Source organism: Pteronotus mesoamericanus, unplaced genomic scaffold (genome assembly GCF_021234165.1).
Source record: "Pteronotus mesoamericanus isolate MK-2021 breed Mesoamerican mustached bat unplaced genomic scaffold, CSHL_Meso_final contig_74, whole genome shotgun sequence".
Lineage (NCBI taxonomy): Eukaryota > Metazoa > Chordata > Mammalia > Chiroptera > Mormoopidae > Pteronotus > Pteronotus mesoamericanus.
In genome coordinates, this window is record NW_026555247.1 from 13811635 (window position 1) to 13922009 (window position 110375).

At 37.7% G+C, this 110375-nt stretch overlaps 2 protein-coding genes and 1 non-coding gene across 4 annotated transcripts; 2 read left to right on the plus strand and 1 right to left on the minus strand.

Moving 5' to 3' along the window:
* The first annotated feature begins 6331 nt into the window (after positions 1 to 6331).
* Positions 6332 to 34015, plus strand: RNF125 (ring finger protein 125). Of its 2 annotated transcripts, XM_054583504.1 has the most exons (6): positions 6332 to 6585; positions 17813 to 17966; positions 21101 to 21195; positions 23569 to 23659; positions 28946 to 29053; positions 31763 to 34015. In XM_054583504.1, the coding sequence occupies exons 1-6, from the start codon at positions 6422 to 6424 to the stop codon at positions 31847 to 31849; spliced, it is 699 nt and encodes a 232-aa protein (XP_054439479.1). In that variant the 5' UTR covers positions 6332 to 6421; the 3' UTR covers positions 31850 to 34015. The 2 variants fall into 2 exon arrangements, with proteins under 2 accessions (XP_054439479.1, XP_054439480.1); XM_054583505.1 differs by lacking the exons at positions 28946 to 29053; positions 31763 to 34015 and adding an exon at positions 27494 to 27744.
* A 5364-nt stretch (positions 34016 to 39379) lies between these two features.
* On the minus strand, positions 39380 to 39483 carry LOC129078948 (U6 spliceosomal RNA). The gene has a single exon (XR_008530019.1). It is a non-coding gene; the product is annotated as a U6 spliceosomal RNA (small nuclear RNA).
* Positions 39484 to 47879: 8396 nt separating this feature from the next.
* On the plus strand, positions 47880 to 79230 carry RNF138 (ring finger protein 138). The gene is made up of 7 exons (XM_054583506.1): positions 47880 to 48067; positions 61672 to 61837; positions 63515 to 63630; positions 74062 to 74118; positions 74960 to 75071; positions 76591 to 76698; positions 78554 to 79230. The coding sequence occupies exons 1-7, from the start codon at positions 47958 to 47960 to the stop codon at positions 78620 to 78622; spliced, it is 738 nt and encodes a 245-aa protein (XP_054439481.1). The 5' UTR covers positions 47880 to 47957; the 3' UTR covers positions 78623 to 79230.
* Positions 79231 to 110375: the final 31145 nt, after the last annotated feature.

The window sequence follows — 110375 nt, forward strand, 5'->3', positions numbered from 1 at the left end:
CCATATACTAGTTGTTGACACTCCAGATTATGGGAATTTAACCTCTACCATAATTTCTTGTGTCTATTTTTCAATTAAACTACATTTCAAATTGTGGGGGAGGGCATAGGGTAGAAATTAATGGTGTGTTAGGCCTAATTACATGCTTGAGTTTTCCATTTGTAAAATGGGAATAATAAAGTATACACATACTTTTGTCTATTTTAAATAAATGAAGTTTATTTATTATATAAGATTATAATAAATAATCTTATTATTTATAAGATTATATTAAATGTTTATTATAAATAATAAGATGTCTGCTTTAGAGGGACCTCTTATTATTTGTAATATTATCCATATTATTTGCTTATAAAGGTAGCAGAGAAAGCAATTACATTTTTGTAATTAAAGCCTAAAGCACTAACATTCTTCTGTAATAAAAGAGAGCCAGTTGTGTAGGTCAAAAAATAATGTCCAATGGCAAACTTTATAGTTGTGCAAAATCACAAAAAGATCTTGTATTTGTATGCAATTAAACTTGGACAACTTTGTTATATTGCTTCTAATTTTGTTTTAAACTACTATATAAATCATTTATTGTTTCTTATCATTTCATCATTTATATCTTACCTCCTCAAATAAATATCTCTTATAAATAGGCCAGTGGTTTCCAAGTACTTAATGACTTAATTTTTCTTTCAAGTGTGTCCATATGAAATTGTTGAGGGAGGCAATGCGAATGCTCTCTACTCATTGGGAAGCAGTTTATTTGTCTGAAAAATGAGAGGACTGGGTCAGATGCTTCTGTGATCCTTTCCCATTCTAGGCATGCCATGGCTTCATGTGCATTGAAATAGAACATCTCAAATGTGGGTTTGGTTCAAACATTACTCAGCCGTGCTACCCACTGAGTTATCCTGGAGTGAGACAGCATGCTTTGAGGACATGTTGTAAGGTGACTGTCCACAGTTGCAAACTGCAATGATCACATTGGCATGGGGATAGCTGCCCCTGACATGCTGTCTGGAAAACCTAGCAACAAATAGCAGTGAGACTAGCTAGCAGGAAAACTGAGGACATTACTCAAGTTTGAAAGCCCAATTATGCTGAAAACCAGGGGAGAAGATCTAGGCCCTTGACTGGCTTGCCCAGACGAATTCACTCCTAAGTTTTGCTTTCAGCAGAACGATGATGAAATCCTTCATTTGTGATGGCGTCCTACTCCCTTTAAGAAGAGTATAGTGCCTCATTTTATCATCAAATAACAGTTGAGATTGTGGGAGTGTGCTAAACACTATTCAAGATCATACCTGAGATGTTTGTGTTTCTGTAGAATACTATGAATGTTACTCTCAAGAGGTTTATAGACAGGTATTTTTATAATTGTCTTTGTAAATTCAGAAATATTTACGTTTCGGTACTAGGGCCTTCACCAGTGTAGCATCATACAGTATTAAGAAAACATAGCCCTGACCAGTATGGTCCTGTTGTTTGGGTGTCATCCCACAAAGTGAAAAGTTGCTGGTTTGATTTCTGGTCAGGGCACATGCCTGGGTTGTAGGGTCTGTCCTGGTTGTGTATGAGAGGCAACAGATTTATGTTTCTGTCTCATATTGATGTTTCTCTCCCTCTCTCCCTTGCTTCCCTTCTCTCTAAAAAAATATAATAATAATAAAATAAATAAATAAAAATTTTTTTTTAAAGAGAAGGCATGGTTAAGGTTGAGGACAGATTGAAGTAGGAATGGATGTAAATTACTCTCCTGGCACCTGATGTCTCCGCAAGTCTTCCAAGTTACCTGGAGGATCTGCTGTTTGCCTACCATGGGGAACTGTATTTCTCAGAGAATGGTCCATTGACCCCTGCATCAGAACCAGGTAGGGGACTGTTAAAAATGCAGCTTCCATAGCTTATTTCTGGCTCACTTAACTGAAATGCCTTGAAATTAGGTCACTCCAATGCAACCCAGGCATGTAACCTGACCGGCAATTGAACCAGTGACCTTTCTCTTTGCAGGATGATGCCCAACCCACTAAGCCTCGCTGGTCAGGGCCAATGTTTACTTCTGATGCCCTTCAGGGCCCACAGTCTGGATTGTAAATTCATTCTCTGGCTGACACCACAATCATCATCTTCATCATTATTGCCACCTTTATAAGTTTATAAATAATATCGGATGCTTAATTTTTATCTATCCCCCCAGCTGCATTTTCCTGCACTATTTAATTTAATTTTGTCTTATTTTTACTAAGATTCTTAGTACTTCTCGTCTCTTTATAAGTGCCTTAGTGAAAAGCACATGGATATTAAAATAAAAGATTTAGAATTAAAACATAATTTTCCCACTTACTGACTATGTGACCTTTTCCTAAGTTAAATTTTCTGAAACTATAAAATGGGATCAATATCTACCTTATGAGATTAGTATTGAGTTTCATAGATAAATATATGTATCACTTCCTACATGCCAGGTACTTTAATTACATTATCTCTAACTTTTGCAGTATCTACAAGCAGGATTAATTGGAAGGCAAATAGAACAGGCTATGAAAGAATCAAAGAGATGGTATGAGAAAATGTGGAGTAAAAGTCACCAACTAAGATCTGAAGGAGGTTGAAAGTGGTGGATGTTGATAGAAGTGTTCAGGAAAAGCAAAAAAAAAAAAAAAAAAAAAAAAAAAAAGCAGGTATAAAGGACCTGAAAATGGAAAGAACTCACTACACTCAAAGAACTGAAAGTAGTAGAGAAATTTAGAAGCATGCAGCGTAAGGGGGGAGAGTGATAGCAGAAGGAGCCAGAAATGGTTATTTTGGAGATCCTGCTGTAGGCCTATCCAATTGTCTTATCCTCTTCTTTCTTGGTAAAAGAACTGCAAATTATATTGTTCAGATAACTGAAAGATCAAGACCTATGGGATAAATTTTGAGCTTAAGCCAACCAGAGTACCCTCTCTGTCTTTTGCTAGTGACTGTTTAAGAATGGTCATGGAGCCCAATCTGGACTAATGAGATGGAAAGGAAAGTTGACAGAAGGAGGCCTCTAGGAAACATTTTCATTTTACTTAAAAGGAAAGAGAGCTAGCAATAGGAAACCTTATCTTTCCTTTCTGTTTTTGGTTATTTTTGTGTGTAGATGTTTTTATCGGAGTGGTTCCTGCCATCTTTCTGCCATGAGGAAGACACCACTGATACATTGGGGGTGGCAAGGGGCTGAGGCCTTGGGGACATCATGAACTGCTGAGCTAACTCTGGAACTGCTTACCTCTAGATTAACTCACTATATTTGATAATAAATATTCTTATCAACAAAGGCACCTCAAGTCGAATTTTTATTCCTTGGTGTCAAAGTTGTCCTAACTGATTATAGCTATTAAAAGAGTAGAACCTGTAGGGCTTTGTAAATCATATTAAGGATTTGGAATTTAATCCTAAGGATTATGGAGAACAGTTAACGGGTTTTGAGGATGGTGTGACATAAGGTATGTGCTTTTCAAAAGGTCACTTTAGTTGCAATGTGGCTAATAGCTTGGACAGTGGCAACAGTGGATATAGGTGGAATGAATAGGACATATTTCAGCAGGTCACGAAAGAATGGAATGACTTAAATTAAGTGCTAACTGGCCATGGGAATAGAGAAAAATGAAAGAATTCAAGAACTACTGAGAGATATATTGGAGGCAGAATTCTGACTGTGATTGTGGTTGATTCAATGTGAATGGGAAAGATGAAGAAATCAAGGAGAGCTCCTATGTGTCTGTGCTTAGCTACCAGAAAGACTGTAGTGCCATTTAGTAAGAGAGAGAGAAACAACTGGAAGGGGGAGGTTACTGTAATGAGTTTATCATTAGACATGTTGAGCTGAAGGTGCCTAAAGCAGTAACTAGGTGGTTATGTCAAGTAAGCAGTTGGGCTTTTGAGTGGCCTAGAGTAAAGCTTAAAGGTCTTTGGAATAGAGATTAACAAAATCTATGTGGTTTTTAAGATTCTTAGGAAAGGAATGAGATGGAAAAAGATCTTAGGACAGAGTCTTTAGATCTCCAACACTTAGTTTCTCCATGAAGAAGGGGTGATTAGTAAAGGAGACTGAGAAACAACAGCCAAAGAAACAAAAAAGGAAAGCCATAGAGTGTTTCTACAAGAAGGGAATGGTCAACATTGATAAATATAATTGGCAGGTCAAGCAAGAAAAGAACTAAAAAGAGTCTATTGGATTTAGCCACATCAAGGTCACCTACCAGTGACGTTGGTGATGAAGCAATTTATAGACAGATGAAGGTAGAGCGGTTGGTTCAGAACCCAGGTTGGACCAATAAAGAGGGAATAATTAAGAAATGAAGCCCTGGCTGGTGTGGGTCAGCGGACTGAGTGCTGGCCTGTGAATCAAAGGGTCGCTGGTCCGATTCCCACTCAGGATGCATGACTGGGTTGTAGGCCGGGTTCCAGGTTAGGGGTTGTGAGAGGCAACCACACATTGGTGTTTCTCTCCCTCTCTTTCTCCTTCCCTTTCCCTCTCTCAAATAAATAAATAAATCTTTTAAATATACCTAAAAAAATGAAGACATAAAAGGCAGAGAATCAGGTCAAGAAATTTGACCGTAAAGAGGACATAAGGTGAGAGCAGAGGGATATGTGGCGTCAAGGCACAGTTTTTGTTTTAAAGATATTCAATTTATTAGCAAGCACCGTAGGCCTTTTCCCTAAATAAATCTCAAACCGGTCCATTTCTCACCTTCTACCCAGTTAACTCCCTAGTTCAGGCCTTTATCATTCTCAGTGGGACTAATTCAGTGGCCTGTTAACTCGCTTCTCGGCTTTTGTAGTTTGTTCCTTTCTTTTTGAAACCACACAGCTGTCAGACTAAATCAAATCATGACACCTGGAATAAAATCCAAACTCTTGGTCCAGGCCTTAAGATTGGATATGATCAGGCTTGTCGTCTCCTACGTCATTTCATCCCATCTACACCCCTGGTCCTGTGTGTCCCAGCCCCATTCTGCTTCTTTCTGTTTTATATTCTTGCCTCACTCACTGTACCCAGTGCTTAGCAAGCTTCTTTTCCTAAATCTTTGAATGGCTGACTCCCTTTCATTATTCATGACTCTGCTCAAATGTCACTTCATCCAAAAAGTCTTCTCTGACCTTCTTATCTATTCCCTCCATTCTCTGTTTTATCTTATTCATGGCTCTTATTATCTGAAATAATTTTTATTCATTTATTTGTTGATTACTTATATCTTGTCATTAAAATTCAAGTCTGTGGAAAGTGGGTGAAGTTTATGAGATTATGTATTATATGTATCATTATATTCTGTAGTATTTTATGTATTATGCATTACTATGTATTATTTCTTAGTAAGCATGTTCAGCTCTAAATAAATTTTTTTTACCTTTTATTGATTTTTTTTTCAGAGAGAGAAACATCGATTTGTTGTTCTACTTATCTATGCATTAATTGGTTGATTCCTTCATGTGCCCTAACTAGGCACCTAACACAACCTTGAAGAATTGGGAGGAAATTCCAACGGAGCTACCCCACCAGGGTTGTTTTTTGGTTTTTTTGTTTGTTTGTTTTAAGTTCTGTAGGGAGCTAGGTTTCGTTTGTTGGGAAGTGGGTCCCATCACCAAAACGAAGTCTGACATGCAGTGGGCACTAAAATAAGTCTTATTAAATGCGTGAATTAATAAATGATATATTTGGCTATGTTTAAAAGAGGACGGGGCAGAGAATACAAGTAACAGCAATAGATTCTGAGCCGAACAAAGGAGGACAGGAGAATTTAGCACTAGAATTCCTGTCTTACTGTTGGCATTCGAATGGGATCTTCAGAACTCGTTCCACTACTCCATGCTACCGCTCCATTAGTGGAGTATTGATTAGATGACTGAACTAGTGATTAGCCCTGCCTTAGGAGATGTTCAGTCATCGATCATCTTTGTAGCCTATTATGATTACAACAGTACAGGATTAATGGGACCACCACCTTACAAGTGGGTGTTCTCCGATTCCTATAAAGCATGACCAGGCCTCCTTTTTCCTTAACTTGCGACCCTGGGGAAGGTGGATGTGCATAACTGCCTGGAAGGTTCACTGCTGAACCAGGTCCTCAGCTCTGCAGTTACGGTTTCAGGTTTCAATCCTCTCAGGACCACGAGAAGTTGCAGCCCGCACCGCGCGGCTGCGGTCTCCGCCTCCGCCTCCGCGCCTCAACCTAGCAAGGCAGCGCTCAAAGGCGATTTCAGACTCTGGCCGCGCACTTCGGCGGCCCTAGACCGGGGTTGGGCGCTGCGACGGAGACTGCTTCTAGGCTGCGTTTGCTGGACGCGCTGGGAGGCGGCGATCGCAGCTGGGCCGGGACTTCCTTCCTCCACCGCAGGACAACAAAACAACCCGGCAGCAGGCACTGAGCTCTTGGCAGCTGCCCGGGTGAGACGCGCAGCGATGGGCTCCGTGCTGAGCAGCGATAGCGGCAAATCGCCGCCCGCCTCGGCCACCCCGCGGGCCCTGGAGCGTAGAGGGGCCCCAGAGCTGCCCGTCACGTCCTTCGACTGCTCCGTGTGCCTCGAGGTGTTGCACCAGCCTGTCCGGACCCGCTGTGGCCACGTGTAAGTGCCAGGGGAGTGCGGTCTGCTCGCCCACCCCCAGGGGCGGACGAGGTTGAGGGAGCCGAGGAAATGGGGAGGGGATATTAAGAAGCCTTCAGGGAGAAACCTGGACCCGTCGAGTTCGGGCCACAGGAAAAAATGCCCAGTCTGAAGGTGACACAGGATTTCAGGAGGCAAAAACGGCCAAAACGGCCAAAAAGGGGGGGGGGGGGCGGTGCATGCAGTCTTCCTAGAACTGCTTCCTCCCGAAGCCCAGGTGCGGAGCCCCAATGATGGGGATCCCGGGCGGCGCGGAACCCGCCAAGAGCCAGGATTCGCTAGCTGGCTGGAGAGGATGGTCTTGGCAGGAGAACCAGCACCTGCCTTGGCACGAGGCAGTAGGCTCCCGTAGAGCAGTTATCCCGCTCAACTCCGTTAATCCGGCTGTGCCCCCCCCCCCCCCCCCCCCCCACCCCCGGGCCGGTTTTGTTTTTCTGGCTGTGCGCACGTGTCCCAGAACGTCCGCTGAGGCTTGACTCTTGAGCAAACAAGGACCTATGCAAACTGTCCTTTCACCCCAGACCCCACCTTCCCTTTTCTAATACTGACACCCACACCCCTCCAAGATCGTCCAGTGAAACGGGAACGTCCAAATGGTTAACAGTAATCTTAAGAGTTTAATAACCTGTCCGGGTAGGATTTGGGGCTTGAACGTTAGCACAAAGCCGGTAAATGTAGCCATTTAAAACCCAGGAGATCGTGACTACCTGCTGTACGCACCGCCTCCGCTCATCGGTAGAAAGTGTGGATAAAAATAACTGTCTTAAAAATCACGTGCTACATAACTAAAACTTGATGTTGGCGTTCAGCCGAGGAGAGTTTAAAAGAAAAAATATATAAAATTGGCACGTTCTTAATATGTGCTTAAGTAACTAGTAACGGGAGTTCTGTCTGAATTTGTGTTTGTTTACTTAGAAGCTTTATTTTCACGGATGCACAGGTATGTGGCTGAGTGTGTGTGTGAGCAGGGATTGCATAGGGCAAGAGCGGAAACCCATTCATCTCTTTTTTGGACCTCCCACGAACTATAGTTAGATGAAGCTCCGGGGCAGTAACTACAGAGTCTGGTAAATGCTTTTGGCTTCCCCGTAAAAAAGGAGTACCAAACTCTAAGTACCCAAAATGTTTTCTAAAGGAGGTACGTGGTCCTTGACACCCTTATCCTAGTATGTGAGGAGAGGTTTTCACCACTGAAAAGCCCAGCAGTGAGCCATGGTGATGAAAATCTGTAGCCTACAAGATGTTGAAATAAGGAGTGTCCTGGGCATGATATTCTGTGGCTGTGTTCAGGGCCTGTTTCATCTTTGTACTTTAAACTCAAGGCTAATTCACCCCATGTCTGGTAACTGATGTTGCTCAGCTGTCCAGATAGTAGGTCCAGATGACCTACTATCCCAAGGCCAATATGAAAACCAAGATGATGTTGTGTAACAGCATAAAACACATAGATTTGTTCAGGGTAGTAACAGCTTCATTTAGATTTAGCATTAAAACTTTACAGTTGCACCAAAGATGCACAGTGGCTATCAAGTCTTGAAGGTTTCTTTTGTAGAACTGAAATGAGCAGCTTTGCTTTTGGATACTGGAGATTGTTACCTGATTAGAGATTGTTTTCTCTCGTTTGGATTTTGAATGCTATAACTTACTGTTTTCAGCGCTTTTGCTTCTGCTAAAGGATAATATGAATTTACAAAATGTTAAGTCTTGTATAATCTTTTTCCTTGTTAGAGTGAATAGGAAACCAACAACTGGAAAAATAGTCATGAAGTATAACAACAAGGGCTGGATGAATGGCTTTCCCTCACTTGACTGTTCTTTGTTTTGACAAATCTATGTCCATTGTTCTGGCTGTGGGCAGAATTTCCATATTCCTCCCTTTAGCAAATTTACTTGGGCCCCTTCCACTTTGTGAATGTTAATTAGTGTCCCTTCTGCACTTGAGATGGTGAGTGCTGTTAACACCCTTGAACTTCTTAAATCAATTACTCTCTTCCATTAAACTTAAATTGGAAAATGAAGAAATGCAAATGAAACCTCTCTATATTATCCCATATTGAAGCTAATTTTCAAAGTTATTGAAATAGGTTATTTATGCCCATTTATATTTATAAATCTGTTTCAAGTCAAGCAAGTATAATGATGGCAACAATATTATCTTGAGTGAATATGTGTATAGCACTTCATAAGTTGTATTGTTATGCAGTAGGAACAGTTGGCTTGATAGAGAAGCAGGATTTGAAATTTGTCTCTGCTACTCACATTGTTTAATCTCTTTGACTCTGTTTCATTTGTAAAATAAGGTAAGTAATGGAATTTTGAGTATTTAAAATGTACAAGTAGCCTATAATAAGGGCTCAAAACATAGTTTGTATCTCCTTCAAAGTCGTTTCACAAAGCAAAAACCCATGAAGGGGTATTATTTCTTCTCCCTATATTTCTTTCAGAATAAACTGGTCTAGAAAAGGTGGATTTTAAGAATTTCCATTTTAAAGTTTCAGCATTTCAAAATGACTTGATTTTTATCACTACATCAATTGTAAAGAGAACACAAAGGTGGGAGGCTTCTTTATCTTTGCCTTACCTTCTGTTATTGTGATGGGGAAGAGGAAGTAGATAAGTAAAGCTCTGTAAATGAAACGGAAAGGGAATCTGATTTGCATATAGAAGAACTATTCACAAATATTCAAATACTTGTGTTGTCCGATTGGATATGGTAGTTACAGGGGAAGAAAGAAGTCCAAGACAACTCCCAAACATGTGACAGGGATAAAGGGAACAGAGTTTAGCTCAGAAGGAAGTTAATGAACTCAAGATTGAGCTTGTTGAAAGTACAGCAATCCCATTAGAGCGATATCCAACTGGAAATACCCCAGAGGTATTGGGACACTGGGTTTGGGGAAGTATATCAGAACTGGAGGTAAGGAAATTATTTAAAAAGGGCTATCAGGTTGAGAACTGACCTAACAGAGCTAAGTACTAATTGGAGAATACTATAAGGTAAAAAGAGCCACATCTCCATTGAACTGATTGGATTACCTAAATTGCTCTCTATCAGAATTTGTCTATTTTTTTTAATGGAATGGTTGGAGATAATTCTGAAATGCTCTCAAGTAAATGGATTGAAATGTTCCATTCATGGTCAAGTATAAGCAATACAGCCAACATCAAATGAGTGATTCTCTAAATAAAGTCCAAAAATCAACTGATGAGTTTTAAATTGACCCAGAAATACACATCAGTGCTTTCATTCATAGGTGCAGGTAGTTGAATTGAGGTAGTGGGAGTTTGTGGAAGTTCCCCTATGATTGCAAATTATTGATGTAACATTTGACCTGTTATTTGATTTTAGATGAAACTTCGCAGTTTAAATATGAACCAGCCAGGCTCCTGATGCTAAAAACAAATGTGTATAGGATGCCTCTTTCTCCCAAGGTACTTGGGTGTCAGTTAAAATGGGATGAGTAGAATCTTTTGTGTCATCACGGTTCAAAAACTCTTGAGAACCATTGCTCTAATAAAGGAATGTTATTTTCCATGTTGCCATTACTTTAAGGTCTGGCACTGAGTAGGGGTTGGATATTAGTTGAAATAATGAATGACTCTAAAACAAAATGCACTTTGTATACTTTGGTGAACATCCCTCAGGTGGGGAGAGTACTCCATAGTGTCAGCCACTGATGATACAAGTAATAGATAGGAATCCCATGATAATTTTTGATCTCTATTCCTTTTATAGGTTTATAGGCCTGTATTATTGAGAATTTCGGAAAGATGTAATTAAGCTGGCCTGAAATTTGCCTCCTCTGGTGGTTGACTGCTTTGTTTATTTAGCAACATTAGTGTTGTCATAGGCAAATTACGCATTAGTGATTTATTAAATTACGTATTCTCTAACAAACAGAACCTAAATACTGTAGCAGATTGAGTTTTTTGCTCAGATTGTCATTAGAACCTTGGCCCTTGGACCTGCAGCATTGCAGTACCTCGGGCCCCACCTCAGATCTAATGAATTGGAATCTACATTTTAACAAGATGCCCTGGTGATTTGTAGCCACTTTTAAGTTTGAGAAGCACAGCCTTAGATAACCTTTTTAATTGACAGTAAGATACAGAAGTCGAAGACAGTGAGGGATATAGAGAAGCACCCCTCTAAGATGTCAAGTTAAAGGAAATAAAATTGCCTTAGGGGTTAAATTTAAAATCAACACATAATGGAATGTAGAGATATGCAAAGTCATTTTTTGAATGATTCCGAGGATTGCCTTTGAGTGTAACCTAATTGAACACACAAGCACATCAAAGGAATTCTTGAGGGGCAGTGCCTGGTTGGAGAAAGAAGCCTGTGCTTTTTAATAGCTGCACTTGGGCCTGTCCCGGCTGATCCATCGTTGGTGGAGAGGGAGTGGTGTGTGTGTGTCTGTGTGTCTTTATTGCCCTGTATTGGAATATTTTAGCCTGAGACTTTTTATTGTCACTTTGAATAACTATAGCAAATCCCCTTATTCTAGTCCCATTTTCAAGCTCACCCAGCCAGCTCAAGATTTTCAGCAGCTCCATGCTGGCATACCCACAGTGAGGCAGCCTGGTGTTGAGAACAAACATAAAGTGTTAGACTGGCCACGTGTTGCCAGTGGCTTCTTCCAGAACCACATTTGGGGACCACCTCTGGGAAGTAATTTTGCCCGCCCAGCCCAGGCCTCATAGAGTCTTTAATGCATCTCTTCCTTCTTTAAATTTACTATACCTAGGGTTCATTTTACTTCTTAAGATTTGGTACATAATTTTAGCCAGTGGCCTTAACAACTCTTTCTGTTTTCCTCCAATACATTGCTGACCTCTTTGCCAATCACTTAATTCAGAGAAACAGAAACGGATTAATAAAATAACCAATGGGAATGGGGTAATTATGTTCCCAGCTGGTTGCAGAGACCTTGGGGTCATTATCTAGTTCCTAATTGATTTCTTCAGGAACAGTATACTCAACGGGGCTGAGCTGCAAGTGGTACAAATGACTGTGGAGGGGGACTGCTCCACAGGAGGGGGCACCAACCTGTATGGCCATTTGGGAATTGAGGCCAGAGTTGGAGGAAGTTGGTTAGCTTTTCAAGAGAAGCCAGAAATTTGGCTTTGTGTGTGGAATCTGACTTTAAAGCAATGGCACCTCATTCAGAACTTTTGAAAACATTGAACTGGTCTTAAAAAACATGCATTTGAGCCATGGCTGGTGTGGCTCCGTGGATTGAGAGTTGATCTGTGAACTGAAAGGTCACCAGTTCAATTCCCGGTCAGGTCACGTGCCTGGGTTGCAGGCCAGGTCCCCAGTTGGGGACGTGGGAGAGGCAATCACTTGATGTTTCTCTTCCTCTCTTTCTCACTCCCTCCCCCTCTCTCTAAAAAAAAATTAAAATAAAATCTTTAAAAACACCCATACATCTATATGTTGCAATACAATACAATATATAGATGATGGATTATAGAATTATACATCTGAAACCTATATAATTTTATTAACCAGTATCACCCCAGTAAATTCAGTAAATAAAAATAAATAAAAGGTAAAACTAAAAAAACTTGCAATTGACTTTCATCCACAGCTTCTATCTTTCACTGAAAAATACTCCTCATTCTCCTCTTGCCTTTTATAATTCATCATTCTGAACCACATTATGGAGTAGGCGAGGGGGTAGACAAGTAAGAATCCCTTATTTCCTTAGGTTTGTGTCCATTTCTGTCCCTTGGGTTCTTCCAGAAGTGCACGAGACTCTCATTTATTGATGGGAAAATGGGGCCCTGCCCAGAAAATTCCTCTTGGGAAATTCCTCATAACTAATTTAGTTATTTCAATTTACTGAGAAGCTGCTGTGTGCCTGGAGCTGTGAAGGAGGGAGGCCTACCAGAGTCTGAATGGTTCTGTGCTATATATATTTCTGTGATTTTCTCCACGCAGTGTTGTTGTCACTGACCTGGTGTTTGGGGCATTTTTGTTTTGTTGTATTTTTTTTTTTAGCTTTATTGAAGTAATACAGTACAATTCACACAAAATGTGCGGGTTGATGTATTTAGGTAATTGTATACAAATCCTGTAACCATCATTGCAAACAAGAACTCACGGTTTCATTACCCTAAAAAGTTCCCTCAAATTCTTTACAGTCAGTCCCCTCCCCAAACCCCTGGTCCCAGGCAGCCTCACCTGCTTTCTGTCACTAAGCTTTAGAATCATACTGCGAGTCCTCTTTCGTGTTCAACTTCTTTCACTTAGCATAACGGAGGCATATATTTATTGTCATTTGGTATGCTGTAAATCCTTTTTCCTCTTCCTAAATAAATCCTAAATCTTTCTGTCCCCTTGCACCCTCTAATGCTACATTGCTGGTCTGAGCTACTATCCTGTCTTAACTATTACAGTTCATTTAAAACTGGGCCCCTCACTGTGGCTTTTGTACGTCTGTAATCCATTCTTGACACAGGAACCAGTGATCTACATAATGCAAATCAAGTCCTGTCATCCTCTTACTTAAAACCCTCTGGTGCCTTCCTATCACTCTTAACTGCGGTTTTGTGATTTGTCTCCTACCTACTTACTCTCCCACACATCTCCCATTACTTGGCTCTCGGTACCTCAGTGAGTTGGTCCCTACCTCTTGTAGCTTTTGTCTGCAGCTTGGAAAACCATTCCCAGATCTTCTCAAGACTGAGCCTTCAAATCTCCTCTAACTGCTTCCTCTGCCCCATGCACTCTGTTTTTATTGTCAGCTATTTTATTCTTGAAGCATTTGTCATTTGCCGGTCTGTTTGTTTGCCTGCCTATCTCCTCCCCCCATTTTAGAACTCTGAGAACAGGAATCTCACACACTGCCCCAGTTTCATTTCTGGGCTGTCCAACACTGCCTGGCAATAGTAAGTGATCACTAAATTTTGCCCATGAATGCATGCTTGTATGGTTGGTTATTGGGAGATTTGTGCAGATTGATGCATTCTCTCATAAAGTCTTCATTATAACCCTGGGATAACTGTTCTTACTAAAAGCCACACATGTTCATTTTTAAAAAGTTTTCTATTTTGTCTCTTCAGCCTTTTATTATATTTCAAGTTGTTCAGCGCATTTTTTAAAAGATTGTATTTATTTCCTTACCTTCAGGGAGAAGGGAAGGGAGGGAGAAAGAGAGGGATGTGTGGTTGCTTTTATCTCTTGCCTTATCACATATCTATCTATCCATTAATCCATCTTATTTTTTGGTGCATTTCAGAGAAGGTTATAAATATCAGCACAGTTTGATTCTCATATTAGTATGCATAATATTAACCAGAATTCAATACTTGTTTATGGTTTGTTTTTCTTAAGGTAAATTACACATAACAGTGAAATGCATACATCCTAGGTATAACATTTGCTGAATTTTCACAAATATTAATCTAAACCCTATCAAGAGCTCCAATATTTTCAAGAGACAGTTTCCTCATGCCCCTTCCCAGCCAGTCCCTGTCCATGTACAACCATCTCCATAGGCAACTACTGTTGTGATTTTTTTTTCTACCATAGATCAGTTTTACCTATTCAAGTACCTTATATAAGTGGAATTATGCAGGATGTACTCTGCTACATTTGGCTTATTTTACTCAGTATGTCTTTGCAATTCATCTATGTTGTTGCTTGTGTCAGTAATCTGTTCTTTTTATTGCTGTATAGTATTCCGTTGTAGGACTATGTAATGGTTTGTTTATTCATTTTCTCATAGATGGATATCCAGGTTATTTCTTGTTTGGGGCTATTATGAAAACATTCCTTATGAATATTCTTGTACAAATGAACGTATTTCTTATTTCTCTTGACCAAATACACAGGCTTGGTATTTCAAGGCCAACAGATGCCTGTAATTTTTTAAAGAATTGTTTATTGCTCAGGTAATATGGTCATATGGTTCAAACTTAAAATTCGGCAATGAAAATGCCTTCTTTCTACTTCATACCCCTTTCCAGTTACCCATTTCCCCACAGGTGGATAAATATTTCTTATTTTCTTTACCCTAGATGTTTCTTACATGTCTGCAAACCTAAAAGTAGCTCATACTCTATGTATACCTCTATACTTTGCCTTCTAAGAGATTTTAGTTTTGAGTCATCTTGTCTCTGGGCCTTGTTTTATAATGTATATCACCTAAACTTGAATATCCCTGTGTGGATTCTAATTAGACAATCCATGAAATGTCTGATAACTCATACACTTTTTATGCTAACATATTAAGGTTGGAATATTAAATTATCTAGCTCTCATTACTTGAATTTAATAACTATACCTTTAAGGAGAGAATTTTAACCTCAAAGATCTTTCTAATTTAGCAGATCTGCAATCTTGTTTCTGTACCCTAGAAAGTAAGACTTGGGCTGCAGTAGCATCCAATTCCTTTCCAATGGAACACTCAAAAGCTGTGGTTTTTATGCACTCATAATCTGTAAGTTCAGTCTGTTCCAAAATGCCTTGGTCTTTTTTCTCCATTTAATAACCATTTATATTAAAATGAGTACAGCCAATTAATTGACTGATCTACCAGATTTGCAACTAACATCTCATGTAGCGCAGTAACATCTATATAGTGCTCATTGGAGAGTTTCATACTACATGTAACACCGCTGTACAGAGAGACGTCAGGGGCTTATAGTGAGGGGACTTGATTAAAATAATGGTTCAAGTGTGCTACTTTTCATAATTATCTACCAGGCATTTCCATTGTTGTAGTTACAAAAACTTGTGCATTTACAAAATTACAGCAGAAATGTACTGTATGGAAAGCCCACTGGTTTATACAGGTACATCAGTGATGTAACTGTGCTGTTTCTGCTTATCACTGGGAGAAATTAAAATGTCTTTAAAAAACCTATGGACTTTGAGCCTCCCCTGAAACCTAGGAGAAGAGCATGACTGTCTTCTGGCTGTGTGACATTGGCAAGTTGTTGCACCTCTCTGAACCTCAGTTTGCCATCAGTCAAGTGAGGAGAATGCAGAGCAACATTTTAGGGTTCCTGTGATGGCTAGGTGGGATAATGTGTATCACAGGACTTGGCATAGATGTTAATTTTCTGCTTGTAAGGGCATAAAACTGAAATGAATTGTGAGAAAAGGGGGAATATTTTGGTTGGAAAAAAAACAAAGTGTTATCTGCTTGTCCCTGTATTATGAAACAAATAATTCATGTCAGAACTATAGGTGTTGTATTAGAAATGTTAATTATGAGTTGAGGATTTGGACTATTTGTAATAAATACCCTTCAAAGCCTACATTTTGAGAACCAGTTCTTAGGGACTCAAAGAAATGCAAGGGCAGATTGTGCTTTAGAACCTAAAATTAATCATGAGGCAGAGAAAAGTAAAATAGAGCAGGTTACTTAGGTCTCTTGACTCCAGCGAAGTCATTGCTCTTTCTTACTGGGTCAGCTGTGGTGGCAGAAAGAAAGGTTCCTGAATTTGGGGTCAGAAAACCCTCGCTTCAGGTACTTTCTGTACATGTGGTCTTGCAGAAGTAACTTAATCTCTATGTATCTCACTTTCCTCATCTATAAATGGAAAAAAAATCTTTCTTAGGGGTTTGTTAAGGTTAAATGAATTACGGTATTTTATGTTATCTTAGTTTTTTTCCCCCAAAGTATAAGAGAAAGTTTATTTAGAACGTCAGAGATAGTAGAAGTGAGCCAGCTGGGCTGTGTAGGCCCAGGAAGTCAGTTACAGAAGCAAAAGAAGGGCCCTGGAGCTCGGGAGAGAGAAAGGCAAAGGTAACTCTTCTGGGGAGAAATGGAGATGGAAGGGAAAGGTGTGGGCGTATTCCTGAGAGGGAGAGAGCCCTTGAATTAAAAGTGTTTCAAAAAATTGTATAAAAAAACAACAACAGCATATCAAGTTTGAAATTATATCAGAATAAAGAGTTACCAAACAACAATAATAACAAAAGCACCTAGGAAGAAAAGGGTAGAAACCTAGGCAGATCTGAGGTTCTAAGTAAAGGGGAGGGCAGTCCCATCAAGTTGTTCCTGAGTCGGTCTTCGTGGCACTCCATTTAGTATTCATCTTCCAGAGAGAGAGTTCACTTAGGCAGGCCTACTTCAGGTGCCCTCGCCTTCAGCAGAGGGTGGTGGGCACCTATTTGTTAAAAATTTCACTTATTGACTTAATAGAGAGAGAGAAACATTGATTTGTTCCACGTATTTATGCATTCATTGGTTGATTCTTGTATGTGTCCCGACCAGGGAGCAAACCTGCAACCTCTCAGCATATGGGGACAGTCCTCAAACCAACTGAGCTACCTGGCCAGGGCCGGTGTGCACCTTGACCGAGATTCCACTAGACTGTATCTAAGAGGTATAACTCCTGCACAACAAAATCAGGATGCTATTTCAAGAAAAAAAGGGGAAATGGATGTGGGCAGCATAAACATCAAGCAAATGCCTCAAGCGTTATGCAAACATCAGCATCCTTTGCGTGCTAATAAGAATTTTTTAAAAATAACAAATACAGAAAAGAGTACTTTTAAGAATCAGTAATGGCTGGTATAATTGAATATGCCGTGTGTGAAATTTTGTTGAACTGTGTACTTGCTGTGTATGAACTTTTAAGTATGTATAGTATACTTAAATTTTTAAAAGCTTTATAACTTCCCCCCAGTATTAGTACTCCCACATAGGTGTTACATGCTGAGCGCTTTAAGAGCCATCATCAGATCATGTTAATATGTGTAACCTGCCTAAATGCTCATTGTTACTTCTGTGTGCCCTTAGCCTTCAACAGCTCCCATAAATGGGTCAAGATAGCCTGTGAATTCTGTTGATTATGTTAAGATTTTGTTACGATCGTCTTTAAATAAAACAATTTATCTTCCAAAAAGATTTCAGGTAAAGTAGGATTAGAGGAAAGAGAGAATACAGTGGGTATCCTTTGGGTTATCATTTTAACTCCAATTATAGGAATACTGTTTCACTACTTTGTGTTCTTTCGTTTAAATGAGTGAGGTGCTGTGGTGAGAACATACAATCCCAGAGGAGTCTTAATGGGGGAAGCAAAGAGACTCTGACCAGTGCCGGGCGCAAATGGCATTACAGCTCACAGTGGACAAGGTGTCATTAAAATACAATTTACACAAAGGAACACGTAGTGGTGGCTTCGTAGTAAGGAAAGTTGTGTGTCCTTGGTTTGTTTTGGATAGATTCTGCCGTTCCTGTATTGCTACCAGCCTGAAGAACAATAAGTGGACCTGTCCTTACTGCCGGGCATATCTTCCTTCAGAAGGAGTTCCAGCAACCGACGTAGCCAAAAGAATGAAATCAGAATATCAGAACTGCACCGAGTGTGACACCCTGGTAAGGGACCTTGTCTGTGCTCTTGGGTTACCAGCTTAGACCGCTGAGAAAATTGGTATGCAGCTAATCATTGCCCCTATGCCTTTGACCTCATTATACCCCGACTTCCTCAGGTTTATTGTCTCAGCTTTTCTCCAGTTTCATACGTGTACGCTGCAGGAAAGTGGTCACCTGACTTCTACCGTCACCTAATTCTTCAAATAAATGTTTTCATTGACTGCCTCCATTTTCTCTCTTCCCATGATTTTTATGACCCCCTATTAATGTGGCCTCCATTCCTGCTACTTCATTGCAGCCTATCAATGAATAACTTTATTATCAAATCCAGTGGCATAATTGCACCTATGTTATTCTGGGCTTTGCAGTATTTATCGCTCTTGATCACTTCTTCCTTGTTGCAACTTCATCCTTTGAGACGTGGTTAGATCATGTGAGGTTTTGGAGGCCACACGAAAGATTCTACCTAGATTTTATCTCAAATGCAATGGTGAGTCATAGAAAAAGTGTCATATAAACCCTTTTGACTGGATTTATATTTTTAGGATATTGCTCTAGCATGTGTGTGGACAGTGGTTGCGGGGGGCAAAAGCAGGATTGGTGAAACCAGCTAGGTGGCTATCGGGATGGATCGGGTAAGGAAGCCAGATTAGGGTGATAGTGTTAGATTTTTTTCAAGGTGTATTTAGGAGAGAGAATCAAAGGAACTTGGCAATTGGCTGCACGTGGGGGTGAGTGAGAGTGAAGTGCCAAAAATGCCTGCAAGGTTTCTGAGCATGTGAAGGAGTTAAAATGGGGATAGGTTTGGAGAAGAATCCACAGTTAAATTTTAGATATGTTAAAAGATATGAACTGCTTAGCAGGGGATATTTAGATATATCAGTCTAGAGCTCAAAAGAAAGATTACGTAACTGAAGATCTACATTTCTTTAGAGAATCTTTCTTGATTGTTAACCTAAATTATAGCCTGTTATACTTTCTCTTAGCACTCTGTATTCCCTTTATAGCACTTATCACCGCTTGTAATTATGCTTTTATGATCTTTTAATTTAATGTCAGTTATCCCCACCAGATTTAAGTACCATGAAAGTAAGGACTATGTCTGTTTTATTGGCAACTGTGTGCTCAGCACTTTGAAAAGTGACTGGCACATAGTAAGTGCCTAATGCATTTTTGTTTGTTTGTGTATGTTTACGTAAGACTCGGTAATCTGTTCATGGCTGCCTCACTCCAGAAGTTATGTATGGTCTTTGGAGTCAGACATCCTAGGATAAAACCCCAATTCTCTTACCTATTCTTTGTGATTTGGGGCAGATTATTCATCTAAGTCCTTGTTTACCTCTGGAAAATAAGGAAAAAGGTAGTGTTTGTGTCACAGGATGGTCTTAAAGGTAAATGATAAAACGGCTTTTAGCATGATCTGAAACATAGGAAATGCTCAAAATCAACAGATTTTTATGTTCATCATAATAGATTATTGATTATTTTTACTTTGTTATTTTTGTCACTATATGAAATTTAACGTGCACAAAATCAAACTTGGGATATTAAGTCATCATCTGGTTCTTTATCCCACCTTCGGTGTCTGTCCGAAATAAGACCATTCTCTCAATTATCCCGGGTGGAAATCCCCTTCCTATTTTCGACATGCCGCCCCCGCCATTTCTTATTCCCAAGTATTTTACATTTTCCTTTGAGGCATTTCTTGTATCCATCCCTTCTGTTTTATGTTACTCGTCTTGCCAGGAATACTGCTGTTCCTTTAGAGCCATTTTAGACTCTACTTACCCCGGAGGGCCCAGGACAGAGCACCATTCCATGAGGCCTGACTTTCATATTCCAGTCCCCAGTACCAAACAGCTTCCTCTCCTCTTGTCTCCATATTTTTTTTCTTTTCCATTCGATTAGAAGCACCATTACAGCAAACACAGTGGCTTATGTTTCTTCTGTTATCTCTTACAATGTCTTAAATATTTTGTTTCTCAAGTAGCCACTGTATGAATTTACCAATTCCTTTGTCAGTATATAGTCCCCAAATTGCTAATTTATGTGAGGAATGCTTTGCTTTGTTGACAAAGGAATACAAAGAGGAGGAAAGAAACTTAACACAAGTAGTGAAGAGATGAGAGTATTGATGGACCAAGTTGGGTGTTAAAGATTGCAAAACATTGTTTCAAGACAGTTACCTAGATCAGTCCTAGTTTGTACAGCTTTTAGAGAGACGTATGTAAAGCAAGGGTTTGCTTTTATTTTTGGTCTTTTGTTAAGCAATTATAACTGTTTCCCTGACGTGGTAGATTTCAAGTTTGAGGTTTAACTTCCGGAGCTTGGGCAGAACGAAGCAGTATGTGTTGGCCACCTCACCACAGCTGTAAAAGCTTCCTTTAGCACAAGATCTTATCAAAGTTTCTAATGAAACATAGAGTAGAATATGTGTTATTTAGCAACAGATCCCTCATGGTTAGGATCTCTGAATGTATATCTGGAGGAACAAAGGCTCTTTATTCGGCCTTGATAAAAATGGACTGCAAGAGCTGTCTTTCATGTGTGTTCTTAATGGGGCCATTAAGTACACTGTGTATTGTGAATTCATGTGATGCTACTAGATATATTATAAAGCCATGGTATTTATATCTTTCCCGGAGGCACAGAGTTTCTTTTTATTTACTGTGGACATTTATAAAATCCATCCATTTATTCAATTTCTTATCTTTCTTTGTTTTCCGTTCTTTCTGTCTCTTTTTTCCCCCTTTCCTCCTTCTTTTTCTCTTTTTCCTCTTCCCTTTTTCTCTCCCGCTTCTTTCTTTCCATCATCATTTTAGGCGATGTCATTCCCCAAAACGTAAATTTGAGTTAAAAGTGCCTTTCCACTTTAAAGAACATAATGCTTTCTAGAAGAACCAAATTTAAGATCTCAACATTTGGGTCTTTAAAGTATTAGAGAAAATTGAAATTAGTGTTATTCTTGATAATGCCTTAACTTCATTGTACTGTTGTTATGAATGCACCCTTTTAAAATCAGCTGACCCCACAATATGACCTTTTTTGAAATAATGAAAGTAATAAAGCTGAGTCACATAAGACTTCATTGAGCCCCTTTTCACCAGTGAGTTTATTTTGAATTTGCTTTTATATAGGTTTGCCTCAGCGAAATGAGGGCACACATAAGAACTTGTCAGAAGTACATAGATAAATATGGACCACTACAAGAACTTGGGGACACAGTAACAAGGTTTGTTTCAATAGAGTACATTTGAGTGCTAAATTTGATGTGCCTATAAAGAATTTAATGCTGAAACGAAGGCAAAATAATATTGACTATAAACTGTAATTGAAAAAAATTTTTTTAAATGTTATGTTACAGAACAGCAAAAAAGAGAATTTAATGGGCTGGAAAATTTAACATTTTTATTATGAAAATATGCATGTAGTTATGTGTAAGCACTTAACCATAATACCTATTATTGGTAATGGTTAGTTAATAGTAATAATTATGAAAGAATTTTGCTCTCCTTTAAAAACTTTGCATGGAGGGAGCTAACCAAACACTGGAGAAGTTAAAGTAACTTCCTTAGCAAAGTTTGTGTTAAGGAAGATTCAAAAACAGAACGCAGAACTGTTCATTTCTGCTGGGCTCTGTTTTCTGACTAAGAGAGTCCTGAAATGGATCATGATTAAGAGGGTTTTTTGTGTTTGCTTTTCCATCACTGCTGCTCAGTTCCCCAGCTCATTCCCTCTCATTTTGCTAGTCTCTCCTTAGAAAGGAGGAAGGGACGTCTCTGTATATGTTCTAAGTAGGAAATACAGGCCTCAAGCAGGTGTCCTGAATTCAGTACTTTTGGGGGCTGGGAGAGGGATGGCTAGCAGGTATAATGGAGGATATTGATTATTAATTTTTTTTCCTTAAAAAAAAAAAAGAAATCTGGGTCATTATTTCCCTGATAGCCAGAATAATTACAAAGTTTGAAATTCCTCTCTACTAAAGAAATGATTTGTGTTCTCCCACATAGGCTGATGGCTTTGAAACCAATAAATCTGCTTATAAACTCAGTTATCCAATAGTGGTGTTCAGTAGGAGTGTGATTTCTTTCTCTCTCCTGAAGGAAAATATTAGTTCTGCTTATTTTAAGAAAAATAACATTCAAAATAAAGTTTATACTTTTTAACCTGGAAGTCTAAGTCATTGCTCCATTCCTTTTGTTTAACTAGAGATTGCTTTGCAGATATTCCTGTTTTATAAGATTAGTTTTATACCATGACATTATAAATTTTAAATGAATATTTTAACTCTAAGCAGAGTATGGGTTCTGTGAGCTACTTCACAAGGAACAACAGGAAGGAAGGATAACAAATGGGTGGAGAAAGTATGTGTATTTGATTGCAAGGTTGATAGACATTATGAAAAATTAAAAATATATGAAAGCTAATTTAAAGCCCAATTTCTTTTCAAATTAGAATTAAATAATAAGGAATCAAAATAACAGAAAATGAGAAGGGTTGGTGGTTAATCAGTCTAACAAGATAGATTAATATTTTCATTTAAAGTAAAAAATCTTTGCTTTATAGAACTTAACTACATGATTCAAATTTTAAAAATTTTTATGCAGAGAGCTTGTCTAGAGTACAACTCTTGGGGAGTAGGAATTTATTTCTATAATGGAAAGCGAGCAAAAAATTCCAAGCTTCCATGTTGTCCCTAAGAATTTAAGGCAGCACTGTGCAATGGAAATAGAATGCAGTATACATAATGTAATTAAAATTTTTCTACTAGCCACACCAAAAGACTAAAAAGAGACAAAATCAATTTTCGATACATTTATTTAACCCAATATAGCCAGAATATTATCATTTCAACATATAATCAATATAAAAATTGAGGTATTTCACTTTTTTTAATATTAAGCCTTTGAAATTTAGTGTGTATTTTATGCTTCCGCCTATCTCAGTTTGGACTAGCAATATTTCAAATGCCCAATAGACACATATGGCTAATGCCTACTGTACTGGACAGCACAAGTATAAGGTACACACACTCCTAGGTGTGAGGACTTACTAGGGTAGCAGTGGGTCATTTTTCATTCTTTGCTAGATACTAATTGTGTGAGTTGACACTTGTAGTTATACAGGGTAGGTTTACAGCTTGTGAGTATGCAAAACACAGAATTTATTCTTGTATTATTATTTATTAATTATTTTGTTATTTTCCTTACAAACAACTGCAAACCTACTTTTATGACACATTATATATGCTAGAAGAGTTGGAGGACAAATAACACCCAAATCAAAATTAGGAAAGGGAGGATGTAAAAGTGTCAGAAAAGAAAACCCATGGACAGGTGGGTGGACTGATCCTCAGTTTCTCAGTGAATGAGTGCTTCAGGAGCACTATAACTGTTTTTCTACCTTGTCCCCATAAGGATCCGCATTTACATCTCTCATGAGAAAAAATATAGGCACCAAAACCATTATCAGCGTAGGAAAAAATAAATCAGAAAGAATGAAGACTGGAAACTAGATCTACCTTCATTCTCTTTTTTACTTCTAGTTAAGTGACTACTATCTAATTGGCAACAATTTTAGTAATTGTGTTCCATGCAATTTCCAGGTGTGTATGTCCATTTTGTCAGAAGGAATTGGATGAACACAGCTTGCTGGACCATTGTATTACTCATCACAGATCAGAAAGGAGACCTGTGGTAAGGATGTTATATATTTCTGGAATGTCTAAATTCAACACACATTAGAAAATTCATTTGATAGGCTTCTATTTATACTTATAAAGGATAATTTATGTCAAGGTTATGGTAATTCTATGACATTAACAGTATGTGAAAGTGTTGAATTGAAACTGTTAAGAATTACTAATGTGCAATCACTCATTCATTTATGAAATTAGACAATGTTGTATCTTTCAGATAATCATGGATATGATCAACTAAGAAGATCCAAAATGCACAGTTAAGATTTAACTTTAGAATAGTAACTGCGGTCCCATCTTAGGTTAAAAACATTTTTTAATAATGCAAATAGAGTTGTCATGAAAATATACTAGAAATGAAAAGTAGAAAGTCATATAAAATAAAAACAAATAAGAAAAGTAGTAAGTCATCCATATCATTAATCAATTTATTATTCTATTTCATAGGCTTGCACATTAAGTATACATATTGCTCTTCATTTTCTAGATTCATAATGAATGCTGCCTTTTTTCTTTTCAACCTGGCATTTTAGTTCTACTTTGCAGTGTAGCTTTTATCATTTTTATTTCTGTATAGTTGTGAGATGAAGCAGGGTGATGAGTACATCATCGTTTACTTAGCTATTTTTACTACTTCTGAACACCTGAATTATTGCAGTTTTTACGATTTGAATTCATACTTTTATACATTTAAAGTTCTCCTTCTATTGGATGTATTTTCCTAGGAGGAAACTTCTTAGATTCATATTTCTGGGACTAAGAGTACAAATTTCTTAATAACTCTTGAGATATAAAATACACTCCAAAAAGTATGAGTCAATTTATATTTACATCAGCAGTTTATGAGTAAACCACTTTTACCTTAACCTGTCCAAAATTGTGTACATTTATTTTAAAATTACCCATACTTAATAGATACAAAATTATATCTTGAAGATTATTTTGAATTTTAGTTTAGTTTTCCATTTTTAATATGTTTATATGTATATGTGCACATATATGTACATATACGTATATACATCTGTGTACATGCACATAAATATGTGTTTGTATGTCATTTTTTATATATGAGTTTTTGGGTTTTTTAAAAATTTGGGCTGTAGGTGTTTTTTTCCCCATAAAATCCTTTTAGGAAGTAAATGAGATTGAAACATGAATATATTAGATAGATAAATGATAAATAGATACAGAGATAGATACAGACAGTCCTGACAACAATCCTGTGAGATAGGTGTGATTATTATCCCCATTTTACAAATGCGAAACTAAGGCCCAGAGAGGTTAAGTGAATCTTTTAAGGTCACACAGCTGGTAAGTAGGAGAGCCACAATTTAAACACCATCTGGCTCCAGGGCCTACATGGTGAACCCCTTTGAACTAGCAAGTTCCTGAGGAAGCTATATAACACAGTGAAAGGTATTTTATTGATCCTAACGGCCTAAGCATTTAGTTCTTGGAATGGCTAATTAGGAGCTTGATATGTGTAGGGGGCGCAGGGAAGATATTCTTGGGCTTTTCCTGCTCAGGTTGCTCTGTGGGAGGAGCTGGGCTAAGGAGTTTTAGAATAGTCCTTGGAGAGCCAGAGGAAGATAGAAGAAAACATTAGGATAGCATAATAATGGCTACCATGTGTGTTGTCTCCTAGCAACCTTTTTAAGAACGTGTTATTGCCGTGGCTGGTGTTGCTCAGCTGGTTGGAGTGGTCTCCCACAACCACAAAGGGTCGGTGGTTTGATTCCTGGGCAGGGCACAGGCCATGCGCAGAATATCCCCAGTCTGGGCGGGACCTGGAGGCAACCAATGGATGCTTTTCTCATCCGTTGTTTCTCTCTTTTTCCCCTCCTCTCTCTCTAAAAGCAATGAAAAAACATGTCCTCTTGTGAGGATGAGAATTTAAAAAAAAAAAAAAGAGGTGTTCTTGACATGGCTTGAGCCCTGACTAGTTGTGCCCAGAGCGCTGGCTGGAGGAACGACTGGCATGCCGGACCATGGGCTTCTTCATAGCAGCAGTCTGGGGCCGGCCACATACTGGTACGTCCGTTTGTCCTGTGTGGCAGCTCCAGCAGAAGTCCAGTCCGCGTGCTCCTAAATATGGCCACGAAAAGAGGTCCACGGAAGCTAGGTATTCCATAATGAGGTCGTTAAAGAGAGCCAACCTAAGGATATAAATACACCAGGAATGGTGGGATCAGATTGCCCATGGAATTTAGTAGTTAGAAACCTAGGCTTTGGAGGAGAAAAACTTTGGTGCAAATTCCAGCAAGTCCCATTAACGTCTCTGCCTCAGTTTCATAATTTGCAAAATGGGAATGATAATAATAATGATGCCTTTTTCACACGGTAGTAATAAATGAGTCTGGCATGTAAACCAAGCACTCTTGTCACATGATGAAAAAAGACAGCTGAGCAGATAATGGTGGGTTACTACCACCTTTGCAACTATGTATAAAATATATAGCAGATTTCTCAGAGGAAGCCTTATACTCTCACAGGTGGGGAACCCTAGCTAGGAGTAGGAAAGGTCAAGTGGTAACACTACCACAAGACGTGGGTGTTGTTATGGCCTTGAGGCAGGAGCAGATTGTGCAGAAGATCTGTGGTTCTGTAATACACTGGGGCCATCTAGAGATGGTTCCTGGAACAGAAGACCTCTAGGTTTCCTATGTGAATGTTTATTGTTGAGTGAAAGCTTGAGGCTCTTGTCACTGTGAAGGACCTAGAGCCACTAGGAGTAAGATGTATGCTGAGGTTATGAAAAGGCTGGAGGCGGTTACTGTACAATGGCTGAAGTTCATGTGGTTAGGGGTCCCCAGTAGGGACATGTGGTTAAAACACACTTGTAGAAGCCCTGGGCAAGGAGGGCTGAGTCTGAAGCTGATTATGGGTTGGCGTGTATTATCGCTTTGAATGACTAGATTGCTGATTTTGACTGCAGATAAAATCAGTGGCATCATTGACTTACCTGGTATAAGAAGTTTCATGGCAGTTAGAAACTTGGACAAGTGATTCTACCTTCTGGAAATAATTAGAAAATTCAGAGATCAAACCATAAGCAACTAATCTCTTCATGAGTTGCTCAAAGCTGGAGTGGTAGCTTAAGAACATCGGGGAACTTTGACTTTTCTCATATGTAGCCATAAAGGCCAACAGCTCCTTTTTGTCATACAGTAATTATATTGTCATGTTTAATTTTTTGAAAAATTATACTGGTGGAATTGAGACTCGAAGGAGGAAAAGAAATGGAATTAAAAAAAAAACAAACCCCAGCCTAGCGTAGGCTGGTGTGGTTTAGCGGATTGAGTGCCAGCCTGTGAACCAAAGGAGTCTAAGGCACATGCCTGGGTTGTGGGCCAGGTCCCTAGTAGGGGGTGCGCAGGAGGCAACCACACATTGACATTTCTATCCCTCTCTTTCTCCCTCCCTTCCCTTCTCTAAAAATAAATAAGTAAAATCTTTTTTTAAAAAAAGCCTAGGTTAAAATGTAATAAAGTAACATGTTAAAAGAGTCATTTGCAGTAGCCATTAGGGAAACACAAATTAAAACCATGATGAAATACCACTATACATCTATCAAAATGACTAAAATAAAATAATATTGACCGTACCAAATGCTGGTGAAAATGAGGAAAAACTAGATAATTCACACATTGCTCATGGAATGTAAAATGATATAGCTACTCTAGAAAATAGTTCGGCAGTTTTTTACCAAGTTAACTATAACACTCACCATATGACCAACAGTCAGACCACTGGAAATTTATCCTAGAGAAATAAAAATATGTTTATGCAAATATCTGTGTACAGATATTCATTGCAGCTCTATTTGTAACAGCCCAAAACTGGAAACAACAAATGTCCTTCAGAAAGCAAATGGATAAACTGTGGTACATCCATACCATGGACTACTTACTACTAACAATAAAAAAGGAACTGTTGATGTGTGCAGCAACTTGGATGAATCTCAAGGTCATTATGCTCATTGAAAAAAAAGCCAATCTCACAAGATTAAATACTGTAAAATTTGATTTCTATAACATTCCCAAAATGATGAAATTGTGGAGCCAGAAAGTATCAGTGGACAACAGGGTTATGGAGAGAAGAGGTAAAGGGGTAACAGGGGGTGGTAGCGACAGAACACTTCTGTATCTTGATTGTGTGAACGTTCTATGAGTCTCTCTGTGATAAAATTTCATAGAACTACACACACACACCCAAAAATGAATTCATGCAAAACTGGTGAAAACTGAGGAAGGTCTGTAGTCTAGTTCATTGCCAATTTCTTGATTTTGATAAGGTCCTATAGTTAGGTAAGATGTTACCATTTGGGAAAACACAATTTCTTAGGAGTTTATAAATATTTCAAAATGAAAGGTTCTGTTGAAGAGCTATTAAGGGCTATTAAATTGGGAATGTACATATAAATACTAATAACTGATGCTGATGTGTTATAATCTATATTGCCATTGGCAATTAAAAACTTTAAAGCAATAGGTATTATGAACCATAAATGTTCATAATCTTTGACTACAAATCTCCATTTCTGGTCATTTATCCTAAGAAAGTAATCCCTCCCCCCAAAGATAAACACTATAGATGATGTCATTTGTAATAATAAAATATCCACATATAAAAAACCTTATTTCAAGAGGTAGGCAACTAATGTAATAACTATAATTATTAATGCAATAAGTACATTACAGTGCATCTACTAACTGTAATTGTTTAATCAGTTGATAAATATGAAAATAATAGCTATCAATTATATACACATAAGAATAAATGCAATTTTACTTGTTTAATTTTGCTTTAATGTTTACAAGATTTTAAAATGTAATACTGAGGTATGGCCAATAGATTCATCAATTTGAAATTCACTTTATTGAATGGTTAATTTTTTCATTAAATTTATTGATGTGACATTGGTTGATAAGATTATATAGACTTCAAGTATAGATTTCCGTGATGCGTGATCTGTCTATTGCATGTGTGCCCACCACCGGAAGTCAGATCGTCTTCTGTCACCATATATTTGGCCCCCTTTATTCTTTACTACCCCCCAGTCCCCCCTCCATCTGGTAACCACTGTACTGTTTTCTCTGTCTGTGAGTTTCGGGTTTTTTGTCCCACATGAATGGAATCATATGGTTCTTAGCTTATTCTGACTTATTTTACTTAGCGTAATAGTCTCAGGGTCCATATATGTTGTCACAAATGACAGTATTTAATGCTGACATTACGATTATTTTAAATTCTTTCTTGAACTCTTGGTCTTCTATATTTCCAGTTCTGCCCACTTTGCCGTATAATGCCCAGTGAGAATCCAAATAGCTTCAATGGCAGTTTAATAAGACATTTGCAAGTCAGTCACACGCTGTTTTATCACGATTTCATAGTGAGTATATTTTTTTCCTTTTACATTGTCTTTATGCTGTGTTAAACTTACCTTTTTAATCTAAGTGAAGAAAATTAAGAAAAAATGTGTATGTAGCCAAAATGAGTATTAGCATTAAGAAATCATAAAAATACAGTGTTTTATAAATGTGGCTATTAATAAATATTAAAGTAGTTATCTGCCTTAGACAAAATTATTTTCTTTGTGATCTATATAATTATCCACTGTATAAGGAGCCAGATTCACCTTCAGATTATTTTAGTTTCTACTCTACTCCCTATGTAGTTACAATTTTTATGAACTTGAAAACTTATATAGCTGAGATGAAATCACATCAGTAATGAAATGACTCAGAGTTTACACTGCATCCAGTTGCTTTTATAGTACATTGAATGACTTATAACAGTATTATCAGTGTAGTAAGATGTTCAGGCATTATTATTAATTTAAATTTTATAAAACACAAAACTCACTTATTGAACTTTTTTAAACTTAAAAAAATTTATTGTGAAAACTATTAAACACAAAAAAGTAGACAGAAAGAATAGTATAATAAACCCCCACATACCCATCACCCACCCATCATTAACTAACAACTCATGGCCACTCTCATTATATTAAGACTTTCTGTAAAATGCAAGAGAAGTTAGGTATTGTATGAAGAGTCCTAATACTTGCCAGTATTTTCCATGATCAGAAATTAGAATAACAAGCACAAAGTTAACATAGCATTTGTTATACTTTGGTCTGTGTGTTGCCATGTGAGGGTAATGTATTCTCCTCTGAGTCCCTTTTAGCCTAGTATGGAGGGAAATCACCAAAGCCATGTTCTGAAATAGAATATTTTATTGTTAACTTTTATGTAAAAACATGAAATGTTAACAACTAATTCTAATCGCATATAATTTCTCCTGACGTTTTTAATGCTATTTCAAGATACAATTTAATAATCGTTAAAGACTGTCATTTGAAAATTTTGGCCTTGCTTTCTGATCTGCATGCTAAAATTATCCAGATTCAATATGAGGAACAACATAGGCTCTGACCTGGATTAAGTAACAGCTCTGTCACAACTATATGACCTTGGGCAGACTGTTTAACCTTTGAGCCTCCCTTTGTTGATTTGTTAAGTGAAGCGAGTAAAAGCACCTATTGCCCAAAGCTTTTGAGATTAAATAAGATAATGCATGTAAAGTTATTTACACAGTGTAGACATGAATGTTAGGCAAATTTGCGATGGAGAGAGGATAAACGGGATACAAAGAATACTTGAATTGAACAAGCTGTGTCACAGAGGCTTCATAGCCTCTGCTCCATCTCAAATAATGTCCTCTGGCCCCTAAAGTACTCAAGGCCTCAACAGAGTCTGGTTCTGCTCTGTGTGTTCTCACTTTTCACGGTACATAGAGCTTCCTCTTTCTTTTAGCTCCGTAAGATATTCTGAAAGCCAGGCTGAGGCGAATATGGTGGAAAGAAGGGGAAGGGACTAGTCCAAGAACATGCATGAATGACCCACGGCCATGGACACCAGTGTGGGGGTTGATTGGGAGTAGGGGAGATATGGAGTGGGTGGAGGAGGGCAAAGGGGGGAAAATTGGGACAACTGTAATAGAATAACAATAAAAAATGATTAAAAAAATAAAAGCCAGGTTGATTCCATTACCTGTTTTGGCTATGCGTATTCAGTCCATTTGTATCATTTTTCAAAGGTCAAATTCAGGGCTAGTTAGGAGGGAGCCACTTTGATGAGAATACTTTCTACCCACTCAAAACCATATTATTGGATATGGAAGTGAGGTTAAAACAGTGTTCTTTGTTTTAATTTTTTTTGTTTCCTCAGCTACCAAGTACTGTGCCAGGCACTTTATGTGTATTATCTCATTTTATTCCTTGCAATGCCTTTTGTCAAGGGAGTACTGTGTTATTATCCTCACTTAGGTATGAAATATCTGAAATTCAAATGTTAATAAATTGCCTAAGACACAACCAGTATCGAGTCCCAGATCTTAGGCTCTTCTATTCTTTATGGCTCTCCTTTGGATTTTATTTGTCTTCATGGTTTTATTTCAGAATGGACTTCAAACACAGATTTTACTTATTTGTCTTTCTTTTTTCCTTCCTTTCTTCCTCCCTCCCTCCCTCCCTCCCTTCCTTCCTCTCTTTCTTTTAGCTTTTAGTTTTTTGAGGGAGAGGAGGATGCGTTGCAAAGGACAGGGCTCTTAATAGTTTTTGTTTTGTTTACAGAATGTGCTGACTTAAAGTTTTGAATGCCACTTTGACCAAAGGAAGGCAAAGACAAAGAGTTTTGTTTTCAACAGTTTCCATATAGATATCCAGTAGTATCACTGGCGAATTATGTGGAAATATCTTAACTTTACTGCATAGTACATGTTTATGTGATCAGTATTTGTAATGTTGACCAACAACCACTCATTAGATCAGATTTAAAAAACTTTAAATTCCAAATCAAGACTATTTTTATATGACAGTAACTAGTTAATTCGTAGGCAGTAAAATGAAGTAGAAAATGCATTGGCCACAAAGCAAAAGTCCTAGGTTCTTTGACATTTTTTTTTGTGGAAGTTCAGACAGGTCACTAAACTTAGGGCTTTAGTTTCCTGCAAAATGAGGAATTACAATGACCCCCCTCTTTCAGTTTGCAAAAACGGTCTCTGATTGTATGTTTCTAATTATTTTTCTTAATTGTAGGATTTTAATATAATTGAGGAAGCTCTTATTCGAAGGGTATTAGACCGGTCGCTTCTGGAATATGTGAATCACTCGAACACCACATAATGTTATTAAAAGGAAAAGGAACCAAACCGTACAATCATACCACTTGTTAAGATGCTGCTTGAACAGTTGGAGGGAAATTGTCAATGTTTGATGGGAAAAAATGTACAACAGTTGTATGTTTGTCCATATTTGTTGTTGTTTGCATTTTAAAACTGCTTTCATTTTGATGGTTTAAATCTGTTTCCCATTCCTAAGTTTCTTAGATACTTAACAACAAAAAATAGTCTCCATAAGCCATTCATATATGAAAAAGAGCATAAGGCTGGGATTTGTGGGTGAAGGATCTTTACTGGCCGATTGGATAACACTGTCTGTAATGCTGTGTATTAATAAACACATCATGGTTGGGCAAGATAACTAATCTTTGTTCTATGTAAAAAGATGTAAAGTGAAATGAATTGTGGACATCCGAGGAAATATGAAATCTGCTTCAATGCTCATGTTCTAATCACTAATAGAATAACATGAATAACGTTGTATGGCAGGAAAGGAAAACTTTGGATGTCAGTGAAGTCCATTTAACCCAATTGTATAACATAATGTAACAAAATTAACTTCATGTTAGGAATATATGCTTAGTTCTTTTACTTTTTATAACTGCACATGTAAGAATTTAATATTATATTTTTCAAATATTTGTAGCTTATTATTTAGAAACATTTCTATAATGTAGGCAATTTCTTAAAGAATCATCAGCTGATATTTACAGTAGAAGTATTCACTTCCATAATTTTTAGTGGAAAACCCAAAGGGCTTTGATGTTATTTTTTATTTAACTCTTTAGGAAAATTATAAAATAAAAGATGAACACTGAAAACCAAACAGGAAATGTATAGGTCATTACATTACGATAGGGAAACACTCTTCCGGAACTTCGCCAGCCTCCCCGGCTGCCCTCTGTGTCCTGTCACAGGTCCAGCCCTCTTCACCGACCCTGCAAAGGTAACCCCTGCGCTGATTTCAGTAGCAATCACGTCCTTGAATGTCTTTAGTATTCTGTTACCTGAGTGTGTAGCTCTACACACTATTTTTTTTTATCTTATCTACTTAAAATTGTTATTAGATACATCCTTCATACTCCTTTTTAAACTTATGTATTCCTTCTTCCTTCTTTTTCTTAGAATTCACCTGTTGAAGAACCTCGTATTGTGACTTACAGAGTTTCCCACAGTCTGTATTAGTATTACTGATTGCAGACTCGTGGCACAATTTAGCATGTTCCTCTGTCCTCTGGGTACTCACACAGGGATCCAGAGGTTTGAGACTTTGGCAAGACTATAGGTCATGATGTGTCCTTTCATCAGCGGGCACATAGATGTCTGATTCTCTTTTTGCGACATCCGCAAAAATTGATGCTCAGTGCTTAGACCCACTGATTTATTGTGGGTTGGAGAATATTCTGTCATTTCTTTTTCATTTATTACTTAGAACATTTTTGTAAAGAGATGTTCCCCCACATTGATGACTTGGTTAACCAGTGGTAATGTTCATATAGAAAAGGGAAAACAAATATTTGAATTTTTCCCTTTATTTGCTAGTTTTCAAGATAATAAACTTGTTTCCTATCATCTTCTAGTGATCACTTTTTTCAAGTATTGTGAACTAACTTATGGATTCAAACATATTTCATAGACTTTAATCCGTTTTAAATATTACCTTATGAAAGCTCAAATTGTCCCACCTTTGGCCACTGGTTTCCTCATCAAGTTGTTTCTGAGTCCTTTTGACACTACTCTAGCAATCTTGAATAGCTCCCTTGCTGTCTCATATGACAAAATATTCCAGGCTCAACTTGTACGTTTCCTACCCCAGACCTGGAATTGGCCATTTTGCTAGGAAGTCTCGTCATTTTCAGTGAGAAATGGTATTTCAAAACTATAATTGGAGCTGTTATGCTCATTGCAACTAGATTTGCCAGTGTAATGGAGAAAGCTAGGAAATATCTTTGTCTTTTAAAGATAAAATGTTTCATGAGTTTATTTTGATACTTTCAAATCAAATTGAGTGCTACAGGGTTCTTTACCTATCCTTTTTATTTCATCTGTATCTCCATTTTTCTATATTGACATTCATGGTTTTTAAGACAAAGGCCATGGCAGAAGTAGAATATCCCACAGATATTCATTTCTTTACCTACCTTACATATGTATGTAACAGTCTCAAAATAACAGTCACCACCAATATTTAATTAAAACAATTAAACATTTTCTATTTGCTCTCCCCATTCTCCCCTATTTTTTTTTAAAGTTGTGCTATATCAACATTTTCAGAACATGTTGGTGTGGTATAACTTACTATACTCTCTCCCTCCATCCCCCATTTAGCCTTAGTTCTTCAAGTAACTATGTTCAGTTCTTGCCACCAGTCCTTATTTGATAGTTATATTTTTTCATATCTGACTTTTTAATGATGAACCCAGAAAATAGAATAATGTTTCCATCTAGAAAGCAAGCTATGGAAACTAGTTAAAATGTCATTTGGCTGCAGTTAGCTTATAATTATTTATAAACTTTTTTTGATTTTTACACTTAATCATGGTGCCCAGAATATCTATAATAAACTATCCATTACTTCTTAAAAGTCTTGCATACCATTCTGCCTTCCACTACAAGGTAATTAGAAAAATGTAAAGCTGATGAAGTTTAGAGGGCTTTATTTCCTCCCGTTTAGATACTGACTTCATAACTGTGAACAAGTAACAACAGCTTTTTCGTTTCACAACCTCTCTTCCTCCAATTTGGATGGATTATTCAATAAAGCAAAACCTGTTGGACAAGTGCAAAAGGAGAGGAACTTTTCAGAGGTAATCATTAGACTGAAAATCTAGTCCCTGAAAAGTAAAAGAAATATATTTCTGAGCATTAGTACTAACTATCCAGAAAATAAATTTTCATTAATTTAGAGCAATACTGAAATCATCTTTAAATATGTGAAACTTGAAAAAACTTTAAAATGTTAAATACCGTATGTTAAGTAAAGCTTTAAGTCACCTACCACTGTTGACCTCAGTGCAACAATTCTGCATCCTGCCTGGATTCCTGGTTTGATAATTTTGCCACCTATAGGAACAATTAGGTGCTGGACGCCTGAATTTTTTTGCCTTTGGAATTATTTTGAGTTCTAAAATGCTCAAGTGCAAATATTTGTTGTTTCACTGTGCCTTTAACTTCTGATAAAAAGGAACTTAAAATTCATTGCTTTTAAAAAGTGAAAACCAATATTTGAAGCTATTGACTACTAATGAAAATTTTCACTTTGTTAATAGCACCTAAAGATGCAACTTTTTCAAAGCCTTATAAAGGAAATCTGATATACATGTTATTCTTCAAAAGCTAAATTCTTCTAACCCTACAAAAACCTACAGAGATGTTCCTTTCATGTATTCTTTCATCCAGGTTTGCATAATGTAGGTTGAAAGTTGGATTGTGAATCTATGGTAAAGATAGTTCATATCTGATCAGATCTCCTAAGATACTGTGGTTCCAACAATGTCGCTTCATTACTTTTACTGGGTGTTAAGTGTCTTTCATTTTGAAGTGAGCTTACTCCAGTTATTGAATGTTTATTATATAATTTGTACCTTTAAGCATTGAAGTTATTTTAAAAAGTCATTAAGAGATTGATTCTTTTCTTATGCAACTGCAAAAAAAATCTGTATAATCAGAATTTAAAATGTACAGTTCTTTTTTTCTTCTGTAAATACGTATTGTGAGAAATAAAGAATGGCAGGACCATTGCTTTCATTAAAATATCTGTTGTGTCTATTTTTTTTTTCTTTATCTATTTTCAGAGAGGGGAAGGGAGGGAGGAACAGAGGGAGAGGAACATCAATGTGAGGTTTGCCTCTTGCACACCCTCTACTGGGGACCTGGCCCGCAACCCAGGCATGTGCCCTGACTGGGAATCAAACCCAGCTACCCTTCAGTTCTCAATCCACTGAGCCACACCAGCTAGGACTATTGTGTTTAGTCTTAAAAACTGATCTTGATAATTTTTTACAGAAACCAAATAAGCTTTTAAAATTGTCATCATTCAGCAATATTGATCACAAAAATACACCTTCATGTAGTCCTCTCAGGGGACATTTGGCGGTGCACAGAGACATTTTTTGTAGTCATAACAGGTTGCTATTGGCCAGGGATGTGGGCAGAGGGCAAGGATGCTGCTCAACATTCTACACTGCAAAGGAGAGCCCCTCACAACAGAGAATTACCATACCCCAAAGTCAACAGTGCTGAGCTTTAGTAACCCTGATTTAGGCCAAAGTAGTGCTGATCACCGTGGCCTTACTGGCTCTGCTTCCAAGGGGCTTCACTGAAATTTAAAAGGTAAAATGTAGATGTACTCTTACTCTCCTAAATATTGGCGGCTTTTAGGCGGCTGTAACTGTCATTTGTACCCCAGTTCAAAATACGCTCAAACATAGGAAAGCTTTTTATATTTTTCAGAAGAGGTACAGGCAAGAACACAAATGAATGACATCCTGAAAGGGAACCAGGATGAGTTGGGAAGACTTAGTGTTGCCATCTAGACTATATTGAAATAAATAAGGCAATATTGAGGGACACATATATCTGAGATCCTTGAAGCTAAGAAATACTTATTTTTACCTTATTACTGTAAAATCATCTGGTATTTTAATCCTGCAGGTTTCAGAGAAGCCACACTTGGGTCTCGATTAAAGCTAATCATTGCCCACAAAGCAACCATATAAGAGGCGCAGTGAAGGTGAACCACAAGGAGAGATTGGTTAAGACAGACTAGATCATACTGTGGTTATAAAACCCCCCAAATCCCAGCACTCAACTAAGGTATAATGTGGAGCCTGGCTCTACTCCAGGCAGCTGTTCTCTAACCTCAGAATTACAGATTACCTTGCTCTTGTGGCATTTGTATGTCACCCTGTGCTTCTCCAGACACCCCTCATCGCAACAGGCTGGAGAAGGGGTTGGTTACACAGGTAACACAGGCCCTATCTCCAGATACCATCATACTGGAAATTAGGGTTTCAACACATGAACTTTGGAGGGACACACACATTCAGTTCATAATAACATGTTAGGTGAATAGGAAAATGAGTGGCTGACAAATGGATCAGACTACTTATGTTATTTTATATCCTCTGCATATTCTTTTCTTACCAGCATAGTCCATATGGGGAGCAAAATTATAATAAGAGCAGCACTATGTCTGAATTTGCCAGTTATTGTTTTCCCACAACTTAGCATAGTACTATAGGCATCTATAGGCACTCAATAAATACTTAATAAGTTAGTGAATAAATTGTATTTAGAGAAGCATAGACAAGATGCTCTTAACACATAAGGTCTTCAAGCCAGAGATGCATCTCTTTAGAGATACACCTGTCAAGTGAACCAAACTACCAAACTTCTTTCGTCAGACAGAGTTCTAAAGATTTGGTCTAATGGTACAATTCCTAAAGAGAAAGCATTAATTCACTTTCATTCAGTAATATTAGAGGTATGCTGCTAATTCCAAAGGACAACCGTACTTTATATATAATAGTTGTGTTTAATTCGTGCCAGGTTATATAGTGTAGTAATTTGCTACATAGTTAACCTAGGTAGCCAAATAAACTTAGTTAACTCTGGTAAACAGATAAAATGAAGAAAATGTTTAGTTCTTATTTCTACTGTATTTTGATACCCTCTAAGTGTATTTCACTTTGTCCTTTTGATGCATTTGTAATAATGTATGCAAGAAATTAAAGTCTTACATGTAAAACCATACTGTCTTTTGCCAGTATTTCAAGGGTGCCCGTGAGGCATTCTGGTTTTAAAATTACCTTACAGAGAAAAACAATAATTTTCAATCTAAAAAAAAATAAAGTAGTCAAACTCTTAGAAACAGAAAATAGAAGGGTGGTTGCCAGGGGTCAGTGGGAGGGGGAAAAGGGGAGTTCGTTTTTCCATAGACAGAGTTTCGGTTCTGCAGGACGGCAAAGGCAAGAGACATGTTGCATAACAAGGATCATAGTTAACACCACTGCAGTATACTCTTAAAATAGTTTAAATGGTAATTTTTATGTTATAGTTTTTTACCAAAATAAACAAACAAACAAAATTGGTATGTGGGTAAACCAAATACCATGGTGTGTATATATTCCTGTGCCACTTTGGAACTTATAATTGTTAGTGAAATTTAGGAAAGAAGTATTATTTCACTGGCAAACCCTTAAGGTTTCAAAAATAAATTATTTAAATATAGAAACTGAACAACTCTCCTCCCTTTGGCTATTTTTTCTGCCCATTGGTCTCTCTCAAGACTTCCGTTGAAGTTTAAGGCACACAGCTTTGTTTGCTCCTTTTTTCCCCCAGATGCAGTGGTTGTACATTCTCATAATTATTAGAATCAGCAATCTGGGTTAGTATCACTTAATTAGAGGGGTTTTGAAGAAACTCCTAGGAAGAAGAGAAGGCAGTTCTTACTGCTGGTGCTGTTGTTGTTTTTCATATTGAATGTCTTGATCTCAAGTAATTTAGCATTTGGGGACCACCAGGGGAGAAGAGTGTGCCTGAGACTAACAGTCAACCCAGGAGAAACAAAGCCAAGAGAAAGAAAGAAACAAAATCCTGATATATTTTGAACCTCTGGTTTCAGACGTGCATTATCTTAGCTTTCCCACTGGAATGATGTGAGCTGGAAAAATCTATTTATTGTATTTATATTACTTGCAACCCCACTGCCCCCCCCCAAATTTGACAAATGTGGGTTCCATGCAATATCTCTGAATCCTTAAAATTCATTTACCTGCTTATCTAGTTCAAGTTTGGCTCTGTAATTTATACCTAAGAGTCATAACTGATATAAAAATCAATACCAGGAGTGGACTCATTACTGTAGAACATAAGAGAAAATGGAGAAGTAGCTGAGCTGTGGCTAGGTTGGGGGTATGGGGCAGTAAAGATTGTGGGGTAAGAACTTAAGATTTTGCATGTAGAGGTAAGGCTCAAGGCATACGCTCATGGAGGCTTTAGGGGACTTAGGAGCACAATGTCAACACTGGGTCAGTATCAGTATGTCAGTTTTAATCTGTTCATTCTCAGGTCTAAACTTAATCCTTTTTTGCCTGCTGCGTGAAAATGAAATCGGTCCTTTAAATACTTTTCTTTTGCCAGGTGGCACAATAGTAAGATTTGCCAATAGAGGGCACTAGAGAGAAATTGCCTGAGGAAAAGGGTTTTGTTTCCCTTGCTTGCAGGGCCAGCCCCAGCTTCTGCAGTGCCCTGTGGCCAGCAGCCCCCTGCGTACAGCAGCTTCCTCCAACATTTCCCTGGACAGTACTGTCGCAGAATAACTCCTATGAGATACTTCTTTGTGAACGAAGAGTCTCCCCTGGGACCCTAGAGGACAGATTTCCAGCATGGCACCACAGGGACTTCTCTGCCATCCAGCAAGCTACAGCTGGGACCTCTCCGGCAACGGCTGGATCTTAGCTCTAGTGGTGGTGGTAGTGGTAGAACCCTTCTTTGGATATTCTATTTCAACCCTATATTCCTTTAAAAAACAACAAAAAAGGAACACTTCATGAATTTACATGCCATCCTTGCATAGGGGCCATACTAATCTTCTCTATAGTGTTCCAACTGTACTACAACGAGTGAGCACTCTCACCTCTATATTCTTTAGATTTCTCTATTTCTTATGCCAATGTATTAGAGTTAAAATTATTTATATTAAACTTCCTCAGTTCAAATTACTGCATATGTTCCGATTTCTCTTCTCCGATTGGGCCCAGACTGATAAATCAGATGTGGATTTTTCCTGACTACCAACAAGAAGTTTGTATGCTCCCATCAAGCTTTTTCGGGGTGTGGGTAGAGAAAAAAGAGGAGTTGGGAGTTGATAATGCTGAGGTCCAAATCAAGTAAGTAATCATTTGCTGGACTGAGGTGCAGAAACCAATCATTCTCTGATTCACTCCCTTTTTGGGTATAAAACTGAAATGCTGACAGAAAATGTGAGTTCCTCCGAAGGAACTCATGGAGGATTTGGAGCACCCTGACTCCCTTGAGTCACAACCCAGTGTTGCTGGCTCCCTGCCTGGCACACAGGATGACACCGCTTTTGCAATACACGCTGAACTGGAATTCGGTTTGGGTGTGAGTGATATTTTAGAAGACAAGGAAGAAGAGCTTCCTGCCAGCCCAGCAGAGAAACTTTCTTCATTCACCTTGCCCTGAGACAAAGTTTGTCAGAGTTACACTGGGTGTGTGTTCCCAGAGTTCCCGCTGACAAACAAAATCTATGAGTGGAGCCCCGTCTTGGATTTTCAATTTAACAGCCCTGCTGATATAAGAAAGCTTTTGGTGTTTACTTTTAGAAAGTTTTCCTAAAACGAAACTGATAGGTGACTATTAGAATTTATTAGAATTGTCCAGCAAAAACACTGTATAACAGGCCTGTGACTTAATAAAATCCATGGGGCTGTATGTCTTATTTCCTTAGAAAGCCTTGGGCCATTTTTGTACCCCAATACCTTCCACAAAAAAAGTGAGTTGCAAATGAGATATACCACTTCTCTCTCCCCAAATAGGGTCAGAGATTCTAATGTCCTTTTAGGTGTTCCCCTGGCAATGGAAATGATCCCAGCAGGCAATATCAAAGAGCCCCATTGGTTGCCAACAGAATTGTAACCACTACCAAATCAAACAAATGATGCCCATGAAACCAAGTGGCTCTCTGCTTTACTTCACTAACTGTCCAGAAGCAGATGGTACATAACCTACGGTTTCTTCTCTTTTCTCCATGTTCTATGGAAGTTTTCACTGTAGTTGTATTTGCTCTGCATTTTGGTACATAGAGGTGGTTGTTGATAGGACTAACATTTATGATTTAGTCTAAAGCTGCAGAATCATAAAATATTAAAGCTGGGCCAGATTAAGACTCGATTAAAGGTAAACGTAAGAGACATTGGATTGGAAAAATAGCGGTCTCATAGCACTGCTTCTAGAAGCATAGCTGGCATGGAATTAGATTGTCTCCTTTTGAGGAAGTAGTTAATGTACATGTATTAAAGGGGGAATGGCCAGAATACCTGAAATTTATGTACAGAAAGAAGGCTGTATATGTGCTGGAAGGTTCTATTTCCTTAAAAATCAGGCTTTGTTTGCTTTTTAAGAGTGTTAGGCTTTTGCCTCCACTCTTACACTAGAACTAATCTTGTTATAATTGCCTTTATCCTGGCTATGAGCCTAGGATAGAGTAATGACCAGAGGATGTCAATAAATGTGTAAAGGAAAGAAAAAAAGGAAAAAGAAAAACTAAGGAGGAGGGAGAAGGGAAAAAGATGGAGAGAGAAAGAGGGGAGAGGGATAGAGACAAGGGATATTTTATCTTCAAATTCCTATCTGTCTCTTAAAGATTAATTTTTTAAAAAATCAAAGAAAAGTTGGAACGTGAGCTGATTTGTTGAAATCTGTTGCCATTTCCAGTCCAGTCTATGGTTCTGCCTGCTAAGACAGCAGCGTACCCTCCTTATTCAGGGAAACTTTAGCTGCACTTGGAATGTCTGTTTCATTGTTAGTTCTCTCTCTTGTGATTGTCTTCCTCTTCTTGGGCAAGGGAGAAAACAGCTGCTATTTTCACACCTTCCAAATTGAAGCATTTAATGGAGACTGATTAGAACATAGGGATCTGAATTCTATATTCTTGGGAGAGTGTGACTGGCATAAATTGGGACTACATATACCTCTATTCTAATCAATTGTAACATGGAGGCAGGATTCCACAGGACATATAGCGCCATATAGGGCTACTAATAGGAATATTATTTAAAATGACAGCTCTATAATAGTACATAAAAATACAGCTGACATGAAATTAAATATCAATAGCATGACAATGCATATTTATAATGATATTTATAAAATTGAACTTTAACTGCCCCAAATTGGGGTACACTAAAAAAGGACAAATTCCTGTATTTTCTATACTTAATCTCATTTTTATTTGTGCTAATTTGCTGAGTTGTGAAGGGAAAATTTAAACCTGTAATGGAAAGTAACTCAGTTCCTCCTTTTCTGGAAGAAGAAACACTTTTGAGGTGTTTCTCTGCTGCCCTCCCTTCTCCTAAAGTGTGACTCAGTTAGGAAAATGAGTCAGGGTCCAATCAGAGAAGTAGAACTCTCAGTAAGTACTTCAAAAGAGGACGTTTAATATGAAAATCAAGTTATGAAGAGGCTAGAGTTGCTGAAAGACCAAGTGTGACAGTGCAGCAGGCACAGAAGCAACTGAGAAAAAGCAGGGACTGCCCAGAGGGGCTGGGACTGTAGAGGGAAGAGCCGTCTCCCTGAAGCTGAAACCGTGAAAGAAATGAAGCACTGCCAGAAGCAGAGAGAGAGGGTAAAATCTGTCACCCAATTCCATTGTGTGGGTGGAGAGGCGCATCCCACACACCAAGCAATTCTTGGATACCAGCTAGGCATCCTACAATTCAGCTCAGTTCCAACACTATGTGGAGATAGTGTCAGATCCCACAGGTTTAGGGGGCAGCCCTACAAGACTGCCACCTACTCCCTTCAGATGTCAGTTGGAAGTCCAGGTTGTCACTTGAGCTTCTGACTGATTGGCTATAGATCAGAGGTTCCCACTACCCGCTCCTTAGGTTAGATTTTTTTGCTATACAAAACTCAGGAAAACAGTTTACTCACTAGATTAGCAGTTTACCACAAAAGGATATTACTCAGGAACAGCAAGGTAAAGAGGTGAACAGGGCTAGGTACAGGGAAAAGGGTGCAGAGCTTCCTTGATCTCTGAGAACCCTGCTGCTCTCTTCAATCTCCAACCTGGAAGCTCTATGAAGCCTGTCCTTTTAAGTTTTTGTGGAGGTTTCATTACAAGGCATCATTGATTACGTCATTGGCCATTTTAATTGAACTTAATCTCTAGCTCCTCTCTTCCCTGGAGGTCTGGGCGTGGGAGTTAAAATTCCAACCCTTTAATCGCCTGGTTGTTTCTTCTGGTGATCAGTGACCTTCCTCTGGCAGCCTAGGGGCTTTCCAAAAATCACCTCATTAACATAACAAAAGACACTTTACTACTTTCATCACTTAGGAAATTCCAAAGGTTTTAGGAGCTCTGTGCCAGAAATGGGGACAAAGACCCAATATATATTTCTTATTATAAATCACAATTATCAGAGAGGGAGAAATACCTTGGCTTCTTCCTTCCAGCCTCTCTCATCAGTGCCTCCCACTGACCGAATAGAGCAAGAAGTCAGTTAGTAAGGAAAAAAGGGAAACAGTTTGTAGGGGTGAGCTCCAGCAATACAGCAGAACAGGCGACTACTGGGGAAATGCATCTGAGAGTCAAGAAGCAAATGTCCAGCTTAGACACTTTGAGGTACAAATGACAGAAGAGCCAACTGAGGATGGCTTTAAGTAGAAGGGTTTAACAAGAGGCAGTGCAGTTTCAGTGTTGATTAAATTAAATGTCTCAACACAATCAAGGATGGACATTCTTTCCATCTTTCAGCTGTGCCATCTTCAGTACATTAGCATATTATTTACATGATTTCATGATGGTTGCAGAGTTTCAGGCATCACAGATAGACAGGGCAACATCCGAACATAGCATGAAATTGTTTCTTCCCATTTGTCTGGTTTTTCCTTTCAGTGAAATACTTGCTAAAGCCCCTCAGAAGAGTTCTCCTCACAAACTCCTTGGTCATAATTGAGTTATTAATATATGGCCATGCCTAAATCACTGGCAAGAAATGGAAGTGGCCCATCCAGATTGGCTCAACTCATTTATGGTTTCTCCCCTTGAGCTGGGAATGAATGTTGCCTCCTAAAGCATGTAGCTGGGAGAAGGAGAGAAGATACCTGAACGATGATCGTGATTCGTTCGAGCGGGGGATGGAAGTGGGGTTTATGAATGTTGTTGGGAACACAGTGCCTGTTAGAGTTTCCCCTTCACATTCTTATTCACTTGACTTCCTTCCTATTCAGTCTGAGCATCCATCTGTCTCTTGTATTGAGTGGGATGAGGGAAGGAAAAGAAGAAATTAGGATTGATTCAACAGAAATGAAAAGAATGTCGTTCATTTTTTTTTTTTAAAGAAGAACATTTTCAACACAGGCTTGAATAATTAAATTATAGGCCTTCAGTGAATAAGTTTATTTATGTACATGGTCAGAAGTAATGCTTAAAATATTTAACAACTGGAATCAAATTAACAACTGGCCATTCAGGACAGAGTAATCGGTCAATCAGAAAAGACAAAGCTGAAAAAGGACTAGCAGCACAGTACTTGTGCAAAACAGCTGCGTGTTAACACTGCACATGCTACCAATTTGAAAGGATACCAAACGGTAACCAGTGACCAGTGAAACATGAGCGTCCCTCCTGTTCCATCTCTCAGATCCCCAGTTAGTTTACTTCTTCAAAGGCAACAACTTTTACCAGAAAAACAGGCTTTTCATGCTGTGTAGTAAGACAAAGCCAGGCTTTGTCAAGGAAGAAACTAACTTTCTAAATTCAATTATTTATCTCTTTGGGGTACTAACTACCTGCTTAGTGGATTTGATTAGAGTATTTTGCATACAGGAGGTCCCAATCATCGGTAAGGGTAAGTGGCAAGGGTTTAGTTCATTCTTTCCAGTTGGAAAGAATGTGGTTGAAAAAGGGGAGGTCCGCAGGCCTGGGCCGGGATGGGGAGAGGGTCTGTTAGATAGTTGAGGGGAGTGCTGAGGGATAGGGAGCTGGAACCATGTGGCCTTACAGGCTGTTCAGAACCAACGTAAGGGTCAACACTCCATGGAAATCCAGTGACATAGGATGTTTGGGCAGAGTAAGTCTCCCTCCCAGAGTAGTAGAGGCAAGGACCCGAAATGATGCCATGTACAGTGCTGTTTTGAGAGTAGAAGGCCCTACTAACACACTTGCCATGTTGAAGGTCAAAGAACTAGAAGATGATTGTGATAGACATTCAGAGGGTTCTAAAGTGTTGGTGAGGCTAATCAACCAGGACATGCCACAAAGCCTTGAGCCAGCTGAGAGCTAGGCCAGAGCCCTTTCATTAGTAGATAACTGCAGAATGCCCAAGGCTTATTGCACCTCAGGTTGCAGCCAAAATTAGCCTCACTGCAGAAAAGTCTAGCAAGAATTCAAAGGAGACTGTGCAGATCTCAAGACCCATATTCCCCAGGAGTGTCTCAAGTTTTTGTTAGCTACCCATTGTCCTCCCTCCTATCCTACAGAGTGCCATCTGGGTGGGAGCTGACTGAGAGAGATGGATCATGCAGTGAGTGAGTGCTTTAACCTAAACTTAAAGGAACCACTTAAATTAAATTGTTGCAACTACATTTATCAAATTGTTCTAACCTTTAGGGATTTTCTCTTACTATCCAGAGGCTGAGGACATTTTACTTTCATGGCTGAATGTATTTTGAGTACATCCGTGATACTGCCATAAAAATATCAAATAGTTTTTCACATGAATTGCTGCCAAGACAGAAGATTGTGTTGTCTGGCAATTATGATTTATTTTTCTAAGCTTAACTCTTAGAAGTTAACCAATTTGTCCTTATACCCACATTTTTGATAGTTTTCCACATACTGACTTTATGCTTACATGTATGCCAAATTACTTCTTAGAATATATGAGAAAGCAACAGAAATATGTTTCAATTAGGGCATTAGTAAGGCTGCCATTAAAGAGAAGGAATAAAGCAAATACAGTTACAAAGTGAATATTCTGGTTAAAGATTCCCAGTAAGTAAAGGGAAACACTTTATCAGGTAGAAAGTATACTTTACTTCCTAAAGCAGTCAAAATGAGTGAAATGATTGGAAATATATTACCAAAAAGGTGAAATGTGGACTCCAAGAACCATTTTATAAGTGAATTTGGAAAGCATGTGGACTAGTGCTATTAGCTGCCACTCGTATCAAGTGCTCTTCCTCTTCCCAGAAGTCTGAAGCTAAAATGAACTATCCTTCACTTCCACTGTTTTTGTTAGGAAGGAAGAGGAAAAAAAATACAAAATGCAGTTTGGTAGACAGAACTCAGTGCTATTCTCTATGAGGAATTTTAAGATGCACATTAAGATCCATTTCCTCCATAAAGTTTTCTCTAAGTCCATACAAATCCAATCATTCCGCTTCCTACTCTCAATATAGTCACTGTTAATGAAAAATTTAATACTTTTGCAAATACCATATTTTTGTCCTTTTATTTTCATAGACATTCAAGAGTGTAAACTAGATTGGAGCAAAGTTTGTAAGATCTGCATAACATCTAATACAGTGCCAAGGACAATGTTAGACAATAAATAATTGAATTAACTGCTCCCTTCAGTGGCTTCTATTCTTGATTTAATTACACCATGGTGGAGAGTGTTAATACAGCATGTTAATGAAACCTCTCCTAACTCCTGCCCCTCCAAGCTAACTGAAGATGCTTTATGATGTTCCAGATTCTCCTTAATCTTTTCATGTGGTTGATTCCATTTTAGAGATTTATCAGTTATGTGGATATATCAACAAATTAAGCGTTCATTAAAAAATAAAAACAACCCTGGCTGGTGTGCCTCAGTTGGTTGGGCGTCCTCTCGCAAATCAAACGGTCGCCAGTTCCATTCTGGCCCGGGCACACGCCTGGGTTGCAGTTCTGACCCCCGGTGGAGGAGCGCAACCAATCATTCTCTCGCACATCTCTGTTTCTCTGTCTTTCTCCCTCCTTTCCCCTCTCTCTAAAATCAAAAATTTAAAAAATAAATAAATAAATAAAAACAGAGTGAATAACGTTGGTGAAATGTCTTGATCCATGCTTCTACTTCATTTTTCTTCAAAGCTATCAAAAACCGAAACAAAACAAAGGTGTAGGTGTAAGACTGCATCCGCAGCTGTGACTGATCAGTCTACATTAAGGGCGAAAACGAAACCTCCTAAAGGGAGCGTCCCTTCTGCCCCCACCCCGGGGATTAAAATCCCAAAATGGATATTATTGCTTCATAATACAACCTGACACCATCAGAACATTATGACAAGGACAAGTAGTAAGGGCCAAATCTTTAACGTTAGGGATGACATTTTCTGATTAAAAATTCCTGAAAACCCCAATATAATTGACAGTTGTGAGAGAAATGAGGTCCCCGCTGTAGGAATGCGGGGTGGGGGCGATACAGGTGGGCACCCAGCTGTTTACGTCACAACCTGCTGAAGGCGCCGCGCGCCGTTGCTATGGAGGCTGCCCTTTCCCCATTCCTCCGCCAGCGCTCGTCGCCCCTTCGGGTTCGGTGACCTGCCCAGCAGACGACAGGCAGCGCAATGCCACCGGAGAGTTGCTGGAGGGGGCGGTGGGATCCCGGTGCACCGTGCACATCGGGCTCCGGCCCCGCTTCAGGCCGATGAGCGAGGCGCATAGTGCCCGGCACTCCCCTCCCGGCCTCGGTAGCGTAGGGAGCAGCGGCGGGACAAGCCCGAGGCCGGCGCAGGGCCACCTCTTTTCGCCACGTGCGGGGAGACAAATCCATCGGCCACGCCACAGCGGGGCTCCCAAGTGAGTGTCTATGCGAGAGAAGAGGACTGGAGGGGTGGGGCAGGGAGCAGCGGGAAAGAGTGGGTGGCGTCAGGGAGACACAGCCTCCGGGCTAGACACTCCGGGTGAGGACGAGGTGCCTAAAAGCGCTGGGAAGGGAAGCCGGCGGACAAGTAGGGTAGGGGTGGAGCCGCGGCCGCGTGCCAGAGTACCAGTACCGGAGTGGCCGCCGGCGGGAGGCCGCGGCCTGCGGGCGCCCCTCCCAATCGAGGGGTGCGGCTTCATGTGGGTACCAACTAGGGGTAGAAGTGAAAGCGAAACCAATCGCTGGTTTTTTTCCACCCCGGCCTCCCGCCAGGGACCGCTTCCCGGTCCCTCCCTGGCCGGAGCAGCAGCCTAGGAGCTCGCCCGGCAACCGGAGTGTCTTCGCGTTAGACCTCGCCCCGCCCCGCCCCTCCCCGCCCCGCCCTCGCCCCGCCCCCTTCCTGGCGCGGGCCACCTCCTCACACGGTTCCCCTCCCCCTCTGGGTTCACGCAAGGAGTCGGGCCCGGGCCGCTACTGCCACCTCGGCCTCTGCTGCCGCCTCGATTCACCACCCTCGCCATGGCCGAGGACCTCTCCGTGGCCACTTCTTACACCGAAGATGATTTCTACTGCCCCGTCTGTCAGGAGGTGCTCAAAACGCCGGTGCGGACCGCGGCCTGTCAGCACGTGTGAGTAGACGCCCCCTCTTCTGCGCTCTGCCGGGTGGTCGTTTAGGCCCAGCATCCGGCCCTGGACCCTGGGCTGCGTTCTGACAGGAGCGGAGCTCGCGGTGGCCTAGCCGAGCGCGGCTCTGCGTGAAGGGCCCATTCCCGATCCGTGAGAGCCCGGTTCACCCTCCCTCCGAGCTCCCGGCCCTCTGGAGGCGCCCGGCCCCTCAGCCCGAGCTCCAGGTCTCCGGCTGTACCTCGTTTTAGCGCCCCCGGGGCAGTGCCCAGGCCCTTCCCTGTGGCATCTTCAGGCCCCGGAGGCCCCTCTCCTCTCCTCCCGGCCCGGGAGCAATGGCAGGGAACGTGGAGCCTTTTTGTTTCCTAGCAACCTGAGTGAAGGCTGGGTGTCGAGTGTCAAAACCCTGCGAGGTGCCGGCACTGGCCCGCTCGCCCACTCCGTGAGCTGCCCGGCTTTAAAGTTTTACCTTCTCTCCCTTTTAGTATCTTCGTCCATCCTTTCCAAATCTAAGAGCTCTTGTCTTACCTTCCAACCCTGCTTACCAGGCCACCCTGGAAAGTGTTTTGTTTCGTTTAAATTTAGTACACGTTAGAATGAGAGAGAGAGGGGGTTTTCGTGAGAATGCTATGGAGGTGGTTTTCTTCTCTCATATGTTAGAAGTGACAGGATTTCCGGGTATTGAAGTGATAGTTTCCCTTTGTTACCCTTCTGCTTATTACTTGGTTATTACAGGGGTGGAGATGAGAAAGGAAGACTGCTGTTTGGAGGAATGACCTGAAAATAAGGCAGTAACCCTGCGGGTGCGGGAGGACACGGCGGGGTTAGGGGAGGTGTCGTGCTGTTTGATTTGGCATATTGTTGTAGGAAGAGCTTCTGTAATTTCATAGACTGCTGGAGTGTCAGTGAGGGTTGGAAGGAGCCCTTCTTGTAAAGGCACTTCTGACAAATTTGGCTGCCGATCAGAGTCCCTGGGCAACTTTTTAAGTAAACATACCAATTCCCAGGCTCCGTTCCAAAACTTACAAAATAATTTCTGGCAGGTGAGGTCTGCAAATCTTTATTTCAAAAGAATACACTCAGGCTTAAAAGTTCTGTGGACGTGCAAGTAGCTGAGAAGAATCAAACAAGTTTTTAAATCCATCTCCCCCCTCCCCCTCTTTTTGGGAGAGAGGGAGGTTCTATAGTTTTGTAAAGAATGGATTGAATTTGGGGTTAATCGGAAATTTTGTTACAGTTGTTTCTTGATACCGGCTGTTCTCATTGTGATCTTCAATCTTAACTGTACTGTCTACCTTATTCTATTCTGTGGTGATGTGAGCCAAGAGTACGTGGCTTTTCATGATAGAAGTTATGTCATTAACGTTTGTGTTGTTTAAGGGACATGAATGACAGTGTGAAATTCCTTTATTGTTTGGAGCAACAAATGCTGATTGTTAGAAAAATATTTTGAATGGCTAGGGTACAATGCATGTTTTTTTAGCTTTTAATCTGTCAGTATTCATGCTCATACGTTGATGCCTTTTCTGTGCTTGTGCTTGCAGTGGGTGGAAGGAAGAAGGAATGAAGGACAAAGTGAGAGGAAGTAAATTTTTCTGGACAGAATCATTTCAGTTATCCTCTGGGTCACTGACCCTGTAGAACTCGTAATCTCTAGCTCCCCTCAAAATTCCAAGCAGTTTGCTCCAGTCTACTTCCCTTCTGGACATTTAAAATCAGACTGAAATTTGGCTTGACCTCAAGGTTGTGGAAGAGAGAGTGGAGATAATTGTGGAGGACCTTTCTCAGATCAACTCATTGGGCGTGGATGTGATCAGACTACATATGGAAATGAAATGAAATACAGAGCAGATTTGGTTGAGAGGAATGAACACTGTTCTAGCACCCTCCTCCATCTCCTCTCTTTTTGCCCCCACCCCCAAACCTCCAACACACACATTTGCTCTGGCTGAACAAGAAATTAAAGGAAGCAGAGGGGGATGAAGTTTTATTTGGAAAGGATGGGAATAGTGGAACAGGGCCTGATTGACTGGAAGAGTGCGGTGGGAAAATAGAATTCTGTTTTAAATAATCTAAATTTACAATGTCATTTGTTCTTTTCAGAAAGGACAAGACTGTGCTTACAAACAAATTTCTGTCTAGCTAACAAAGTCAGTTTTTGATTGATGGGTAGTGAGAGATGAGGTGATAATGCTTTGGGTCACTGTGGCACTATGGATTTGTTAGAAAATAAAGTTGTTTTTAAAAAAAGATTTTATTTATTTATTTTTAGAATGAGGGAAAGGAGAGGGAGAGAAACACTGACATGTGAGAGAAATATCGATTGCCTCATGTGCCCTGACCAGGAATCAAACAGACAGCCCTTTGGTTTTCAGGAGGATGCCCAACCCATGAGCCACACTGATCAGGGTAGAAAAGTAAATTTTCATTACCATTTCAGTGACAGCAAAGCATTTGCCCACTACTATTCTAGTCAAAAAAGCAAGTTTATTTTCATTAGAATAACACCACCAAAATTTAAATTCCCATTTAATCCTCATTCATTCCTTCAAACAACAATTGTTGAATGTTTTCTTTATGTAAGTTACAGGGAATATAAAGGGCTTTAGTGCTAGAGACTGTTAATAGTCTAATGGAGAAGACCTATATGTGAATGTGATTAATATGAAAGAGATTTAGGTAGAAAATTTTATGTGAGCATTGAGAGCAGGTATCTAAATTAGCCTTGGAATATAGGGGGGATTTCCTTGATGAAATAATACTTTAGGTCAGAATAGGTATTCAGGTGTGTTGGGTAATACCCAGATTAGGTTTACAGCATATGCAGAGGCAAGCAGGGATTATAGAGAATGACTATATCTGGTCTACAAAGTTTAGCTGAAGCCAAAGGATGATTGCAGTGGAGATAGAGTTTAGAGATATTGGGAGGAACTTACTGTGTAAACCAAAACTTTTTCCTGAAAGCCATACACTTCAATAAATTTTGGCAAAAGAGAAGCATGGTCACATTTCAGTTTTAGAAAGTTCACTTCCGTAGTGGGGTCCAGCTTGTTAGTGGTGAGCCCACTACTAGTGAAGAGGTCATCCATTGCTGTGTCAGAGAGAGAAATGATTGGAACCTGAACCAAGGTAATGATACTGGGACCGGAGAGAAGAGATTTCTGATAAAATTTTAAGGATATTGTGTAAGATTTGATTGTATTCTCATTAGCTAGGTTTGTGTATGTAGGTCTGGAATACATGGATCTAAAACTGAGTACGGATGTAGCCATAAGAAGAGGTGTATAAATTGAAAGGTAGCAGAGAGACTAGACAGAAGAAAGTACTGGTGAATACATTTTTAAACATGGAGTGAAGAAAAGTGCAGCCTGAGAAGGAATGGACAGGATAGGAAGGAAACCCAGGATGGAGTGTGACAGTGGAGACAGAAAAATTAGGAAGGCATTCTTCTGCAGTGTCAGATGCTTAGGTCAGATGTACTATTTTGAAAAGCATGTAAAGTCGAATTAAGAATATTAAAGTTGATTAGGTACTCAAAGTCAGTTTTCAGAAGAAGGTACAGACTGGCATAGTAGCAAGGTATTTCTCTCTTTTGGTGGTGTGCTTTGTAGTCTTCAGAGGTTCTTTGAAACAAGCCTTCTTTCTTTCCTTTTGTGAATGGTCAAGGAAATAAATAACTCTTGTGTATTGTTAGAAGTAAGTTCCATTACAATGAAAATCACATGTAATAACAAGGTGATGCCTTGCCAGACTCTTAAAAATGGAAATCTAATCTGTTTGCCTTTAGGCATCTTTATAAGGAGGCATCTTTTAACATAAGCTAACGTAGCCCTGGTGGGTGTGGCTCAGCAGATTGAGTGCCAGCCTGCAAACCAAGGGGTCACTGGTTTGAGTCCCAGTCAGGCCACGTGCCTGGGTTGTGGGCCAAATTCCTAGTTGGGGGAGCGTGAGAGGCAACCAAACATTGATGTTTCTCCTCCTGCTTTTTTCTCTTCCTTCCCCTCTCTCTAAAAATAAATAAATAAAAATCTTTAAAATAAATAAATATAATAAAATAAGCTAATGTAAATCAGTTTGTACTTCCCATTAAGCACAGATTTATATGATTCTCTATTAACCTACCTTGGATTAACCAGTCCCTGAGTTTTCAGTTTATAGTTCTTATAATTTTAACAACTTTATTGGTATCTTGTTATCTGAGCATATATACTTTAAAAAATTATTCATTCTACAGATTGGTTATAATTCTGAAAGCCAGGCTTATATGGGTTCTTGCCAATTTAATAAATGGCTGCTCTAGACTATCTTTTTCCTTAAGGTTTTTAAGACTGTGACATAATTTTAAAAAGCTATGCTATTTAATTATGTAACAGAAAATTGACTTAATTTTAAGTCCTGAAGACCAACTAAAAAAGTCTTGACTTTTTTTTAAAAGTATAAGTTATTTTGGGGAATGATTTTGATCATAGACTAGGAGGATAAAAGGTGCCTGATTTTACTAAAATCAGGAGCCTGAGGGATGGGAAAGTTGTTTTACTCTCTCAGCGTCTGTTGATCAACCTTTTGTTAGGAGAGGAGAATGGGTAAGAACAGAAGTTCATCTAGCATCTACTAGTTTAAAGTTGAAAGAAACTTAGGTAGCATTTTTAAGTTGTTTCAGAGTAATGTATTACCCTAAAGACACAGGAGCTTTTGATATATGAAAATAGTTTTGGTAATTTTGATTTGTGTCTTTTTTCTCCTCGTTTTATACTTTGTTTTGAAATAAGCTCTGTTTAGTAGATTCAAATAGTCCAGCCAAAGGGAGATGAAGAATAAACAGTTTTATAGACTCATGTTTGGTTATACAGAGGAAGGAACAGTCCAGTTGGAGACAGAAGACCGGAATAACTTTCCTTTGTACCTCTTATCACAGCTTATAATCAACATTTTTGGAATCAGGTGATTTGACTACTGTCATTCTCACTTCTTAGACTGTAGCCTCTATAAAGGCAGCACTCCTGGTCTACTTTCACTTACCTGAGTCTACTGTACGCATTCAATATTGAGTAAAGGAATGAATAGGTTTGTGTTGAGAGAGCACATATTATAGCTGTGTCACTTTGTCAAGTCATTTAACTCCTTTTACCTTGTTTTTTTTGTCCATAAAATGGGTAGAAACATGTTACCTATATCACAGGATTGTTGCAAGGAACAAGTGAGATAATATTTGCATAATATATATGTATCTTACAGTTTTCAAAATACATAATAGTATAAAATTACATCATTAGTTTAATAACTATAGCACCTCACACAAAAAGGTAGATTAAAAAAAATTTTTTGACAAACAACATTGGCACTTATTGCTTGTAAGTCTACAGATCAGCTGTGGTTTGATAATGTAGGCCAGCTCATCTGGTCTTGGCTCCAGGCTCCAGGTTGCTTTCAGACCTGCTCCACAAGTCTGTAATTCTTTTGGAGTCAGAAGTGCAAGAAGCAAGACCAAGTGGGCAAGCATATTTCCAGCCTCTGCTCATATTCATTGATTGAAACAAATCATGTGGCCATGCCCAACAGAAGTAGTGATCTAAAACTGAGTACGGATGTACTTGGCACATGTTAGTTACTCTTCTGATGGGAGGGGTGGGGAGTGAATCCTTGCTGAACAAAATTCAAATTAGCACTCTTAAGTGACAGCCTTTTCCTAATTTCTGTCTTGGTGAATGTTATCCCATGGTGTCTGGCAGTCTTGGTATAGTTGTCCCCTTTTATCAGTGGGGAATAAATTCCAAGACTCCCAGTGGATTCTTATAATTGTAGATAGTATTGAAACCTACATATACAATGTTTTTTCATATATATGTATATATATATGATAAAGTTTAATTTATAAATTAGGCACTGTAAGAGATTAACAACAATAATTAATATACTGTAATAAAAGTATTGGCATGACCTTGGGGCCATTAATATGTAAAATAAGGGTTACTTGAACACAACCACTGCTATACTGGGACAGCTGATTTGCTCACTAAGATGGTTACTAAGTGATTAATGGGCAGGGAGCATATACACAAAAAGCTAGATTATTATTTTAAATAGAAAGGTATCTATTTCAAGTTCTTTTGGTCCAGGCAGTTAATACCAAAAGAGTTGTGGTGAATGCAGAATACTGTAATTCATTATTATAAAGGTATAGAGGGAATAATATGACTGTATCCTATAATCACTGTTACCTTATATATCCTTCCAGTGATATGTATGTAAACAAGGTTGCAAGTATTATTTTGGTTTTTACATAAAGAACGGTATACTGTGTGCATTCTTTTGTAACTTGTTATTTTCATGTTACTATCTAGGAAATCATTCTATGTCAATACATAAAGGACCTTCTTTCTTTTTTTGTTGTAGAATTTTCATTCATTCACCAACATTGCCTGTGCATTATGTACCTTGCGGGACATTTGGTCCTGTCCAAAGCATCCGTGGAGTTGTCCATGCCAGCCCATCTACCTAACCCCATGTGCCGCTACCAGCCAGGCTATAGAAGCAAGAAGGGTTATTGTTGGCAATATTGACACGACACAATTATTTGACCAAGAAAACATGATTTTTTTTTTATGCATTAATCTTGTTTACCAAAAGTTAAAATAAACATTATGGGCTTTTTTTTGGCAGGACCAAATATCAAGGACCATTTGGCATGGGCCAAACATGCTCATGGACATGTTCGATAAGACCAAATTTCAAGGATATTTTGGTGTGAACCAAATGTTTCCATGGATGTTTTAGATAGGACCAAATATCCACCACAAATCATTATATACTAATAACTAATATAGATAAAAATCCCTGATCTCATAGAACATCGTTTAGTGTTCTACTAGTTTTCCATTGTTTGAGGTATGATTATTTTTATCCAGTCTCAGTGTTGATGAGCATTTAGGTTGTTCCTAATTTTTGTGGTTACAAATATACCTCAGTGATTAAACTTGTATAAATACCATTTCATATGGGAGTTTTCCCTGTAAGATAAATTTTCACAAGTTGAATTGCTGGGTCAATGGGGAATTTGTCAGCTGTATCATACAGTGATGATTACAGCTTTAGCAAAGTGTTTTGTATATGGGAAGTGCTCATGGTTTTGATTTGAGGACTATGGATTATATCTTTGGGTGAAAAGATTTAATAGTTTTTAGATTGGATTAAGGTTAATTGGTATTCATTGTTTTAACAAATTTAGTGAATGCCTATTAGACGCCCAACTCTGTGCTGGGCATACAGTACTGAAGAGTTAGATGTGATGATCCCTGCTCTCCTGGAGCTGGTGTTGCAGAGACGTATTTTCATTCAAGTAAATACTCAGATAAATATGTAATTACAAACTTAGGTTCTGAAAACGTATAAGAAGGGGATCAGATCTTGTGGGTTGGGGGTGGATGGGGGTAGTCAAAAATCGTTTCTTGGGGAAGTGATATTGTTGCTGAGATTTAAGTGGTATGTAGGTGTTCATTTATGAAGGGCTATGGTATTTAAAAAAATTTATTGATTGATTTTTTTTTTTTTTTTTAGAGAGAGAGGAAGTTAGGGAGAGAAAGAGGGAAACATCAATTTGTTGCTCTAGCCATTTATGCCTTCATTGGTTGATTCTTGTATGTACCCTGGTTGGGGATCGAACCCGCAAACTTGGCATATTGGGACAATGCTCTAAACAACTGAGGTAGCTGGCCAGGGCTAGAGGACTGCGTTTGTGTACAGGATATTCTGGGATAGAGGGAACATTCTGGGCAAAGACTCCAAGGTAGTGGGAACATTCAGGACCTTGTGCTTTAGTGAAGAAGCATCTTTTAGCCTTTAGCCTGTTAATTTTTTAAAAAGCTATTTTTTAAACCTTAGTTTCCTCTTCTGTAAAATAAACTTTCAAAACATTTATTTTTAAGAATTTAAGGTAATGAATATAAGTTTCCTGAAATGTAGTCTAGCATATATTAAGTACTCAATAAATAGTGACTGTTCTTTTTTATAAATGTGAGGTTCCTTTACCTAAAATTGGGCTCACTTACAAAATGCCATTAGTACTATAAAAGTATATCTGTATTCCATCATCTTTGCCAACATTGTAAAAACAATTTTTTTTGCTAATTTAATACAGCTCCTGATGGTATTTAGAAATTACTTTAAAATCTATTTCTATAGTTGCTAGCAAGGCTATATGCATTTTTCCAAGTTGAGTTTTTATATACTAATTTATAATTTTACCTTTCATAGAGTGTACTCTAGTACATTTGTGATAATTTTTATGGCTATTTTTAATGATAATCTAATTTTTGTATAGGTTTGAGAGAGAGAGAGAGAGATTGATTTTTTGTTCCACTTATTTATGCATACATTGGTTGATTCTAGTATGTGCCTCGACTGGGTATCGAACTGGCAACCATGGCATATTGGAACGATGCTCTAAACAACTGAGCTACCTAACCAGGGCCTTAATGATAGTCTATTATAATTTACACTGATTTTATATTGTTTTCCTATTTGGTTACTTTTCTTTTATGTATTATTATATCTTACATGTTCAGATTTGAGATATTTGATTACCTACAGTTATAATGCTACTCATTTTTTTTTATTTGTTAAATCTTTTTAAAAAATGGTTCATTTTTTTGGATCTCTGGGATTTACTGAAATATGTGATGTGTGCCTTTGAATCTAAATTTGCCATTCTTATTCAGTTTAGAGGGTATTCTTTTTGCATTATTTTACAAATCTTTTATATATTTGAATTCTTTAAATAATTTGACTTTTGGGGGATTCTTCACTTTCATTAATTCCTTTTGCAGTTTTAGCACAGTATTATGATTCATTAAATTTTGGGGGTGGGAAATAGCATATACACACGTACTGCCACAAGTGCCTGCATGCATACAATTCTGTAAATCACATCAGAGCAGGGGCAGGGTAGGGATTTTTGTTTCTTTTGTTCCCTGCAATAAACCTAGTGCCTGTTATGTAGTTAGTACTTAATACATATTTATCAAGTGAGTATGCATTATAAATGTAGACAGGTACTTTAAAAAAATCTGGTAGGATAGGTTTATCATTTTTGCACTTTTAAAAATAACTTTAAGTTAAACTTTTTATTTTGAGATCATTGGAGTTTTACATGTAGTTGTAAAAAATAATATGTAAATCCTGTGCCCCCTGAACCAGTTTCCTCCCCCAATGGTAACATCTTATAAATATAACAGGATATCTACATTGGTAAAGATATAGAACATTGCCATCACCACAAAGATTCCTTACACAGCCCTTTTATAACCACACCCACTTTCGTTTTGATCCCATCCCACTCCTCCTCAATCCTAGGCAAGCATTAGTATTCTCTAGTTCTGTAATTTTCTCATTTCAAGAATCATAGAACCAATATAGTACAGAGAAGTTTCTGGATACAAGAACAACAGATAAAAATCATTAACTTTTTATACCAACCATATTAATAGAAGAACAGCCCTATTTATAATAACAATAAAAACAATAGTGTTTACATATTTATTAGAATAAATGTAATAAAAATTATGAGACTTTCATAGGGAAAATTTTAAAACTTTATTAAAAAGCATAACAGATCTGAGTAAGTGGTGAGACATGATGTATTTATGGAGAGATTCAGTAAAATTTAGATGCCAGTTCTTTCCCAGATAATTTTTAAAATGTTAATGCAAGTACAATAAAATCTCAACATGATTCTTTTGGCAGAACTTGAAAAACTGATTAGAAAATTTTAATAATGAGTTTTAATGACCATGAATAACTAAGAATATGTAGAAAAAGTAGAACATAGGACCAACCCTACCAGGGATGATGACATATTATGAAGCTATAGTTATTAAAACGGTATAATATTGATTCAGCAGTAGATAAATGATCAGTAGAACATACTGGAGGATGCATTTCTGTCTTCAAAGTTTAAGTTTGGCTCATGACATTTAAGTTTTTAATCCACCTGGAAAATTTTTTTTATATATAGTATACAGTAGATACTCCATATGCAAAGCCATGAACCAAATATTGTTTTACTGAGCAAGCCATTTTTTCCCCATTGATTTGTGCTATCATATCTATTAAAGATAAAACTACTTCTAGTGCATGCAGGGGAATATCTCTGAATTTGAGAGGGAGAAGGCTTAAGACTACAAAAGCACAAGTTGTAATTTTAGGGAAAAGTGATGAATTTAGATTACATTAAGAATAGAAAATTTTCCATAGCAAATGATCACAAACAAGGTTAAAAACAAGTATAGACTGAACAATGATACACTCTGTTGTTCTGCAACAGATAATATCAGAAAAGATTGGTGTGTATGTGATTCCCCCCTGCACATCGGCTTTTGGGCTATTAGCAAATGGCAGGTGAAGCAAAGTACACTAACACTCAGCTGAATAACAAGCCACAGAATCATATACTATTATACAAACCACTGACGCACATTCTTTGTTCATTTTGACCATGAGTTTTCTCTTGGAGAAGCTGTCGAAAATTTACTAGCTTCATCCCTGGCTGGTGTGCCTCAGTGGGTTGAGCTTCGGCCTGAGAACTGAAAGGTCACCAGTTTGATTTCTAGTCGGGGCACATGCCTGGGTTGTGGGCCAGGTGTGGGAGAGGTAACCGATGAATGTTTCTCTCCCTCTCTTTCTTTCTTCCTTTCCCTCTCTCTAAAAATAAATGAAATCTAAAAAAAAAAAGAAAGAAAAAATTTACCAGCTTCAGCCATTCCTTCTGACCCCTTTCTAAAATTTCAGGGGCATGTGTTTTTTAGGAATTTAAATGTCTTTTTAAATGTGTTAATATTTTTATTAGGATTGTTTGGGTTATTGTTAGTGCTCTGGTGATAAGGTTGGACAGGTAGTCTACTCCAATCAATTTTTTCCCCAGAAGCCCTATAAATTTTAGTGTGCACTTTTGCAAAATGCAAAGGTTTTCAGTATTGCATATATTGCATTGTATCAGAAATGCCTAAAATATATGAAGCAAATGATTTAGTGTCAAGAAGATGAAATTCTAGGTTGTAAATCATTTTCCCTCAGAACTTTGACATATCATTCTAATTGTTTTGTCATTTGTTCGTTATTGCTGGTGATTTTGATGCTAATCTGATTTTTCTTAGTAAGTCATCTATTCTTTTTTTTTTTTTTTTTAATTTCTCCTCTGGGAGATATTAGAAGTTGAAAAAAAATTATTAATTAGGACTTTTGGCCAAGATGGAGGTATATACACTTTGCTTCCTCACACAACCAAAAGAAGGACAATAACCAATTTAAAAACAACTAGAACTCCCAGAAAATTGAATTGTATGGAGTTAAAACCAAGGAGTTAAAAAAGAAACATTTATCCAAACTAGTAAGAGGGGCAGAGATGGGCAGCTAGGGCTGAGAGGATTTGCGTCAGGGTGGTGGCTGGTGGACCAGGTGGTCCCACATTCACATGTAGATAAACCGGGAGGAACAACTGGGGGAACAATCTGACAAGAGTCAGATTGGGCAATCCAGGGTTCCAGTGCAGGAGAAGAAAGCCTGAAAACCTCTGGCTGTAAAATCCTATGGGAGTTGTGGCAGCAGAAGAAACTCCCAGTCTTACAGGATAGTCCGTTGGAGGGACCCACTGGTCCTAAAACATACACAAACCCACCCACTGAGTAATCAGCATGAGAAGGGCCCAATTGCCTTGTGGGTAGCAGGGGAAGTGACTGAAAGCCAGCTGAGAGCCAAGCAAGCAGCATCATTCCCTCTCGGACCCCTCCCCCACACAACACAGTGAAGTGGATTGTCCAGTCCTGGGGAATACTTAAGGCTCTGCCCCTTACAATGTAAAGGTGTGCTGAGACAAAGAAGTATGGCCCAAATGAAAGAACAGATCAAAACTCCAGAAAAATAATTAGGCAACAAGGAGATAGCCAACTTATTAGATGCATAGTTCAAAACACTGGCAATCAGCATGCTCACAGAAATTGTTGAGTAAGGTCACAAAATAGAGGAAAAAGTGAAGGCTATGCAAAGTGAAATAAAGAAAAATATACAGGGAACCAACAGTGAAGGAAAGGAAACAGGGATTCAAATCAACGATTTGGAGCAGAATGGAGAAATAAACATTTAACCGGAACAAAGTGAAGAAACAAGAATTCAAAAAGAAATGAGGAGAGGCTTAGGAACCTTGGGGACAACTTTAAATGTTCCAGCATCTGAAGGAGAAGAGGAAGAGCAAGAAATTGAAAACTTATTTGAAAAAATAATGAAGGACAACCTCCCCAGTCTGGCCAAGGAAATAGACTTCCAGGAAGTCCAGGAAGCTCAGAGAGTCCCAAAGAAGTTGGACCCAGGGAAGCACACACCGGGGCATATCATAATTACATTACCCAAGACTAAAGGTAAGGAGAGAATCTCAAAAGCAGCAAGAGAAAAGGAGACAGTTACCTACAAAGGAGTTCCGATAAGACTATCAGCTGATTTCTCAAAAGGAACCTTTCAAGCCAGAAGGGACTAGAAAGAAGAATTCAAAGTCATGAAAGGCAAGGACCTACATCCAAGATTACTCTATCCAGCAAAGCTATCATTTAGAATGGAAGTGCAGATAAAGTGTTTCCCAAATAAGGTCAAGTGAAAGGAGTTCATCATCACCAAGCTGTTATTATATGAAATGTTAAAGGGACTTATCTATGAAAAATAGTAAGATCAAAACTATAAACAGTGAAATGTCAACAAATACAGCTATCAACAACTGAACCTAAAAAAAACAAAAACAGTAACAGAATGGCAGGGAAAGGGGGAGAACAGGGGGTGGGGGGAAAGTACAGGGAATAAGAAGCATAATTAGTTGATACAAAATATACAGGGGGAGGTTAATAGTGTAGGAAATGGAGAAGCCAAAGAAATTATATGAACGACCCATGGACGTGAGCGAAGGGGGGTGGAAATGCTGGTGGGAGTGGGACTGCAGGGCTGAGGGGGATAAAGAGGAAGAAAAAAATGGGACAACTGTAGTAGCATAATCAATAAAATATACTTTAAAAATCATTAATTAAAAATTTCCAGTGAGTCATGTGGGTGTGGTGTTTGAAAAATCATTATATTGGTCATTCAGTTTTCTCCACCTGAAAACGTATTTTTGCTCTGGATTCTAGAAATTTTTTAATTTCATTTTAAGCCTGGTTAGATGATAATCTTTCCTAAGTTTTATTTTTTATTACAGTTTATATTCAATATTATTTTATATCAGTTACAGGATAATCTTAATTTATTATTTATATCAGTTTTAACACAATTACCCTTGTTTTTTACTAATTAAATTTTTTCATTTAAGTATATTGTATCTAATAATAAAGTGCCCCATCATAAATGTCCAGCTTAATTAATTTTTCCCAAACCAAGGACACCTGTGTATTCAGGACTCCAGAAACTCCTGTCATTCCCTTCTCCAAGGAGTGTATCCCACCTCTCCAAGGATTCATGTACATGTGAATAGCCTAACTCATTTAGCATGAGTACATATCCAAAACCACATGTTTGTTTTTAATCATAGCAATTAAAAGACTGCTTTTTTCTGTAGTTAATATGTCACAAATGTTTGGTTTAGTTTCTGTAGAAAATGTTTCCTGACTGCAATGAGAGAAAGTGGAATACATTGTCCCCTCTGTCGTGGAACTGTGACTAGAAGAGAAAGAGCATGTCCTGAACGGGCCTTAGACCTTGAAAATGTCATGAGGAAGTTGTCTGGTAGCTGCAGATGCTGTGCAAAACAGGTACAGTAAATGTGATATAGTTCTTGAAAGTCAAATATCTACTCTGAAATTCCTGTCTGAATATTCTTTGTGGGTACCACTTCGAAGAGAAAGAAGTTATTTAGATTCATAAGTGGGGTGAAAATGCCAAAAAAAAAAAAAAAAAAGCTATGACTATAGATTAGAAACTTTACTGAAAACAGAGACTGAAAGATATAATCTCTGAATTTACGATAACATTTACCATGATCTTTTTTTCCTCAAAGTAATTATTAATTACCTACTAAGCATAGATATTATGAACTAAATGAAATGAGCAAACTGGCATTCCACTCATTTAAACCCCATTTTGATACAGATTCAACCATTAGTTTTTCTGATGGTAGTATCATCATTGCAATTTTGCACATAGAAATAACCAAAAGGATTTTTGTAGTCAGCAAATCAATTAGCTGTCCACTTTACTTGTGTATTTATGTGTTTCATGCAAGAAATCACAAAATATCATCAGATATTTTGCTTAAGTTTTAAGGATCAAGTGGGAAAATTAGGTATTGACAAATAACTGGCATTAATTCTCCAATCTGGATTTTATTGTTCTCTCATTTGGAGGACTGAAATGGGGAAATGTGGTTAGGCTTTGAGTATATACATGTGTCTGTGGATTTATTGCAGCTACTTTTTCAAATAGCTAATACCAGTGAGTAAAACCAGTTGCTATTTCATGCATTTATACAAGTCAGATCTGTGTTTCCATCTCTTTGAGGGAGGTCTTAACTGACAGGGCAATGAAGTAAAGCTGGAAAATATACTTGAGAGATTTTTGGCTCTGTTCTTCAGTGAGAAACTGAAAAATATTCCAAGTGTTAACCAAGGAGTGTAGTTTTTTTAAAGTTCTTTCTAATTCTGCTAAGTTGCAGTAGTTAAATAGCCTAGTAGCATGATGAATCCTCGTAGTACATTTATTTCTCGTACAAGTATTGTTTCAAGTGTAAAATTATTTAATATTTTTTTGCAGTGAGTTTACAAATATGACTTCTCCATCGTCTGTGCATTTTGGACAGAAACATATTAAGAATTAATCACTTACTTAAAAAGAATCTCTTGTTTAAATGGAATATTTAGTTACCAATTTTTATCTTGTTTTCTCTTTTTGACAGTATCTCAAGTCTTGTGAATTTTATGTTGAATTAAAAGTCACCTTTCGGCAGCTCTCTAGGGAGCATGCCCACACCTTTCCCCCCTAGGCACCTTTTCCTTGCCTCTATCCTAAGCTCCAAGGGCCCTTCTTTTGCCTCTAACTTGTTCCCTAAGTCCATTTCTTCTACAGCTCACTTCTTCTACCTCTGTGACTTTCTAAATAAATTTTTTTTTATAGTTAAAGTCTTGGCTTTGAATTCTTTCTTAGCCAGAACTCAAATAGTGAGGTTGCTAAACGAAGGTCTGGTGTGACTGCATTGGCCCAACACGTGGTACTGTTCTTGCTGTCAACAATTGGACTGTTCAGTGCTTTCTTTACTTACTGTGTGTCTCTTTCTGGCTACTGGGGGGCTGACCTTGTAGATGTGGATAGACCTTTCTGTGCCTAGTGATTTAAAGCAGCACTGTCCAGCATCCTCTCTGTGCCTTTTTTGTTCCTCTAGCTATATAAATAAAATTTTTTTTTAGTCACTTTACATTTTAATCAATAATTTACAGATTAAATTCTATCGCATGAGACATCATTACAAGTCTTGCAAGAAGTATCAAGATGAATATGGTGTTTCTGCTATCATTCCCAACTTTCAGATCTCTCAAGATTCAGTAGGGAACAGGTAAGCAATATTTATTTTTAAAAAGAGAATTTTTATAGTCAAAATAGAAATTGTCTTGGGAGCTATATGATAAGGTGTGTTTTGTGTTGTGTATCTGTGTTTTTAAAGTAAAATGATATGAGAACTATATCATTTGTGTATTCAGAAGTTTGATAAATGTAAGATTACACATAGCAGATCAACTTTAAGCTTATGTTATTTAAAAATCATTTTAGGAAAATCTACACTTTTTTGAGTAAAAAATAGACTTGAGAGTTGAAGGCTATTTTCTTTTGGAACTGAAATTATTTAAAATCTAGGAAAAAACCCCTTTCAGTAATATATTTACGAACTGGAATCTTCTTTTTGCTACCTAAGAAATAGAGTTATATGAGATTTTTACTCTGATAATAAGATGTCATGTAAAGTGAGACCTGGTACTATTAAATTATTAGTTCTAGTTCAGTCTCAATTTTTTTGAAAACTAGGTTTTAGCTTGATTTATATCTTAGTGGCTCAGATTTCTATATATTAGATACTTTATGAAATATATTTCATATAGAAAAAAGGCCAAAATGGATATGTGGTTTAAAAAATAGTAATAAATAGCTAATTACTCACTAACCCAGGTCAAGAAGTAGAACACTTTTTAGGACCTTAGAATCTCCAAAGCCCATGATCAGCTGAACCCCATACACCCAGAGGTAACCACTATTCTCTTTTTTGGATCATTCCCTTTTCTTTACAGTATTATCACCACTGCATGTATCCTAACGATGAAGTGTTTAACTTTGAAAAACTGAATAATAGCAAGCACACACACAATTGTGTAAAAAAAAAGGCAGTATAGGGAGTATTATAGAGAAAGACCCATGAGGCAGTATGTTAAGCAGAGACTTTTATGATTTTATTTTAGTAGCAATTTATTTCATATGTTGCTAATTTTTGGTAATGTAATCACTGATACTTCAGTCAGGCTTTTTACCTACTCCTCAATTTAAACTATTCTGGTAAAAGCCTTTAGTAATTTTCTGATTGCCTATTCTGCAGAATCCTTTCATTTTCTCATTTTACTTAGTGTCACTGGATGAAATCAATACTTCTATCTTGTGATATTTTAAAAATTCCCTTTGGTGCCTTCATCTCTTATCACTTTATTATTGTACTTCTCTATTGAAATTACTCAATGGTTTGTTACTAACTCAATAGATTATTCTTAAGGGCAGGGACGGTATTTGTCTTGTTGAACATTGTATCTCCAGCTCTTAACAAAGTTCCTAATACATATGATTTGTGCAATCACTGAGTGTGAATTGACCCAATTTTCTTCTTAAGAGACGTGCCTTCTTCCTTTGTATTCCTCAGATCCAGTTCGTCATAAGTACTATAGATTTCTTTTCATTTTTTTATTTTATTTTTAAAATTCTTAAATTTTAATTTAATTATATATTTTTTAATTTTAAAGATTTTATTTATTTATTTTTAGAAAGAGAAGAGGGGAGGGAGAAAGGGATAGAAACATCAATGTGTGGTTGCCACTCGAGTAGGTTGCCCCTGCTAGGGACCTGGTCCACAACCCAAGAATGCACCCTGTCTGGGAATTGAACCGGTCATCCTGTGGTTCACAGGCCTGACTCAATCCACTGAGCCACACCAGCCAGGACTATTTTATTTTATTTAATTTATTTATTTTTATTGTTGTTCAACTACAGTTGTCCCCATTTTTCCCCCACCACCAATCTCCCCTGCTCCACCCACACCCACCCCCCCATCAATCCTGCCTATTCCCCTGCCCCCATTGGCTTTGTTCATGGGTCCTTTATGCATGTTCCTTGACAACCCTTTCCTTTCTTTCCCCTGTTACCCCCTTTCCCCCACCCCCCTGGTCACTGTCAATTTGTTCTTTATTTCAATGTCTCTGGTTATATTTTGCTTGCTTATTTGTTTTGTTGATTAGGTGCCACTTAAAGGTGAGATCATATGGAATTTGTCTTTCACCACCTGGCTTATTGCATTTAGCAAAATGCAGTTCCATCCATGCTTTTGTGAAGGGTAGGAGCTCCTTCTTTCTTTCTGCTGTGTAATATTACATTTTGTAAATGTACCACAGTTTTTTTGATTCACTCATTTACTGATGGGCACTTAGGCTGCTTCCAGTACTTGGCTATTGTAAATTGTGCTGTTATGAACATTGGAGTACATAGGTTCTTTTGAATTGATGTTTCAGGATTCTTAGGATATAATCCCAGCAGTGGAATTGCTGGGTTAAAAAGCAGTTTCATTTTTAATTTTTTGAGGAAATTCCACACTGTTTTCCACAGTTGCTGCACCAGTCTACATTCCCACCAGCAGTGTACAAGGATTCCTTTTTCTCCACAGCCTCACAGCCTCACCAGCACTTGTTTGTTGATTTATTTATGACGGCCATTCTGACTGGTGTGAAGTGGTATCTCATTATGGTTTTAATTTGCATCTCTCTGATGACTAGTGATGTTGAACATCCATCCTTTCATATGTCTCTTGGGCCCTTTGTAGAACATACAAGGGGCCCAAGAGACATATGAAAGGATGTCTGCTCAGGTTCTTTGCCCATTTTTTAATTGGATTGCTTGTCTTCCTGGAGTGGAGTCGTGTGAGTTCTTTATATATTTTGGAGTTCAAACCCTTGTCTGAGATACCATTGTCAAATATATTTTCCCATATGGTTGACTCCCTTTTCATTTTGCTGATATTTTCTTTAGCCGTGATTTCTAATAGTAGTATCCCTCATCTGTGCTCTTCTTTTCTATCTCTGTTGACACTTCCCTAGCTCAAGCCCTCATCATCTTTCACTTGAACTGTTTATTGCAATAGGACTTTAGGTAGTGGTCCTCCTCTAATCTGTCTTATATACTCTTGCTAAAGTGATATTTCAGAAGTGCAATTCTAATCTCTTTCTCCCTGTCTTTGTACCTTTCTCCCTATATCTTGTCATCACTTCTCTTGGCCCCGTAACAATATTTCTCATCCAAGGTTCCATGGATCACTAAGGGCTCTGAACTATCTAAACTGGTAAATTTTTATTTATGTACATTTTTTTTCTGAGGAGGTCAAGATTCTTAGGGGGTTCCTTGATCTAAAATCCAACAACTGGCTTGTAAGGCAAAATTTCTTATTCTAAAGCCCTTTTTGATCTGGCACTTGCCTTTTTAACCTTTATCTTTGTTGATTTCCCATCATTGCATCATATGCTTTAGTCATGTTGAATTATTTGCATTATACCCTTGTCATCCTTGAGAAACACTGTAACTTAGTGGTTAAAAATGAAGGCTTGGAGCCAGACTGCCTAGGTCCTAGGCTTTGTCACTTACTAATTGTATGATTTTGGTAAGAAATTGTACCTTAGTTTTCTCATCTGTTTAAAAAAAGTGGATGGTGGTGAAGTTACTATTAGCACCTCATTGGGTTAGGAGTCAATAAATAGGTTAATACAGGTAAAGCATGTTGCATAGTACTTTCTTCAGTAAATGTTAGTTTTTACTCATCATCATCATTGTAATCACTCTCTTACCTCCATACTTTTACCAGTAGTGCTCCCTTTCCTCATGACTTCAACCCACACTTTGCCAGCTGGTGGACTTGACTTTTTCTTTTCTTTGAATACTTAAGGCTAGACCCTCTAATCCTTTATATTTATTTTTATGTATATTTATTTTATATATTATATTTATGTATATCTTTTTGTTCAGAATGAGGTTATTCGTATTTATATTCTATGCAAAATTCTAATTGCAATGGAAAAAACTGAGCTTGTATTTAAATTTTTTTGGTAAGGAAATTGGTGAAGAAGGGAAAAGAAGTTTTTTAAAAGTAATTGTTAGGAAATATAAGATATAAAGCCAGAATATAGTGAAGATCTTGGGAGGAACCAGTTAGTATGTTCAAATTAGTTATTTTGAGGGAAATTTAGTGAAGGAACTATTTTCAAAGACTAGGGTTCCAGGTATAATATGTGAGAAGGTTATAGAAAATCACAAAGAATAGTGAAAGATTCTGGGTCTAATGAAAACAGGGGTGGGGAGAAAGTAGATACCGGAACTTAGAGGAAAAAAGCTTTATGTAGAGAGCAGTTGGAGAGGGATATAGTCAGTCAAGGCAATTTTGCTGGAAAGGAGTCTGGGAAGTAAGTACCTCCTAACTTTCCTCTTGTTACATAAGGCTGTATTTTAAAGACCTTCGATGTAGGCTATCACATGCCTTATTACAATTTATTAAAGCTTTTCTTTCAGGGGCTCCTCTGTGATATTCTGGTGTAATCTAGGTGTAGTGATAGAATGCACAAGGCATTATACATTCAGGTAGTTTTCCATGAAGATTATTTCTAGCAGCTACATTTTTTTTTTTTTAATTCTTACCTGAGGATATGTTTCTATTGATTTTAGAGAGAGAGGAAGGGAAAGAGAAAAGCATCAATGTGAGAGAGAATCATCGATTGATTGCCTCCTGTATGCACCCCAACTGGGAATCAATCGAAACCCCAACCTGGTATGTGCCCTGAGAAGGGATCGAACTCACAACTTTTTGGTGTATGAGATGATGCTCCAACCAACAGAGCCACCTGGCCAGAGCTAGCAGCCATACTTTTTATAAACTTTATTTTGGTGAATTTAAAGTTTCTACTCTTTGTTAAGTAACTGGAGAGAAGATATATTTTATATTGTTGATTAAGAACAGGTCCATATGCTGTAGTTAATAGTTAGTTGAGTAGGGTTTGGTGGCATCTTATGAAGATTCATTACTTTAATAAGGGCCTCTCTGGTCCTGGCTGGGTGGCTAAGTTGGTTGGAGCATCATCCCGTACACTAAAAAAGGTTGCGGGTTTGATACCTGATCAGGGTTTATACCTAGGTTGCCAGTTCCATCCGTAGTCAGGGTGCGTACGGGAGGCAACTGATTGATGTTTCTCTCACCTTGATCAAACAGATGTTGTCTCTCCTCACTCTCTTTAAAATCAATACATATATCCTTGGGTGAAGATAAAAAAAACCAAAACAAAAAATCTGTAGCAAATTCAAGGGACCACTTCAGAGTAGAGTCAATGTTTTCTTAGAATACAGTTTACAGGTCTCTCTCATAAGTACAAATGGGTAATTAAGACTCTGGACTCTGGTTATGGAAATTTTTAAAGTGGTATTTACACGTACCATTCTTGGTAGTTAAACAGTTTTCAAAATAAACCCATAGATCATTTCATTATTCTCTTTTTTAAAATTTTTATTTATTGATTTTAGAGAGAGGAGAGAGAGGGAGAATCATCAGTTTCTTGTTCTATTTATTTATGCATTCATTGGTTGCTTCATATATGTGCCCTGACCAGGGATGAAACCTGCAACTTGGCATATTAGGATGACACTAACTAACTGAGCTATCTGGCCAGGGCACATTTCATTATTCAACACATATTTATTGTACCTTCTGAACTACTGGGCATACTCTACATGTTATTGAATATAGAAAGATGAGTTATAAAGACGTAACCTCCTTTTCCATATATATAAGTAGTATAACTTCCAGTTCAGTGGTTCAAAATCAGCTAGCACTGATTTCAGTCAGATCATTTAGGGTAGAACTATTAGACTATTAACTCTTGGAGGACATTGAACAAATTATTGCCTTGGCATGGGTAGTTTCTCATAATAATTATATAAGAGTGCTGATGTTTTACTAAGGCCATTTCTAATTCATAACAATAAAATTCTGCTTTTAACATGTAAGAATGTATCTTTCTGTTTTCTTTAGCCCCTAGAAGTGAGGAGGAGGAGGAGGAGAAAAGGAAGATGCATGTAATCATTGATAAACCTAAACACATTTCTATTTTATCTTCTTTGGATATTGTTTTGGTCTGTTTGCAGGCTTTTCCTACTAATCTTGATTCTTTGTAAACATTAATAACTGGGGATCAGTAAGTTCATAGTCCAAATATAGCTCTTCCATTGTTCTTAATAGATTTCTCGCCAAGGTGTTGAACTTTTTTTTAAAATTAGTATTCTTTTTTATTTTTTAAAAGATTTTATTTACTTTCAGAGAGAGGGGAAGTGGGAGAGAAACATCAATGTGTGAGAGATGCATCAATTAGTTGCCTCACATGCAACTCAGGCATGTGCCGTGACTGGGAATTGACCTGGTGATCTTTTGGTTCTCAGGCTGGTGCTCAATCCACTGAGCCATAGCAACCAGGGCCAAAGTGGCTAAATAACTGTTAAGGAATCTGTTACAGCATTAGATAAAATGCCCTTTTCTTATTTATAGGCATTTGTATATATTCTAGATAATAATCTTTTATTACAGGTATTGCAAATATATTTTTGTACTCAAAATTGAAATTTTTTGCTGTTTTGTAAAATGTAAATATAGAACTTGAGATTTTTCTTTATTCTAAAAAGACTAGAAATAAGATACTTTAGTATTTTGAAAACTTTGCTCTAGGGAATATCACAATTTAATTTAGCATAGAGTGACATAATCATACATAGTTTTGTTTTTTATCATAGTGAGGATACTTAACATGAAATATCTATCCTTTAACAGATTAAAAAAATTTAAAAATTTTTAACTGTACAGTATAGTATTATCTATAGGCACCATGTTGTACAGCAGATCTCTAGACCCTATTTTGCATAACTGAAGTTTTATACATGTTGATTACCAACTCATTTCGCCTTCCTCCTTCCTTTTGCCCTTGGCAGCCATCATTCTATTCTTTGCTTCTAAGAGTTTGACTATTTTAGATACCTCATGTAAGTAGAATCATGCAGTATTTGTCTTGTGACTGGCTTAACTTAGTATAATGTCCCCAAGGTTCATTCATGCTGTCACATTTGCAGGGTTTCTTTTCTTTTTTTAAAGGATGAATAATATTTAATTGTATTTATATACCACATTTTCTCTATCTATTCATAAGGTTCTTTCCAAATCTTGGCTATTGCGAATAGAGCTGCAGTTCTTCAGGGTCTTGATTTCAGTACTTTTGGATGAACACCCAGAAGGGGGATTGCTAGATCATATCATAGGTGTATTTTCAATAGTAGCTGCATTATTTTGCATTCCTACCAACAGCATACAGGGCTTCCAATTTCTTCACATCCTCACAAACACTTGTCTTTTTTTTTAATAGCTCTCATAACAGATGTGAGATGATATCTTGTTATGGTTTTGATTTACATTCCTCTGATGATTAGTGACATTGAGCATCTTTTCATCTACCTGTTGACTATTTGTGTTTCATCTTTAGAGAAATGTCTATTCAAGTTGTTAACCCTTTTTGTAATTAGTTTCTTTGCTATTGAGTTGTAGGGGTTCCTTTTGTATTTTAGATACTAATCCTATATTAGGTACATGGTTTGCAAATAGTTTCTTCTATTCTGTATTTTGCCTTTTCATTTTTCTGATTGTTTCCTTTGCTATGTAGTAGCTTTTTAGTTTGAGGCAGCCTCACATGTCTACTTTTAATTGAAAATATGGTGTCAGTAATAGATTTTTTTGTTGTTGTTGAACCCATTCAGACATTTCTGAAGTAAATGAATAGGCTACCAGTAGTAGTTAAGGCATGATATAGGATGATTAGGAAAGACTACATTGATATAATGATAGTAATAATGGAAAATAGAGAATTATAATAGGAGATGGAAGAGAGATAGTATTTAAAAAGGACATTAATTTTGATATTAATTTTCTTTAAATCAGAATTTTGTGATTGCATACCTCATCAGTTAAAAATTTTGAGCAAGTACAGCTAGAATATGTGTTTATATAAAAACTATGCATGTATTTTATGGTACTGATACTTTATGTACATTATAAAATGTAAAATTTAAGTGAAGATGAAATGTTATTTTAAAAATAAATTTTGCTTTATTTAATGATATAAAATATATTTTATTCTTAGTTTTGTTAATATTTTTACTGACAATATTGTTGACTATGTTTTCTTAAATTTTTAAAAATCTTAGTGTAACACTGTGATACAGTAATTAGAGATTTGGATCTAAGTTGACTTGACTTTGATACTTGTTTTGATGACTGTCATGGTTGAAAAAGATATCTACCACACAATAAAATATAGATCCAAATGGAAGAATTATGTCATAGGTTGAGATTACTAACATTTTCAATCTCATCTTTCCTGATGATGTTACAGGTGTTTCTACAAACCAATTATTTTGGTTGTTATATTTTTAAAGGACATGTTAAAACTCAATGATTATATTTATATGGATAATTTAAAAACTGAGTAGAAAAATCTGTTACCAAGTTTAAATATATAGATGTGAGATTTTAATAAATGGGTGACATATTGTTTTTGGTAACAAAATTATATATAACATCTTTTTCATAGTTTCAGTTTGTTTTAAAAAGCAGTTTTTAGTCTCCACATTGTTAAAATGCCATCTTTACCTATATCTAGGAGACATTAATCTGCCAGAAAGGTACAAAATTGGTGGCTTAATAGTCTCTTATTTGAGTATTAAATGGGAGTTTGCTTCTATACCTGGCTTAGAATATGTGTGGAAAGAACATTGTTATCTGTCACAGAAGGGAACTGTTATTGGAAGGGTGCCTTTGCACTAAATACACCTTGTCATATGTAGCTTATGAAAAAGAAACCAAAAAAGAAAAGAAAAGAAAAGAAAATTAAAAAAGGAAAGAACATCTGTCAGGGAGATTGGTTCCAGGACACTCCTTGAATACCACTGTCTGTGGATACTCAGGTCTCTTATATAAAATACTGTGGTGTTTGCCTATAACCAATATTTGCAGATAGGCTACAGCAGGCTTTGCCTATGCATTACATCATTCACATGGATTTAGCGTAGTGCTCCGTGTGTGGCAAATTCAAGTTTTGCTTTTTTGGAACTTCCTGAGATTTTTTTTTCCTGAATATTTTCAGTCCATGGTTGGTTGAATCTGTGGATGCAAAACCCTTGGATGAGGAGGACCAACTGTGCGGCTTGTTTTTTTGTGAAAGAAAAATGAATAACCAGTCATTAAGTTTAACAACTCTTTTAAACCTATGTGGTATATATGCCTTGTATATTTTTTGTTCACTAGTTATCTCATTTCTATTTTAAAATTTCTGCTGTTGAAAGGCTTTGTTTTTGTATAATTGACCACATTGATGAAATTCTGTAATGTCCCTGTATGGATTACTCACTCTTCCCTCAGGAGTCCTCTAATAATGCATATGACACATGACTCTGGCATGGGGTCTGAATGAGGATGTCAGGTTGTTCTACATATTAAATGTTGGAGAGCCTAGTTTCTTTTTGGAAAATGAACGTTCAAATATTTTTTTAAACCTATTCTACTTTGAAGGCCACATCCTTAAACCATATCCTAGTTACAATCCAAAAAGTTCATGAATTCTTGAGCCTACCTCAGCATTCAAATACTTAACTAGCTTGGATAGAGGCAGAGGTATTCTTAATCTTAAAGTCTAAAGGACCCAGGGAATTCTTTTTTTCTTTCTGCTACGTAGTATTCCATTGTGTAAATGCACCATAGTTTTTTGATCCAATCATCTACTGATGGGCATTTAGGTTGCTTCCAACCCTTGGCTATTGTAAATTGTGCTGCTATGAACATTGGGGTGCATAGGTTCTTTTGAATTAGCGTTTTGGTGTTCTTAGGGTATAGTCCCAGCAGAGGAATCACTGGATCAAAAGGCAGTTCCATTTTCAGCTTTTTGAGGAAATTCCACACTGCTTTCCACAAACGACAGCATGGATGGAACTAGAGAGCATAATGTTAAGTGAAATAAGCCAGGGGGCGAAAGACAAATACCATATGATCTCACCTGTAAGGGGACCCTAACCAACAATACAAAGATGCAAGGAAAATAAGACCAACAAAACTGAAAGGAAAAGAAACAAACAGAGACAAGAGGGATGGAGGGAGGGGGGGAATGGGGGAAACGGAAGGGAATGGGAGGGTCGGGGAATGTGTAGCAAGGTCTAAAGGACAAAACCAAAGGGGAAGGATTGAGGGAGCGGGGGGTGGGGGCAGGGGAAGGTGGTGGGGGAAAGGCAGAGACAAATGTATTTGAAAAAATGAAGAAAATAAATTTAAAAAATAATAATAAAAAAATCATTCCTAAAAAAATAAAAATAAAAAAAATAAAGGACCCAGGGAAGTGTTATGCTGTACATTTAAGGTAATTCTGCAAAATTCTATGTCCTTATACTTTTGTAACTGCATAAATTCCTTTTGAAGGACATGAATAAGAACACAGTAAGCAGTCTTAATCAGAATTTATTTGAAAAGTAGTTAATGCCATGTATTTTGTTGTTCAGAACAATTTGAAGTTTAGGCTTTTAAAACAGATTTGAACTAGTCTTCATTGGCTGTTCAAGTTGATGAATCTGTAATGTGTTTTATTACTTGATGTATTAACTTTACCCCCCTATGCTTCTTAAGTAATAGGAGTGAAACATCCACATCTGATAACATAGAAACTTATCAAGAGAATACAAGGTAAGCTTTTGAAAATCCTGCTACTTTAGTAAATAGTATCTATTATTTTATAATAATAGATTTTTAAGTTAAAAACTTTTTATTCAGTTAAATCACCAGACACAAACTGGAATGGAACTTGGTAGTTTAGAAATAAATGATGCAGTTGCTGCTTTTATGGATCATGTAAAATTAGAAGAGTTTTTAGCTATCCTCTTTCACTGTGGTTAGGTTTCTTTCATGCATAATTTAGGTAGAGTTGTCAAGATCGAACTGTCCCTTGCTGAATTCAGAGGTATTAAAACCTAGTGATGCATGACCCTCAAAATGTTTTGAAATACTGATCAGTTTGCTTATCAGTGCTTTTTTTTTGTTTTTTACTTTTTCCTAGGAATTTTGTGTGTTAAAGTCCCAGAGACTGGGATATATGAAAGATATTGATGGAAGTCTTTTCAAAATTAAGTTCCTAGGTATAGGAGGTTTCCAAATGGGGACACCACAGGATACTAAAAAATTTTAGGGTGCATGCAGTCATATCTGTTGGCCTCACACGAAAGACCAAATTAAGTTGTTTGGACCTAACTACTTAATATATGGAAGAGCAAAGTTTTTGTTTTGGTCTAGAGGTGCCCTGAAAAAGTTTACTGAGACATTAAAATGAGATTGGGAATATTGGTTGTAGATTATTTATTAAAAACATAGGTTTTTTTCCCCTCCAAAATAGAGAATCTTTGAATAGTATAATAATTGTAACTTAAAAAAAAACCCTTGTAGTAATTGGTTAAAAAATAGGACAGCATTATTTCTATGTTGTGATCTGTGATATCAAATTAAGTATGCTTCATTTTAAATTGTTTTATAGTTCTTCTGGGCATCCCACGTTTAAGTGTCCCTTGTGTCAAGAATCAAATTTTACCAGACAGCGTTTACTGGATCACTGTAACAGTAATCACCTTTTTCAGATAGTTCCTGTGGTAAGTACATATGTTTCTGATAGTCTTCAGCTTATGTATGCTGTTCCATTTATTTCACTTCATGTGTACAACAGGGAAGGTAGTTGATTTAAATTTGGAAGGGGCATTATCAATAAGGTAGGGTTTTTTTTCAGTAAAGGATGAAATATTTGAAGTAAAATGAGATTTCAGTAATTTACTTATGAAAGGGAGATACTTATTGTGAGGATAATGTAGAAGAATAATCTAGAGAAGAGTGAAGTAATGAAAGGTGAATTGGGGGTTTGTTACCTAGCCCTGGGGTTTCTTAGTTTCTTGGTCTATAGGATGCAGTCAGCTCGATCTGGTCAGGTGGATATGTTGTAGGTGAAAACTATTAGTAAAAATAAAGTCACTAGGTATTTTTAATTTGTATCCTTGCAGAATCTAGTATATGAATTCATACAGCAAGGAAGGAAAGGAATCATACTTACTTTTTGATGCATATATATCTTTTTGATACCATTTTGAGAGTGTGTAAGAAAGTGGTGAGACCTTTTTGATGAATGAAGGAGATAGTGCAGAGTGCAGGATTCCAACATTGTGTTAATGATCCTACAACTCCTCATTTGGAACATGAGTTTCACAGGTAAGTGATTTCAATTGTGGATGAAACAGGAGAAAGTGAGCTAGAAGAGTACTGCCCTTTCAGCTATACATTTTGACATATAAGTATTTGCTTCAGAAATAGGAATAGAATGATATAAATAAGGATTTTAGATATATCTATACAGTTTTAATGGATGTACTAGAAAAAAATTGTGAAAAACTATGCCTCAGTAACTATTGAGGATGCCCTTAAACTTGTCTCATAGCACTAAAGGAGACATACCACCGACTTTGCTCATTAGGACAGGGTCAATTACTATTAAATAAACAAATGTGCCAAAGATGTCTCTAGGAAAAAAACCTCATATTTAAGAGATTTTATTTGTTTTATATTGCATTTTAAGCAAATTTCTATTTGTTTATATGTTATATTCAACATAAGGTAGACTTTGGCTAGAGTCCAATTACTGAAGTTCTTTTTTATTTCATTTCAGAATGTCATCTATACTTTTTTAAAGATGTACTTCATTTAAAACCTTAAGGATGCAATTTAAAGTTTACTACACTTTCACTTTACTTATAAGTGAATTAAGGCTTATAATAATTATATCATGGTTGTTGTGTGGTTCAAATGAGATTACATACTGGTTAATGATAACTGCCGTTACAAGTAGTATTGTTAAAAGGCTAGATGTGGTGTTTCTCTTGAAACAGTTGTGTAATTTGAGATGTAAGTAATAGAATGTATAAGGTTTCCTTTTTATCGTGTTGTGTTAGAATAGTGTAATTTATCTAAGGTAATTTGGTTGACGAATGATCTAGTCATGGAATTTGGTTCTAGAATGCCTTTCATGTAGGCAATTTTAAGTTTTATAAGTCTTTGTTTAAATACTTTCAATAATTATAATGTTTTATTTTCATTGTTTTTTATTTAAAACATTGTTTCTCATAGACATGTCCTATTTGTGTGTCTCTTCCTTGGGGAGATCCTAGCCAGATTACTAGAAATTTCGTTAGTCATCTAAATCAAAGACATCAGTTTGATTATGGAGAATTTGTGGTAAGTGAATTCTTTAAGATTAAGAAAATACTGTTTAAGTATTCAAGTTAAATTAACATTTTCAATCTAGACTTGAATTTTAAGGCAAGCTGTTGTATCATATTGGATGGTTACAGAGCAAGTTCTATTGTTTCTGTAATAATATAGGTGAATTTTGGTTTGCGAAAGTGGCAAGAAGTTCAATATAATGTCCACTTTCTGTACCGGAGAGATAAATAATAAGAGGAAGGGCAAACCCTTAGATTAACAAAATGATTTTTATGAAAACTGTATAAGGGGACATTGTAATTGCTAGAGAAGTAAAATTGGTACAACAGATTAAGGAGGATGTATTTTTCATGTAATGTAAGTTGCTTGCTAAACCCATTATAATAGATATATGTAGCATTTGAGACACATTTTTAAAAATGAGGGAGCTTAATTATCAAGTAAAGGGAGGTTGAATGGTGGATTCTGGCCTTAACTGACTGCCTTAACAAGGTGAGTGAGGAAAGTTACGTAATGTAAAAATGGATCTCCAAAGGAAAACATGCAGTTATTTCTGTTTCCCAAATGTGTCATGATAATTTAAAAAAAAAAAAATTAGATATGGCTTTTGTTTTACTTATTGTGATATTGTTTTTTATTCTCTTTAGTGAATTAAACCTTTACTAATTTAAAATTAATTTTGACAAAGAATAGCTGATACTTACTTTCAAGTTTAGGTAGTAAGTACAGGCACATGCAACTCTGACAATGGCATGGATAGAATTTACATTTTTCTCTACCTTCCCAGTGTTGAGGTTGCATAATTTTTAATAAATGTTTCTTTTGTGGAATTTGCATTTTTAATCATACTATTTCAAAATAACAATTCAAATGCGTGTAAAATTCAGGTATACTCTTATAATGTTACTATTTTTATGAAGTAATTGTAGATTATTTTAAAATTCTCATTGTAAAAAAAGTTACTTTGTCTGGAGGACTGTGTACTTGGAAAAACAGAAACATATTTGGTGAGCCACTTTTGGGAATTTGGCAGATTGTGTTACCTTGCCACAGAAAAATATGTAATTTTAATTATTTGAGATTGCTAGGTGGAAGCCTATTCTAAAACAAACCCATAGGATGTAATTGATAGCAAATAGAATTTTTTAAGTTAAGAACAGTAGTATAACTAAGTTTGAGCTATAGTTTTTAGCTTCATGTGATGGTTAAGAAGCTGTTATTCAACTCTTCATTCAATAAAAGCTTATTTTCTTTAAAATGAATTTATCTTCACACATTTTGATTCTTTTTTAGAGATCACACAAAATTTATGATTGTGGGTTGCCCTTAACTATACTTTGAATTAATGTCTTACCATAAGGCATTTTTAACTTAATGATTTTCATTCTCTGCTGCTCCTTTCTGTTGTTCATCAATTATTCCTAAATTATTACAATTAAATTTAATTTTTATTAAAGTTTATATATATAAATCCTGTATTTTAAAGGATATATGTTGGCCCTGGGTGGTGTGGCTCAGTTGGCTGGGGCATTGTCCCAAAGACTGAAGGGTTTAGGGTTTGATTCCCGGTGAGAGCACCTGCCCAGATTATGGGTTTGAATCCTCTCTTGAGGTGCATATGAGAAGGCAACTAATCAATGTATCTCTCTTTCTCTCTTTTTCTCTCTCTCTCTCTCTGTCTTAAAGCACTGAGAAAAGGTCCTTGGGTGAGGTTAAAAATAAACAAACAAATAAATAAAGGATATATGTTGTAACATAAACTGTTTCAAGTATGTGTAGTGTATGGCAAGATGTGTAATATATTGGGCAAAGTATTGAATAGTGTACTTTGTTTTTCCTATTGACATATTAATATTACCATTTTTAGAATCTTCAGCTAGACGAGGAAACCCAGTATCAAACTGCTGTTGAAGAATCTTTTCAAGTAAACATCTGAAGGCTGTAGACACCTGTGCATCTTTGTACCTGCAAGTGCCATCTTTAAGGAGAAAACTACATGCAGTCACCATTTCAATTACTTGATGTGTATATTAATAAAAGTAATTAAGTCTATTGTTTTAGTTTTTTAATTGAAAAATAAAGATGGGCCATCTAAAAATTTCATTCTTTAGATAAGTTAAAAAATGAATGTTAGGATATTACCTTTAAAAGCATTAAAATGATTATATTTCATTAATGTAATGGTGAAAAGGGAATCCCTGTTGTACTTTATCTTTTTTGTGTTACATATTCTTGAATTTTTCCTTAAGTTGCTTTTGAAATTCGGTGCAGTTTCTCCCATTGATGTTATTGTACACAGGTAAAATGCAATAGCACGTGCTGAAAGATGTGATTGACATGAACCTAACAGATCTGAGCCAGTTATCAGAATTGCAGAATTGAGACTTGAAGTGCTAAGTGAAACAATCCAAAGGAAAAAAATTTTAATACAGATTCTAGCTGAAGAATTCAACTATAAGAACATGGTATTTATATAACATTTAGTATTTTTGAAGACTAGTGAGATTTCTTTAATAATTTTAACTGTTCAAAAAGTGAAAGCTCAACGTAAAGATATTTCTTTTTCTTTGCTATCAGAAGGAAATAATCAGAAAATTTCTTTGGCAGGCAGTTGGTAATTTCAAATCTTGTTTGTTCGGCTGACTAATTTATAAGTGTAAAGTATATTAACTGAATTACAGCTCTTTGGCTTCAGAATTTTCAATAGCTAGTATTTCTAATGAGCTAAGCTGAAACTTTAAATTGGAAACTTTGAGTTGGTGATTCAGTTGTATGTTCTACATATATTTTAAGTGAAAAGTTTGGCTTCATCTCATTTGAGAAATTCAAGCAAATCTAAAGATGTATATGTATAATATACACACACATATGCATGCAGTTTATCAGGTCATATACAGAATTTATTAAGATTTAAAAAATAGATGATATGGGATTGAAGTGTTTATCTAATTTGATTAACATTTTGTGTATCACCAAATTTTTGCAAAGTAACAGTCAAATGCTAAATGGTCTAGTTGGCTGCTATTATACCTTGAAATTAGTTTACACACACACACACACACACACACACACACACACACACTCACACTCACTCTCTCTCTCTCTCTCTCTCTCAATTACCTGTTTTTATGGTGCTCATTTGTTCTCAAAAGATAATGCATGACTATGAAGTAGTGAGACACATTTTACCAGCCACTATGTTTCACTACTTTTTAGTCAGACTGGGTTTGTTCTTAGTATTCATTAATGAGAATCATAACTTGTACTAGAAGGCCGAAATCACAGAATAAAAGATGAAGGGTGGATTAGTACACATTCCATACTAATATAAATTGTTTATGCTTTCTTTAAAATAAATAACTAAAAGAACATAAAATCTCAGAAGTAGTTTGCTGCTAATATATACGTATATTGTATAAAAAGGTATATTTTGGTTTTGTTAAAACCCTTGTTGACTTTTCTACAGTGAACCTTTTTTTAACTTGGTTTAATAAAAATGTTAATTTTGGAAGTGGAGTTTTGTAAAAACCTTTTTCAGTCAAACAGTAATGACTTTATGGGTAGTAATAACAGTCACCAAAAAGCCATACATCTTAATGAACCAAGGCCTTTGTTCTGTCATTCGAAAGAGTGATGTTTACTATGTGCTAGAGCATTTTCTCTGCAGTTACATGAGTGTAATTGTAAGAATAGCTGTTTAACTTTTTAAAAAGAGACTTTGACCATAGGTTTTTCCAATTTAAAGCAATAACTTTAGTACTTTCTTTCAAAGTTTAATACTTTCCAGTATGTCCAGTTAAACCATCTTGGGATGTGAGAACTTCAAAGGAAAATTGTAGTAGAGGTCATCTTGATGAAATTGTGTTTTGAAATTATGTGGTTAGTTCAATATCATTAATAGTCGTGTGTCTTTCATATGAACTTTTTCATAAAGAAAATACTGACTTTATTTGCTGTTATCTGGGAACTCCTCAGTGTGGAAATGTTTGTTTATAAAGTCTCCCCTCCTCTTGCCAGTGGATTAAGAATAGGGATTTACAGATTTACAGTTTAAATTCATGAAAAAGTCCTTGTAGCTGAGTCAGGATAAAAGAGGGGAACTATTGATACTCTGATATCTAAATCTCACAATACCACTTAGGAAAAATGATTTCCCTCAACAGATTACAGTTTATGTTGTTAAGCAAAGTCTTATTTGAGATGTATTGCTTTATTTTTCAATTAAAAGTGGTTTTCTCCTACTTGCGTGTCTAATTAAAATTTTGTCTAGAGGCAAACATGATGTTTAATTACCATAACTCACTCTGGAAGACATGTAGGAGATAACCTATTACTTTGCACTTAAAAATTGGATATGAGAAAGCTACCACAAGCAGATGCTATATGTTGGATTTAACTTTATAAACCTATTTTATCTATTTCAAATGTTAATCAATTTGTAAAGTTTTATCAAGTATTCATGCAGCAAGATTTTCAAGCCCTGTTGGCAACCAGTCAAAAAGATAAGTTAACTGGTTAATAAATACTTTTATATGGAGAATTTACTCTTAAGTAAGATACCAGGGCTGTAAGAATATATTGCCAAATATAATGTCATATACCTGTTGGGCTGCTCAATAGGTATGATCTTAGTGAATCATAACTTTTACAGAAACCCCTTAGGGCTGGTACTCAATGAATAAACCCTTTGTGGAGGTGGTGACATTTTAGCCTTTGTAGAACAGTTGTGACCCAGAAAACATGTAAATACATGTAGTATAAAACTCAGAGTGTGAAATGCTCATTCCGTGATACAATTTGGTGTGCAATGTAATTCTCTTATTGTGCAATACAATTTGAAAAATGATGGGGAATGGAAACGAATTTCATTAAGAGATTAAAAGAGGATACAGGAACCTCAAGAAAATGGATGTTACAGCATGTATCCCCGCTGCCCCCAAGAGCAATTGTCCAGTCCTGGGGCCAAGAAAGATGACAATTGCTGCACTCCTTTTCTGAATGAAGAAGATAAGTGTGTATTCGACTGTGTACTTGATTGAAAAACTTGCATTAAACTATACCGTACAATTTGTATGTACAACAATAGGAATTTTTAAAAGAGTATAATGATGAAAGATACTGTTGCAGAATCTAAGATGAGCAGGGCAGGGGAGCAGATATGGAGGAGGCTGGTAAGAATTAGAACCATTTTAGGGAGGTTATAGAGAAAAAGAAAATACTCGAGATGTGACAGAAGAAATTTCGTATTTGGATGGACAAAATAATGATACATGATACCGAAAGTGCACCAAGTGAATAATAGCAATAGCCTTTTTAATCTGAGCTCGGATCAGGGAAAACCATTTCTAGAATCCCGTAAGTCCCCTTGTTCCTACTTGCAGTCATAACAGCACCATTACTAACCTCTGATACCACAGATTGTTTGCCTGCTTTTATACTTTATATAAATGGAAGCACCCAATAAAAATTACATCTGACTACTTTTGTTCAATGTTGTTTTGAGATTTTTGTCAGTTATTAATTTAGTCAACAGTTTACTTACAGAAACTTTTCCAGAACAGAAAAGCTAGAAAGTAGCTTCTAAAGCTACTTTTCAATATTTTTAAAAGTTGTGTTAGATGTATTGCAAGTGGTTCTTTCACGTATGTTGGCACCTAGCGGGGGTGGGAATGCCAAATCGCAGCAAAAATGGAAAGCTAGCTGGTATTCTGCTCATAATAATTAAGGAAAGACAGGTGAAGGGTATAACCTAATGGCCTTCCACTGCTCTCACCTGAACTCATAAGCTATCGATAAGACTTTCTCTTTTCAGGGCATTTTATAGGCACAGGATTTTACTATGTAAGGGCTGTATTTTCTGGGAATAGACTAATGCTACTGATAGACAAAAGGGCCAGCTGCAGCAGATACAGGAGGAGAGGGCGCATAGGTCTGCAGGGACACTGCAAGCATTTGAGGCAACTAAGCCTAATTTCTTTGGCCAAATGACCTGTTTTTGATGATTCTGTGGGTTGATATTGAGTTGTTCTGGACAAATTATGTATCCTTTCATTTCTCTGGATTATGAGGATTGAATGAGTTAATACAGGAAATGCCTGTTACCTTTACCATTACTGTGTATACGGTATGAATCTACCAATTGTGTATATATCTGGCAGATCGCCAGTCTTTTCATAGATTCTCCCAGGAAGTCAGGCAGAATTTGGATTTTTTTCCCTTTTGGAATAGAGAACCTAAAGGATTATTGGTCTTTGCTAGCTCAACTTTTCTAGGAAGATCTGAGGCATTGTCTTTTTCTCCAAGAGGAACGAATACCCCAGACAATGAGAAATTTTAAATAAAAATATATCTTCTAGAAAAACCCTTATAAAGACCAACCAGCTGGTGATCCTACTTCTCAATCAAATCTATGCCAGGATTTATAATAAGAAATTTACTTAACTGACCCACTTTTTTTAGTTTTACTGAGATATAATGGACATACAGCACTATACATTTAAAGTGTATAGCATAATGATTTGACTTACATATATTGTGAAATGATAGCCACAGTAAGTTTAGTTAGTATCCATTGTCTCATACTGATACAAAAAGAAAAAAGGAAAAACATTTTCCCTTTGATGAGAGCTGTTAGGATCTACTGTATTAATGACTTTGAAATATACAGTAGTGTTAATGATAGTCAACATGTACATTATGACCTTTTTAAATGCTTGTTTCTTAGCTAATAACATGAAGAAACCACTGTTTAAAATAAAACTTGCCATATTTGCAATATTAGCCAATTATCTGAATGGCTTACATATGATAATCTAGATTATTCAGTCATCTCTTTAAGAAATTTTAAGAGTTAAAATAGCTCTTTTTGAAAAGTTTGTGAGTGTTGAGAATATTACTTTACACCAACTTTATTTTTTTATTTCTAGGCAGAATAATAAACATTAACAATATTTTAGGTGGGGAATAACTTGAAAAATGTTTTAGGGAGAATAGTGGCATTTGTGGCATTTTTACAGATCTCTAATATCTGGTTTAATGGAAGATAGCTGGATTTTTGCATCTGCATCTTCGTGAATCTGTTGTGTAGGTTCTGGTTGAAGCATATGAAGGCAGTCTAGTGTCACATAGATAATGTAATTGGAAAAAGGAATATTTTAATAACCTTTTTAGATAGCTGTGGATGTTCTTTGATACTATGCCAAAACTCAAGAAATGATAATTTCTTAAAAGTTAGTTGCTATCTGAAACCATGGCAAACTTTTTGTACATGTAAGAGCAAAATCCAATGGCCTGTCTTCCACTTGGAATGAATCTTGTACCCATGCATGATTTTGTAACATTGTGTAATGGTCAGTTGGAAGATTGGTAGTATGAATTATTTAGATATTCCAAACTTGACACTTTTAAAAATATTTGTATCAAATCATGTTCGCTAGTATCACCATTAATCTCATCACTGTTTAAAAAAATGGGAAGCTGAGAAGATCACAACTTTATCAAAAATCTCATTTTTAGTCCTGGGTGGGCAGCTCGGTTAGAGCACTGTCCTGACACACGAAGGTTGAGGGTTCCATCGCTGGCTGAGGCACATACAAGCAGCAACCAATGAATGCATCCATAAATGGAACAGCAAATTTACATCTCCCTCCCGCACCCCCACTCAATCTCAAATCAATAAAAAAGTCTTAGAAAACATTAAAAATCTAATTTTTGCTTAAAATCTTAAATTTCATCATTGCAACAAGTGGTTTGTTTTCTTGAAGTGACAGGCTCGATTCCTCCAAATACCCAAGTCTGAAAAAACATGTTTATCAGCTGCTCTTTCCAGCAAAAATGGTGGTGCCGTGGAAAAGTTCCAAAGTCCAAACACTTGCACAAGTGTATTTCTTTGAGACAATCAGTGCAAGACAGTGCTTTGTGCGTATTTCCTATTTCATTACATAGGATATTAAAAAGTCTTGTGCTTAAGGGTTAAATCTTAAAACAGATTTTACTATTTGAATGAAGGCATCCACTTGTTTACATGGGCATCTTAATAAAACTTCCTCCAGCCAATCTTGTGGTATGACATGTACCATTAAAGTTTGGAATTTTGCATTTCAATCAATTCTATTTTATTGCCTTGTTCCTCATTTTTTAAAATTTTATTTTCAGTATTTATTTGTCAATTTTATTTTTAATATTAACAGCAATTTCAATTTTCTTATTTCCAATAATCAATTCATTTGTGCCTATTTCAAAAGGATGTATGTATCTTATAGATCAACAGCACATTTAGATCAACTTTGGATTAATTATTTACTCATTCATTTACCTTTTTTGGTATACACTCCAAAGGACAAGATATTCATCCTCTTGCTCCTCCCAAATATTAAAGAAATTAATAACAACTTAGTTTAAAGAAAGACTTAAGATTAACTTCTTTTATCTCTTCTAGTTTTGTTTCCTCTTCAATGAATGATTTTACCTTGGCTTATAACCCAATGAACTTCACAGGGATCCATCACTGTCCTCTAAAGGATTTATCTTAAGACAATGAAGTGTACTTTAGAAAACTTTCCTCACGATTCCGTTAGTCCTTTCAAATGGGAGAAGCTAGCCCAATAGTGAATGAAATGACCCAGAAGCCTAAACTTTTGATGAAGATTTAATTATATGTTTCTCATATCCTCCTGAGAGCATCTGTGTGCCCAGAAAGAATTTTGTCAAATTGAGAAGACGTTTAAAGGTAGTGATACTGTCATTGACCAATGTAATTCATAGTTTTGCTTAGAGAGGGCTACACAGAATTTGGACGAATTGCTCTTAGTCCCAATAGCCAGTGAGTCGTAGAAGCAGAGAAGCAGAAGCACAGCATTTTACACCTGATCCTATGACAAATCTATTTTGCTCAGTTGTAGAACTATGAATTTCCTTTCAAAATCTACTAATTCTCTATATTCTTTTGCTAATTGCCTCTTCATGTGCCATCTGAGTTTGCACTATATAAAATTCCAGGCACAGATAGAATACTGGTATTCATAACATTGTTTTTAAGAGGTTTATAAAGAAGGGGGAGAGTGTTCTCAGATATAGAAGTTATAACTGCCCAATGGAGAAATCTGAAAAACAGTGAAGAGCATCTAAAACAGAATGCACCTATAAACCAGCCATCTAATATTATTATTAAAATTTTGGTGTATGGCACATATATAAATATATATATGTCATTTTACATAATTTTTATCAAGATGGGTATGTTTTATGACCTGAGTTTTTAATTATCTGTCCTTTTCCAGTGTCAAAGATTCTATGTTTTTAATAGTTCCATACATTCTAATGTATAGATGTACAATTAGCCTCTTACTTTGCACATTTAGGTTGACTCTATTTTCTGTCCAGAAAGTATCCAGCCACGCACTATGAAAAATAGACATTTATTGAAGCAGATACAAGACCCAGGGAACATTGTACATAAGGCAATGATGCCTCAGTCCCTTTCAAAATTATGACCTTGAAGAAACCTCTGGTTCATTGGTAGTGGTTTGAATCAAGTCATTAGCAACTGCTGCATGATGTTTCTTCTGCTCTGGTAGTAGAAGCCACAGGAACGATTTTGCCATGACACATTTCATGCCAAGATCCTGTGTGAAAATGTCAGACACAGTAGCTTTTGGAATTTCCAGATGAACTACTAGTTCTCCCACTCTCAGTCACCAATCTTTGTTGATTGCAGCTCATATAGGTTCAATATTCTAAGGTGTCCTCCTTGTTGCAGGCCTTCCAGAATGTGGATCATTTTCAAAAAGATTCTTGACCATCTTTGAAGCATTTGTGTCACAGTTTTATTTCTGCTGTACTCATTGCATCACCCCCTAAAAGCCTTCTGAATCACCCAAATAGTTTCCGTGGAGGAATGTTCAAGCTTAACACAAACTTTGATGCAGATTTGTTGCTATACTCACTCAATCATTTTGAATGCTATGGCCACACAGTACACGTGCTCACTCAATGGTGTCTACCGCCCCCACTGACCAGTACAGTGAAGTCATCATCGTTCACGCAAGTATCATCCAGTCCACTCTCCTTGGCTGCCAGGTTACATCGATGTCGTGCAAACCACTCTAGTTATTTTAACAAATGGCTGGACTTTTTCTGGACAGGCCTTCTTATGTCTGTGATGATATTATATTTAATCTTCCCTTTTTCTATTTGGAAATCAATCTGGAAACCAAACAATCAAATTTGCTACAATTGTGTAAATAGTAAGCAAGCTCTGATTGAAGGGATATGGATTTCTCCTAAAGTAGCATAAATTTAAGCTCATGGAATTTTTGAATGGCAGAGTGATAGATCTTAAACTCTAAGATCTTTTTTGTCTTTAAATTTGTTGTTGCCCTTCTTTTGGTTGTGCAAGGAGACAAGGTGTATCTACCTACGCCACCATCTTGGCCAAAGTCCTTGGGAGTATTGTAAAGAATGCTAATTGGAACGACTGGTGAAATTTGAAAGCTGAGTATATATTAGATAATAGTATTACATACAGCATTATAAAATTTTCTCAATTTGGTAGTTGTATCATGCGTATATATATGTATAATTTTATAAGAAATTGCCAAACTGTTTATACCACTTTACCAGCAATGAATAAGGAATCCAGTTTCTCTCCTCATCAGCATTTGGAATTTTGAGTAAATTTATTGTAGCCATTCACATAAGTATCTAATGATATCTCATCGTGGTTTTAATTCATATTACTCTAATGGCTAATTATGCTGAATATCTTTTTATTTATTTATTAGTTTTTTTCCTTCTCCTTTAATGTGTTTATTTGCCATCTCTATAGCCCCGTTAGTGAAATATCTGTTCACATATTTTGGCAATTTTCTAAATGAATTATTTGTTTCTCTACTGTTAAGAGAATTCTTTGTGTATTCTAGATCCAAATCTCTTGTCAAATATTTGGTTTCCAGATATTTTCTCCCAGTCTGTAGCTTTTCTTTCATTCTTAAACAGGTTTTTCATAGAGCTAAATTTTTTAATTTTGATGGAGTCCACTTTATTGATATTTTTTCTTTTATGGATTATATTTTTGGTGTCTTTTGTAGGAAATGACATAGCCTTATGTCCTGCAGATTTTTCATATATTTTTTCATGAAAGTTTTATATTTGACACTTAAATCTATACTCCATTAATATTTGTGTAAGGTGTGAAAGGGTGAGTTTCAGACTGAGGTGTGTTTATTTATTTATTTATTTATATTTTTGTTTTTTTGGCCTATAGATGTCCAATTGTTCCAGTAGTATATATTGAAAAGACTCTCCATCTGCATTGAATTTGCTTTTATATTTTTTTACATTTTGTACATTCTTACTATAAAAAGTCATTTGAGTGTACTTGCGTGGGTCTCTTTTGGGGTTCTCTGCTCTGTTTCACTAATCTATGTGTTTATCCCTCCGTCAATATGTGTAGTGGATACGTAAGAGAGTGTCCTTGTTCCTAGGAGAAACGTCAGAAATACTAAGTCATGATTTTTTGCAATGTGCTCTCAAATGGTTAAGCTAAAAGAAACGACACACAAACTATTAATACCTAGGGACAGTAGGTGAAGGGCATATGAAAACTTATTGCGATAGTCTTGCAAATTATGTTTGAATTTTTTCAAAATAAAAAAAAGTGTGGTTGTTTTCTAAAAAAGCATTTTAATTAGGGAAAACCTACCTTTGAGAATTTCAACTATGTTCCCAGTCGACAAACTGCAGAGCACCAGCAGTTTATACAGGAGATTACAGGAAGACAATGGTTTACCAAAAAGAAAACAGTGACTGTGAGCCAGCTGCTTGCTGTGTGATGTGCTCTAAGATGATGATAAGGAGGCAAGCTGATCTGAGTTTAATGGAAATTATAATATAGGAAAGGGCCTACATATTTATAACAATTTTGAATGGAGTTTGAGACCATACCATTTAATCCAGTGATGGAAATGGCACAAGAAGTCAATGCAGCCTGTGTCTAGAACTGGGGCTCCCTGATTTATGTGTCTCTCCTCTTGCCTTTATCATTTTGCAAGGAGTAACTGCAGTCGTTCTTCGATAACATTGTGAAAATGATTATTGTCATAATTATCGCAGGTTGATTTTCAACAAACCTTGAGAATACAACAGGGCGGGATCTCCCTGGCTGTCTGACTTGAGTTATCTGTGAGCCCAGGTCCAAAAACAAAATCCCGAGGTGAAGCCAGAGGTCAGTTAATGTGTGACTAGTTCAAAAGCTCGGAGACGTGAGGGAAGAGATACATTACAGTGAACTGGTTGGGGGATGAAGATGCTGGTCGACATAAGCAGAGCAGGAAAAGAAGAAATGAATTATGAGCGCGCTGCGGCATGGGGTGGGTTCAGGCAAACGCAGCAGCAGTAGATCCTTGGAACCCATCCCTTTCATTCTTTTCAGGCTGCCTACAGGTTGCACGTGAAGCTTGAATGTGGGAGTCTCAGCAAACAGTTGTCATTGTTATCATTATCATGGGGTTGTCACTCATCCTTATCGTACGGGGATGTCATTTATCTGAACCTAGAGATAGGAACTCATCTGAAGCAGTTATATACTTTTTTCCATGTATCTCGAGCGTCAATTCTATACTATGTTTATGCCACTCCTTCTATTTAAGTATTATTTTCCTGAGTAGGAAAAATGGAAGTTATAGTTTGTATCCCAAGAACCTTAATGCTGAAAAGTTCCTTATTTCCTAGATGGAGGTCTCATAGCTACTTAGTACTTGTTTTATTTTATTGTGTTGAAATACTGTTTTCTTTTGGCATATCTGGTACTGCATTTCCCTGGTTCTCCTTAGATTCCTCTCCTGCTCTTCCTTTGCTGATTCACTTTCTTCAAACTGGTATTTAAATATTAGAGTTCTTCAGGGCTCAGTCCTACCCCTTCTCTTTGCTCACTGTATCCTTTATCGCTATCAAAGATTCTCATCCTTCATTGTACATCAGGGATCATATTCATTCAGGTTTCATATCATCATTATGTTAACCATTCTCACATTTTCATCTGCACGTTTCCTCTGAGCACCAGACCTGTATATCCAAATATTTGCTCAGCACCTTATTGTCTTGAAGGCATCTCAAACTCACAATAGTTTAGATGAAACTTATCTTCTCCTCACACCTAGTTTTCCACGTTCCAAAACTCTGAATCAGTACCTTTTAGCACTTGCTTAAGCCAAAACAGCCTGGGAGTCATCCTTGGTGTTTCTCTTTTCCTTACTCCACATATTCAATTTGCTATCAAATCCTGTTTATTTTATCTCTTAAGTATGTCCTAAATCTTTTTGTTTTTTCTTCCTATTCACTCATTCTACTACCTAAAGATACAATCCCTGCTTATGAACTGTTATTAGTCTTCCTGAATTTGCTTTTGCTTCCCTTAGTTTATAACCTCAAATTTCTCATCATTTCCTTGTTTAAATAGTTCAATCACTTTTTTTTTGTTTTCACGAGAAAAAGAAACAAAGGTTCTTAAATTGGCCTATAAACCTGCATGGTTTGCTTCTTGCTGAACCTTCCCAGCCTCATCTATCACCGCTGTCCTTACCAGAGACCCGGCATTATAGCCAGAGATCCCATTCTTTCATAACTGCTGTATGCATTCCCACCAGAGAGTCTCACACATGCTGTGTCCCCAATACAGGACGCCCCCACTCTCATGCTCTTCCCCACCTTGCTCTGTATAATCTACTCATCTGAAAGCTCACTTCTCACGTGGTTTGCTCAAGGCAGCCCTGATGAGCTTGCACTGCTGAGGTCTTGCTGGGTGCTTCCAGAGCACCCATTCCTGCCTCCCCTACAGGTGTTCTCTATGCCCCCTACACAAACTGCTTACACCTGGATCCTTACCTCAGGAACTACTTCCTGTGGAACCCGAACCAAGACATACAACAAATCTCAGAGTGTGTCTCGGAGTGTGGTGCTCAGACTGGCAAAATCAGCTTTACTCTGAAATCTGTTAGGAAAGCAAATTCTGAAGCCCTCTTCCAGACCTCTTATACAGAAGCCCGTGGCGGTGGGATCAGCAATTTGTGTTTTAACAAGGCCCCTTTGGGGTGACTCCTGTGCACCCCAAAGTTTAAGAACCACTGGAGTAAGTCATCCCTTCTTCCCCAAACAGAAAACCTATCTCTGTCTTTTTCCTTTTGTTCAAATCTATCTTTAAAAACCTTAAAAAGGAGCCCTGGCTGGTGTGGCTCAATAGATTGAGTGCCAACCTGCAAACCACAGGGTCATCTGTTGGATTCTCTGTCAGGGCACACGCCTGGGTTTTGGGCCAGGTCCCCAGTTGGGGGCATGTGAGAGGCAACCAAATGATGTATCTCACACATCGATGTTTTTTTCTCCCTCCCTCCCTTCTCCTCTTGCTAAAAATACATAAATATATAAAATTTTAAAAGAGTTAAAAAATATAACTTTCCAAAAAATCTTTAGAAGTTTTCAAGAGACTTATATATTCTGGGCACTACACTTCCTGAAATGATTGTTAAGAGTTTTAGGCCATCGCTGCTATTTATCCTTGTGTGTTTGTCCCATTTACAAGAGTGATAGATCCCATTTTTAAAAATCTGATGTCATTTGAACGTGCAGGTACTTTAATTTCATTAAGTATTTTCCCCTTTTCTTTCTCACTGGGATCAGTTCATGATAACATTGTTAGACTATCCTTTCTAGCAACATTTTTTAAAAGTCTCTGACCCAGAGACTTCGTCTGAACTTGTTGAAATATGCTTTTTCTCTATTAGTTCATGAGTTTTCCTCCAAAAATAATTTTTTTCAGAAATTTTTTTAATAATGAATTTTTCCCAATCTATTAAGACATTCAATTCAGTATTATTGTCAGTTGTACCCGAATAATTTGATAATCTGCTTTATTTTAGGAGATACTTATTCCCAACAATGTTATATATCATCACCACCTTCCAATATTGACTAACTGAACCTCTGTATCTTGTGCAGCTACAATGAAAGCCAGACTCCGGCCAGTTTAACTTCTTTGGTGAAACTGTTAGTGGAGTTTTGACCCAAAGAGTACCATCGTCAACTTTCTTCCACTATAGAAACGGAGGCAGACAGTCCTCTTGTTTATAGGAATGCAGGTCCATAAAGAGAAATATTTGATAACCTTAGAACTTGAACATTGTTTTTGAAAACCACATATTGTGTAATGTATTATTCTTTGATAATTACCAATTTTTGCACGTTGTTGAACAAATCCTTTAGCATGGAAATCGATGCAGTTTTCCATCAGTTTTCATCATACAATCTACAATCTAGTTTTTTGTGTCTTTTTCTTTGAATTTTATTTTTGTATTGATTTCAGCTTACTGGTTAAACAATCATATACTTTACATAGTGTTCCCCTCAATATTTCCAGTACCCCAGCTGGCACCATACACAGTTATTACAGTATTACTGATTAGATTCCCAGTGCTGTACTTTACAGCCCTGTGACTATCTTGTAACTACAGATTTGTGCTCCTTAGTCCCGTCACCTCTTACCCAGTCCCCCCACAGCCCTCCCCTATGGCAACCACGAGTTCACGCACTGTGTCGATGAGTCTGTTTTGATTTTGTTTGTTTGTTTTGTTTTTTTAGATTCCACATATAAGTGAAATCATACAGTATTTGTCTTTCTCTGACTGACTTATTTCACTGTGCATAATACCCTCTTAGGAACATCCATTCTCTTGTAAATGGTACGATTTCATTTTTTTTATGTCTGAGTAATATTCCATTGTATAAATGTACCACAGCTTTTTTATCCATTCATGTATTGATGAGCATGTGCGTTGTTTACATAACTTGGCAATTGTAAATAATACTGTGATAAGCATAGGGGTGCACACATTCTTTTGAATTAGTATTTTGCGTTTCTTTGGCTATATTCCCAGAAGTGGAATTGCTGGGTTATAAGGCAGTTCCAGTTTTATTTTTTCAGGAAACTCCATACTGTTTTCCATAGTGGCTGCACCAGTCTGCAGTCCCACTAACGGTGCGCTAGGGTTCCCTTTTCTCCACATCTTCACTGACTCTGTCATTTGTGGATTTCTTGATGATGGCCATTCTGATGGGTATGAAGTAGTATCTCATTGTGGTTTTAATTTGCATTTCTCTGACAATTAGTGATGTTGAGCATCTTTTCATGAAAGAAGTAGTTAAAAAAATACCACCCTTATATTTATTAAATACTCTAAAATTTCAATGTACTTTGGACCCATTGTTTTGACTTATTACCAAATGATGATGTAGAAAGGACAAATATTATTCCCATTTTACAGGTGAGAAATCTGAATCAAGGTAAATAAGGTTGGGTGACTGATCCAAGGTTATAGACTAGCTTGATAGTAATTAGAACTGGGATTGGAACTTAGTCCCTAGTTCTTAATTTAATACTCTTTCCAACACACTGGCTGTCCATAAAAGGTAAAATTACCCATGGGTGTGGCTGTCAGGCAGAGACATGTATGAACTATGCATTCCCCGTTTCTACGTGCCTGGTTCTCCCCTCCTAGGGGATCTCCTTTTCCATCCAGCTCTCTGGACTTATCTATTAGCCACCAAGGCCCGAAATGATGCCTTTGACATGCCCTCCCTGTATTTATCTCCCAGGATTGAGACTCAGAGAATTTAGCTTATTAAGTTTACTTAATGAATGATTTATATTTAACGAGTGGTGAGTTATGCCAGGAACTGTACTACACTCTGGACAGACATTATTGAGCTGGGAGACACAGTTCCTGCCCATGTGATGTTTGATAGTAGTGGACTAGAGGCAGCATTAAACATTCATGCATGCATGGACGCGTGTGCATGCAGGCACACATAAAGCTAAACTGCCAATTGATAAGTTCTACCCAGGAGAGGTGTGTGATGCTATGAGAGCATGAAATAGCAGGATTTGATTATGTCAGAGGGGCTACAGGGAAGACCCAGCTGAAACCCGATCTGAAGGAAGAGTAGGGATTAACTAGACAAAAACAGGGGTAAAGAAGGAAACCAGTTCTTCCAGTCTTTCCCAGTATTGCAAACTCCTTTGAAGTTCAGAAAGTTTCTCAGACTTCCCTGCAGGAAGAGTCACTGATTTTTAGGATTGAGGAAATATACAGTGCTATTAATCTATTAACAATTCTGAAGGGATTTATAATTATTCACTTGACAATTATATACAATTGAACCATGTGTCTTACTTTCATGGAACATTATTTATTGACGATACAGACATCTCCTTCTACTCTCTCAACCATCTCAGGGTTTGGTGCCAGCTCGGAGCTAATTTGGGGGCATCTACCGGTGGGAGAAGAGAAAGCAGGACTTTTCCTCTTTTTGCCTCTCCCCTACTAGGCACCAAAAGTGTATTTTTCAGCGGTCTCTTGGAGAGATCAGTCTCAGCCAGTTTCCAGTCCAGTTTCAGGGGATGGATGGGCGGTGAAAAGACTTGGGGTTGCTTCAGAGCAGTAATCTTGAAATTGGAAAATTGCATTAAGGGAAGAGAGAACAACATTGGGTAACGCTATGGTTGGTCAAACTATATCTCAGGAATACCCTATGGTTCATTGTAAGATTTTGTTTTGGGGGTGGGGGAAGGTTCTCTTAATAAAGTTTAAATAAGTCTGTTAAAAGCAAGGTTCTCTGGGAATAAAGTCCCAGACTAGTGGAGTGTGTGCTTTCCCAAGAAAGCGGCGTGGCTCTTCCTGTTCCTAGGATGTCTAACCTCCTCCCAGTCTCAGTCCCTTGACCCTTTGGCTTAAACCTCAGCCTCTACTCTCCTGTGAAAACATCGCTGACAAGTTCAGAGAGACTGGAGCGCTCTTTCCCAGGCCCTCCTGTGCGTAGGAAGATCCCCAACGGAAGAAGATCGCCCTAGAGCAGTCGTCCCTCGGTCCCACGTGTCTCAGCTCAAGGCTGGGAACTCCCAGGCAGCGGCTAAAGGGTGCGCAATAAATGCTCTGAAAGGAATTTGCTATTACTCGTCAAACACCGAGATTTTAAAATAAAAATCACACGGCGGTTTGGAAGAAAATTTTAACTATGTCAACCATGCCACGATTTTAAGCTCTGGGGACACTTGCACTCGTAGTCCATTGTCATGACTCTACACAGGAAAACTGGCAGCTGTAGGGGAAGGAAACACATACGTTTTTCTTTTTCTTTTTTTGTACTGTAGGATTTTTAAAAAATGTTTTTAATTTCTAAATCATGTTTATTCTATTACAGTTGTCTCAATCTTTCCTTCTTTGCCCTCCTCCACCTATTCCCCCCTACCCTGGCCCCGCTCCCACAGTCAATTCCCACACTGTTGTCCACGTCCATGGGTCATTCATACATGTTCTTTGTTCTCCTTCCCAACACTGTCCTCCTTCCCCATTCCCTCTGGTCACTTTCAGTCTGCTCCATGTTTCCTTGTTTATCTGTCACATAAGTAACATGTTATTCCTCAATGCCAGGCCGAGTTAGTGGTAGTGATGAAAACGCAGAAGGGATGAGGAATGGCGTCAAATTACAGATGTAGCTAGGGAGGGGATGCATTAAAAAGGCTGGTTAAAACACATAATATGCAACAGCCACAAGGTGGCAGCGTAGAACTATGACATTAGGGGCTAGAGCCTGTAAAGACTGGCCAGAGTGGAGAACAGGTGGTATAGGGACAATTCCAGCAGGAAAAGGAGAAAGACCATGGTTTGTCGTACTTGCTGCCCACATGCTTATAATTTTGTTTCCTATAGAAAAAAAGACAGACACACACATGCATGCTCATACCCAGCAAAGCCTCATGAAATACATGCTTAACTTGTGTGGCTCTCAGGAAGCCCCAGGGCGAGAATGAGATGTTTCAAGCATGAGTTGGCAGGTACCTCAGGTGGGCTTCATTTCCTCCGTAGCTCTCACAGTATGCCTTTCGGAACTACTTAAGCACTTCCTAAGGGCAATTTCACTTTTATTTGGTTTTCATTTAATGTATTTACTTTTCAACCTATTGATAAATGCGACTCTACTCTGCTTATAAAAATATACATATATAAGTTTATACATGCTATTTGTAACATTTATAGAAACATATAACACAGGCTGATAAGTCAGGGAACCATTGCTTTCCATCATGCCTCAAATATAGTAGGTGTTCCATGTATGTTTGGAAACAGATGGAGGAAAGGAACAGACAGACTTATCAGCAGAACAAAAATTCAACATAGTGTAGAGGGTTATACACTATTCAATGTAACGTAGGGAGCAAAGCACAACAACAGAGAGAGAGAATGCCCACTTCTCTTCCTCTTCTTGGAGCATAGCTGCCGTGTCCAGAGGTCTGTGAAACTCAGGGTCTCCTCCCCAATTATGACCCAAACTGTCCCCACCTCCATACGTCCTTCTCCAGGTCTTCACTCATGATTGTGAAACATTGGGGGGAAATAAGGGTATTATGAAGATGATTGCTATTAGAAGGCAAAGTTTATTGCGGACAAACAGGCTGTTTGAACGGTCATGGTTCCAGCACCATGTACAAAAGAGGTGCTTTATAAAGGCTGATTACAGGCCCAGCCTGCCAAAAAAGAAGTCCAAAAGGTAATCATAGATCCATGTGATGGTAGGGAATTACCGAAGTCATTAAAAGGAAATGTTATTTACGATAAACCATTATATACTACATAAGACAGCTTTTGTTAAGTATCTAATGAATCAAAATTATATTTTAGCAAAATCGTCTTTCCTCAGAGCCACATTAAGCTAAAAAGAAGCTCTGGGTATAGGGCAACACGTACTGTATCATCCTGCCTTCAAGGGACTTATAACTTAGGAACAAAAAAATCACGTGTCCAGAAAAACATATTAGACAATGAATAGCAAAGATAAACTCTAGACTCTCAGAGGAGGGAGAGGTCCCTGGTGGTTTCAGGAAGAAGCTCGTAGAGGAGCCTGACTTTGACTTGAACTTTGGAAGGTGAGTCATCCCTAGATAACAACAGGAGGGGAAGCATTCCTGGAGGCAACTGCCGGGGCAGAGACTCCAGAGAGGTGAAGGGAGCAGTGTGGACGGAACAGAAGTTCCTGGAGGGTGTGGTGGGAGATAACTGACACTCAGACGCAGCAGAGCGTGAGGACTCCTGGGAGCTAAGTTCAAAGGTCTGTTTTTTACCTCAGAGACAATGAAGATAACTGAAGAGGGTAATGACCCAAAGACTGAACTTTCGAAAGACTACAGTGTACATTGATTTGGATATGATGAAAGATTTAGACGGTGTTTTGCTTTTGAGATAAAAAGAGCAAAATACAACCTGTAGTTATGATGCATATATAAATGTTCAAACATATGACAGCCAATAGATTTATCACGTGCCCATTAACTGACAAATGTGCATAAATAAAATGTGGCAAATTTGTACAATAAAATATTATCTGGCAATAAAAAGAAATGAAGTCCTGATACATGTTACAGAATGGAGAGACCTTGAAAATACTATGGTAGTTGAAAGAAACCAGACACAAAAGATCACATATTGTATGATTCCATTTATATGAAGAGTCCAGACTGGGCAAATCCATAGAGACTGAAAGAAAATAAGGTTGCCAAGGGTTGGGGCGATTGTGAGGAAGTGGAGAGTGACAACTAAAAAGCACTGGGTGTTTTGCAGGGGTGATAAAATATTCTTAAGTTGATTGTGGTATGGTTACACAACTCTGTGAATGTATGGAAGGTCTTGAACTCTACACTAAAAGGGTGTATTATATGGTGTGTGGGTTATATTTCAATATTACCAAAAGAAAAATACCTGCTGCAATAACATAGTACTGGAAAGGACTTCAAGATGTTATCTAATGTAGTTTAGTCAATTAGATGTGGCTCATCTAATTTAACGTCAACTAATTTGTTGAGCACCTGCCCCGTGCTTGGTATTTGGATCTGATGTTGCCAGAGCCCTGAGGAAGGGCACTTGGCTCAAGCTGGATCACAGAGAGTTCTGTGGAAGAGAAGGTGCCTAAGTCAAATTGAACGGTATCCAGGTATTAGCATGATGCATTTAATAGTGTGAGTGACCTAGTTTTGAGGAAGGTTGTGCAGGGAAGCCATCACACTTGGTCTAATTGGTATAAAAAGTACCAGACTGGGAAGGAGTAAGAGATCTGTCTAAAGATATAAATATAGCATGGAAGGCCTTAAGTACCATGCTGCATAGACTGGACTTTATGCTGTAGCTTCTAGGGTACCACTGAATGGTTTACCCTAGAAATTGACATACTGCTTGTGTCTTGGACAGATCTCTCAGTACATGGGGAAGAGAAATTCAAAGGGGACCATGTTGACGGAAGGTGCCAATTAGGAGACCAAAGTCCAGAAGAAGGAGATACTTGAGACTCTGACTGGTTAAAGTGGTAGAATCATGGGTGGGGAGGAGAAAAGGGGCTCCCAAAATTTTGAGGAAGAAGGGTGAATCAAAGTTGATATGGCTCAGATGTGAGCATTAGGAGATGCAGAAAACTGGTATTCTAGTTTTATGCCCAAGTAGAAGGGGGAGCCATTAATTGTGATAAACTTGCAGGAGATAGAATTGCCCTGAGATGAACAGATTGAGTTGTTCTAGATCTGTTGATTTTGAGAGGTGTTCAGCAGGAGTTGGATTTTGACTCCAAAGCTTAAGGATAGGATGTCATTGAAACCATGAGAACAGATTAGATACAATATAATAATATATAGTATATATTATATATAATAATATTTAGTAGCTGTTAACTTTTATTACATACCTCCTTTATGTGTATATGTATTAACTTATTAAATCCTCCCCAGAATCTATTCAGTTGACACTTTTACCCCCTTTATACAGAAATGACAGATTAGGAATAAGAAATGCCATAATCTCCTAACCTCCATCCACCTACCTGTCTCATGTACTTGGTCTACTGTGAATGTGCGCTACGTTTTTTGGAAGTGCAATCTTACCACTTGTGTACTAGATCTCAGCCTTGATCACCTACTAAAGGACATTGTTTCAGCAATTGTCCCTTCTCTGCCCATCACAGAAGTCTTCCTCCCTACTGGATCATTCTGACCAGCCTAGAGTCTGATCTTCTTTCCTGCTTCCAACAAAATCCAAACCAAAACTCTCTTGACCCCATTCTGCCTTCTAGCTCATGGCCCAGAGAGTTGTCTATACTTGCTGTCTCTAACTCCTCTATTTCATTCTTGTTCAGCTCACTCCACTATGGCTTTTACTGCTTCTAGTCTGCCAAGATTTTTTTCGACGAGGTGGCCAAAGACCTCCATTTTTCTCAATATAATGGTCAACTCTCAGCTCTCATTTTGTTTGACCTGCCAGCTTCTAACTCAGTTGATCACCCCCTCCTTCTTTCCTCTGCTTGCTTTGGATCTAACATGCTTTCTTGGTCCTTCTCTTGCCTCTGGTCATTCCTTCTTTGTTTCTTTTGCTTATTTCTTTTCATGTCCCTGAGCTTAGTTCACCATTTCTGATTTTATATGTATATATGTATGTGTGTGTCTATATATATATATATGACTGTTCTTCACATTTTTCTTGAAACGGTTCTTTTATCTTACTGGTTCTTTATTAATTACTTAAATAAAATCTTTAACATGTATACATTTGTATTTGCCTGGGAGTCATAATTTTACTTGTGCCTTAACAGACTATGAGTGAAATATGATTAAAGCAGAATTCATTTGCCTACAATCTTTAATGGAATTAATCTATACAAGTAATATGGTTATAAAGTAACTCAACTGTGTAGAAGCCAACAGGCTTACAGATTTTAAATCCCAGAAAGATCATGATGTTCAATCCCTTCCTTTATATAAAAACAATATTAATGTTAAAGTAAGCTTCATGACAGTCTCCCATTCAAAGGAAGAACCTTTAGGAGGCTAATTCACAGATTTATATTTTATAAAGAAAGAGAATGTTTTTATAATTACTGTAAGATCAAGTATATAAATAAAAAAAGTTTGGTGAAAGGGCAGCTGATATTCAAGTGGGTTGGTGTAAAACTGTATTCCTCAAATGAATGTTAGTCTCATCAAACTTCATCAGTAAATGGCTTATGCATTTTATCAGGAATGCAAATTTCTTCCCAGGAGGATGTTCTTTCCAAGACTCGGTTCAGGACCATTTTTGTTTACACTAATCTTACAGTTTACTGTAAGTACAAGGAAGTACACCAAAGTCCTGAATTTTCCTTGACTTCTTTGGTTCTTTCAAATAAATATATCACATTTCAACTATTTTTCAAATACTTTTTCTTCTCTTTTAGGTCCCCCAGCAAATACTTAGCACAACTAACTAGAAGTTCCACAATTAAACGAAAAAAGCCTTCTTGCTTCTGTGCTTTGGTTCCTTCCTCAGACTTGCCTCTTATTGGCTATTTCTTTTGTGTTTCTTGTTTGCGCTTGGTACAGGCAAGCTGACCTGTCTGAAACCTTTATCTTTCTTCTTTCCAACTCTATAGCTTGCCCCCTCCCCCCCGAGCCAAGTAATGCTCACTGAGATCCAGATGGAAGAAGAACAGGCAGGACAATTTCTTTCCTCAGTGTGGCGTGTCACTACTCAAGGTGACAAAGGTGGGCTCATCTGACACTCTTTCAGGAAGCCAAACAATGGCACGCAGCATTTCTGGTGGAGGGAGGAAGAGCCTGGGAGAATCCCCATGTGTCACAGGACCAAGGCCCTCCGTTGGAGAGAGGCTCGGAGGCCGGGGTTGGGGCAGGAAATCCCTGCCAGCCTCCCCGAAGCCTGAAGGGGCCGCGTGCCAAACCCTGAAGGAACACCAAGCCTGGGACGCTTTTACCTTTCTCAAGGTGAAATGGCGGGGCAGGGGGTGAGGGCTGAGGGAGGGCGGCAGGAGGATGGAGAAGCTGTGGGGGCGGAGGGAAGTGATGCTGTAGTTGGGAAGTCTTCTCAGGAGCTAAACCCCGAGGCTGTGTTCCATGCGGGAGTTGAGGGAACAAGTTACAACTTCGGACTACCGTGGTTTTGAGACTTTTGAAGGCCTGGGTTCACCTTCTAATTTGGAACCCCGACCCCATACCCTTTCAAATACACTAAATATTCAATGTATTTTTATAATTCTGCTTTTGAAAATACTTCGCTATAACTTTTCATTTTTTATTGCCTTTCTTCATAATTCTGTTTACTTGAAATTTCTTGCAAAGTGAGAAAATCTGATCTGTAAATATTTTCCAAATGCAAACATATTGATGAATATTCAATGTAATGATCGATGAATGTGACATGTATGATTCAGTACAAGATTTAATTAGGCATTTATTACTTGTACATCTGTAGCTTTATTTTTAGTTTAGAGCAGAACCGGCCCCCCCACCTCCGTCTCTCCTGCTGCTAGGTCTGTCTCAAGCATTTGTGCAGGCAGCATTGTTCAAGCTCACTGGCCCTAGGCCCTGTTTCTATGGTGCCTAATGGATAAAACAGCTCACAGTCCTCTGGTTTGAAGGTTTGAGCTGCTTCCTGGAACTGTCATAAAAAAACCCCTGCCTGTTCCTTCAGAATTCAGGGGGAGGCCTATCCAGGGAAGATGAGGTACAATGGAAAGAGGCTACTTTCACCCCTGTCATTTTTGGGCCATGGGCCCCTTTGTTAGGCTGGTGAAGCTCGTGGATCATTTCTCAGACTGAAGTTTAAGGCACAAAGTAAAATCATCAGGATTACAAAGGAAGCCAATTATGTTGAAATAAGGTTAGCAAAAAGAATACATTCGTGAATGGTAATACATGTTTATTAATGTATTAAATGACAAGATCTAGCTGTGAGCCAAATAACTACCATAATTCAAAACAGCAATGAATATAAACTATATTTTGAAATATCAAGACTTACTGTGATCTGATATGAAAGCATTTGTTATTTCTATTGGTAACAGTTACAGGTATTGATACTAATATTAGGGTTTGTTGCCTATTTTTGCAGTGGAGAGAAATGCTACCTTTTAATTGTAGGTTAATGAAGTTAAGATGTATTTATTTTCACCATTGAATTCACAGAACCCCTGAATTCTATCCATGCCTGTGAACCTCAAGTTAAGGTCAATGGAAGGCAAATGATGCCCTACTTTCATGAATTATGTGGGAGGATTACAGGCACCAAATGACTCTCAGCCTGAGAGATTCTGAGGCTGAGTCTCTGGCTCTCTCAGCCCCAGACTACTGTCGCGTACTCTACTGATGTACAAACAGTTACACGGAAAGTAAGTGCTTTTGAGTATTTGAGATGCTCAAAGTGATTCCCAATCTCCAGTCCAATGCCAGAGCTATGACTCTAATCTGTACCCTCAATGCTCTGGGCAAATGACCCTCAGACAGGACTCTTGAGGTACCCTGCCTTAAAAACTTTTAATTTTTTTCCTAAAATTTATTTTATCTGTAGCTCTACAGTTCACATTTCACACCAAACAACCACTAACTCACCTTCTCATCCATCCATCCATCCATCCATCCATCCATCCATCCATCCATCCATCCAGTTAACCATACATTTAAAAATGATACCCTGCTGTAAAGGTATGAATGTATAACTTATCTCCCTTGTTCATAACCTCATACTGGGAAATATCTACATTAGCACCATGGATCATCTATGATAGAGCTATCCTCAGAAGTCTCTAAAATAATTAAAACAAATCATGTCATTTCACTATGCAAGACTGATTTGAGGGCCAATTTGTGAAACAGGCAGGTTATTCATGGCTCCTGAAATGTCTAAGGCTCGGGAGTAAAACTCCCCAGTGCACATGTAAGATGACACTTGTTTCCATCATTGCTCGTTATCTCTTTTTTTCCTTTCTCCTCTCTCAGATGACACTTGAATTATGCCACTTGGAGCAAATGTTGTTCTTTGCCTTTTATTTTTCCCCAGACTTGCCATGACTCCTGTCTCACTTGCTCCATGCACACCCTGCTCTTCTGGCCACACGGAGCAAAGTCAGTAACAGGAGAGCCCTGGAGCCAGAGCAGCACCTGTCAGAGCAGAAGTCCAGAGGTTCCCAAGATGTATGTATGTGTGATGAATCACCTGCTGCTTCTTCTCAGCTCTATGCTGGGGCTCTGACAATCTGATGCTCATGACACTATCGCTGTGACTTTCTTCTCCATCCAAAGGGCATAGGTTATAGTTCAGAATGATAGGGCTCCCTCCCTCCCTCTTAGCTCCTCAGACACTTTGGGGACCAGTGAATCTTGTCAAAACCAGCCTCTCCATGGTCTTCTCCGCTTGGACTGGCCCATGAGTCCATCTTCTCTTTTTAAGTGGCTTCCTAAATCCAGATATAGACTATAAGCAAGAACATCACTGCTTGAACTTGGCACTTGGCATATGCCTTATTTTTTATAACACTGATCAGATTGAGTTCTTATAATTGATTTAAATGCCAAGTTTATTTAAATACCCCTGGAAACTACTTAAAGGCAGAGATCATGCCGTTTGTTTCTGTATCTCCATCATGGCGGTCGCTGCCTATAAATATTTTGGAATAATGCATAAATACATTAATTAAAGAATATTCCACCTTTCTTAAATTGCTTCTTTTGTTCATGAACTCCTTTATGTATATATCTTTCATTCATGCTCCAGCTGGGTTTATATTACAGGCAGTAAGTATATACATGAGTATATATAGTTTTTAATATGTTAATCATATCCATTTATTTTATTTCTATCTTATATGTTAGAAAGTTGAGACTTAAATTGTTTAACTTTCCCATGCCCAAGTAGCTAATAAATGGCTGAACTTCTTAGCTAAGTGTGCAAATGCCAGTCTTTCTGGGGCTAGTCCTACCTTTCCCCTCACTGGAAGGCAACAGTTCCCAAAGTGCGGACCACAGATACCTGGATATCTTGGAGGCCCTTTCAGAGATCAACAGGTCAAAACTATTTTCATAATAATACTGACATTTTGGCTTTTTAAAAACCTGTGTTGACAATGCACCTTGATGCAAAAGCAGTGGCGAGAGTAGTCCATGTATTCGTCATTGCCCTGTACTTGCAGTAAAAACAACAGCACGCCAGTCTCACTTTACAATGTTTTGATGAAGCTATAAAAATTAACTTTGTTGAATCTGGACCCTCGAGTGCCCATCATTTTAATATTCTGTGTGACAGAGTGGAAAGTACACATTAAGTACTTTTTCTACATGCCAAAGTAACTTCGTCTTGAGGAAAGCACTTATGCAATAATGGGAGATGTGAGCTCTTTTTCTCCTGGAAGACTATACGAGGGGGGACCCTCCCAAAGAACCAGAATTATCTTCTGGGGGGCAGGCCCCTTGTCGTACAGGCTTCCTCCGCTAGGTAAGTGTTCTAGGCACTCATCTGTACTGGTGTACCAGCTGGCATTGTTGTGAGAGGCTATATTCAGCTTTGGTGAATTTTTTTTTAAGACTCTCCCAGCGCTTGGCCATTTCATGATGGGTGATTACGAGCACACACCACGCTGCATACACCACGCTGAGTGTTCAGTTTTTGACCAAAAACGGCAGGACCCCATGACCACCCTCCCTATTCATCTGATCTCATTCCAAGCAACTTCTTTTTTATTTCCCTGGATGAAAAAAGTCCTCAAAGGGAAACATTTCTGATGCAGAAGAGCTAAAACAAATAAACAAAAAATGGCAGAAGCACTAAAAGGCATCAAAATCTATGAATTCAAAAGCTGTTTTGAGCAGTGGAAAAAACATTTCAAAAGGTGTATTGCATCAGATGGAGAGTGCTTTGAAGGTGACTGCAGTTTAAACATGTGAGAATAAATACACACTTTTTAAAAAATAAATTCCATTTTTGGGGTCCCTTTTGTATTCACTTAAAGAACAACTGTTAAAGAACCACAGTTGAAGAACAAATTCAGTATTTCTGCCAAATGAATGAAGTGAGCCTAAAATGTCAAAAACCAACCAACCAAACAAACAAACAAAACCAACTGACAGAATTTATTGCCAATGACAAAAACCGAGCTTTCAAGAGACAGGTAGAATTTTGGAAAACTTGTATCTGTCACAGTGAATTTAACAGTTTCCCAAAGACTTATAAACTTTTCTGATATGACTGTTGGTGACACTAACAAAGGGACCTCTTTAAGAAGGTATATTAAAGATGTTAACATTTGGAAGACCTAGATTTTTTATTTTTTATTTTTTTATTTTTATTTTTTTATTTTTAATATTTTTTATTTTGAAATAATTTTATTTATTTTTTTAAAAATTAATTTATTTACTTTTTAAATACATTTGTCTCTGCCTTCCCCCCACCTCTTTCCCTTGCCCCCTCCCACCTTCCCTCCCTCAGCTCTTCCCCTTTGGTTTTGTCCATGAGTCCTTGCTATATGTTCCTTGACTTTCCCCTTCCCTTCCCTTTCCCTGCCCCCCTCTTCCCTCTTGTCTCTGTTGATTTCTTTTCCTTTCAGTGTTGCTGGTCATATTTTCCTTGCTTCTTTGCATTGTTGGTTAGGTTCCGCTTATAGGTGAGATCATATGGTATTTGTCTTTCGCCCCCTGGCTTATTTTGCTTAGCATGATGCTCTCCAGTTCCATCCATGCTGTCGCAAAGTTTAGTACTTCTTTTTTCTTTCTGCTGCGTAGTATTCCATTGTGTATATGTACCATAATTTTTTGATCCAGTCATCTACTGATGGGCATTTAGGTTGCTTCCAACACTTGGCTATTGTAAATTGTGCTGCTATGAACATTGGGGTGCATAGGTTCTTTTGTATTGGCGTTTTGGTGTTCTCAGGGTATAGTCCCAGCAGGGGGAATCGCTGGATCAAAAGGCAGTTCCATTTTCAGCTTTCTGAGGAAATTCCACACTGCTTTCCATAGTGGCTGCACCAGTCTGCATTTCCACCAACAGTGGACTAGAGTTCCCTTTTCTCCACAGCCTCGCCAGCACCTGTTGTTTGTGGATCTGTTTATGATGGCCATTCTGACCGGTGTGAGGTGGTACCTCATGGTGGTTTTGATCTGCATTTCTCTGATGGCTAGTGATGCAGAGCATCCTTTCAAATGCCTCTGGGCCCTCTGTATCTCCTCCTTAGAAAAGCATCTGCCCAGGTCCTTTGCCCATTTTTTGACTGGATCGTTTGTCTTCTTGGAGTAAAGTCGAGTGAGTTCTTTGTATATCTTGGAGATCAAACCTCTATCTGATGTATCATTAGCAAATATATTTTCCCAAATGGTTGGCTCCCTTTTCATTTTGCTGATGTTTTCTTTAGCCGTGCAGAAGCTTCTTATTTTGATGAGGTCCCACTTGTTTATCCTTTCCTTTATGTCCCTTGCTTTAGGAGACATATCAGTGAAAAAATTGCTGCGTGGGATATCTGAGAGTTTCCTGCCAATGTTCTCCTCTAGGACTTTGATGGTGTTGCAACTTATATTTAAGTCTTTTATCCATCTTGAGTTTATTTTTGTGTATGGTGTCAGCTGATGATCCAATTTCAATTTTTTGCATGTAGCCATCCAGCTCTCCCAACACCATTTGTTGAAGAGGCTGTTATTGCCCCATTTTATGCTTCTGCCCCCTTTGTCGAATATTAGATGTCCATAGAGACCTGGGCTTATTTCTGGGCTTTCTATTCTGTTCCACTGGGGAAGACCTAGATTTTTTAAAAGACAAATGAATGATATTGAAATCATGCACAGGTAAAGGATTTACTCAAAATGCAAGAAAGAGCAGTGGATTTTAATATAATAGAATAAGAAAGTGCACTGATGTGGTGGAAGAAACTACGGCTTGTTGAGTTTGGGCCTGGTATTTACGAAGAACAGCTACAATGATCTAAAATGGCTGTTAAGTACTCATTTCTTTTTCAATTACATTTTTGTTTAAGGATGAATTTTCTTTATATATTTTAACTGTGACAGCATATTGCATTGGGTCAAAGGCAGAAGCAGCTCTGAGAATCCAGCTATGTTCTCTTAAACCAGACATCAAGAGATTTACCAAGATATAAAACAATGCCACTCTTATCACTATATTTGTTTTTGGATATATACTTATTTTTTATTAATGTTCTTTATGTTAACATATAATTGGTTTCGAATTGGTATTTAAAAAAATCCTCACTCGAGGATGTATTTATCGATTTTTAGAGAGAAATGGAGAGGGAGGGAGGGGGCAAGAGATGGGGCGGGGAGAGAGAAAAGGAGAGACATTGATGTGAGAGAGAAACATCCATCAGTTGCCTCCTGTAGGTGCATTGACCAGGGATTGAATCTGCAACCAAGGTATGTGCCCTGACTGGGAATTGAACCCACAACTTTTTTGGCATACAAGGTATGCTCCAACCAACTGAGTCACCAGCTAGGGCTCAAATTGGTATTTTATAATGAGTTAATAAATAAAAATTTTTCTCAGTTCCAATTTCTAGTCAGGTGAACACTGCTAGGAAACTCAAAATAATAAAATTTCTTGGGCATCTTCAATCATTTTTCAGAATAAAAGGGGGTCTCAAGACAAAAATATTTGGGGACTGCTGCGTAGACATGCACATGTGGCAGGAAGGAGCAGAAGCCGAACATGGACAGCGGAGTGCTTCGGAGGTTTTTCTAGTTCACAGCAGACTACAGTGAAATGAATCACGGAGCCTATCTTTTCTTCCTCAATAATTTTTGTGGTTAAAGTGACCCAGGCTGAATGCAATTGTGAATTAAAAGCTGGAGCCCGGAAAACAGAAGGAAGAAAGGAGACTCTTTCAAATTTCCTTTGCTTCTGTCTAGCAAAATTTCTCCTGCTAGACACAGCGAATGCTTAAATAATGCCATTATCCTTCATCCTTTAGGAACACAGTGTAACAGAGTTGAGTTCACCCCCAAGGCATCGGCCCAGTCTTGTGCTCTGTGTGTGACCCTGTTTACCCTTTGCTCTTTTGCTGTTGTCGCACCGCAGGTAGTGTCATTTACACATTCTTTGCAAAGTATCTGTCATTTTAGCACATGTCTGGGTGCCTTTTCTCAGAAGCCATACTGTAAAAAACAAAATATCAAAAGCCAATGCAATGGAAAATAAGCTGCATGACACATACTGTTGGACACATAGAAGGCACCACTTGCTAGTGGTTAAACCCGATTAATCGAACTTTGGTGATTGCCTCCCTTCCCCCTTATTCACAGGAGATATGTTCCAAGACTCATAGTGGGTGCTTGAATTTGTGGATAGTACCAAACCCTATGTATACTCTGTTTTTTCCCCTATACATCCATATATTTTCACTTAAAGGGAGCACTTAGCCCCTTCTCTTTGGCATCTCTGAATTGCCAGCATCACTGCTTTTGAACTTGGGGGCCATTATTAAGTAAAATAAAAGTTACTTGAACACAAACACTGCGATACCACTACAGCTCCTACCAAAACAGCTGATACATGACTAACAGGTAGGTAGTTTATACAGGTGGGTATAGTGGAGAAAGATGATTCATGTCTGCGTGGGACGGAGTGGGATGATGTGAGGTTTCATCATGCCACTTAGAATGGCACACAACTTGAAACTTATGAATTGTTTATTTCTGGAACTTTCCATTTAATATTTTTGGACCATGGTTAATTGCAAGTAACTGAAACCTCGAAAAGTGAGTAAGTGCAGACTACTGTATAAGGGGCTTATAACAGCGTCACCTTAGCTGACTCAAATGTCCACTTTACCCGGAAAAGCACTTTTGGATCGCTTCAGGTGTGAGCTGAGCTAGCTGTGTGTGTGTGTGTGTGTGTGTGTGTGTGTGTGTGTGTGTGTGTGTGTTTCATGGAACACCATAGCTATTTAAAGAACAACTGATAGACAAACCATGTTATTAGGTATTTGGCAGAAATTTTCTTAAAAATGAATGGAGCAAGACTACATTGAATACATTTATACTGATAAAAGCTTTTAAATTACATTAGCTTTGGGCACACATAATCCCATACCCCAGAAGTACTTTGTATATAAGCCTGATTTGCTCAAGCAATCATGAAGCAGTGATGTATACATACTAATGTATCACAACAAAGCCTTACATTACTTCCCAGTGGGAAATATTAGTCCTTGAAGAAAAGAATAGGTAGGACAAGAACATAGCCAATAACATTGTATGAACTGTATGTGGTACTATGTGGACACTTGAAATATTGGAGTGATTGCTTTGTAAAAGATGTGATTGCCTAACTGCTATGTTGTACAGCCAAAACTAATACAAAATAGTATTGAATGTAAACTGTAATTGAAAAATAAAATATAAAAATAAATGAAAGATAAATAAAAAATAAATTTGTAATCTCCAGAAAACATAGGACAGAAATATGTGATTTCATTGGTCTCGTGCCACTAAACATTTTTTATGTGCCTAGTAAAGATGAAATAAGCTATGAAAGCAATTCATTGGTAGACAACGATTTTCAATCATTCATCTCCTTTTTTTTTCAACAAACGTTTACCAAATACCTAGTAAGTGCCAGGTACTAGAGTTACGTGTTTCATAGATTGGTTTCTAGTTAGTTACTTGGAAGAGGCAGATTTGTAAAATACAGACATACCTCATTTTGTTGTGCTTTGCTCTAGTTAGTTTCACAGATGTATATTTTCACAAATTTAAGGCAAGACCCTCCAGCAGCCAAAGGATAATGCCTTGCTTTACTGCGGTGGCCTGGAACCAAACCTGCGGTATCTCCACGGTATGCCTGTAGCTATAATCCTAGGCGGTGGGAGGTGTACACGAGTGCAACCAAAGCACAGAAGGCGTGATAAATCCCTTCTTCCAGGTGTTTGCAGGCTTGAGCTACAGGGGCAGTAAACTGGACTTGAGTTTGAGGGAGTTAAAACTCTTGAACAGTCCCACAAAGTTAACATACAGGTATCAATATAAGAGCAACCTCACATGTCACCATTTCCACCTCAAAGTCAGTGGATGTCAGCTCTAGACCTGTTCTAGCCTGGAGTGAGTTCTTAATGGCACCAAGCCAGCTGAGCTAGATTAGGGGTGCCAAACAAGCCACCTGGTGATCCTTTTGTAGTGGTGGGAAGAAGCATTTTGTCTCATTATGCTGCAGAAATTTTTTCCCACTGTTCCTTTGTGGGCTGGCTTTCAGTATAAGAACTCCTTGTACAAAATGAGTCCAGGAATTTGAAGTAGGATTTTCCTATGGAGGAATAGAATGTTCCTCATTGACTCAGCCAACTAGCTTCTTGAAATCTGAAGGGTTACTCCTGGTCCTTTTATGTTTTTCTAGGATGAAAGATATGACGGTGCTGACATTCATGCCCGTCAGGAACTATATAATATGTAGCATCTTTGCCTTCAGCCAGGGATGTGGCTGACAGTCAAGCCAATTGAATGAAGTGACAATAGCCATTTCCAGTGTGACCAGTAGCTGTCCCATAAATTGATGAACTTGAAGAGTCTTTAAAAAAAGGGAAGAAACAATGTAGTTGTGATGGATCATTTTATGTGTCAATTTCATCAGGCCATGGTTTCTAGATATTTGGTTAAACACAAGTCTAAATTTCACCATAAAGATTTTTTTTTTAGATGGCATTAATATTTTAATGGGTAGATTTTGAGTAAAGCAGATTATATTCCTTAATGTGAGTGGGCCTCATCTAATCAGCTGAAAGCCTGATGAGACAAAAAACAGCGACCCCTAGAAGAGGACCACTTTTGGACTCAACATCAGCTCTTC

Coding starts and splice junctions, on each gene's coding strand:
- RNF125 (XM_054583504.1), top strand. CDS start 6,422: ATGGGCTCCGTGCTGAGCAGCGATAGCGGCAAATCGCCGCCCGCCTCG. Junction 6,586..17,812: donor CGGACCCGCTGTGGCCACGT/GTAAGTGCCAGG, acceptor TGTTTTGGATAG/ATTCTGCCGTTCCTGTATTG. Junction 21,196..23,568: donor CTTGGGGACACAGTAACAAG/GTTTGTTTCAAT, acceptor TGCAATTTCCAG/GTGTGTATGTCCATTTTGTC.
- RNF138 (XM_054583506.1), top strand. CDS start 47,958: ATGGCCGAGGACCTCTCCGTGGCCACTTCTTACACCGAAGATGATTTC. Junction 48,068..61,671: donor ACCGCGGCCTGTCAGCACGT/GTGAGTAGACGC, acceptor TGTTTGGTTTAG/TTTCTGTAGAAAATGTTTCC. Junction 76,699..78,553: donor TTGATTATGGAGAATTTGTG/GTAAGTGAATTC, acceptor TACCATTTTTAG/AATCTTCAGCTAGACGAGGA.